At 41.4% G+C, this 128,644-nt stretch overlaps 4 protein-coding genes across 9 annotated transcripts; 3 read left to right on the top strand and 1 right to left on the bottom strand.

The window, feature by feature from the left end:
• The first annotated feature begins 7,494 nt into the window (after nucleotides 1-7,494).
• On the top strand, nucleotides 7,495-51,331 carry LOC104933560 (nucleosome-remodeling factor subunit BPTF). Of its 5 annotated transcripts, none has more exons than XM_027282529.1 (36): nucleotides 7,495-9,043; nucleotides 11,596-12,418; nucleotides 15,187-15,238; nucleotides 15,471-15,639; nucleotides 17,539-17,787; nucleotides 18,470-18,679; nucleotides 19,698-19,883; nucleotides 20,078-20,253; nucleotides 20,418-20,597; nucleotides 20,802-20,983; nucleotides 21,254-21,385; nucleotides 22,447-22,576; nucleotides 23,261-23,396; nucleotides 23,976-24,275; nucleotides 24,438-26,526; nucleotides 28,991-29,115; nucleotides 29,576-29,728; nucleotides 29,975-30,125; nucleotides 31,244-31,283; nucleotides 31,537-31,762; nucleotides 31,998-32,147; nucleotides 35,383-35,513; nucleotides 35,890-36,004; nucleotides 36,190-36,407; nucleotides 36,638-36,878; nucleotides 37,005-37,273; nucleotides 37,602-37,715; nucleotides 37,907-38,068; nucleotides 38,458-38,540; nucleotides 41,156-41,381; nucleotides 41,540-41,865; nucleotides 42,412-42,585; nucleotides 42,774-42,966; nucleotides 44,539-44,623; nucleotides 46,569-46,755; nucleotides 49,019-51,331. In XM_027282529.1, the coding sequence occupies exons 1-36, from the start codon at nucleotides 8,470-8,472 to the stop codon at nucleotides 49,053-49,055; spliced, it is 8,994 nt and encodes a 2,997-aa protein (XP_027138330.1). In that variant the 5' UTR covers nucleotides 7,495-8,469; the 3' UTR covers nucleotides 49,056-51,331. The 5 variants fall into 5 exon arrangements, with proteins under 5 accessions (XP_027138330.1, XP_027138329.1, XP_027138331.1 ...); XM_027282528.1 differs by having other exon boundaries at nucleotides 37,005-37,279; XM_027282530.1 differs by having other exon boundaries at nucleotides 7,496-9,043; nucleotides 29,600-29,728; nucleotides 37,005-37,279.
• A 4,025-nt stretch (nucleotides 51,332-55,356) lies between these two features.
• Nucleotides 55,357-59,641, bottom strand: LOC104933562 (uncharacterized). The gene is made up of 5 exons (XM_010749054.2): nucleotides 59,545-59,641; nucleotides 58,251-58,916; nucleotides 57,251-57,337; nucleotides 56,339-56,530; nucleotides 55,357-56,031 (listed from the first exon to the last, which is right to left on the bottom strand). Exons 1-5 carry the CDS (start codon nucleotides 59,615-59,617, stop codon nucleotides 55,844-55,846), a joined length of 1,206 nt encoding a protein of 401 aa, XP_010747356.2. The 5' UTR covers nucleotides 59,618-59,641; the 3' UTR covers nucleotides 55,357-55,843.
• A 1,945-nt stretch (nucleotides 59,642-61,586) lies between these two features.
• On the top strand, nucleotides 61,587-68,814 carry LOC104933555 (importin subunit alpha-1). The gene is made up of 11 exons (XM_010749047.3): nucleotides 61,587-61,712; nucleotides 62,040-62,155; nucleotides 62,273-62,413; nucleotides 63,574-63,662; nucleotides 63,803-64,071; nucleotides 64,488-64,582; nucleotides 65,907-66,170; nucleotides 66,361-66,594; nucleotides 66,975-67,157; nucleotides 67,729-67,878; nucleotides 68,581-68,814. Exons 2-11 carry the CDS (start codon nucleotides 62,090-62,092, stop codon nucleotides 68,668-68,670), a joined length of 1,581 nt encoding a protein of 526 aa, XP_010747349.2. The 5' UTR covers nucleotides 61,587-61,712; nucleotides 62,040-62,089; the 3' UTR covers nucleotides 68,671-68,814.
• An 886-nt stretch (nucleotides 68,815-69,700) lies between these two features.
• LOC104933556 (E3 ubiquitin-protein ligase SMURF2) lies at nucleotides 69,701-128,044 on the top strand. 2 transcript variants are annotated; one of them, XM_027283313.1, is made up of 21 exons: nucleotides 69,701-70,197; nucleotides 91,617-91,655; nucleotides 94,031-94,039; nucleotides 95,641-95,749; nucleotides 100,679-100,812; nucleotides 104,809-104,874; nucleotides 105,541-105,625; nucleotides 105,988-106,071; nucleotides 107,742-107,953; nucleotides 109,854-109,938; nucleotides 111,120-111,278; nucleotides 112,219-112,272; nucleotides 119,757-119,970; nucleotides 121,807-121,910; nucleotides 122,019-122,133; nucleotides 122,577-122,755; nucleotides 123,414-123,551; nucleotides 123,783-123,903; nucleotides 124,038-124,239; nucleotides 124,503-124,578; nucleotides 124,673-128,044. In XM_027283313.1, exons 1-21 carry the CDS (start codon nucleotides 70,146-70,148, stop codon nucleotides 124,770-124,772), a joined length of 2,337 nt encoding a protein of 778 aa, XP_027139114.1. In that variant the 5' UTR covers nucleotides 69,701-70,145; the 3' UTR covers nucleotides 124,773-128,044. The 2 variants fall into 2 exon arrangements, with proteins under 2 accessions (XP_027139114.1, XP_019113503.1); XM_019257958.2 differs by lacking the exon at nucleotides 94,031-94,039.
• Nucleotides 128,045-128,644: the final 600 nt, after the last annotated feature.

The raw sequence follows: 128,644 nt of genomic DNA, 5'->3' as shown, positions 1-128,644 counted from the left end.
GCTGATTTTCAGACATTAGCAGGGACGGACTGGCAATACCGTGGTGGGCCGACGTGCTGGGTTGTTGTGGGCTACTCTGGTCCAAAATGCCAGGGCCGATTTTTTGTCCCAGTCCGCCCATGGACATTAGGCCACATAGTCTAGAAGCTATTGAACTAAAATGCTAATTTTATTCTCAAAAGGCTTGATGCTTTCATACTATTTTTTGACAATGGATGACATTTTACACCTCAAGACTATGTTAACTACTCACTGACTTAGTATCAAACATTCAGCCTCAAAGTTCCTTTTTTTGCATTGAAAAAAGGCATTATGTGCAGTATTTACGCTACTGTAAAATCCCTTTGATCATAATTTCTGACAAAGGTTCTTACACTTGATCTCAGGACCATCCTGACTGTTCACTCACTCAGTATCAAGCATATTTACTGTGTCATTTTTGAGACATTCAGCATGATGGAGTCAAGTATCCTCCGTGTTACACTGATCATCTGGTCCCACACTCCTCCCCAGTGAGATGCATGTGGAGGGTTGAATACCCATGTACAACCGTTCTCATGTAGGTACCTTAAAGTGTTGGTTTGACTTGGATGACCTGGTCTCATCCCCAGTTCAGAACTGGCTCCAACAAAGTTTGTGCCTCTATCCAACCTCAGCTGTTTTGCTGGCCCTCTCAAAGCAAAAAACCTTTGCCTTTGAATCCATAGACTCTATGACTTCCACATGCACAGCTCTAGTGGAATCCATAGACTCTATGACTTCCACATGCACAGCTCTAGTGCTCATGCATCTGAGTTGCACCACCTCTGGTGCGTTGGGTGGCCACATTCCAGGGCCCAAAAACGTCTAGTCCCACATATGTGAATGGTGGTGACAAGCTTAGATGCTCCGGAGGGAGATCAGCCATCTTTTGTACCCCAAGTTTTCCTCTCAGCTTGTGGCAGGTAATACAGTGATGAAGGACTGAACTTATCAGCCTCTTGCCAGCAACAATCCACAGGTATCAGCCTCTTGCCAGCAACAATCCACAGGCCTGCAGCCCTGACTGACCCTTCAGTGAATTGTCACCCTTGGTGTTCCACTTTTATGTGGTAATTAGGGATGTAAACAGTTAATCGACTATCGGTTAATTGTCGAAAATAATTTAATTGATTAAATTAAATTAATTAAGTTAACTGAATCTAGGGCCATTTCCCACAGGAGTTTTTTCAGTGAAATGTTATGGTGTCGCCAGTTGAGGGTGCCATTGCTTAATCTGAAAACCTGAACGTAACGCGGCCAGAGACTCGGCACGCAAACATGAGGCGGTCCAAACGGAGTATGGGAGCATTTCAAACTAAGTAATGATGACAAAGACGCTCAGTGTAAACTCTGCGGTACTACGTTTAAGTTCAGCAGCTCTACGAGTTCGCTAAGATACCAAGCAGCTCTACGAGTTCGCTAAGATACCACCTTCAAAACCTGCAGCCGCGTTGACGTGCTGACGCACTAGCAATTAGTATTAGCCACTAAGAATTAAATACATGCTAATTGCTAACATGCTAATGTGCTCCTGTGTCTAAATAAACATGTTAAAAATGACTATTTGAGGTGTGCTGTTTGAATACAGACCCCTGGCAACAGCCCACTCGTCACTCTCAAAATTTCTGCGGGAATTTTCTAGAGGCCCTCTAATTTTACTGTCACCTTCCTCAGGGATGATTTAAACTGTGTTCAGTACTACATGTTACTGTAAGTTTCCAGGGCTAGTAATCTTACTGTTACTGTTCTCAGAACAAGGGAGATTATAAGTGGTGCTGCTAATGTTTCAAGTTTTTCATGCAAGTATTTTACCAGATAATTATATGTAGGCTTAATATTGTGTAGGCTAGGCCCATACTGTATAGCTTTAAAAAATATTTTATGTTGCTTAATGTTTCACATGCAACAGGTGAGCCAGTGCACCAGTGAGCCATTATTTTTGTTATGTATTTCAATTTTCTGTGCAGAATTTATTTTGGTTAAATGCCATATCTGTACCGTATCACAACTGGTACAATAAAACATTAGTTGAGGAATATAACATGCACGTTTTATTCAGTATATAAGCAATATTTTGCTTTATGTTAAAGAGACCGTGAGAAATGTATGTTCACAGGAAAAAAGCCACTTATCAGTTAATCGTTAATCGATCGATAAGGTCAATCAACTAACGATTAATGAATTAAACGATAATTTGCATCCCTAGTGGTAATGATTCAACAGTAATGTTGTGACATGACTCTGTTCTGGGAGAATGATTGGGCTTTTCTCCTCTGGATTTATTGAGGCATGTCTCAGCCATCCCCCAATCCATAAGAGACCATCACACGGGAAAGGATCAAGGTTCGGGTTTGGACTTAAACTTGAAATTGCTCTACTCTCTTGTAGTGCAGCATACTCTTCTGGATAAGTGTCCCTTTGGACAGACTTGAGTATGGCCAGCTTGGCTGCTGCCAGCTCCTCTGGGGTATGAGGTTTGTTGCAATGATGCCATCCTTTGCATGTAGTCTGCGAGTCAGACCTGTATAAGTGAGATTGGTGGATCAAGAATGAAACTGCCCTCAGCAAAGACTCCCAAGTGGAGAAGCGTTGGAAATGTCCAGAGGTAAGTTTATATTCAATTATGTGAATAGCGAGGGTGGTAAGCTGAGGTCTCAGATCTGTGTCTGTTTCAGGATCCACAAGCTTAAAGAACCCATGCACTTCAGCCAGACGTGGTTTGTGGAGGAACTCTGGTTCAATAAACCACATGCTGTTGGTGAGCTGTGATGCTGGCACAGACCTGGTGGCTAGATCAGCCGGGTTTTGATCCGTAGGCACATAATGCCACTGTTGAGGTAAAGTTGTCCTGCGTATACAGTGAACACGTATACGCAAGACAACTTTACCGTCCGTCTTCTCCCGCTTATCCAGATACGGGTCGCGGGGGCAGCAGCTTCAGCAGGGAAGCCCAGACTTCCCTCTCCCCAGCCACTTCTGCTAGCTCTCCCAGGGGGACCCCAAGGCGTTCCCAGGCCAGCCGAGAGACGTAGTCTCTCCAGCGTGTCCTGGGTCTTCCCCGGGGCTGCCTCCCGGAGGGACGTGCCCGGAACATCTCACCAGGGAGACGTCCAGGAGGCATCCTCACAAGATGCCCGAGCCACCTTAACTGGTTCCTCTCAATGCGGAGGAGCAGCAGTTCTACTCTGAGCTCCTTGCGGATGGCCGAGCTTCTCACCCTATCTCTTAGGGAGAGCCCAGCCACCCTGCGAAGGAAGCTCATTTTGGCCGCTTGTATTCGCCATCTCATTCTTTCGGTCACTACCCAAAGCTCGTGACCATAGGTGAGGGTATGAACGTAGATTGACTGGTAAATCGAGAGCTTTGCCTTTCGGCTCAGCTCCTTCTTCACCATGACGGACCGGTGCAGAGTCCGCATCACTGCAGAAGCCGCACCGATCCACCGGTCGATCTCCCGTTCCATCCTTCCCTCACTCGTGAACAAGACCCCGAGATACTTAAACTCCTCCACTTGAGGCAGGATCTCGTCCCTGACCCGGAGACTGCACTCCACCCTTTTCCGGCTGAGAACCATGGCCTCGGATTTGGAGGTGCTGATTCTCATCCCAGCCACTTCGCACTCGGCTGCAAACTGCTCCAGAGAGAGCTGAAGGGCACGCTCCGATGAAGCCAACAGGACTAGATCGTCTGCAAAAAGCAGCGACCCAATCCTGAGGCCACCGAATCGCAGCCCCTCAACGCCCTGGCTGCGCCTAGAAATTCTGTCCATAAAGGTTATGAACAGAACCGGTGACAAAGGGCAGCCCTGGTGGACTCCAACTCTCATGGGAAACAGGTCCGACTTACTGCCAGCAATGCGGACCAAGCTCTGGCACCGAGAGTACAGGGACCGGATAGCCCGTGTTAATGGGCCTGGAACCCCATACTCCCGGAGCACCCCCCACAGGACTCCCCGAGGGACACGGTCGAACGCCTTCTCCAGGTCCACAAAGCACATGTAGACTGGTTGGGCGAACTCCCATGCACCCTCCAGAACCGCACTAAGGGTATAGAGCTGGTCCACAGTACAGTGAACACGATATACAAAATATTGCTTAAGAGTCATTATGTATGTAGCTGAGGACAACCTTGCTGTCAGAGTAGAATCTCACTGCATCTAGCTTGTGGTCAAGCTCGTCGAGAATCAGTTCAGCCATCTCAGCTGCCAGCACAGCTCCACATAGTTCAAGGCGAGGAATGGTGGGCTCTGGTTGAGGAGCTAACTTTGCCTTTCCAAGCACAAAGCCTACTCTACACTACCCGTCCGTCATGACAACTCTTAGGTAAGCTAATGCCCCTATAGCCCAGTTGGAAGCATCGGAAAAGACACAACTCTGTGTATGTGGCAGTGGTGAGAGAGCGCTGAATGTAAAAGCAGTGAATACGGAGGTTACTGAAATCCTTAAATGATTCTCTCCATGTTTCCCACTTGCTAACTTGTCTGCAGGGAGCTCAGTGTCCCATTCATGCAACATAACAGGCGTAAGTGCAACAAGCTCCTTTCTGAACCTAAGCAGTACTCCAAGGAGGGAGCTGTTCAAGTCAGGGCCTGAAAGTAAGACGTTGTTGAGGGAGATGCTACCTTCTTGTGCTCTCGATTCAAATACAACCCGTATCTGACCCGGCTTTTGGGGGTGATACACTCAAAAATGGGTAAGTACCAGCACTCTGCATTCTCGGGGAGGAGTGGGGCTTCCTCAGCGTGTCCATTTTTAAAGAGCTTCTCCATAAAGGTAACAAACTGTTCTTTCATTTCAGGATTTTTGTTCAGTGTATGTTGCAAAGAGTGGAGGCGGGAGAGGGCTTGAGTACGATTATTTGGAAGGCGTGGTCTGGGTGACCTGAATGGTAGTGGGCCGATCCAGCTGTTCTTTTCATCTCTGCAGAGCTCCTTCTGCATAAGCTCCAGAAATGTTTCATCTTCGAAAGACAAAGCAGGTTTTTCATCATTCTCTGTTCTCATAAACATGCCGTGCCCTAGTTTGTCTTCAGCAGGCACATTGACAGTAGGACAGCTGGACAGATGGGTGGAGCCTGTGCTGCCTGCCGTAGCTCACCGTGTCTTTAATGCGGATGTGTGTTCTGACACGGTGTTAGATAAGATGGACATCCATTCTGCAGGACGTTGGTCTTAAAGACAGCTACTGTAGGTTTGTGAGCACTGTCAATGCAGACCTCCCCCACTATCACCCAGCCTAAATCCAAACGCTGGGCAAAAGGTGCATTGTGGGGCCCATTGATTTGTTCTCATCAGGTAGGGTGAAGGGCTGCTTTGGATACCAAAGAGCTAGAAAAACTCGGCTCTAGCCAGTGAGCGATTGCTTTGGTCAAGGATAGCATACATCTTGACTGAGCGTTCTTTTTGTCCTTGCGGGAATCTTGCACCAAGCATATTTTTGCATGCAAACGTGCAGTGAGGCCTTCTCCACAGTTCAGTACACCTTGATGTTATCTCTGGAGGTGGGTTGTTTTGCTGTTGTGTCTGACTCAGTTGCAGACACTGCTGGTGAGAAGCTGGAGTCTGGATGCATGGCTGTACAGTGTCAGTCACTCTCACACTCATTACATTTATATAGTAGCTCCACAGGACATTCTCTGGCCAAGTGAGAAGCAGAGCAGCACCTAAAACATCGTCTGTGATCTTTCAGTAACTTCTTGCGTTCTGTCAGCGACTTCATTACGGTAATGAGTGTGACTGCTGTTCATCAAGACAAAACTGGGATAATTTCTGGCCTTTGCCTCACTACTGACAAAATCAGCAAAGAAAGAGAATGGGGGATAACAAACTCCATATTATTATATCTTGACCCAATAGACAGCCATTTTTCTTGTGGATTTGGAGGTAACTTTTCAACAATGGGTGTGTCGAGGTAACTGAGTCCAGGTAAGTACCCATCTTCTTTAGCTGAGAGCAGCTCCATGAGCAGGTCACTAAGTTCTCTTAGTTTAATGTTCTCCCTTGAAGTGAGACGGGGAAAGTTATCTAGCCACTTAGAGTCTTTTAACATATAAAACATATTCAGGGCAGAACACTGACTGTTCACTCACTCAGTATCAAGCATATTTACTGTATCATTTTTTGAGAAATTCAGCCTCAAAGTTCCTTTTTTTGCATTGAAAAAAGGCATTATGCACAAAATTTACGCTACTGTAAAATCCCTTTGACCCATAATTTCTGACAAAGGTTCATACACTTGATCTCAGGACCATCCTGACTGTTCAATCACTCAGTATCAAGCATATTTACTGTATAATTTTTGAGAAATACAGTCTCAAAGTTCTTTCTTTTGCATTAAAAAGGCATTATATGCAATATTTACTTAACTGTAAAATCTCTTTGACCCATAATTCCTAAAAAATGTTGATACCAAAAATATCCAACCAAAATATCATACTGTGAAGCCATCACCATATCTAGAGAAAGAGCTACAAATATGAAAAAAACTGTATCTGTATTAAGTGTTTCAAAGAAGCAAATATTATCCCAAAATATTACTTTGGGGATCATGGTTATCTGGTGTACATCATGGCTAGATATTAAAGTTTATTCTTGCATGAGCTTAATTTGCCCTTTTAAAGATTCAGTGTGACACCTGTTGCAGGTGGTTCCATGTGGAGTGCATCAACATGGACTTGGCAATGCTTCAGCAGGCAGAGAGTAGTGACTTGAATCGTATTATTTGCAAACAATGAATAAACAACTTCAACAATGATCTCAGAAGACTATATCTACAGTCTATTCACTTCCTGCTCACGTATCCACATTTTACTAGTGAATGATGTTATTTGTTTCCCAAATGTAGAGCTGAGACATGGAGGGTTTGTAATGATGTTTTCAGTTTTCAGCTGCTTTAGTTTTTCCTGTGTTTGGAGTGTAAACCTCTTCATTTGTTCAGCTTCAATCTTGTTTTGAACAAATAAACAAAACTGATATATAAAAAAAAAAGTAATAATATCCTCCCTTCAAGCAAAAATGTGAACTTTGAAGCTGAATTTCTCAACAGTCAGGATGGTCCTGAGATCAAGTGTATGAACCTTTGTCAGAAATTATGGATCAAAGAGATTTTACAGTGGTGTAAATATCACGCATATTGCACTTTTTCAATGCAGAAAAGGAACTTTTTTCAGAGGCTGAATTCCTCTCAAATGATACATGCAAAATGTTTGATATTAAGTCAGTGAGTAGCAAACGTAGTCTTGGGGTGCAAAATGTCATCCAAAATTAGCATGAAAGCATCACGCCTTTTCATAAGAAAATATTAGCATTTAAGTTCAATAGCTTCTAGACTATGTGGCCTAATGTCTGAAAATCAGCTTGGCATGTCTGTTTTTACTGCCGTTTTATTTTGAAAACGCTCCGTATCATGGACCACCTGCATTTTCCATACATTCTGTAATACGGGCGCACTTGAATTTTTGGTGCGGCTGATTTGACCACGAAAAGACGAACGAAGGCTCACTTGACCGCAGTATTTTTTTACGCCGTGTAGCCTACTAAATAAGACGTATTTTATTAAGTTATATGAAATGCATTCGTTTGAGAAATCCATTGCAGGTGTTTCCACATTCCTGTAATGTCAAACATGAAAATGTGTAGCGTTAACTTTCATTGGGACTTATAGGCTCATGTAATAGAGCTCTCTGTCGGATGTATGCTTATCTTCTCGCCTGTCTTCGCTTGTGACGACGATGGAGACAGGGCCGACATGCACGATGGTGTCTGACTGAATACACTTGATCCACCTGTGATTAAAACCATCCGCCAGCAGCAGCCAACTCCTAATAAAGTAGTATTGGCGGACAGCGTTCGCGCGGATAACTAATTTTATGAACTAGCACGGCAATTGCGTCTATTGTAGAATAGCGGGTCACGTGACCTCGCATCCACTCAAGCCTGCTAGTGTCAAGCCAGAGGACAACACCGCACTTCCGGTTTTGTTACAGCGAACTAATTAAAACGAAAACGTTTAAAGATTCTTTTAATAACACAAGCTGACATATAGAAAACTGGCAGTGAATTTAATCGGACTTTGTACTTTTGTTGCGTTCTGGACACCGCTTTATTGAACAATTGTTTAATCGTTTACGATGTTTTGCTTTTACTTTGAAGGAAATGGCGCTCTGCTTCCGGTACAGTCGCTGGTGTCCGTCGCGAGCTTGACGCAGCTCTGGGGCCTGCTGTGTTTTCAACGGAGCTGAGAAGAAAAATGGCGTCTTCAAGCGACTCAGAGCGGGACACCGGCCATTCAGTTTGAGCTTTCCGCCCTGAAATTGAGACCGGGGCTTGGTGGGGACTTATCGGGAACGGTCGCCAGACCTGTTGGTTTTTTTCTCCCCCGCTTTTCTCCGGTGTGCGTGGCTTATTGAAGCAGCGAGATTGAAGCGGAACAGAAGATACTCTCTCCTACAATGAGGGGGAGAAGAGGAAGGCCGCCCAAACAAGCAGCCGTGATGCGGGAAGGTTCACCCGGGCCAGTCCGCGGCTCTCGGGGAGGCAGGAGCAGAGGGATGCGTGGACGGGGAAGAGGCAGAGGACGGGGTCGGGGACGAGGGGGGAGTGGCGGGCTTTGCGGCACTGGCTCTGCGGAGGTGGATACAGAAATCTCCGGGCGAGAGAACTTTCATTCGTCCCGGGGCCGCAGGAAAGTTGGAGCCTCCACCACGGCGACGGCCGCGGGATCGCGGGGCAGAGGAAGCAGAGGGAGAGGCAGAGGGTCGAGAGGCGGCCGCGGCAGCAGAGGCGGAGTGAGGCGGCCTCAAACCAAGGTGGTCTACGACGACAACAGCGACGAGGAGGATGATAATTTCAGCTACAGGTCAGACGATGATGAACTCCTGAACGACAACCCTTCGTCGGATCTTGAAGAAGAGGAGGCCTTGGGAAACGACTCTGACTATCTGGAGGAACTACCAGATGATGATGATGCCAGCTACTGTACCGAGAGTAGTTTTCGGAGCCACAGCACGCTCGGTAGCACCCCAGGTACGTTCGTTTGCAAGTGCACGCACTTTAGGAAAGCAAGTTTGCATTACTTAAAGTGTGCATTTTATTTTTAGCACAGTACAGAAACCAAGCCGCATTGTTCAAAATGGAGCTTGCACTCAGAAACAGGCCTTTGTTTACCGTGTGCTCGGCTCGCTGCTGGCTTGCAGATCCGCTCCACGCTTCAACCGGCTCTCATGTTTTTTTTTTTTTTTTTTTTTTACTTTTGTCGGATCAGCACATTTTTTTTTGTTGTTGTCAATTTACAGTGACGAGTTTATTCATGTTTTTAACCGGACGTTTTCACGCACGTTTATACTCACGGAGGAACAAGACGTATGCACTGCGTTTGCCACTTTTCCATTCATTTCATTCATTCAGCTTCAGATGTATGTAAAAACATAGTAAGGGCAGTTTCTACTACGTGAGCTACGCGCCACCAAAACACGTAGTTTGTAAACATTGTTTCTCATTGGCCTCGGATTAACAGTTTATAGTTAGACTTTTTACTAAAGCTGTAGCACTTAGATGAAAGTATTACCTGTCCAATAAATAATAAATCCATTTAAAAAGAAATCACACACAGTCACATATTTCAAACTCAATTTCAGAAGACATATTTTAGTTGCATAATGCCGCTGAAATGAGTTTGACAGGCCTTTGTTTTGAAGTGAGGCGCTCTTTTTTTTTTCTTCACTTGTTGCAAACACAAACTCACTCACAATATTACGTGGTGCCCCGTTACCATAGTAACCACCCGTATGTTTATCAGGTGAGCAAATTACATCCACCACGTCCCCACTTGTGGACAGTCATCTTAATAATGTTGTTTTGCAAAAAATGTTTTATGTAAAGTTATGCACTGAGTAATGCACTGTGCAGGCCACTGGAGGTAATTCTAGATCAGGATTAGAAAAGTAAGTTGTAAGGGTAAACCAGAGTTTGGTGTTTTGTGCAGTTTAGTATCTTATTCAACAAAAAGAGACATCGAAACCTTTGTCTTTACTTGGTGAAGTACATTTTGACACAGAAATGTTCTTTGGAATGAAACATTTGAATTTAGATTGTATTTCCCATAACAATTAACCACACTCACTGCCCAGGCTTAGATGCAATTTAACGGATTACTCACTTACCTCTGAACCTCCAGTGGCCGGGTTCCCTCCTTTCTCTGAAGACATGTGAACATGGCAGCATTGTGCAGCTGAGTGTGAGGGGGGGTCTTTCACAATGGTGACAGACAGATATTACAGTGCTATGCTGTCATGGACAAACAGGCGCACATATTTCTGCTGTTTTCAAACACATCGCGCACACTCCACTCTTGTTTGATGCTGAGTATTAAATCTGCGATTCTTTGGCTGTCACAATTTGTGAAGCAGAACGTTCCGCTGCTGTAGTCCCGTCACTGTTTCTCTGTTTCAACGATAAACCACAGAATTATATTAAAGTTAATACAAATATATTTGCCAAACTGTTAGGGAGTCCAGTTTATAAGTGGTTGCTGCGGTGCTACATGATACAAAATGGCAGACAGTGTGGATGAAGTGGTGCAATTTCAAAAGAATTGTTTATTTGGCCTGCTTATGAAAAGTTAATGCAGCAACCTTCACTCTACAACAGTGTTACGGTATCTCCTGAGATTGAGGACACGATGACAATAGGAGCACACCGAGGATATAGTAATCGTAGTAACAGTGCGCTAATCCTGCAGTCATTATAGAAATGTTTCTTCCAGCAGGTAAGCATTTAACACTAGTCAGGAGCAGTGTCACGAGGCCAGGAGGAATGACCCGTAGTGACCCATTAAGATTACCATAAATGCAAGCTTATTCCACATTACTGTGAAACATAATTCAGAGGGAATACTGTATATAGGTACAATATATAAGCTGCACCACCTGCATGTACAGTAGAGGAGGGGGAGGCAGGCCTATAAATCAAGTGGGTTTCACTTATTGTCTTGAGAGAAGAATGTGCTTGTTTGCCCTTTTTAAGAATGTAACTTCTCCAGTGTCACACTGTATTATAAATAAACACATTCCCATTAGCACCCACTTGTGATTCCCCACAATTAGACGTTTCATTAGCCCTATGTAGTATTTGAATAGGGTATCCCATTTCCATATTGTTATTGTATCTTTTTTTCTTTTCTTTTTTTTTTATTCAAACACAATTTTGAACTTGAGGAATTCCCACCGTTCTTATAGGCACTGTACTACTGCAAAATGAGAGCGTAAACTCCACTGAGACATAAGGATGTTAATAAATTTAGGCTGTAGGTTCCATTGACTAATGGTAAACATAAGGTATGTAGTTTAGTTCAATGTGGTGTACAGTGATGCACAGAGTTGTCATGTTTGGAAATTTTCTAGTGACCCAAAGCAACAAAGGTCTTTTTAAATATCTGCATTTCAAATACTTTCCAGGCTTACTGCCTGTTAACTTGCATTTATTATGAAGAGTAGACAGGTAGAACACTGTTTGTTGTGGTTTATATACACATTTGCTCTTCTTCTCTCTCCTGCCTCTTTTCTTTTCACTTCTTGCAGGCCGGAGAAAGAGTCGGGCGTTGCAACCACGGTCTCCGATCCTCGAAGCAAATGACATTCCTCCGCTTGAGCTTCCCAAGTCTTCTGAGGACCTCCTGGTTTCTACCTCACAGCTCCTCAATGTGTCTGCCGTCTACGAAGTCCTCCGTAACTTTGGCTCAGTTCTGCGGCTCTCACCGTTCCGCTTTGAGGATTTCTGTGCAGCGTTGGCCAGCCAGGAGCAATGCACACTGCTGGCAGAGACCCACATCTCCCTGCTTAAAGCTATTCTCAGAGAGGAGGACACTTCCAACACCACATTTGGTCCCGCTGACGTGAAGGACTCTGTCAACTCCACTCTGTATTTTGTGGATGGTATGACCTGGCCAGAGGTGGTACGGGCATACTGTGAGAGTGACCCGGAGTACCGACACATTCTTCCTTTCCAGGAGGGTGAGGATTATCCCTATGAACCGTTGGAGAGCAAAGTCAAAGTTCTCCAGTTTTTGGTGGACCAGTTTCTGGCGACCAACATCGCCCGGGAGGAGCTAATGTCAGAAGGGGTGGTTGCCTACGACGACCATTGCAGGGTATGCCATCGCCTTGGTGACCTGCTGTGCTGTGAGACATGTTCGGCCGTTTACCATCTGGAGTGTGTGAAGCCGCCATTGCAGGAAGTGCCGGAGGACGAGTGGCAGTGTGAGGTGTGTGTAGCACACAAGGTACCCGGTGTGTCGGACTGCATCCCCGAAGCACAGAGGAGCAAACCATTTATTCGACAACTGCCAGTCGGCTTTGACCGACAACATCGGAAATACTGGTTCCTTAATCGCCGCGTTGTCGTGTAAGTTTATTATGTTTAATTTATGTGCCAGCTTGCAACAGAATCATAAGTAGAGAGGTCAGTGACTCTTACACATTAATAAGCCTTTTTTGTTAAAATGTACTAAAATCTGCAAAAAGCACATTAACACATGGCTACAGCTGACTCCATGAAACATTTTTATTTAGTCTTTATTCACAATCATGGCCTGTTACATTTAAATTAGTTTCCCGAGGCTTTATTTCATGATTGGAGTACACTACACACCAATGCTGCCCGAATTTCCATGATTTTATATTGTCAGAGATCAGAAGGGAATATTTGGTTGTGAGAGAAATTAGTGGAAAAGAGGTGTGCTCTAAAATAGCACACTCAAAAGTTATCACACAATTTGGTGTCATGGCAAACTTGTGAGTTTTCACGGATGTCACAAACCATCTGCATGTACAGCACCATGAGGAAGAGAGATATGACCAATCATCCTGTAATTTCCTTTCCTCACATTCCAGCAATGTAATTTCTTCTGATTCAATATTGTAGCTGCAGCCTGTGCAGCTGATGTACCATCAGTATGTGTGAGTTGACTTTCTCCCGGCCACATATCTTGAGATTGGAAAGCGTGAGACAAGATTTGTGATCTTCTTTAGATACACTTTTACAATGTCCGTGAAGCTCTTTGTGTGGTTGGCTTTACACCTGCTCTTTATTCCTCGCTAATCCAAGGCATTAATAACACCCCTTTTAAAGTAGGAGACCCACATTGAGCAACCTGTATTTGACCCCTATGAGAATGGCGTCACAGGTTAATCCCTGAACATTACAGAGACTCACGTTTGAACCTATATACACATTACTGTTTCTCCACTGGATTGCTTGTAACTGTAAATGCCACTGAATTAAAATTCCATCTCCAAAAATGTGTCTGGCGTTAAAAGCCAGGCTGTGTCCACCTGGTGCAACGTTAAAGCTCAACCCTGGTCAGCAGAGGTGTCATGAAGCTGGGCTGAGTGACTTGCGGCGACCCATCAAATGGACTACAAATGAACTGTCAGTTTTAAAAACATAGAGCAGTACTTCACCAAGGTTTGAGATAAAGTAAACAACTTTTATATGCTATGTATCATACTACGATGGGGCCGAATGTGTAAAGAATTGTGCGTTTTGTTACTGCTGGACCATTTTATTCCCAGTGACAAAAAGTAATGAGCAAAGTTAAGCTTACCACAAGCCCAGGGTCTCGCACATGAGTACAGATCGGTGCTGTAGTTGGACCTGCTGTTTAATAAACCCAAAATAACTGCATCCATCCATAGGATTTAACATAACCTGACCATCAGCAGTATTGGTCCCATACGTTAGCAAATTATCTTGCTATTGAGCAGTCACAGATGGTGTGTCTGTGTGTGTGTGTGCTGGGTCAGCAGCAGCAGAAGGTCTGCTACATAATGCATAGATCACCTGAACAATGTAAGATTTAAGACGTGTGGTGGCCTGAAGGTTGTCATGGCTGCATTTCACTCCCTCTCGCTGCCTTTTTTTTGCCTTGTCCTGTTCTACAAATTGTTCCCAAGCAGGTGCTGATCTTCACTCTCCCCTCAGTCTGTGTGTGTGTGTGTGTGTGTGTGTGTGTGTGCATACAAGTAGTGTGCACAGAGGAAAGTTTGTGGCTGGATGTACGTGCCGTGAATGATGTGCACAGAAGTAAGACGTGTGTGTGTCTGTGTGTGCCTCAAGTAACGGATGCTGAATAGACACTACTGTTACACAGCTCCGGGCTTCACAGCCCCTCAGCATAGAGCATGCAGAGTAAAGCTGTCATATATTCCACTCTATAGTTGCTGCTACATAAACTCAAGTGTCATAGACAATATTTCTTATTGTGCTGAACCTTGCAGAAGCTTAGGCTTCCTGCTAATCAGCATGGTTCACCTGCTGTACCCTACAGGTACCCACATTTTCACGATATGAAGGGAGAGCTGATCTCTCACAAATTATTCAAATTCCAGAATATTTCCATAATTTTATAATAATATTATTGTTGATCATCATCACTAAATTATATTGATATATATATGATCCTGTCATATTTTGCAATAAATTATTATATATATATTTTAAATAGTTTACACTCAGAATATAAAGTGTAAATGAACTGTTTAATGTATGCTTTGTCTTTAATTTACATTTCTTACAGACAGATAATTACCACCAGTAACTTTATAATCAGTTGATAATTCTCTTCAGCACCATGGACAGCCAACATTTCAAAGACAGCCAACCATGTGCACAAGCGCTGAAGTTGAGTTTTGGGAAACATTTAAACAGATTTAAGTATAAATGCTCTCAGAAAACACTCCTGACCCCTAAAATCAGCTGTCATTTGGAAATTGTTGCCAAGAGACCAAGAGAGCCGACTGTGTGACTACAACATTTGTATAGAAGAAGAATTTATCGGACAAAATGATAGTGTAGTACTTGAAATGCTTCAAAGAGTATTTGCTAACATGACAGATGCCCCGTTGCCTCTGATTAATTCAGTGCATTTTTGTGTGTCATCAGCAATACATATAAATTGACGTCAGTGTGAAGAGTGTGTTTTTGATTTGGACATAAGTTAGATGTGAGACGAAAGGCAAACAAATAGAGGTGAGGCACACAACGGCATATAGAAAGCAAGCATATGTAGAGCATGTATCCTCCAGTTCTGTTTACCTTTTCCTGTTTGTGTCCTGTTTTTAACTTTTTTTTCCTTCTTTATCCTGCCTCTTCCTCTTCTGTCTCCCCTACAGTGAGGAGGACGGTGAGCAGGAGGACAAAGCCATCTGGTACTACAGCACCAAGGTAAATGCAACTCATCATTTTCTCTAGACTCTTCATGCAATAATATTGAATTATTTGTTTAAAAAAAAAAATCTCTGTCCTTCATTTTTTTACTGATTATACTAATGTGTCACAATCCTGCACTTTTATTTTAATTAGCAAAATGCATCTGAACTAAATGTTTTTGGCAGTCAGCTGCCATAGCAGCGAGTTTATCTTGTACTGAACTCTTCTATAACTCTGTTCATCTCAGGTCCAGCTAGCTGAGCTCATAGACTGTTTGGATAAGGAGTACTGGGAGGCCGACCTGTATGCAGCGCTTGAGGAGATACGGGATGAGGTGCATGCGCATATGGATATCACTGAGGACTTAACCAACAAGGCCCGTGGCAGCAACAAGTGTTTCCTTGCTGCCTCGAATGGTAATAAAATTAACCACTTTTCAGAGAATCTGAGAATCTTTTTGTTGCTGAATTGAGTCATGGCCGACAGGGGAAGAAGGCTCTCTTTAAGCCCAGAGTCATTTTTTCTTCTCTTTCTATCTTTCGTTTCCCATTCCTCTGCCTGCTTTCTCCCCCGATACTCATGAATGCCACCCAGTCATAGAAGGCTGGGCCATAGGAATCAACCCAGCTATTATGTAACCATACTCTGGTCCCAGTTTGGCCAGTATCCAGCACTTGAGCTTCCCTTCAGTCCCTCATCCCGTCCTTTCTGCCTGTAGGCCGTCCACCGAATCCATGAGTATGTTTTTTTTTTTTCTCGCTGTGTTGGTGAAAACTATTCACCTGTGAGCAAACCATGTCTAGAGCATTCAGTGGAAGTTCACAACAATTAACTTTAAGTGGTGCTGCTGGCTGTTTTTGATACAACAGCTTGAATGGAAATTATCACTTCTAACAAGCATCTGCTCGTTGATGTTGAATGTTCTCACTTACAAGAGACTTTGGCTCTATTTTAGGATGCGGATAACGCAGGTATATAAAATGTATGCCACTTGAAAGAATAAATGCAGCTTTTGTCAAACGTTTTAAAACAGGCAGCAGCAGATTCATTCCTGTTTTATTTTTTTTCCAGAGATTTTTACCAGCTAGACCAGCATATTCTGAAAAGTCTAAGGATATACATGTAAAGCAGAAGATACACAAGTGATTCATTGGTCAAGATAGTGACCTACAGAAAAGCGCATCCCCTCATTACTTTTGGGGTTAGTGTATTTGGCAGCTGTTTCGACAACAAATCCATTAGAGAAAAATAACAAATGGTGCATAGAGGCTTTTAGATTCATTTCTTTTAACTCCGTTTTTGTACATAACCACTTCACTGACTTTTTTTTTTTGTCATCCGACTGGGTGTGAAACTGATTATTCTGTCACCCAGTGCTATTCTTCACTTTGCAAGTGTCATACCCAGCCAGGAGATGGTGAATGTATCAGACCTCCCTCTGCATTTATCATTCAGCGTTGTTAAAAGACAAAGAATAGACATAATTGAACACACAAGCTCGTGTTTCCTGTTTTGTATGTCAATAAGAGGAAAACCTCAGCATTTGCATACTTTACTATTTGGTTTTGCTTGCTGTCAGATTTCCTATTTGGGTGAGGCAGACTGAACACAGATTATGATGTCTGGAGTAACGTACACATGCAATCACATCAAGACACACATTAAACAAAAACAGCTTGACCAAATCAACTACTTAGATGCACACAATATTGTCATAAACAGATTGAAATTAATTAGCATTCATGTTAAATCTGTAATGGTGTTAAAAGTATCACTGCTGCTGCACATTAACAGGTGTTCAGTCTAAAACAGCCTGGTGCCATTGTGCTCTCTGATCGCACTAGAATCTAACTTTATGCTCATGTTTTACAGCACTTCAGGATTTGAATTGTTTCCAGTCAACATGTTTACATTTTCACACGTTTCGTATGCAAATCATGTAATGTAAATCCTGTGAACAGACACAATTTGAGAAGTATAAAAGAAGAAGTCCCGTGTCTTCTCCTAGTTTCAGGTTTAAAAAGAATGTTCAAGCTTGTCATAATGCGGCCTCGGAAGACGCACACTCTTTCTCTTTTCTGTTAGTGTTCATTTTGGTTTAGTTCCCAAGTTATCTTTTTTTTTTACCTGAGGACTTGATAACACTGAATTTTAGTCAGATGCTGTTGTTCTAGTTTTCCTCCACAACTGACTGTTTAATTCAACCTTGTTCTGGCTTTTGATGTGTTTTTGTAGCGTGTATCTTCATATTTAGCTCTTCGTTTCTTGTGTCTTGCAACTTTTGTCCTTTGTTCACGTCTTCCTCCTTTGTCCAGAGGAGATACTGGAGCGGTTGCGAGCTAAGAAGGAAGAGGAGCTGGAGGAGGTGAAGAGACGGGCTGCTGAGGAGGCCCAGAAAGCACGGCTGGAACAGGAGAAGAAGGAGGTGGATGTGGAGAAGGAAGACGAGGATGCCAATTTGAAGGACGAGGGGCAGCAGGAGGGCAAAGTCAAAGCTTTGACAAAGGAGGAGGAGACAAAGGAAGAGGAGACAGAAGAGATAAAGGATGGCGTCAAAACAGAAGGTGATTATGATTTTTATCTTTCACAAAGTATTCTGAAAAACACGACCAGATGTGTAGCTCAGAGTGATGGCAATAGTAGCATAAAAATAGTAGCAAATTCTGGCCTGAAAAGCTGTTTCTCTGGGGTTCGCGGCCTCCTCTCTATTCTGTTTTTCATCCTTGGAAAAAAGGACATCACAATGGTGTAATTAGTTATTGATTGAAGAATCAATTGCGCCGTTGTTTGGCTCTTAGACCAATTAGAAATTATGAGGTTTTTTTCAAGGGTCAACTTTGGCACCCACACATATGTTAATGAATGTGTGTCTTGCTAGATGTATTGTCCAGTGTAATAAAGAGATCTTAACACAGAATAATAAACATTTATTGCAGGAGAAGAAATTGCTAATGACTTTGGTAAGCAGCGTCTAATTAATCTTGAGATCATAATGAATAGAAATGCATGAATGCATCCTCTTAAAAAGTAAATGTATGTAACACCAGATGTTTTTAAAAGTAGTATAGAGTAAATAACACTAACTCATTTAAATGATTTCTTTTTCAATTGATGTTTTTTTTAAGATTCATGATTTGACCATATTTGTCAGCCCATCGCTGCTTCTTTTCATTGTCTTCAAATGATGTATGCATTATAAACAAAACAAACAAAAAACATTACAACATTGCTGCTATTCATCTGTAGTTGTTGAATCTCCACCCACTGGCCAAGCAGGCTGTAGTGGCAGTAGCATCTCAGACGGACCTATACTTCTGGCGACGTCTGCTCCAACACAAGTCATCCCCACCACCGCAAGTTATAGCCTGGCCAGTGAGGCTCCAAAGCCCCCGGCCTCTGCCGTGGAGGCTGTGATAGAGGGATGTTCCCATATGGAGGTCTCTAACAACACCAAAGGTATACAAGGACATTTCAGAGTGAGGCTGATCTCATTAAGCTAAGCGATGTGCTTTGCTGTCACAGTCTGCAACAACTGTGGAATGAATCTCATACCCCTATTCACCAGTGACTTGTTTGTTTCGCAATATGCCCCCTGGGGCTTCGGTGTTCCTCCCGACCATTGCTTAGCATGCATCTTTGCATGTGGCTCCCGCTCCACCTGCTGGGATTTGTGTTCAGTATTCCAATTTTTATTTCTTGAAACCTGGCTTCAGCTTTTGAACACACTTGCAGCCATTTTATACTTGAACTCTTCATTCCTCTTCCCCTCTTTTTCTTCCAGTAGCTGAGAACTTGATTGCATCGATTGATTTGCAATCAGATACCATTGTCACTGCAATCAGCAAGTGCTAGATGCGAGCCTCAGTCAACTGGGGACAGCTTTGCCACTGAATTCTTACAAAAAGCTTTTCTTCTGCTGCTTGCTTGTAATCAGGACCTCTTATTGATGGCTGTATGCTTAGCTGGTGCTTCTGTTGAAAATTGTTTAGTGATTATTTGCACATATTCATCCTTAATAATTACAGAGCTTCAACATTTGTTGTTGTGGTCAGTGTGGCTGTGCGTGCACAAGCCATGTTGTAGTCATGCCTGGACTGGCCACACATTGCTTTCAAGGGACCCATCCCTCTATTTGAACTGGTTATTTGGTGCATGCATTACACATAACTAATCAGTAGAGGGAGCTATGGCCTTAACTATGTCAGAACTATAACAAGAAAGTTTCTGTCTTCATGAATGACCTTCTACTTGTGCAGAACCTTGTGTTTACTGGCCATTGCTGACAGCTTTGTTGATACAGTTTGTCTTGTTTGTTGTTTGTTTCAGTCAAGGCTAAAACCTGTGCTTTGCTGCAACACGTAAATGAAGCATGAAAGATGTTTCAGATGCTCACTGATGACAGCAAAAGCAATACAATCAAAGCAAGTTTGTTTATCTAACAGTCTATACTCTGTGATTTTCTGTCTGATTGCAGAAACCCCATCATCAGATTCTGTCCCTGTCAGTGGAGAAGGCGTCCCCAGTCTGAGCCAGCCCTCCCAGACCAGTGAAGAGAACAGTAACAGCAGCACAGGAGCTGGGGTCCCTCCCAGAGGTCCTGAACCTCCGGACCTGGCTGACAAGTCCTCCCAGTCATCCCTGGCCAGCTTTGATGACACAGGTCTGACAAAACAAAGACCTCATAGTTACATCTTACACAGTAATACATTTGACATGGTAGTTTTATCCAGTTTTAAACACATTACGGCTATTATTTATGTAACCATTATCACGAGGGTAACGCTTTTAATGATCATTGCACACCATGTGTGGTGTCTGTGTTTCTGTTAACTGAAACGAGCACTGTGTTTCCAGGGGACATTAGGGACTCGGCCAATGGTGAGGGGACAGGTCTCAGCAGTAAGAGGTCTGCAGCTACTCGCATGGTTACCCGGCTGAGGAACCCAGAAAGCAAGCTTAGCCAGATGAAGAGCCAGCAGGTGGCTGCTGCTGTTCACGAAGCCAACAAGGGCTTCAAAGAGGGCAAAGAGGTGAGGAGATCTGTGGATGATAATGATTTTGCTCTTTCAGACAATGAATGGAAAAGTGGAGATTTAACTGATTTAGGCGATGAGTTAGTTACTTTTCAAGGCTGCAGTGTCATTGTCTGTAATAAGAATATTCACTCATATCTTTTTTCATCCCACCTCTTCAGGTACTAGTAGTAAATGCACAGGGTGATGTCACCCGTGTCAGCACACGTAACAGCAAGGACGTGGTGATGAAGGGAACTATCTGCCAATACTTCAAACTTGGCCAGGAGGGGAAATACCGTGTCTATCATAACCAGTACAGCTCCAATGCTGTGGCCCTCAACAAGCACCAGCACAGAGAGGCAAGTAACACAGCGACTTGTTTTTGCCATTTCAATGCTCATAAATACTCTATTGTGTTTGCAAGTGTTTCTTACATTATTATGAAGATATCCAGGTCTGATGGATACACATTTATTGGTACTGAGAAGAATACCTAAAGGAAGTTGACAGTGAAATGTCCCCATTCCTTCAGACTCTGACTAAAACCTATTTGTTTTCATCAGGACCATGACAAGAGGCGGCATCTCTCCCACAAGTTCTGCATGACACCAGCAGGAGAATTTAAGTGGAACGGCTCCATTCATGGCTCTAAGGTTCTGACTATCTCTACACTGAGACTCACCATCATCCAGCTGGAGAACAACGTTCCAGCACCGTTCATGCACCCCAACTGGGCTTCGCACAGGTACAGATAAGTATCACTGTGGTAATGGAAATAATGAATTACGACTGCTTGCACATGTGCATTGCATTCAAAACATTCATTAGGTATTAGTTTCACTGTTTAAATCACCTCGTGTAGAAATGAGAGAGAGAAGCCCAGTTGAGGATTATTTAACAAAAGTAAAAACACCAGACTGAAAATTTAAAACTACATACAAGTGAATGCAGTGTGAAGAGAGGTGAAGTTTAAAGGTGTTTTAAATGTTTCTTTGCTTCTTTTTTTTTTTTGTAGGACCAATTGGATCAAAGCAGTTCAGATGTGCAGTAAGGCCAGAGAGTTTGCACTGGCTCTGGCCATCCTGGAGTGTGCCATCAAACCTGTGGCTATGCTGCCTGTCTGGAAGGACTCGCTGGGCCATACCAGGTACACATATTGTGTGTGTGTGTGTGTGTGTGTGTGTGTGTGTATATATATACTGCATATATTCATAAATCTGTGCTTTTACACATTGATATAATTTCTTAAACACACATAAACAAAATAATAGTTACAAAATCTCTCCACAAATTCAGTTTAAATGCAAAACATTCAGATACATTCAAAAAAAAAAAGTGTACATTCAGTACATGTACACAGGGGATGTGTGGTCAGTAGTTGATCTTAACCAGATCAGATCAAAGGGGCCACCCTAGCTGTGAGGCATAATATTTAGACTGCAGGTCCACTACCAGTACCACCCACCTCTGCCTGTACTACTGCTTCAACACCACAACGCCCCTTTCTAAAGAAGCAATTGTCCAAGATTTCACAAGGTTAGGACCTGAATGTGTGTCTGTAGTGTTTAATGGAACTGTTCCAAGAGAAGCTAAAATTTTCTCAGCTTTAATCGGTTTCCAATTGTTTATTTACACCTAATAATAAGAGAAACAATTATTCATATAAGACTTGGCTGAAAAAGAAGACCGAAGGGTTAAAGGGTGTGCATGGTTGTTGTGAAGTGACCTCATACAACAAGGATTTTACCAGAAATAAATCATAAAAAAGTTCTCTTGGTTAAAAAAACAAACAAGTCTTCTTCTACATCACAAGTCTTAGAGAAAAATGTGTGTGCATGATTTAGTGGCATCTAGCAGCGTAAATGCAGATTACAACCACCTTGCCTTTATCCTCTCCTTTCTAGTGTGAAGGAGAAACTATGGTGGCTGTGAAAAAGGTAGACGGCCCAATCTAGAGCCAGTGTTTAGTTTGAAACATGACACTCAAAAGAAAGAGTCTGTTGAAGAGGTCCTATGGCATCTGTAGATGTAACAGGCTCATTCTAGTCACTATAACAAAACAATTCTTATTTTCAGATGATTATACACATATGAAAACATAATCATGCATATTATATTTAGTTTCTGCCTTATTCTGTAAATAAAGCGCTCGAAATCTTACACAGCATTCTATACTGCATCACAATTTAAAGAAATATATGTATTCAGGTTAAACCGCATGACTTCGATTGAGCGTGAGGAGAAAGAGAAAGTGAAGAAGAGGGAAAAGAAGCTCGAGGATGAGGAGACCATGCAACAGGCTACTTGGGTCAAGTACACCTTTCCAATCAAACACCAGGTAAGTCTCATAAGTATTATTGATCATTTCTTGATATTTTTGCAATGAATGCACTCATAGTAAGCATATCAAACTGAGACTGGACAACTGTCCTCGTTTATTTGTACTTGGTACTAGCCAGGAAGACCGGTTTGGTCACAATATATCTTACACACAGGTACATACTCTGTGTTCTGCCCTGTCATTTGGCTCATGTTTTTTTGTCAGCATTTATTCATACCGGATACAAGATAATCCTGGCAAGTGTTAACTTGATAAGATTTGATTTTCCTAACTATTCTAGCTGTGCTATCCATGTCACCACAACATATATTTAATAATGGGATGATGGTAATGATATTTCAGTTTAGTCTACTTCTACACTAAGACTTTAATGTCTGGAAAACTGATTCATTGCTGTGGGAAACACTGGTGTGTATGCTGTGCGTATGTGCGTGAGTGACCATCAAGGGCTCTTTGATGCAGCAAGCTGAGCTCTGCAGTGAGTCATTTCCCTCTGCAATTAATGATCAGTGTGTGAATAACCTCTAAACTTTTAAGCGCTCTTTATACCTTCATGCTCTCCATTCCCACAGCTTTTGTCTCTTTGCCAATTTACTTTTCTCCATTTGAATCTTTCATCTCTTGCCGTTTCTTTAACCCTCTTTACCTCATGCCTCTTCTACCTTCTTGTCTTATGTAAAGGTGTGGAAGCAGAAAGGAGAGGAGTATCGTGTTACGGGCTATGGGGGCTGGAGTTGGATCAGTAAGACTTATGTGCAGCGGTTTCTCCCCAGGCTTCCCGGCAACACCAACGCCAACTACCGCAAAGAACTGGAAGGTCTGAGATGGGAGACTTCATGGCCTAAAATGTGTTTTTTTTTTTTTTTTTTTCTTTTTGGAATTTGATTTTGACTAATTTAAAGTCTCTTTAACTCTGAGAGTGAATTAGTCTCTCGTTCATGTGTGTGTGTCATTGTGTGTGTTGGCTGGCATTCAGTGGATTAGGTCTCTTTTGATGTGTCTGTGGAGATCATTGAGTAATGTAGTAGAAACTCTAAAGAACTGACAAAATTGTACTGAAATTCATCCAAACTTTGGAAAGATTTTTTGACTTATTTGGTGTTTTGTGAGTTCAAAGAGCTCATATTAGACCTCACAAATAGTTTGGATTCTTGTTTGAGTCATATTTATAGTTTAGCATCTTGTCTTTTTTTCTCCAACTACTGCTAATTGTTTCAGATGTTCAATAAAACTGCAGATTAACTGCGGTGCCAAAAGCATGGTCTTTGTGTTGTAGAAGCTGAAATAATGGGTTGTGCTCCAAAATGTCTGGATTAATAGCGATAGTGATTGTTAGTTCCACGTGTTTCAAACCAATTCGAAAAATAAACTCTCGCTGTCATTGTGTCTTCCAAAGATGCCAAACTTGGCAAAAAATGTACCCTGCTGGACTTGAGTCGACGACCCAGTGTAGCTGAACCAGAAGCTCAGGGAGCTGCTGTCTTAAGCAGTGAGGCAAAAGATCAAGACTCCTCTAGCCTCTCCAAACCTGCAACCGATCATCTGATGTCTGCTGAAGATCGGGAGTCCAGTGAGAGGATAGAAGAGGAAACAAAAGCAGGGGAGGATGAAAAAGAAAAGTCTGAATTGTCACCTGATGAATCACCTACAAAGATGGAGGTGGACCCTGCAGACTCAAGATCAGATGAAGAGCAAAGTATGACAGTGTGACGTAGTGTCTAATAGCACTGTGTTCAGTATATTTTAAACTTACAAAATGTCCTTCCCAAGCCATTTCAACTTGATTGACAGAAATTATAAAGAGTGTCTCATTTTTGTATCAATACAGATTCAAGTCTGAATTATTTTTTCTCTCCAGGGTCCAGTGTTCAGACTTCCATGAAGGAAGAGGCTACAGAGTGCTCTACACGACCCTTTAACTACGATGTAGTGGACGTCAGTAAGGGCTTCCTTACCCGCATCGCCTACAAGAAGAAGGTCAAAGCCTCCAAGCTGGACAGCCTCCTAGAGCGACGAGTGAAGCAGCACATTATCGAAGAGAGGCAGAGGCAACAGGTGTCTGCCTCCAAACCTCAGACTCCTAAACCAGTTTTATCCACTGCAACCCCGACTCTGAGCACTCCAATCCGGCCACGATCACCACTTAAGCCCCATACTCTCATTCAGAAACCGCTCCCCCTGGGCGAACCTGTGAAAGTGGAGGAGAAATCTTCCACAATACAGACTCCAGGGTCAGGAGAAGTTGGAGGACGAGAAGTTGAAGGGGAGAGTCGGGCTGAACTCTCTAAAACTGTAGATGAGATTGTCACTCCTCTTCTTCCTTCTCCTGCTCCGGGCTCCACACCCAAAGACAGTTGCAGTGCAGGTACAGGTGATGATTCAGCATCACCACAAAACCAAATCACCTCCATGCCTCAGGAATTGGAGGCAGACTTAGTAGGAAGGACTACGGGGCCAAAAGAAACTAATTCAGATAGTTCAGGACAAGAGGGTGTCAAACTGCCTGATGTTGGAGAAACATTTGGGGGAATTCAGAGCTCTTTAGAGCAACAAACAGCCAGTGTACCATCAGATGTTACCAAGGCTGCACGTATTGAAAATACAGGGTCAGAGGTACCCAACTTGAAAACGGACTCTTTAAGGACATCTACAAGTGTTCTTGACCAGAGAAGCAGTCAGAACACATCTCCTTCTAAACTTATTCAGCAAAACCCAGAAACTTTAAGCTCAATGCATTCGTCCACAGGGGAAAATGGCATGGGGCCATTGGAGAACCAACAAAGTATGCAAAGCATCGGACAAGGTAGAACTACAGGTGATAGCACTCCCGAGCCAGTTTCTCCTCTCCCTCAGGTAAATGGTAATGATGGCTCAGGCAGTGAAAGCATGTTGAGTAACTCTGTAATGAGCTCAAATAATGGTGTGCTTACCAACAGTTCACTGCCCAGAGTGAACAGCATTGGTAAAGTTGAAGATCAAGGGCTGGTTGTCTCGTTGAAGGACAACACACAGCAGAAGCCTTTAATTAACGGAGATTTGCCTCCTGGAAATAATAGTACAGTGGTTGGATCTAAAGTATCAAGCTTAGATTGTGAGGTAGAGAGCAAGACGACTATATCGGACCAGGACTACAAACCTCCACTTAAGATCACGAGGCTGGAGAACAATATAGATGCACTTGGAACTAATGCTCAGAGCACTGTACAGCACAACAGCACATCACCATTTCAGCCTGCGGAGACCAATGTGGTCAAGATCATCCGAATGGCACCATCTCCTATACCTTCAGCAGAGGAGTCCAGTCTGAGCGACGACTTTGCAGAGGACAATAGTCACAGTGGGACGACAGAGCCACTCAAGACCATTATCACCCAGGTAACCACAACCTCCACAACCACCACGACCGTAGTTTCCACAGAGATGAAGATGGCCAAAGCGCCATTAAAGATGACAGCACCTGTAGTATCAACAACAGAAAGCAGTGCGGTGTCCACCCTTACTACCATGACCAAAACAACTGTGACCAAAATCTGTTCCTCAGGGCTTGACAGCCAGTCAGAGGACAGCCAGAGTGAAATAGTGACACAAGAACATAAGACGGCACTCTCAGCCTCTATCAGTAAGTCTACAACTGACACCAGTGGTGAAACCACAGTGTCGACTGTTGCTGTGAGCCAGGAGGACTATTCTTCAACAAAGGGTCGAGTCCGCCTTCTCAAGTTCTCCCGAACCAAGAAGACTCGCTCGGACACCGCCCTCCCTTCTTATCGCAAGTTTGTCACCAAGAGCAACCGCAAAAGTATTTTCGTACTGCCCCATGACGACCTGAAGGTGTTGGGGAGGCGCGGTGGGTTCCGTGAGGTGCCCATATTTAGCTACAATGCCAAGCCAGCATCGGATATCTGGCCATATCCGTCACCTAGGCCCACGTTTGGCATCACCTGGAGGTAAGTTCACTCCCTCCGTTGTTTTTCTTGCACTCAAAAGCGTTTTTGAATATTTTTCATTCTTTCCGTGTTATTGAGGCCTTAACTCGAATAAGCGTCCCCATCAGAAACTCTGTATACATAATTATGCACCAAAAAGTTGCTGGTGAAGAAGTTGATCTCCATTTGTCTTTGAACCATATTAGCAGTTTCAAGCATTCTGTGGCGACTCGAGTTTAGATGCAGGTATCTTCTCCAAGAGCAAATGAAGCAAATACAGAGAGGGCATGCAGACATGTGGCAAAGACTGTAAAATAGGACCTTTTGACTTTGAGATGATCATGATCCAACCACTGAGTCTCTGTGGATCTCGTAAACTTTGACACACAAAAAACATAATTCCAGAAATAAAAAGGAAATTCCAATACAAACCCCCCCCAAATCAGGACTTGACACCAATAAATAGAACAACAATAAAGAGAGTACATAATTTTTAGTTTCTGACAGGCAGTCAGATGATTTGAATCTACTGACTCCCCAAATATATAAATTCAAAACTCTGCAATAGCAAAACTCTGAATTTACTTTTAATTAAATTTAATTAAATTAAACAACAGAGTAAAATATTACTAAATACACCAGAGTCAGAAGATCACATTCTTCTTGCAGGCTCTTAAATAATTAGTTTCTTTCTTTTTGTCGCATTCTGGGGCACACTCCAACATAGTAAACAGTGAGCAGTAACATAGTGGTAATTACAAAAAAAGAGACAAAACACACATTAAAAGAATAATTTGACTGATAGCATTATTATTATGTTACATTTTCCTAGATATTACAATAATAATATTAGTGTGATTTCTTTTGGCCACAATTACTGTGCAGTGAAAACCTCATACAGTGGCAGCACTAGCAATAAATATCTTAATTATTCTTAGGTTTTTACTGCACTTTTAGTCTGTCTTGATTGTAATCAAAGTAAACATTATAACATAATATTTATAACATACTGGTATCGGTATCGGCTGCTACCCACAGCACAAGTATCGGAATCGGTATCAGGAGGGAAAAAATGGTATCGGAACATCTCTACACATGTACACCACCTGTATCCAGTTAACTGGACATGGTTTGAACTAAAGAATGCAGAAATGTAAATGCTAAACAGCACTTAATTTTTGTGGGCTGTTTGAATAAAGGCGCAGCAAGTTTTAACTTATCCTTCACCCTGACAAGGATATTGGGTGACATGACAAGTCCTGCATTGCTTTGTGTTTATATATGTTCATACAGAGTTGTTTTATAATCACTTATCACACATATGTGATGTTTATAAACTGATGATGAAGGATGATACTATTTCTCTTCAGGTCTCACCCTTCAACAGTGCCATGCCCCATTGATTAGTTTGCATTATGTTTTCTCTTTCGCTGTCTGCTGTCCGTGGCTTTGGCCCTGAGTGACGTTGTGGCTGTGAGCTTGGTGTCACACAGGGACCTCTGGTTATTTTGACCGGACCATAGAGTTCCGAAGCAGTCATGAATCATCCTGCGGTTGCAGAAGTGTCAGGATGTTCACTTTGTGCAGTGACCCAGCCCTGCAACCCAGGGATATTTTTCCCGCCTGTGGTTACACATGGGAAAGAGAATATCTACCAAACCCCCATACACACACACACACACACACACACACACAGCTTTGTGACGATCATGTTTTTGTAGATGTGAAAGATATTTTAAATGTTCATGTCCTTAGTGCCAAGTTCATAGTCGTCATAGTACAGCCATCCTGACCATAATGATGCACGGAAGGAATATTTCTTCTATTAGAAAAGTTGAGGAAATTATTCATTGATGGATGACATCCTGTCAACTTATTCTACAGTCGGAACAGTCTGTTACACCCAAACATTGTTTATTAAATTAAATAGGATCAAATGAAATATGCAAGTATATTATATTCAAGTTTCCACTTTGAACTTTGTGAGTTATGTGCTTTTGTAGTCAGAGATAATATCTGTTTCCAAACCAAATGAGCGTCTGAAATGGCTTGTTAAAAATGGCAGCCAGTCCATCTGTTTGTTATATGGAAGCAGTCATCAGGGGACAGCAACATTACCGAAAACTTCAGTCTGTTTTTTTACTCTGCCTCTTCCTGTTCCCAGTCGTGCTGCAATGTGTTTTCTGTAACACTGAGCAAGTCACTGCCGGTCAGTTGCCCTGCACTAATGAACTGCATGACACTGGAGAATGCAGAAAACACTTCATTCAGCTCGTAGCTGTAGGACAAGTCTTCTTTCTTTCAGTTGTGTTTATATTCCAGTTTGAAAGTTACATTTTCAGCAACATTTTTCCATTTCCCATAGTTTCCTTCAATGTAGCATTTTTTTATGCGTAGGTGCAAAGTTATACACAATGTGTATTACTTTGACAGATGTTTACATGCAACTGTATATGAGTTATTAAACCTCCGGGTTGTGTTCTAGGTATCGCCTGCAGACAGTGAAGTCTCTGGCTGGTGTGAGCCTGATGCTGAGACTGCTGTGGGCCTCTCTGAGATGGGACGATATGGCCGTCAAACCATCCGCTGCTGTCGGCACCACACGTACAGGTAGAACTCCCCTTATCCTCCCAAACCATCTAACCGCTTCCAGGTAAAGATGACCTTGGGAGGATGGGGATCCGATTTGAGCTAAGGGTTTGAGGATGGAGCTAATTATGTTGTTTACTATCAAAGACTTAGACATAATGTGTTTTTATCTATTTTTTAATATGATTTTCATAAGTATCATCTGCTTTATTATGTTGTGGATGAAGTTGGTGTTTTCACAAGAATTGATCAACTCTAGCCTGGCGTTCAGAAATTGTAGCATTTCTGCTGTTCAATAAGTCCATAGCATCATCCTATATTAATTTTGGCAATCCCCATGGTTCGCCTAAAGAAACATACACAAACGGCTGTCTGAAAAAGACACAGCCTTTTCAGTCTCACTTGGGTTTCACTGTTTTTATGTTGGAGTGCATTTCCTCCATCTTCTCGGGCTCTCGTCCTCATCACCATACCAACCCAGCCCTATCCCCACTCATTGCTACAGAGACGTCAGATACTGAAATCACCACCACCGAGATCATCAAGCGCCGTGACGTGGGACCCTACGGCATTCGCTCAGAGTACTGCATTCGCAAAATCATCTGCCCCCTCGGGGTACCTGAGACTCCGAAAGGTGAGATGTACTTTTTTATTCCTGACACTGAAGAAAGGATTTAAAGTGCCTAAGACCTGAAAATAGAAGCTATGGCTACCTAGACCATAGTTAAGAGAATAAGATGAATTTAAGAAAATAAAACACAATAACACAAAAGTGTTGTTGATAATGGACTGCTGTCTTTGTCCCCCAGCAAAACAAAATGCAATGGCAATTTTCAAACAGCCCTTTTATTCTGTCCATTCTGTCTTTCTACCATCCCAGAAACCCACACCCCTCAGAGGAAGGGGCTACGTTCCAGTGCCTTGCGCCCCAAAAAGCATGAGCCTGCCAAGCAGACGGGCCCAGTGGTGATCGAGACCTGGGTGGCTGAGGAAGAGCTTGACCTTTGGGAGATCAGAGCCTTCTCAGAAAGGTCAGATATGGAGTGTGTTGGTAGTGGTTGCAGAAGATGTAGCGTAAACGCAATGTCACCTTCTCCTTCCCCTCTCAATAAAGGCAAACATGTGATGAAAGATATTAGTCAGATATTATTCAGATTGTTGATTTTATTGTCTCACTAGGTAAATGTTCCACCTCCTGTACATACCTTATAATTTACCTGTATATTGTCAAACTTGTGTGGGGTAAAATGGAGGCTGTTACATGGAGTTTCAGGCTGATGCTCAAAATGTTTTTAATCCATGATATTTACCTTCCATCACCCCAATCACCATAATCACTAACTTTCTGATTTCTTTCTCTTCTAACTATTAGGGGTGCAACAATACATGTATGTGTATTGAACCGTTCCATACAGTGGTCTCAGTTCGGGTCGCACTATGAATCGAACAATACGCAATTTTATATTTGTTTTATCAACTTCTGACAATGCCCTCTGTGCTGAAAGCTCAGCGGATCGACTACGCACGAGTCTCTGGCACGTCGCGTACGCGCTGCGGTTTTGGTCCCTCCTGCACGCGACTTCAAACCCACCGGGAGCGTGTCAGAAGCGCCAGACTTTGTTTACATGCTCAGATTTGGCCATTTTCCTGGTTTATGTGCTTCTACGCGTGTAAATATGCTACGTAGTTAATTAGTTTCGCTTTTGTCTTTTTTTAACGACCGACAGTTTGTACCGGGTATTTTATTTTGAAAATCCTCTGCGTAAATTGACGCGTGAGACACTCGTTGCAACATGGCTAATGCCTTTTTTTTTCTTACAAGGTGCTGTTTTTGTTTTATATTGTTCTAACTTCTAATTATGCACAGCAAAAAATGAGGCAGGTAGAGATGCACCAGATACATTTAATTTAATTTGAAAACTGTACTTTTGAGTTGAAACAAGTGTTGGTAAGTTAAGTTAAAAAAGGCATGGACATTTCTCTTTTTTGTGTCGAAAAAATATCGAACCGTGACACTAAAGTATTGAACCAAACCGTGAATTTTGTGTATTGTTGCACCCCTACTAACTATATATTTTAAAATGTTCCAAAGTGTTGCTGTGTTATAAGCTTGATTTTGAGGTTTATTTTTTTTTTTTGTCCTTTACAGAGTGGAGAAAGAGAAAGCTCAGGCAGCAGAGCAGGCCAAGGTGAGTACTGTTTAGTTCTGTAGTCTTTCCATTAAATGTTCAATTTCTTCAAAAAGCACACTAATTTTCAAGAAGTTATGTATTTTAGTAGTAGTAAGTAGTTAATTTCTACTCCTGACATCATTTGTTCGGGCAGCTAAAAGCCTTAAAATATCTCTGTCTACACAACTGATTTTATTTTTGGCTTTCCATTTGAATACATCTGTCATTTGATTTTATGTTAATGTACTGACTGATTTGTACACCATCTCAGAAACGTCTGGAGCAGAAAACAAGTGGAGTCACAGCCACCCCAACAGGGACTCCTGCAACACCTGCCTCCACGCCCAAAGTCATTGTCGGTTCACTGTCAGGCCCGGGCACCCCCACCACCAAGGTGGTACTGTCGACCAAGATGGGCACCCCCGTCACATTCCAGCAGAACAAGAACTTCCAGCAGTCGTTTGCCACCTGGGTCAAGCAGGGTCAAAGCACACAAGGTACTTTGCAAAGGATTGTAACTAACAGCCAGTCTGTTGTACTTTAGTCTGGGGGACCAGCAGGGAAGTACAATGTAGTCTTTGCTTTTACTTAAAGTATATCAGAACAAATGATAATACACATATTCACAAGAGTGCACCTCTGAGGTGTAATAGTTTTACCATTATATTAGAAGTAGTCGTATTATTGGATTTACAGTAGTAAAGATTGTATTCTTGTGTTTTGCTTTATTAGGAGGGGGCACAGAGACCACTGTGGCCACATCTGGTGGGCACACTTTCCAGATTACGGGAACTTCAGTGGGTGGAAAGGTAGTGACCACCAAGCTGCCGCTGCCCGCCAACAGCAAGATCGTCACAGTCAACGTGCCAACTTCACAAGGAGGTACAGCAGGTTTTAATAAGTCACACCTTGAAGGCAGCCGGAGGGCTCTAAATACATTAATGCAGTGTAGACATTTCTTCTTTCCATCCACCACCAATTTCGGGATGCATGTATGTTTGTGTTTTCATTACTTCGCCTCAGACCCCACAGCTGAGACATTTGAAACGTGTCAAAGGAGCCAAATTAGATCTGGCTCGTTAATTGGATACCATTGTAAGCAAGTTAGCGGCCAACCACATGCACAGCGCTTTAGAAGGACTAATTTTAAATGATTTTGGTGCCAGCTGCCGCAGGACCAAATATTTTGAGGTCTACAAATTGAACACAAATAGACATTCCCCTGTCTTTGATTGCATCTGTCAGTGAGCCAAGAACACAAGTCATGTTTAAAGGCCCACAGCTTAGAAGAACTATCGGGCTCAGGTGTTCAGACGCTAGTCTCTATTAAAAATGTCTGAATCAGTCACACAGCTGTCACAGTAAGTTTCACCATGGCTCTTATGCAGCTATCTTTACATGCTTGAAATCACACGCACTTGAAGCATTTCATTTAATCTCGTTCCAGACCGCATCATTTCCGCCCACAGCCCTTTTTTTTTTTTTTATCACTGTTGGCTTCATTTCAGTTGGTCCTTCAGTGGTAATAAATGTTTACCATAAAACGTTGTGCTCCATTAATCATAATTAATTAAAGTCTATCTGTCTACATTAAAGAATAAGGTGCATTAAAACTGCTATTACCACCATTTCAAAACAACAAAGGGGTCATTGTGTGAATGTGTAATGTTTAAGGGATCACTTACAGTGATGAAAATAATCAGTAAACTTGCATTTCCCCTGAGCTCTTTAAAGGCATTTTGGTGTCTTTCAGCTCATTGTTTTGGTTTAAATGCCCACCACTTTCATGTTTTAGTTTACCCCCACCTCTCTGACAATAATGGTTTTTGACATTGCAGGCAGGAGTTTTCAACTACTGTACCTGTCCAGCAGCAGACAAAGTTAGAGCTAAAAGGAGAGTGAATATTGGGGTCACCAAATGGAGATTTAAATTAATGAACACATACATTGAATGTTAAGCTGAGCTTTGTTTAGGCCATTGTTATTGTCTGCTTGTGCTCCAGGTAAGCTTTTTGTTTCACCAGCTTCTCACTGAACAGATGTAAAATGTGCTACTGTTTCAGAAGCAGCCAGTTTCTCACTGTGTTTTGAGCTACTGTGGCAGCCTGGTCTGCACCAACCTCATTGTGGTGGCCACTATGCGCCCAACCTCATGAGTCAGCAGCTTAGTTTGGTGTGGCACATCATGTCTGGTTGTGTCCTGTCGGCATGGTAATCTAATAGAAAGCTGTTATTTTGGTTGGATGGTTTTTGGGGATGGTAGACTTGTGTAGTCTGAGGTTCTAAAACCAGACTGTGGATTGAGAATCGTTCTATCTTAACTTTGGTGCTTTTTGAAATGTCAATATTGACACGGTGGATGAGGTGATAGTTTCTTCTAAGCAGCGCTGGGCCTGTCTGTGGTTCTGTCAAATTATTGGATGATGGATATTGCTCAACACTCAGTAAAGGTGGTCTGTCATGTCGACATGCTCTATTAAAGCTGTTGACAGCTCTTGTGTGGCTGATCTAGGTCAGATACGACATTCACAAAATCATTTACTTCATTACTGTATACACAAGATTTACACAAGTTTAAAATTAAAAATACATATAAAATGAAAACATGCTTCAGTAAAAAAACAAAACATAGATGGGAAAGGTCAATCTGGAGATTTAAAGAACTTTCTAAGCTTTATCTGCGTTTTACAACGTTTACCAATTTAAAGTAGAGAGAGTACAACAGAGAAACTGAGAGTTGTTGTCATGAGGCTGAAAAAGAAACGACTGAAGAAATCTTAATTTTCAAACATGATGCAATGATGATGCCATTAAAATAGCATCTCAGTATACAGTAATATTACATGTATCATTTGATACAGCCCTGCTTAAATAAAACATTTCAATCACCAGATTAAGAGAATTATATTCGCCAAGGATACAAAGAAAGTGATTATTCTTACCTTTGAAGTCACCATGAAGGAGAAACTAAGGTTCAGGTGGAGTGTAACCATTTAATGGACATGTGTATTTATCCAGCATGACTGTTTGATTTGACTGTTTGGGAGCTCTGTTTGTTTTGGAAGGGCTTAAGGAAGTTAGGCAGGAAAACAAGTTTACCCTGAGGTCTGCTTCCCAGACAGGTAGCCCTCTATAGCGGGATTCCGTTTTCCTTTTTTTCCCTCCGTCTTTTTGAATAAAAGTGTACCTCTCCACTCACTGGAGTCCCAACTCCCCGACCTCTCCAAACAGCCAGCCCATAGAAAAGCTTGTTTGATGTGTGTGACCAGAGCAGCTACTCCCCTGGTCTTACGACCGGGTTTAACGTCCCAGTTTGAAGAGGGAAACCCTTGATGTATAGGTTTACCTGCTCGGTTGCGGTTGAAAAACCACAGCAAGAAGGCAGCAGCAGAGGAAAAAGAGCAACACTCATGGTTTCCATTTCTGCCACCGGCTTCACGTGAGGTCATTAAGGCACAGAGCCCGGTGAACAAATATGAAACGCTCCCTTTGTCAGATTAAAGGTAAAAAAAATTTAAAAAAGTGGCATCTGAATTCATGCATAATGTATGAGGGGGTTCAGGTATGTTGGGGGAAACCCAACTAAGCTTTCAGTGAGCCTTTGAAGATTTTGTTTACCTGCTCAACTAATATTTACCATCGCTGTGATCAAAAGCTGGCCATCTAGCAAGGAGAGAAGCCCACAAATAATGTATTGAGTTGTGTCAATGCACGACTTCTGTACAACTGCTCACTTGTAACATGCAAACATGTAACCACTGCTTCACATCAGTAATTGTATTAGGGATGTTTGAGCGTTTTAATATTTTTGTTGGTGGATGTGTTTGACGCAGCAAAAGGCAGGTCAACTAAACATCATCTCTAAGAATATATATATATATATATATGAAAATATAACCTGCATAAACTCTCTCTCCTTTGCATCATTTCTTTCATTCACTCAAACCATTTCCATGTCCTTTGTGTCATTTCTTCAAGTATTTCTCCTTGTCCTCTATTGTCTCCACCTGTTATGATTTTGTCTTGACTGAAGTAGCAAAACTCCGGGAAACCTCTTCACCCCACCCTTCTCCTCTCGCCTTCTCTTTTCTCATTTGTACTCTGTTTCTCTTTGCAGGTGTGGTCCAGCAGAAAGTGTTGGGTATCATCCCGTCCAGTACAGCAGGCGGTGCCCAGACCTACACCACATTCCAGCCCCGCACTACCACGCTCAACATCAGGCCCAACACCCCAGGCTCCCAGCAACAGGTACATCTGCCGTCACCCTGCTCTGAAGATGTGCTTTTATTTTGTCATCCTTTATGCGGTCTGAACTGTAGGCTGCCCAGCTTTGCTTCTTGTTTGGCTCTCTTGCATTACTGATTCTGTTGCTATTGCTTTTGTTTGTACAGCAGGTATAATAACTACTTTCTCTCTGTGTTATTTTATACAATAGAATAGAATACTATAATATATAATATATTCTGTATATATAATTCCATATTGAAACCAAGTCACAGTTTTTTTTCCCTAATCAGCTCCAGACATGCTCCTGTTTACCTGACATTGATTTTTGACCTCTCTTTTTCTGATGCTGGCTTTGTAATAATTCACGAATAACATCTTCATGAAAATATCCTTCCAGGTTCTGGCAGCTGGTGGTCAGATCCGTCCAGGAATGACAGTGATCCGAACACCGATCCAGCAGACGGGACCAATGGGAAAGACAATACTCAGAACTCCACTCGTGGTCCAGCAAGGTAACGTACTCTTTGTGATACTGAACTGGACATAGAGCAACTCCCTCTCAAAGACGCATGCAGAAAGTTTAGCAACAAGTTCAAATTAAACTATTTAAGCATCTGGCCTCTTGCAAAATCCTGATGCTTAATGTTCTGTATGTGTCTTGCTAAATTCACCCTCTTCATGAACCTTTCACTTCCAGGTCAGGGTGGACAGCAAGTAGTCACACAGATAATTCGTGGCCAGGCAGTTTCCACACCAATATCAGGTGCCAGCCCTGTCGCCACGGTTACTGGACAGGGGGCAGCCAGCCCCACAGCAGCAGGACAGGCAGCAGGCCAAACACCACCAGGCACCCCACGGGCGCAGGGGCAAGGCCAGGTTAAACTTACACTGGCACAGCTCACCCAGCTCACACAGGTTAGTGAAACACCGAACACACCAGGATGTCCTGTCTCACCTTGTGTGCAGGGTTTGAAATGAACACCACCCAAAGCTCTGAAGATATGCTTTTATTTTGTCATCCTTTATGCGGTCTGAGTCAGGTCAAGTTTGCCACAATGTTTCCAAGCCATTCATAGTCAGACTGGACTGCACATTGCGATTAACATACTAACAACCCCCCTAATCTCTTCTCATCCTCACCGTAGAAGCAGCAGGCCGGGGCAGGTGTTGATAGGCAGGCTGGTGTCAGTGGTACACAACAGGCTCTGACAGTGATGGTTCAAGGCCAGGGCCAGACTACTGGTCAGCTGCAGGTCATACCTCAAGGGGTCACCGTCATCCCAGGACCTGGCCAGCAGCTCATGCAGGCAGCACTGCCCAACGGCCAAGTGCAGCGCTTCCTCTTCACCCCTCTGGCCTCTGCTGCCACTCCCACATCAAGCACAGGTATGTCAGGAAACAAGCAGGATCACTCGACAGATGTGCACTTTAGGACAGATGAGATTATATTTTATTATGTGTCCACACATATCTGTCATGTTTTAAAGGTGACATTTTTATGACTCTCTACAGCCACCACAGTTCCCGGCCAACCCAACTCCATCTCTGCCAAAACACCCGCCCAGCAGGCTGCCGCCCCCATCCAGGCAGGGGCGACCCCCTTGGCCACCACCAGCACCCCTTCGTCGGCCACCCCGCAAGGCCAGTTACCCCCTCAGACGCAGGCGCACATGCCCATCCAGTCTCCCACTTCACTGCAGGTGAAAACGCAGGGAGGAACGGCCCAGCTGCAGCTGCAGCAGACACCGCAGCTCATAAGCATGTCGGGACTGCAGCAGCAGGTACAGGTATGATTAGCAAAGAGACAATGTGATCAGTACTGTAACATTACTGCAGATGTAGATAGCAATTTAGCAACTAGACATTTAAAACTACTCATGTGACCAGCACTAGAAGACAGAGTCTTTAGCTAGACCGATTCAAAAAAGTTGCTTGTGCATGCTCAAACTTTTAAACCCGGATCATTTAATGGACTGATAATTAAATCTACCCTATTAAATGAAGGTGTGTGTGAACTAATCTAAATAGACATTTATTATAAATGTGCAAACAAAGCTCTATTTTTTTCAGATCTGTTAAATTTGTGTATCTTCTGTGTTGTAACTGCAGGTGTTGGCCCAGCTGCAGGCCCAGCAGGGTGGAGGCTCTCTGCCACAGCACATCAAACTGCAGCTTCCTATCCAGATACAACAGACCGGGACCACCTCAGCTCAGGGAGGACAGGTAGGGCAGCAAGCTTGATAAACCAGATGCTAACTTATGTTACCCTTTTATAGGCCCAAAGTAAAGTTAGAAAACAAATCAGAAAGCCAGAATTCAGTCATTTAAAATGCATAAATGTAACCACTGATTTACACATTTAGACTAGAGTATATGAAATTGTAAACCTCATCACACATTGTCTGTCTGCACAGATCGGGAACGTAGTGACCATCCAGGCAGCTTCTGTCCAGGAGCAACTGCAGAGAATCCAGCAGCTCAGAGAACAGCAACAGCAGAAAAAGAGACAAGCCGCAGAGGCTAAGAGAGAGCAAGCGCTCAACGCAGCCAGCCAGAGCGACATCATTCAAAAACAGGTGTGTGTGTGTGTGTGTGAGAGCATGCCAAGGCACCCATCTCTCTCCCTGTCATCAGTACATAAACAGTCATCATCATCCAACCCTCCACTAAGACTGGGTTTATTTTTACAGCTCAGGCCTCATCTGTTTGTTGGGCTTAATGCTACCACAACTACTGTGTGTGCATGTGTGTGTTTTCATCTGTCTCTGTGTATTTGACATGTTATACAGTCTGGTCACATTTAATAATAATAATCAATTTCTATAGGTATTTATTGTACATGATAGACATCACTGAAGTCACAGTTTTCCCCCAAAATGTAGCCATTTCCTGTCAAAGTGTAAATATCTTTTCTGTTGTTAAACACTTGATTTGTTCTGACATCTTCCTGCATTGTGTATTTCAGGTGGTGATGAAACAAAATGCTGTGATTGAGCACCTGAAGCAGAAGAAGACCATGACGCCTGCAGAGAGAGAAGAGAATCAGAGGTTTGTGTCCAAAATCTGTGGGTGTGAAAATGAAGAAATATTTTGCATGTGGTCAAAGGTGTCATTTTGCAAGGTTTATATTAAAGTGCTCTGGGTCACTGGAAAGATTTTCTCATCAATCAAAGTGAACGCAGAACTGTGGCAACATTATGCATCGGAGACATTGAAATAACGGCACGGAAACAATGTTTATGGTAATTATCTGTGGGACGTCTCTTTGAAATGATGTCTTCATATGTTCTGATCATATGGGACTGGACTAAACAGCCTATACACTATCCTCTTTACTTTCTCCATTTGGCTTTTGTCCAACACCACGTTGGGAGGTACTACACAGCCTGGGAATGTTTGGGTGTGTAACCACCAACAGCTGCATGTACTCAGTGTGACCCTAACAAGCAAGAACACAAAGACAAACCCATTTACAAAGGACAGGGGTTGTACAATAAAATCGCACAAGGCCTTTTCAACCCAACACAGATTTGTAGGGATGTAGCAAGTTTAAACCTCAATATGAAAAACGACTATTAGCTTGGCAAAATCTGATGAAATAACTGAGATAAAATAATCGTATTTGTTCTTTGTAGCTGGAGGAATTCTCTGATACTGATTGGTGGTATCACCTCAGTGACAAATACTACTCTTTGTACTCTGGTACTTTTATATCAAGAGTCAAACAGTTCAACAGACTGAGTGTGTCAAGCTGTTTGCCTAGTACTAAAAATGTGCAGTTTTACTGCTACAACTGTGAAAACCTAAAATCTATAAAATAAAAGTTAAAAAATTTCCCTCCTGTTTCATATACTGTACATAGATTATGCTCTGACCTGCAGTTGACCCTGACAACCATGTGTTTATGTCCACAGACGGTGTGTCAACACTGTGCCCATTCACACAAACCTGAAATACCAAACCCAGACTACCGTGACATCACTACAGCAGCTCTGTCTGTTGTCTGTCTCTGCTTATTTTTCATCCTTTTTTTTCCATTTCTTCATGTCATCCTTTTCTCCCGCTTTTCCTTCAAAACATGACTCTGTTAGCAATAACCTTGAACTCTGACATCAGCCTGCGTTTGTTTGTGTGTCCTGTTTCATTAGTCTCCACCACTTTTCCACGCTGCATTTGCAATGTGTACTTCAGTGTACACGTTGTGCTGTGATCCTGGCCCATCTTCGACCTCATCCGCCTTGGACGTGTTTGTGTGTGTTATTCACACAAACGTGCACTGAACGCAGTGTTCTGTGGTTGAACAGTTTTCGATCTCGGTTGTGAATGTTGGCGAACATGAGCGAACATACGGAGATGGAGCCATAAATTATCTAGATTTACTGTAATATACTGACATTTGACAAAATATGTATGGAGATTTTTCTAGATTTTCTTCTTTATTGCTTAATATTTTTCTACTTTCTTTCTGACTTGCAGGAAGTTATGATTACATACTATAGAAGCCTACACATAACCCTGAATCCCCATGTGCACTTTAATTACCTTGAATTTGTCTGTATGACCTTTCTTCCTCCCTTTCCCATGTTTACAAGAGCAGCGTGGCTTCCCAGTCGTCATCTATCTGTCCATCTCTCACCATATCCCCTTTTCAACCCTCCGCTCCACTCCCCTGCTACTGAAGCACAAAGTATCATGCAAATAAACACTGGACGACCAAATACCCCCCTAACATCTGTAAGACACGTGGCCCAGTAATATGACTTATCTGAACACTTGGTTCTCACAGGGATCGAAAACCGCCATATAGATTCAGGATTTTAAAACATTTGTTGTTGTTTTTTGTGATCAGTTTGTCAGGTCAAGTTACCACCATCTATCTCTGAAGCACTTCCAAGCAGAACAAGTGGAAGTTGTGGGGAAAAGTGAACCTTTTGCTTTCCGAGAGTTTTCTGTGTGTGTTTTTAGCCCTTTTTTTATTTGCGAGTTCACAGCAGAGAAAGGAAAGATTTAGAGCCAGATATGGATGGGATACAAGTCCAGGACTTTGTAGTTACAAGGCTTACACAACCGAACCACCAGAATCCCTCAAGGAGTTGCGTTGAGAGAAATGCTTTCATTGTTCATTGACACACACTGCCATTTCTTACATGTGGAAAGTTAGATGTTTGCATCATTGAAGTAGCCAATATCCGTGCAGGTTTTACTTTCTGAAACATTGAAGCATTGTTTGGATTAATACTCTGTGCCTGCCCACTGGTGTGTCAGAGGGATAACTTTCTTCCTCTGTGACTTCAACTGTGCTCACTTTCTGAATTTAAGATTCAGATATGTGATAAACCTTTCCCTCCGTACTCTTTTATCCTTCTTTTCTCTCTCAGCAGGACTGCTGTGTATTCTATGCGTTTAGAAAAAATACCCTGAATGGGCCACAGCGCTTTTTACACATGGTTGCTTATTAGATAAAGGAGGACTACTTCCAGTGTTGTATTTTTAGGCAAGACTATACATTTTTCTACTATATTCAAGCGGCTGTTTATCCTCAATATACAGTACTTTACTATCCTGTATAACATACATTTATGATCCTCTGTAACCTTAGAAGGTCATGAGATGAGATAAATCTGTAATTAATTACCAATCTTCTCTTCTCTGTGTCTGTCCAGGATGATCGTATGCAACCAGGTGATGAAATACATCTTAGACAGGATAGACAAGGATGAGAGGCAGGCGGCCAAGAGGAGGAAAAAGGAGGAGGTGGTGGAGGCTAAGAGGAGGTTGGCTAATGCTAGCAAGCTCTCCTCACTCCTGTACCGGCACAAAGAGAGCCTAAAGATGGAGATCCTGAAGAAACGGGCGCTTCTTGACAAGGAGCTGCAACTAGAGGCCCAGGTATGATGTGAGGGGAAAAATCTGTGTCCATTCATTTGTGACCCAATGTATCAATTTTCAAATCAAGGAGGTATATAATGACAATAAAACTGCCCGAAGAATGCATGAAGCTTTACACAATATAATTTTAATCACTGTCCTGACATTGCACTCTGCAGGAGGAGCTAAAGAGGGACCTGTTGCGAATGCGGAGGGAGAAGGAGAGGGCTCAGGCTGCAGCCCACCAAGCCGCCCAGGCCGCCGCCGCCCAGGCCGCCCACAACCAGCAGCAACATACTCTACCACACACGCACGGCATCACCTCTCAACACCACCTCGCCACGACCGTCACCTCCACACACAAGAGGAAACGGGAGGAGGAGAGGGAGACTGTGACGTCAGCCAAGTCCAAGAAGAAGAAGATGATCTTGACGACGAGCACCAAGGAGACTAAGAAGGACACCAAGCTCTACTGCATCTGCAAGACGCCGTACGACGAGACCAAGTACGATGACGTTTACTTGAATACTCTTTGAAATTTTATTACCCATGGGAGGAGGCGTGACAGTAGTAAGCAGAGTAAACACTATTTAAAATAAAGCATTGCCAGAGAAAGGGGGGAAAAAATCTAATGGCCCATTTGACTGGTGGAAATTTTCCATCCACCTTTGTGGGAACTCAGAAACTTGAATTTCAACTGTACAAATGTAGTTCTACTTTTGGTTCCAAAATGTCCTGAGGCTGTATTTTCCAATGGTCAAGGAGTGATAAGGGGAGAGTTTACTGTACTAAGCTCTGCTGACTGTTCAAACACAAGCCTCCAGACTGCAGCAACAAGTGTAGAGCATTCATTCAGCCTGTAAGGAAGCACTGGTTGTAGAATCAATATTAGGATGAAAGATGGCAATTCATTTAAAGTTATTGGTGTTTAAGTGTCAGCTCTTTCCAGACCCCTTTTTTAAAACACAACGCCGTTTGATATGTTTTTTAAAAAAGACTAGTGTCAGTGTCTACTGTTATACATGAGTGACAATCAGTGTTCTCTGTACAGGTTCTACATTGGCTGCGACCTGTGTACTAACTGGTATCACGGAGAATGCGTGGGTATCACAGAGAAGGAGGCCAAGAAGATGGACGACTACATCTGTGTGGAGTGTAAACGGGGCCAGGAGGGCAGCACAGAAGAGCTGTACTGCATCTGTCAGACGCCATACGATGAGTCCCAGTAAGGAGATGCACGACTGTGTGTTTTGTGTTGTCACTCTGCGTACATGTTACAATGTTAACCAAACTGTAAACTATTCAACAGTGTTGACAGTGCATGTTAAATATCCATTAAATATGAATCCAGAATGTGAAAACACGAAATGGCCCTGTGTCACAACTAAAAGTGAGTACTTCCTGTTTTTCCAGGTTCTACATTGGCTGTGACCGATGCCAGAACTGGTACCATGGTCGCTGTGTGGGAATCTTGCAGAGCGAGGCCAACCACATCGATGAATACGTGTGCCCACAGTGCCAGTCGACGGAGGACGCCATGACGGTCTTCACGCCGCTCACTGACAAGGACTATGAAGGCTTGCGGAGAACTCTGCGTTCCTTACAAGTAAACAGCAGTTTAATTGTAGCTGCACAAACACATGTGCTTCCAGTCTGTATAGTGAGTAAAAAAAGCAAGAAAATTTCACTTGCGTGGCATCCCAGGTGCAAAACACTACAGTAAGAAAGAAACAATGGTACTTTTTTACAAGCCAAGCCTATAAATCAATTCAAACTGTATTTTGCAAACGAATAATGGATATTTTGGGGAGGTTTATGCTCTACTACTACTACTAGGGATGTAACGATGCATCGTGACATGATTAAAAATCTGTACAAATGCGTGACGACTCGCATCAGTTGACAGAAAAAATTAATCGCGATTCTTGGCGAATGGGAACCCACACAGCGCATGCTCTCACTGGTCAAACACGCGACTTCAAACCCCACCGGGAGTGTTTCAGAAGCGAGCGCTTAGCCCGCCAGACTTTGTTTACTTGCTCAGATTTGGACATTTTCCCGGTGTTTCCCTTCTAAACATGCTTCTACATGTGTAAATATGCTACGTAGTTAATTAGTTTCGATTTTGTCTGTTTTTACGACCAGCAGTTTGCACGGGGTATTTAATTTTGAAAATCCACTGGATTCTCTTTGCTTTTTCTGTGTCTGACTTCCGGCCACTCGAGGTGCTCTGTGTGAAAATGACGCGTGCTGCTCGCAAGTTTTAATGTTTTTATTTTATTGTTATGTACAAAACTTACTAGCCACATTGGCTGGTGATCAAAAAAGTTAATTTAGAGCTCTGGTTACGCCACCTCGTGAGCGAAAACTACACATCACACCAGTTAACAGCAGTTTACTGTGAGATTGTTTCTAAAGAAAGCAGATATTTGTCATGTGTTTTGTTGTTTAAGATGTAAGTTGCACTTTTTATAAGAACACAAACTGTTTAAGAGTTTCTGTAAAGAAAGATTTTTTTTTCCTACAAATAAAAAGTATAATATAATAATTTTATTTGGTCATAATTTGTCTGTAGCTCATTTTGATTTTAAAAAATCGTGAAAAAATCGTATCGTGAACAAAAAATCGTGACCCGCATTAAGTCGTGAGTTGAGTGTATCCTTACATCCCTAACTACTACATCTCTGCACATTTGCTGTACAGGTACACAAGCACTCTCAGCAGTATCTGAAGCAGCAGTACTGTTGTGGTAGTTTTATTACAAGCGATAGACTGAACTCTAACACAGCTCCTCGTCATGTAAAAGCAGCAAACAAAAGTCCTCTGTGTCCCTCTTATCTGATGGGTTCAGCTCCCCGGAGCGCTACTTGGACAGCTGCCTGGCCTCAACATTTTTTTCTAGCTTCCCTCTCTTTTCTTTTCCTCCTCCTACCTCTTCTCCTCTCATTTTCTCCTCCTCTCTCCAGTGGTCTGTCTGTGTATGTGTGAGAAAAGGGGGAGAGAGAGAGAGAGAGAGATAGAAGTGGGGAAGACGGCAAGAGAAAACATCTGTGTTGACCCACCTGCTCCCAGTGTCATTTTCATGGTGTTGTTTGTTGTTCTTCATTGGTTTCAGCTTTCTCAAGTGTCTCGTCTTTCTCTTTATCTCTCCTTTTTTTTGTCCATCTCTCCTCTGCAGGCACATAAAATGGCATGGCCGTTCCTGGAGCCAGTGGACACAAATGATGCCCCAGACTACTACAGGGTTATCAAGGAACCAATGGGTGAGTGGAGGAAAAAATGTGTAAAAAATATATATATATATTTGTCCACATTACACACAAACACAATGATGAATACAGACAACAAGGTATTTGTTTCGCAGCTACTGTATCCAAGAATAGTAATCAGCCTCCAGTCCTATTTGGGCCAGCAGCTACTCTGGACCCAAGCCTCTTCTGTGTTCTTCATGCCATTGAGTTCCTCTATTTGTACACATATTAAGTTTTCTGACTTTTATAATAGAAGCTTTTTTCCAGCAGTTTCCTGTTAATAGCCTTTTGAGTTTGTATTTAATAATACAAATCTAAAGTACCATCTAAACAATTGCATGTGCTCAGGTTGTGACTATTTTCCACAGCGTACCTTCAGTACTTGAAGCTGATTAATGTGCTTTTTGTACTTTTGTTTTCATTCATCATCCTTTTATTTATTAAAAAAAAAAAAACTTGTTTGGACTTGTGGAGAAATGTCACCTTGGGCTTTTGGAAAATGTTCAAAGTTTTAAAAGCATGATAAATGATTAATGGAGCCATCCAATGGTCGTATTAACTGACAGTGAAAATAATCAATAAAGTTGCGGCCCTAGATCATATCAGACAAAATAACTAAACGACACAAGATAAAATGTTATTTAAACCTATTTAAGGAAGGCAGTGGTCAAGGCTGTATTTGTTTTGAATGCATTGCTCTTGAAACATCATATCTCTGATGTATCTTTTGCGGATTGGCAAACCTTTAGTGTTGCACTTTGTGGCTCTTCTATGTAGGAAAATAGAATCAGCGGATACCCAATATTGAATTACCAAAACTTGGTTTGGGATCCCTACTTGGAAGATGAAATGGCCTCAGGAGTACTGTTTTTTCATTTCTTAATAGCTTGAGGCAATTATGAAGCTGCAGCTTCTCACTGGAAGTAACACCCAGTCTCTATATCTTCAACCTGAAAACACATCAGGAGACCAGCAGAGAGGAAGCCCTCCAACTCAGATCAAACCGGCCATGTAAATGGGGACTTGCGTCAACAGGGCCTTTTTGAACTTCCACACAAACAAACCGTTAATGAGCTGGTCCGGGTCTGCCGGGCTCCCTGTGGAAAGGGACCAGCCCCACACTTAGCTCCTGTTGGCCCAGTCCTGGAAACTCTAGTCCTCCCCTCTTCCTTCCACCGCAAGAAAAAGACCTTGTTGGTTTCAAAAAAAGAAAAAGGAGCATTTGGCTGGTGTAGCTACAGCCGTTGGTCGTTTTTTTTTTAGAGGGTTTCTAGATGAAATCTGATGACAGAGAAGGTCTTTGATATTGACCATGAGGTTTGTAAGTCCTTGGCCAGCTGGGTGGGGGTTAAGGAGGTTAAGAGTCGGATATGTTTGTTTAAAACGCAGCCCCGGGGACGCCGTGCAGAGCAAACCACCGGCAGCAGCAGATTATATGAAGCTTTTTCGCTAACTCAATCTTATTTTGGTCAGTTTCTAACTTGATTTAACCAGGTTGGTGACACTGAAAGCTCGTTTTAATGGGAAAGCCAGACTTGGAAGCGCTTATTTGACACTCGGATAATGACGTTCAGAAAATGACGCTCTCCTCAGGAATGATAAATCGGTCATATCTCAGTAACTGATCTGGAAGGCTGAGTAGATCGAGGTTAAAGCTGGCAGAGGTTTTGGATTTTTGCTGTCACATATAAAGTGATGAACTGTGCTCCCAGGAAACATATTTGAATATCTGTCACATGCCACATAAGCTGCAATTACTTTGAAGCAGACATGCTCATTTGTGGAACAAAGTCGATTAGAAAAGCCAGATATTTATCTGCTGTTTCTGCATATGTGATGTTTGTCTCTGGCAAGAGTTTCCAAGTATCTGTAGGTTTTTTTATTTGCTTTATTACATACTATACATACAATCGTTAACCAAATGTTTTGTTGTTGTTTTTTTTTAAAATCCCCTTAGACCTTTCCACCATGGAGGAGAGGTTACAGAAGCGCGAGTATGTAAAGCTGACAGAGTTCGTAGCGGACATGACCAAAATCTTCGACAACTGCCGCTACTACAACCCCAGTGACTCGCCCTTTTACCAGTGTGCCGAGGTTCTGGAGACCTTCTTTGTCCAGAAACTCAAAGGCTTTAAAGCCAGCAGGTAAGATGGGGGCACTGACGAGGAAACAAAACACAAAATGTTTGGGTGACTTTGAGAAAAGGGAGGCAGAGAGCATCCACCCTGCAGAAGGAAGTGTCTATGACCAAGTTATTAGCAGTTCCAGCTGTGACGTTGACCTCTGACCACCTTGGAGGTTTTGTAGACACCAATGAGAGCAATAAAATGTAACTTCGGGAAAAATACGTCAGACACAGGTGGAGTTCATTGACTCCTCCTTCACCATCTTGTGTTTCTTTCAAACTATTTAAGTAATTTGAAAATAACTTTTTTGTCTTTTTTGGGTCATGACTGAATGCTCATGCAACCAGCAGGCTTCTTCTGTCTCCAGAACAAGTCAGCATAAAACACTGACACACATAAATCCAACATACAGTGTACCATTTTAAAAATAATGTATGATATTCCGTGTTCTTTTAAAAGCATGCATTGTTTAGGACACTGCAAGGAATGCATGACTTTCCCTACTTCAACCATTTTCTGCACACTGTATGAGCTTTCAGTCACATTCTTGATCATTTACATGTTGGTGGTATCTTCATTCACTATTCGGTCGCTTTCACAATTAATAAAGGAGAATTTTCTGCTTTGACTTTTTTTTTTTTTAGTGGAGTTATGGAGTAATTTTCAGACTTGATTTTTTTATTATTTTTTTTTTTAACCATCTATTACAAGCAGAATAGTGAGTTTAAAACCAGAACAGCCTGACGTAAGCCACACGAAAAGCCAAGTTTTTACTGTTTCCCTACAATTTGCACTGCATAGCTTGGGAAATATGAAAAATTGGTGCTTAATTCATCTCAAACCTGCTGCATCAGGGCTTTTCATGGTCAGGCTGAGAACCAAAGCTCTACTCTCTCATGCTGTTGCTGCTGTAGTTTGGGAGCAGCTGTTTCTGCTCAATTAATCCTCGTACAACAAATAAGCTCAAATAACTCCACTATCCGCTCCTGCCTGGTTGTGCCCCTAAACTCACCTCACTGCATTGCCCTCACTGCGAGATGTGATTGCTTTGGTTGGATGCACACTGCAAGATTTTAGCAACCGGTTGATTCATACTAAACACAAAGTTTCTACGAGTCTTGTGGTTCGCATCCAGCTTTATGTGCCTAAAACGGTGATGTGCTTCACCCACGTGTATTTACACCATCCATTCTCTCTCTCTCTCTACTCTCTCTGCCTCTCTCTCGCTCTCTCTCTCTCTTTCTCTCTCCCTCTCTCTCTCTCTCTCTCTCTCTCTCTCTCTCTCTCTCTCTTGCAGATTGTGATGTCAAACTCCTTGGTGCCGGGGTCACTCTTAAAACAAACAAAAAAACAATAATTTGTTATCCCGGATGTTGCTGTTTTTACTTGTTTAAAACAGCGTTAAAAAACTTTGTAAGAAAGTGCATATATTACGCCACACTGTAGGTGTGAACCTTTTTTATTTTAGAAGCAAAGGAAAAAAAAAAACTTTCTACTGTCTAATAATGGCAGCCATGTTGGTAACACAAGCATTCAAGGGAAAATGTATTTTCTTACAATTCTTGCAACAGATGACTGATATTTTGTTTATGTTTCAGTTGGATATAAGACAAAATATGAAGTTTGTCTTTCTCTTTCTTGAGAGATTCAGTTTTGAAAAAAACAAACAAAAAGCTGTTGATTGTGAAATCTGACTTCATTTCCACACAGATAATTTATCTTTTAATTTGACAGAACTGTTGTTCATCATCTTGGTCATAACATGCTGCAGCAGAACATTTTTACCTCATTTCTTAGCTGAGATTTTTTTTTTTTTTAAATAAGCATGCAACATTTATTAGTTTATTTTTATTGGCTGTACCCATGTATAACTATTTCATGTGCATATTATATCTTTTTTGTGAAGGACTATTTTTATGTTCTAAAGGAAATAATGGTAGGATCTGTAAAGATAGATTGGAGAAAAAATGTAGTTTAGCTTTCCTGTTCTAAATATGGCAAGCTCGACAGTCTCCAGTTTAAAAAAAAAAAGTCCTTGTATATACACTGTTGGGCTGACATCACATCATACACTTCGATAACATTTCACCAACATGGCTGCTTGGTCTCAAAGTGTCTGACCCACTGGCATCCAATACATGTTTTTGTTTTGTTTGTTTTTTTTGTATTTCCCCTAGTGCATATTTTTGTCATATTGTAAAGCTTTTAATAAAAAAAAAAAAAGAAACAACAAGAAGTTTTCCAACTGTTTTCTTCCTCCTCTCTTTGCCCATCTCTGTAGGTCTCATAACAACAAACTACAATCAGCAGCCTCTTAGCTCCTCCTAAAATCAAAAAGACAGGCCTTGTGGTTTCCTCTGAATGATTAAGCCCTGTGGTCCAAGTCAGGCTCAGCTCGCCCAACCTCCAACACCTCCATTGCAGTGCTAAAAGGGAGAGAAAAATCCTTTTCATCCAAAGTATCACTGGGACATAATGGCAGAGAAGTCCGCAGGGGCGCCCCCCGGACCCTGTTTGGCAGCCTGTTACATCCCAACAGCCATTCGTACCAGCAAGCGTACCATCCCATCCACAAGAAGAAAGATCCAGATGGGAAACGATGAGTTTGCTGGTTGGAAGTTCAGTGGCAGTCTGATCTCACGGCAGCATCAGACTCTTGGAAGAGCTGTGTTCATTCTCAAGCTGATCGCTATTTTTGTTTGTCTTTCAAAGCAAAGGGTCAGCTTTGATCTTCCCACTCAGAGGTGCAACTTTCATTTCATCCTGTTTTTATGACACAAACATCCCATTAAAGTCCCTGCCTCAAAAGAAAATATTCATGAGGTCTAAAAGAAAACTGAAATGCCAATTGTATTTATGCTTGAAGCTGCGGTCATCCCATCCATGTACAAGAGTTCATTCTCCTCATATTTGACTTTGAAAGCAGCATTATATTGGCGCTGTACAAACGTCGCCCTTTGTCCCCCATCAGACAACTTAACCAGTATCGCACCCATCTCCACTGCACCCAGTTATATTGCCTATACCCTCAGGTGTGTAGCCCTGCACGGAGCTTGACCCGGTCTCATAAAACCCACATCATGGCACATAAAATCTGACTGTACATTCCCTATCATGGTAACCTGATACTGAGATGTTCCATTTGTAATAGAAGCTCAATTTCTGAAAATAATAATCAGGAGATTCACTTTTCTGTTGGATCAACATCATCACATTTGGGCATAGACTGCACTCATCCAGTGGTCTTCATTTTGTCTATGGTGCTGTGTTACTTTCATGTTGATTTCCAGAGAGAAACACCCAGGTCAGGCCATCCCACCCACCACATCCTGCCCTTCCTCAGACCTTTTTCCATTTTGTATTGTGAAAAATGCTAACTAGCTCTGTGGTCCTTTTTTTTAACTTGACCTTTTGTCCCTCAAAAGGTCAAGCACAAGAAGCAAGGAAACAAGACTGTTAGGCCTTCAGGGAAGATGAAACTTGTCCAAGGCTTAACTAACCCACATGTACTGTACCTCCCTCCATGCACACACTGTCTCGTCAAAGCTCTTGTTTCTGTCAATGGCTGAGTCTGTAAGTCTCTCTCCCCTTATCTATCAGCCACTTCTTCCAGCGTATTTCATTGACGTTGACAGGTTGGCTCACATATGTCTCTCAACTCGCCCTCAAAGCATGGTTAAGTAATTGGATAATGGACTTTTCCACTCAGCATCAACTCAGTTATGTTGCGGTCTGCGGCAGCATGTCTGGGAGTAAACTTTGAGTGGGGACTGGGGAGTCTTTGTATCGTGGGGTTTGTATGAAAATTTTATAGCTGCATTTTTAGCATGTTTGGGAACATTTTTGTAATCCGTGATTATCAGTTTTGTAGGAGGGGAGCAGTCATAAGAATTACAGTTGTCTTTAAGTTGTTGAAAACAGGTTCAAATTAAGCAATCGTTTCTGTTTCAATCATAAAGTTTTCTTAATTCTTTGTGTGAAAGCAGAGTTGAGAGATAATGTAGCTTCTGTCTTCTTTTCTGTGTTTGTGTGTCTTTCACACAAAATGTCCGTCACTTTGTAATCTGTTGATGACGATGTGTTTCATCCACTCTTTGTAATCTCTATTGTAAATTATGGCTGTCCAAATATGTAGAGATAAAAAGATTTTTAGAAGTAGAAACTTTTATTTTTCACTCTTTGAACCAGCAACTAAGCCCACCTGTATATTTTAACTGTCTATTTTTTTTTCTCTTTAATTGAAGTGAACTCTACATTTAGGTGAAATTGCCCTTTATATTAAAAGTGCTGCATATTGTGAGCATAAAGTTTTTGAATGGGGTAGAGTGACACAGTTAACTCTTGTAAAGAGTTGATCTTTTTTTTTGTAAGAAACCAACCAGTTCAACATAACTTCTATATTGACATTGCATTTCTTGTATTATTTATTCATATCAATGAAAAATTCTCAGTTTTTTGAGTAATGTTGACAAAACGTAACTGCAGATAAAAAGTACTCTATGTTTTTAACAGATTGTGGCAACTCCGAAGAGATTCTCTTTTGTACTTGATAGGACATTTCATCCTAGGTAATAAAGTAATGTTTTTGACACCAGTTTTCAAAAGAGTTGTGTTGTCTCTGCTCGTTACAGGCAATGAAAAGGTTTTTCTTACCTCATCATGCATGCCTATCCAAGTTTGTTAGTGTGCATCACATTGATGTTCAACTCAACGTTTTGTGCATTATAAGTGAATAAATGATCTGAAATCAAGATTGATGTCGCAGCAGACCTCATGAAGAATCTAAGGAAAAAGCTTAGCAGCAACCTTTTGGACCACTTCTAAATTACCCAGGGATGTTTTGCTAAGACGTGTAGGCACGTAATTGCCGAGACAGGATGAATGAGTCAGTGCCCATGGTGTATTAGAAATAATTTCAACAGCATTAAATTAAGGGTTGAAGTAGATATGTAATTTGCTACATTTTGAGTCCTAAATGAGATGTATAATTGAACACCATCTGCCTATCAGTGATAGGAGATACCCCTAGAATGACGTATTAGGCGGCACCCCCCATGATTTAAGGGTTAAGAGCCCTACCATGAACTGCCTGATTCAAGTCCTACCATAACTTTTGTTCCATCTCCGTCTTGTTAATTTCAACTCTAGTACTGTCTTTCATTTTAAAAAGGACCAACTAATGCCCCAAAATATCAGGAAAGTTATGCATTGTATGCTCAAGGGGAAGCATATAGAAGGCAAACCTTGAGGGATACCCTTATACAGACTTCTTCTGACATTGCTATTGTATGTCACTTTAAATACAGAAAATGTTTTGAAACAGACTAAGGTTAGGCAAATGCATCAGGAAATGTTGATCTATCTATCTATCTGTAGTTGGTTGGTCGGTCGGTCCACCACTCTGGTCCAGAGTGAAATATCTCAACAAACAATTTGATAGATTGACATGGAATTTTGTACAAACATTCAGTTCCCAGAGGATCGTGATAATGTCTTTGGTGATCCTCTGACATTTCTTCTAGCACAAACATGAGGTTCACATTTGTGGGTTCGATCAAAATGTCTCAACAACTGTAGGCTGGATTGCCATGAAATTTTCCGACACACATTCAAGCCCCCAGAAAGATAGATTGTAATGTTTATGACCGAAAAATTATACAAAACTAACATTCCCATCAGCCTCAGTTGTTATTTGGTTCATTGCTAATCGCCAAGTGATAGTATGCTATCACACCAAACTAAGATGGTGACCATGGTATAAACATAACCACTTAAAGCTACATTGCATAAAAATTGGTATTTCTGCAGTTTAGCACCTCCAAAGTGCAATACCACTGTTGTAAATATGGACATATCGTGTTTGTCCTGATTATATTACTTATGATGAAAAATTAGTGGCTCGAAAAGTTTGCTAACAGCCAAACATTAAGCTAATGCAACAATACAAGACATAGTAATAGTAGTAATATTTACTATATTCCTTACCTTTTATTTTGAAAAGCTCTCACCAACAACTAAGTCAGTCAGTCCCAAATTTACTCTTGTCCGTAGGCTTCTTGTTCAGTCACTCTCTTTTTCTCTTCCAAGCTTCCATCAATGTCCTTTTCAGTCTTTGGCCTTGATGTGTCCAGCTCTGGTTCTGGCACGACACCAGCTCCACTCCCCATCAGCATTCACTCAGGCCCTGGATCTGAAAACCTCCTTTTCCTGGTAGTCCTAAACGCAAACACTAACAATTTCCCAGTGCTTTGAGCTCAGAGTCCGGACAGCCCAGCTAACAAACTGTTCTAACATTAGCTAACAGCAGCTATAGTTTGCAGCAGTTTACTTTACCGCCTATCAGGAAACTTTGTTAAACACAGAGTTGATGCTCAGCAGGTGGGGGACATCAGGAAACCAGAAAACATTTTCTCCATAAAATGTGATCCAGTTTCACCAAAATAAGTAAAATAGTTGGTGATGTGTGCCGTAAGGCATTATGTAGTTTTCGCCGGTGATCGTACAGGGGGGCAGAGTGGGAATGACAGAGATGCCATTCATCTGATTACATGTCAGTGAAACATTGAAATAATTTTAAAGCTGTTATTTTATGGTACAAAAGTTACACAACGTTGCTTTAGCGCGTTAGCATTGTTATTGTAGGCGAATGTTAGCATGCTGATTAGCCTGACAGTGCCACTAGCATGGCTGGTGATAGTAAATCAGCTGTTGGTTTCACAGCTAATTTTTGCACCGACGCCCTGTAATAAGTTAATCCGGCCCTACACACCAAGTTCAACCCCTCGACTTAACTCAATTATCCAGCGCTTTGAGTGAAATATGTGTGGACTAGTGAGCGTTGAAGGACAAGGTCATGACCTTCAACACATGCACACAAACTCTTACTGTGATCACATTACCAACATGACACATAAAAGCCACCTCCAAGGTTGACCTTTCACTCTCCTCTCACACGCTTCTTCCCCACCTCCCTCTCTAAACTCCCCACTCAAACCACTAAATGGATCCAGAGGCTTGCGCAGACGCTGAAAGCACTGTAGATGACCACAAGCACCACGTTGTTTCATTCCATCATCATTGCCTTTTTCTCTCACTCCCCCCTTCTGGCTTGGGGGCTATCACACAGGAAGCAACTTAGAGATATTCCCACCTCCCCCTGTTTTTTTTTCTCCTCCTTTACATCCTCCGTAATGAGGAATGTCCTCCTGCTGCGATAGTAGCCAAGATGTGGAGCAGGCTCCTGATCCTGCCTGCCTGCATCTGTTCCCTCCAGCGCTGATCCCAGATAGAGGCTTCCTCGAGCCTGGGAACTGACCGGCCCAGCTGACAGACGGACAGAGGAGGAGAAAAGAGGCTTAGCCCTGCCTCAACGTCCAAGTTCCCAAGTCAGTACCTCTTCCCTGAGGCCAGACAGAGACCTCGGTTGTTAAACTCTAATTAGACTGTCTTACATTGGGGGCTCCTTCTCATGCAATCAGTGGTAATGATAATGAGGATCAATGTTTCAGTCAGTGAGCAGATGTATGCGATAGCGTGAGTGAAGGGTTGGTTTAAAGACAGAAAAAAATCCTTACAGGGTCGTTGAGTACAAAACAAATAAACATTTTTATTGGGTTCATGTATATTAAAGCAATGTACGTGTTCAGTGCAAATCTTTTCACTTTCATAAGAAGCATGAGCTCAGGGTTGTACTACAATCAAGCCAGGGATTTCTGATTAAATAAAAAGCTATCCCTTTGGAAAGACAGACCCAACACCCCCTGTCCTGCTTCAATCCCCTCCCTGTGTCATTTTACATAACCTTCTTTATTTCTCCTCCACCTTGCCACCGCCTCTTTCTTTCTCCTGCCTGAATACTTCAAATAAATACTTCTTTTTGAGCTTTGGCCTTACCAGAGGAGTACATGTTTATGTGTAAGCAAGAAAACACAAGCCATCCCAAAGAGGAGCTGTGATGGAGGCACTTTTCTGAAGTCATGTGCCCAGGTGCAGAGAGGATCAGATTCCTGCGATTAAATTTATGGCTTAGTCCCTACAACAACACACCCCTCCTCATTCAGCAAGGCCCCTTTTGATGTCCCAGTGTACTCGGGCAGATATTTCATCGTGGACACATAATTAAAGTTAGAATAATAAGCCGTTCTCATGACAAGCAAAGGTCTTGTACTCTCTCTCTCTCCCTTTTTAGCCCTCCTCCTCCTCCTCCTTCTTGTTGATGCTTTTCATTCCCTCCCTTTGGTAACAATAATAGTGCATTTCCTCTTGCCAATAGCAACTACAGTGACAACATGCACGGGGTTGGGTGTTACATAGTACGAATCAGTGCAATACAACATTTTGCTTTCATATCAATTTAGATGATCTGTATGATAAGATCCAAGGTCCCTAAAATGTCCTTAACAACTCTTTGTATGGAAAATACATGTAAAGGTGTTGATTTGCATCTAGTGTTCAAATGTTAAAAAAGGAAGCATGTTTTGAACTTACTCAGAAAACACCAATGACCTGTCTGTATGCAGACTCATGTGTGTTTGGATTATGGTGGGAATAAGGAGGCTCAATCTTACAATGCGTCTCTCTCAGTACAAATATTGGTTTTGTAAATGTACATGAAAAAAACAAAAAAAACAATGCAGATGTAAATGGTGATACAAGATGATAAAATAGGCAAATTCTATGCTAAATGGACAGAGGCATGCTACAGAGCTAAATTTCCCTTTAAAACTGAGCCAGATTGATACCTTTCCAATTCAGGAACTTCATGAACCAGCCATGAAAGAATGAGGAGAAAAATGATAGAGAGCTGAAGGGAAGCCCTTCTTTGATGCCTCAAACATTACAAAATGATCATGGAAGATCCATTTAATTGAAGCTGCTTGTGTTTTCTATCAAAGAGACCGCAAGTCAGTACTTCAGGAACTTTACAGATCAGTAGAAAAGCTCTCCCCGAATTATGATACATCATAGCAGTCCATAAGAAAATAAATCCATGCTTTCCGCAAAATGTCTTCTGTCTTGCACAATACTGAGGGGTTAGTTATGATCAGTTCACGTAAGCTGCAATGTCTTTTCCCCTGCAGCAGGGGGTAATAGTCACATCTTTGCTTCACCTACACCTGGAGCGGGTGGCCTCCAGAGCTTTCTGGTGCCTTCGTTTGTTGAACCTCTTCACGTAGCTGTTACTTCGCAGGAGGCCGTCTCCGGGCTTCAGTTTGCCGCCAAGTAGGTTCAGGAGGTCACTGGGAAGATGGCGCCTCCGGTGGTAGATCTGGCCCATTATTATGTATCTGGTCCCTTGGGAACAAAAAAGGGGAAATGTTGAAGTGACTGAAAATGTGCACATTCGAGCAGTTTTCATGTTTCCACTAAACAAAGTAGTTGTTTCTTTGCTGAATTCAGGGAAAACAGAATCCCACAACCCACATGGGAATACTTTACTGAATTTATGGGTATGACACTTACTTCAAACTCTGCATGCAAGTCCCGTAATATACAACTCCTTTCTTAAATCTGATCTAAGCATGAATCGTACAACAAAGTGAATAATCTACATTTTAATATTTCATTTTATGAGGCTTCCGAGCAACCTCACTGCACTCACCAAGCTTGATGTCAGGGCATGGCTTGCTGCACCTGTAGGTGTCCAGGACAAGAAGGCGAACTTTGAAAAAAAAGCTGTCTGGCGTCACATAGAGACGACTCATCTTGTAGAAGCCATCGCTGCCCACCATCAGTGTAATGAGCCGTATTCCTTTACGAACCACATCGATGTCGTGAACTATCCCATTGATAGCTGAATAAGCGACATGAAAAACATACGTTGGAAAATCATATATATGCATATCGCACACTGAATCTGAGATCTAAGATTTCTGACATTCTTGGAAATATGTTTGTTTCTTGCCAAGAGTGAGATGAGAAGATTGATACCATTCATGTCTATATTGTAAATATTGAGCTACAGCAGCAGCCAATTAGCTTAGCTTAGCTTAGCATAAAGACTTGAAATGGGGGGAAATAGCTAGCCTAGCTCTGCCCAAAACAAACAAACAAACAAAAAAAACCCTAAAGCTCACAAATGAACATGTTATATATTGTTTATTTAAATTGTACAAAAAAGTTTTTACAGGGTTTATGTGGCAGACGAAAGTCACTGTAAGGCTGCCAGGCAACAAGCAGAGACTTCATAAAATTACATAAAACTATTTATGAATGTGTCTACACCTTGGTTTTGTACAAATTTGACACACGATACAAGATGTAATGTATTCATTGAGCTTTAACATGCTAAACAGAGGATATCTGTTTCCTCCAGTTTTCACACTAAGCTAAGCTTACTGGCTGCTGGCCACGACTTCATATTTATTGAGCCTACATACATGAGAGTGGTATCAATCAAGAACTATTCCTTTAAATTGTTACTTATAGTCTTAATATCTATGTACACAATGTTGACTTTACTTTTATTCCTCTACCTTTGGCAAACTATCTTTGTCTCTCAGTGGATACATACCAAACTCACTGTAGCAATAATACTCTCTCTCCTCTTTCTCCTTCCTGCATTCGCTCATGCAGAAGGCATCATGTGTGAAGTCGGACTCTGCAGAGAAAAAGACAAGCAGAGGATAGGTTGGAGGGACGGCAAGAAAAAAAAGTGATTGTCTGCCATGCCTCGTACGGAGCCAGACTCTCATTCCAGCGTCATTAGAAAAGGACAAGGTTGTCATTACAAAACCCAGGCGTCGCATTCCTCTGCATGGGGCAGGAGGAGGTGGTATGTGTGATGGGATCACATCCATGTTACAATTCCCATCTTAATTACAATATCAGAACCTTCTCACTTGCTTTGAATCAGTTTCATAACAATCTCTCGCTTCCAAAAGACTGCACACAAAGGGAGACACTGACTGCCAGATTTGAGGGAAGTGGTTGTAATTAGTGGCAAGGGGTGTTCACTAACTACCAGTGGAAGGGTAAAAACCATCACTGTCATTATCACTCTCTGTGTGAACTCTATGAACTCTATGTTTTAGGTATTTTATGGGGTATTTTTCTAGGCTTAATTAGATAGTAGACAGTGGAGAGTGACATGGTCAGCTTGTTGAACCCACAGGCCACCAACAAATCTGAATTTATAGGATCTCTTTTTGTTTTAAAAACATTTAGGTAATTCTGTAGTGTCAGGACCGAAGTAAAATACACTCATTGTGCTTTTTATGATAAAATGTTAGAATAAGCCTGGGTTTATTAATTGTATTCAAGTGACTTATACAAACATGTCTTTGGTTTGAGTCACTGAGATTGTGTGATACCATATATTAAAGGTCAGAATGCACAGATTATTACTGCCAATAAATACTGTGATGATGAGTATCAAAGGTTTTCCCAGACGGCTAAACTAATGTAATCCCAAAGGGGGGTTTAAACATTTTACATCAAAGATCCTGAATATATGGACACCCTGTATTAATACACAGGTTGTGCTTCAAGGTCAGGAACAAAGCCACCCATACCTCGCCTCAGGATGTCGAACTGGTAAAGCAAGCTGGAGGAGCGCCGGTTGAAGACGACAGGGGGGCGGCTGTTGTTCCTGGTTGCTGCACCGATACCTGACTGATATAGACTGGACTTCCCCGGCCTGTTCTCCTCTGGGTCCAGCCGTCGGTTTGGGGGATCTCTGCGTGGGGAGTTGCCTGGTTGGTGAGGCTGAGCCTGAGGCTGTATGTGGGGTGGACCCCTGTTTCTGGAGTTTGGGTGTCCGTCTGGTTCGCTCTGCTGTGGAGGACTGATGTTGGACTGGGTGTCCTGGTTGGTTTTCTGCACAGTGCGGTTGCTGGTGGCAGTAGCTGTAGCTCCTGTCAGCTGTGTTTTTGGAAGCAAACCAGCAACTTCTCCTCTAGTTTTCTCACTGTTGTGCTCTACAAGACGGTCACTCTTGGGGCCCTTTTTGCTCTTGTTGTGGGGACTGTGGTGGCGAGGGATGGGGGCCAGGTCACTGTGCTTTGGCCAGACAGCAGAGGGTAGAGGATGGAGGGTGAATTTGGACTCGCTGGTCTTGCTGCTCTTCTCTAGAAGCTCATTGATGGGCAAGGAAGGCTCTTTTACCACTAACCGACTCTGGTTACTCGGAGCTGGATCCACAAAGCTGGTCTGACCCTTTTCTATCAGTGTGTACAGCTCTGGGTTGACAAAGAAAAAGTTGCTCCTTAGAAACATTTCCTTCATTTTGAGAGATTCATGTAAAACATAAGCTACAACAATGGATTTATTTAAGTTCATGATGTTCCTTGTAACTTTAAATATTTCATGCTGTTAGATGTTTCTTATTTTCAGTTAATGAAGTATTAAATTTGTTTGTGTTACTACTTCAGTTAGAGTTCATCAGTAACATTCATCATGACAACTTTACACTTTATTTTACAGTATGATGATCTAACCTGATAAGAAGATATTTGTTTAAATTACAATATGTTTAGGAATAACTCCAAATGTGACAACTCTGCAGACAAAATTATCTCAGACTGACCTTTTTAAAATAACATTTTTTGACAAATAATATAATTACACTGATGTAATGGATATTGTACTGGGGAGATACAACGCTCCACATTGGTAAACATTAAATAAACCACAAAAGCATTCTCTGTTGTGGTTTATTTAATGCGACTTGTAGAATTAATAGGTCTAATTTTAAAAAGTCAGCGTGTAGCTATAAGAAAATAAGTTTTTCACACATAAATCATCTCACATAAAAATGTACAAAGCTACAAATCCATTCTTCATGATGCAAAAAATGTTTACACTCACCATTGACAACATGCTCCTCTGTCTTGTAAAGAGGAACACCAAGAAGCAAGAGAAACAGAATAATCCCTGCCATCCTGGATGTTCAGTGTGGACACAAACGTTAAGGTCTGCTACAGAGCTGGGATTCCTGGGATTTTTATATGGGCTGCTCAGGAATGAGACGGGATGGGGTGGAAAAGAAGGTGGTGGGACGTCCCTAACGCAGAAATAAACACTTTGACAGGACACTCCTTTCATTCATAAATGGGTCCTAAAAAGGCTCCCATTGTTGTTTACAAAAAAGAGGGAAAATGTGACTCTGTGTGGATATCCTGTGTTGTTTACCAAGTAGGATTTTTTAATTTTAGAACTTAAATTACCTTTTGGTATCAGCTTAGCTGTTACCTATTTAGTGATGGTTTATTTGCTTGCTTGTTTGTTGGAAATGTTGATTGACAATATAAAACACACTCAGACTTCAGAGCAATTGCTAACAATTTATTTTACTTACATTAGCTTGCTTTAATGCCAGGTGGAGGTGAGGCTGACCTGAGTGTATTTAATCATGAGTCTTTACTGTCCTCTGGTGATCATAGTGAGGAACGGCAACATATCACTAAATTTGTCAAACCTGTATGGAAAGCCATTGAGGTCATTATTTATCTCTTTTTCCCAACTGTTCAGTGTTTTATATTTCTAGTTAATAATAGCTTTAAATCACCAATAAGTGGTATAAATACTGTTGCAAATGGCAATCAGCATGAATGTGCTGGCACACTTGTTTTTCACCAATAATCTGAAGAAATTATTAAAAAAGATACCTTGTCTTATAAAAATGTGTGAGAGAAAGGATTACTTATAATACAGCTCCAGGGAGTCAAATACTTTTAAGGACTTTTAAATTTAATTATATTTTTTATTACATTTCTATTTCATATTATGATATATGTTTTATATATTTGTTTTTATATCCATGTTATTTGTTTGCAAAGACCTTATTAGCTTTTCACCAATTCGTGTTGATGCCAGTACTAAGATGTCCAGTGTTCCATTTCAATATCCAGAGCTACAGTGTAAATAAAACGATTAAAAAACCCTGGACACATGCAAGGCATCAATCAAAATTTAAATCAGAAATCATTTCTACTGCTGCTTTCTCTTATTTGCTGAATAAGGGATTTAATGCTGAAGTTAAATAATAATAATATAATAATACAGTTAAATAATGGGCAGAACTGTTTCTTTGTAAATGTTGGTTCTTTTAACTTATTTGATCCTTGATGCCATGGATAGTTGAGGTTCACATCATTATTAATGAACCCATGCTGCTTTGTTACTTGTTACTGTCTAGAGTTTCTGTCTACCTATCTAGAGCTAAAGTTTAAATTGACAATTCAGGGCCACTGTAAACAGGATAGTTGACATGGTGGCCTGTCTGCCGATAAAAGACTCATCCTTTGGTAACACAAACATAATTTTCAGATGATTATTCACTAATTCACACACATAGTTACAAATAATATATTCCATTTCTGCAAACAGAAATCCCTTAATGTTACACACTTGGACCTTTAATGACCGGCTTCATCACGGACCAAATACCGTTTACAGTGCTCTAGCAATGATTGCTCTTATTCAGACATCCAAATCACTGATCACTGTGCAGTGATTTGTATTTATGTCCTGAAAAGGAAGCTAAATGCGACCCAGATGGGACTCGAACCCACAATCCCCAGCTCCGGAGGCTGATGCCTTATCCTCCCCAGCTCCGGAGGCTGATGCCTTATCCATTAGGCCACTGGGTCATTACGTAGTTATAGGTAAATAATGGCTTTTATCACGAATTTAGACCTAGATTCTAGGACGCGTATTCGAGTAACTAGAATTAGAAAACACATTGTTGGGAGGAGAAAATGTTACCCACGGCTGCGCAGGCATTTCAGACATAGCCGCGATTGTTTACAATGAGGACCAGTCGAGCCACAAGGATGTGGCAGCGTGATCTCGCGATACTAACAGCGGTTGCCTTTGACAACGGCTTCGTTGTCTGAGTTTCTTTTTTTTCTAACCGTGAGCAAAGGGGCGGTGCCTGTGGTGCAACTGGCCAATCAGAGGTCAGCAAAAACAGGGCTGTATATACATGACGTCACAACATTTCTAAAAAAAATTTTTTTACAAGAAATCATAAGGTAAGCACGCTGCATATTTTCTGCGCCCTGAGGTACATTTTAAACAAATGTACACTTTAACTGTCTGAGCTATTGGTTTTGTTTAGAATTTGAGTGTATGATCTTCGTCCCGTTGGATTTTCAGCGGGTTTTTGGGTGTTGGTTTCGCAGACAGGGTCCGTGTGTGCGGAGCCACATGGTGTTAGATAACCGGCTCGGCTTCAAGACCAGAGACCACTTAGCTGCTAGCTAGCTAGCCGCTTTAGCTTTAGCTAGCCAGAGGGAGACCGTTGGTGGGACGGTTTGATTTCTAACGTTTTAACGTTGACGTTGTCATCTTTCAAACAGGGAGCGTCTGTAACGTCTGTGGAATCGGTTGTCTTACTCAACGGTCAGGAATGTCAGCTGCCAACGACAGCGGAGATCGACTCAGCCAGTTCAAAAACAAAGGGAAAGATGCTAATGTGAGCTTCGTCGGCACACTCGGAATACAACACAAACTGTGATTTTAGCTGATCGGAATAGATTTTTATGCTGTCTTATACTTCTGTGTGCATCGACTTTTTTTATTTTTTCCCCAGGAGCTAAGGCGCAGGAGAGCGGAAGTCAACGTGGAGCTCCGGAAAGCAAAGAAAGATGATCAGATCCTGAAGAGGAGAAACGTCCAGAGCCTCACGGACGAGCCGACCTCTCCTCTCCAGGAGAAAGATCCTAACGCACAGGTAGACTGATGTGATGTGGGCAGGGGCGCCGCCAGGAATTTTGGGCCCCATGACAGAAAAATCAAATTGGGCCCCCTCTGCGCAGCTGTGGTCCCCACATCTCTAGGACCTAACTATCCCATCAAAAGCTTTACATAACTCTAATCAAAGGCTTGCAACTGTTTTCCGTGTTGTAGTTCAATACTAGTACTAGCACAATATTTACTGCTGGTGATTTGTACATGCATGCAAGTCTGCATACAGTATTCAAGGATTCAAGGAGTTTTTATTGTCATTGCAGCACATGTAAAACATGGGATGAAACGAAATTGGTTTCCCCTGGTCCCGGAGCAGCCCGATATCAAATATAAAATATTATTTAAAAAAAAAAAGAAAAAATGCATATATACAGAATGCAGTGCAGTTCACTGTTTGATGCAAGATTAAAAGCCACCATAAAAATGTGCTACATGCCATTTTTTTACAGTATCAATGTGTTTTTATTGTAAAATTTAAAAATGGAAAATTCTCTTGACATTAATGAACGATTTAAAAAAAAAAAGAAAAGTGAACGAACTTAAAAGATATATTTAATTTACAATCATAATAAATGAACATAATCCTCTCAAAACAATGAAAACAGCAGATTTTTTAACTTTAATCCTCTCAAAACAATGAAAACAGCAGATTTTTTAACTTAGCTGCAGATATGTCAACGATATTTTTTGGGGCCCCTGTCAGTCGCGGGCCCTTGGAATTGTCATAACTTTTCCCCTCCTATACGGCGCCACTGGATGCGTGTCAGCTCTACTTCCCCTTTCACAGTTTTTTCCATGTCTGAAACATTTGATTACATAATTCAGGAATGAGCTGCCATACATCTGTGCAAGCTAAAATACATGTATAAAGGTTTTACTACTTTGTTTAAAACACTTCCCAGCTGATTTAAGAAGAGTAAGTCAATATTCATGTGTTATTATGTTATGAAGGCATTGTGAGTCTCTACAACTTGGGTGTAATAGGTCAAGACTGTGTAGCTTTCTTATTTTTTTGTTTTACAATAGACCTGCATGTCTTCATCCTGTTACCCGGTGAATGTCAAGCGTTATTTTTAACTGATAACTGATTGAAGGAGGTTTAGAGGGCAGACAATTAATCCTCTTTTGTTTCTGTCTCTATAGCCTCCTCAACACTGGTCTGTGGAGGAGATTGTGGGCGGTGTAAATAGCCAGAATGTAGATCATCAGCTGCAGGCCACACAGGCAGCCAGGTATGGTCATTTTGAAAAGACCTTGCAAATATAAATATACTTGTGTCATTTTATGCAACACACAGTCTAGATGAGCAAAGACATGGTGGACATGGTATCACCTGTATCGCCTTAACTCCCTGTCTTTTTCCGATGTACAGGAGGCTCCTCTCCAGAGAAAAGCACCCACCTATTGACAGCATTATTGCTGCCGGACTTATCGAAAAGTTTGTTCGTTTTCTGGCATTGTCTGAATGCCCCCCCATCCAGTTTGAGGCAGCTTGGGCCCTGACAAACATCGCCTCAGGTACCTCAGACCAGACCACTGCCGTAGTGGAAGGAGGGGCCATCCCAGCCTTCATCAACCTGGTGGCATCACCCCACCCGCACATCAGCGAGCAGGCCATTTGGGCTCTGGGAAACATCGCAGGTACTGTAGACTGTCAGCACTCAACCTCTCCTTGTGTTACTTGCTTTACTTCTAATGCTCCATTAATACATCCTGGACAAATAATAGCTGTAATGTGGGGATCTGTTATTGTTGTTTTGCGTAATTATATTTCCTATTTTTACTCCCCTTTTGTTTTCTCTGGAGGTGTTTATTGTCCAAAGGTTATTCATTCAAGATAATAAGGAACTCGTGGTCTGTCATATCAGTATCAGCACTTGTTTGGTTGCTTTCCTTGTCAGTATATAATGAAAACCTGACCTGGGATATTATGATAATTGATAATACTATGCTGAAAGTTTTTTCAATATCAGGCTAGCTCTAAAATGCTTAACCAAATGATAAGTACTTTTTCCTGTTCTGTGATTGCACCCCCCCCCACACACACACATATTTAGGTGATGGATCCAACTACAGAGATCTAGTGATCAAGCATGGTGGACTCCAGCCACTCCTAGCCTTGCTTGCAGTCCCTGACCTGTCTGAGTTTCCTGTGAGTTTCCATTAACATTATTGCACTGCTGAGACTTGTTTGTTTTGGATTGCAGTACAGCCCTGTTAAGTCCCAGTATATTCCTGTGAGATATACTGTACATCCACACTGTTAAACCTATGTCCAGCTGAGAGAGACTGCTGTTCACACTTTGCATAAAAATGCCAAGCCTTGGATTGAGCTGAATTATCATGTCATTAATAGTCTAGATAGAACTGACTAGACTTTTGTGTGGTGAGGAGTACATCTGTGCATCTCTGAACATATACATGTCTGTGATTTCCCACAGGATTCTGTGAGACTGTGGAAGAAACTTTTGTACATTTTAAAGTTAAATGCATCAAATTGAGGGCAAAACTAAGAGGCTAGATCTGTTAAACATTATTTATACAATGGTTTGGCTGAATACTTGATTGTTATTATTACTGGTGCTCCAATCAGGATTTTGGGGGGCCAAATATGAAGTATTTAAATTTAGAAATAAGTATCATTTAATTGTTTAGTTATAGGCAGGCAAACTGTGCAACATATTACACTCTCTCTTAGAGACGCAACTTAAACTTGCAGAGAACTAGTTCATGTCAATTTCTTCATTTTGTTTTTAATGAGCTGCTTTGCAAAATGCTGTGAGTTTGATTTGGGCATGTGAAAGTTTGTAACTGTTGACTTGTGGTTGTGTAGTTAACCCGCAAGCAAGACACACCTTCCTTCTCTGTTTTTCTTTGCTGACACACACAGTGTCCACACAAGTGTTTGCTCTACAATTACAGACTGCATAATAACTTTTTGATCAGTGTACAGAGGCAGTTATGCTAGTTCCACCTATAGTGTAAAATAATTTTGGTTCATTATGAAACTGTGGTGGGACAAATTAGACTATGGCGGGCTCTGCCACATTAGAATCAGATCCCAAACACATAATTAACAAATCTATGATCCAAATGAGCTGAGATTTATTATGCTTTCAATTCATTATGTAATTATAGACCAGATCAAAGAGCAGGCCTAAGTACATTTTATTTCACCTGAGTCACCTGAAGTGTCAACAAGGTTTATCAGCCTGGAATGTGGTCTGAGGCTAATTATACCTGATGAAAAGTTAATGTACAGTTGAGAAGCCCTTGGTGATTTGAGAAATGTTTTGGATTTATTTATTTACTGTGGTTATTCCCAATGTACAAATTGTACAACAGCTCTCACTGGAAATACAATACATGCATTTTAAATGCAGTCATTAGTAAAAATATATTTATTCAAAGTCAGTGACAGTTACTGTCATCTGCATCAGTGTTAATAACACTTGACTTTTAACACACCCTACCAGTCTGGCTACCTGCGTAATGTCACGTGGACGCTGTCCAACTTATGTCGGAACAAGAATCCAGCACCACCTTTGACAGCAGTGCAGCAGCTGCTTCCAGCCCTGGTACGCCTCCTGCACCACGATGACAGGGAGGTTCTGGCTGACACCTGCTGGGCTGTGTCCTACCTAACGGATGGCTCCAATGAAAGGATAGAGGTTGTGGTGCAGGCTGGCCTGGTGCCTCGCCTAGTACAGCTGCTAGCCTGCGGGGAGCTTTCCATTGTGGTAAGTTGTATTAAGTTTGTTTACATTAAAAGTTAGAGCAGTTGCCAATTGTCATTTTCAGTTAATACAACATAAAAAGTCAAATGAGGTTACCTTCATCAAGTGATAATGTTCACCATCATCTCTTCTGTATATGACTCCTAAATCATCAGTACTATGGAAAACTGATCTGCTCTCCTTCAATTATCAGACTCCAGCCCTGCGGTCACTTGGTAACATTGTGACTGGGACAGATGGGCAGACCCAGTGTGTGCTGAATGCCGGCGCCCTGGCGATGTTCCCCAGTTTGCTACGTCACCACAAACCCAATATCCAGAAAGAGGCAGCCTGGACATTGTCCAATATCACTGCTGGCAAGGACACCCAGATCCAGGAGGTTATCAATGCAGGCCTGATGCCCATCCTCGTGGACGTCCTCCAACAGGTCAGAACACAAGAGCAGACAGAAGATACAGCTGGCTTGATACAATAATCCAAATGAGATTCATTAATTCATCAATAAATCAAATTCTATTTATTGATTAATGTGGAGAACATATTTTACCCATCGTAATTACCTTCCCTGAACAATGGACAGCCACACATCTGTGTATGTTTAACGATTGCATTACATAGCTGGTCAGAGGATTTTGTACACATACAGTACATATTTCAAAGTGTTAAGAACAGAATCACAGACAGAATATTGAAAAGTATAGAAAAGTATAGAGATATCAAAGTTGTCAAATAAGTTGACTTATTTGACAACTTTGATATCTCTATACTTTTCTTTGGCCTTAAATATCACATGTCATTTCTGTTTAGGGAGACTACAAGACCCAGAAAGAAGCAGTGTGGGCTGTCACCAATTATACCAGCGGTGGAACAGTGGAGCAAGTGGCCTACCTGGTCCATTGCAAGGTGCTGGAGCCTTTGCTCAACCTGCTGACAGCGAAAGACAGTAAAATCATCTTGGTCATCTTGGATGCACTCCACAATATTTTACAGGTATACTGCCAAGACCCTGTTGCTATCTTTGCAGTAGAGTTGCTCAGCAAGTTTGTCATTATAGTGCAGTCAAAATACTTATACTACTAATACTCTGTGCCATGTGTCAAGTGGCTGAAAAAAAAGAAGCTGGAATGGCCATGAAACGCGTCTTTTTTTAGAAAATGAAGGATAACTGTAGTAATATGTTGCAAATGTTTTGGCAATACAAACTATCTGATGAGCCAGTCACACATTAGGGATTAAGGGTTAATAATAGACGACTGCCTAGAGCTGCAATAAAGAAAATAATTTTAATACATTTAATAGAAATTAGCCTTTAGTGTGCACTTTACCCTTCCAGACTCATCGGCCAACAGTAATTTATTTTTAAGCCCGGTGGGAAATGGAGATTAACATAGCTGGTTTGTAAGATTAGGAAACATGAAGATTTGTAGAATTTAATCTCATTCACATTATAGATTGAATGACAGATGGATTCTTCAGTCACAGGTTAAAATGGCTGGTCTCGGGTTCATTTCTTGGTGAGGGAACTCTTAGTCTTATGGATTTGTTTTTCCCTTCTGCACAGATGGCATCCAGAACTGGTGAGATTGGGAAAATGTGTCTAATGGTTGAGGAGTTGGGTGGTCTGGATAAGATAGAGGCGCTGCAAACTCATGACAATGAAGCTGTGTACAAGTCTGCTCTCAACATCATAGAAAGATTCTTCTCTGAAGAGGTAAGTGTTAACGAGGGTCCCTTCAGTCTAGCTGTGCAAAAAATCACAGATAGAATAGTCCAGTAGGTGAAACTTTGGAGAATAGTTGAAATTATATAAATGACGATTACAATTACAAATTCTTGACCTATCACATTAAGTAAGTTTTGTCTCCATCTGTTAATCTTGCTTTTGCCTTTTTCCAAATGTGTGCATGCTGTGACTTTGCGATGACTGTCACTAATAATCAGGACTTGTATAATTGTAGTTCTAACCACTTCCTTACACAATTAAAGCTGAACACAAACATGGGAAGAATTATGCAACTGGCAGAACTAGTACAACTACATTGTTAATTATATGATTCATTGACAGCAGCTTTGGCAGAGCAAGGGAGTGTGGCAGAAGTTATTTGTGTGGTCACTCCACACTACTTAACTGTTGCCAAATAATAAATGTAAGGTGTGGGGCAACATAGTTGTTGTCTTCAGTATAATAATAGTGCTCATTTTAATCTTCAACGGACGTTCCTGATCAAATCACTAAAGACCAAAGTCTTTTAATATGTTAAAACACAATTTTACTGATATGATCTGCCTATTAATGCTACCTGATTTAAAACAGACCCTTTCTTAGCTTATGTCCGTGAAACTGTCCCCAGAACATGCCAACACTTGGTTAACCCTGTCATGCTTCTCTCCTCCTGTCCCTCTGGTCTTTCAGAACGAAGATGATGAGTCTGTGGTTCCTGAAGCCACGGCAGAGTGCTATACCTTCCAGATCCCTGAAGACCAAAGCACTTACCAGTTTTAACATGTCCAGCTTAATCTTTGTAACACAAAAAAAAGAACATTCTTACCTTGTTGATATATATTTTTAAATTTTTAGACATTTCATCCTTGTACATAACAGTACAAAGACAAACTGTTTCAAATAAATATTTGTAAATAAATGTCATTCATCAGGGTTTTTTTGGGGCGGGGAGGAGTGTTTCAGATATAAGCAGGCCATGAACATGGAAACCAGTTTGATTTACTTGGTGAAACAATGGGAAGGAGTTGAGGTGTTTAAGATTAAAATGAATGCATCTCTGTCACCACTAGGTGACACTGTGCTTATTCTCTATGCTTGCTGTGAGCCTGCATGCCATAGGACCCCTGTTGTGTCTATATTACATTGTAAACTATTTTATGAATGAAATGTGTGTTTCAGTGTGCTAACAGTATATAATCATAATGGCTTAGTAGGGTGCAGGATGTAACAGAACCAGACTCAGTCTTCACGCATGTACAATACTAGGTAAAATCTTAGTATGATTATTGGTTGAATATGGCAGAAGTATGAACTGGCACTTTCCTATGTGAGTGTGACGTGATTTTGAATATTACATTTTACATGTAGAGATGTATATAGACAGCTTTCTTTTACAAATGCTCATTTTTTGCAATTAATCAGCTGGTTCACCTCTTACTCATTAGCATTAATCCAGCATGTATACTAAATATCGATTTGTGTAGATTAATAATAGAAATCGCTCAACTATGTATAGTCTAACCATTCACAGTCACAGAAATTGTTTAGCTGGTTCATGTCGACATGGACTACATCAAGCGATCCAGATTGAAACCGGATAAGGACGTTTTTACTTTCAAAATAAAATAACTCGTACCACTGTAATCAGTAGTCTCACGAATCTACTACAACCGACAAATGGGTGTTGTCTTTGGCAGCCTTAAAAAGGGTCACTTTCATAGTTTTAGTTGAATAATAGCTGTTCAGTTACAACAATAAGCATACATCGTTTCATACTGGTTTTAATTTGAAGGGCCGTGCCGGCTGTGCCCTCTCCTTCCCCGAGCCTGTCTGCCTGCAGCAGCTCGGTCTGCCGTCATCACGATCAGCTCGAGTTAAAGCAGCACGGGCAGAGCAGACGCCTGTCCGGATGGAGGGCGAGCTGTTCACTTGATTTGTCTCAGTACCCGTGGGTCGCGGCGTGAACGACATCTGGGAATGTTGTTATCTGCATTTTTTTCTGAGGCTAAAAGGTTGAGCGTTAATTCCGGCGGTGTGATTAGGATGAGCATCGCCCCGCGCGCACAGTCAGCGTGATTTGCTATGGTGATACTACAAGCTAAGCCCAAGCTAGCAGCAGAGACAGGGTTGTTTTGGGAGATACATTTTTGAACAACCCCCCTCCCCTACAACGCTGACACATGAATTAGACCGTTTTTGTGATTTTTTTTTTTTTTTTTTTTTTTTTTTTGCATCAAGCTGGAACACAAAGGGGAATGTCTAGCCAAGGAGTTAGGAGGAATGGCCCGGTGAAGCTGCGGTTGACAGGTAAGCGAGTTTAAACCCACACCTGCGCCGCTCCGACACGTTAGCACGTTAGCAGCCTGCTAGCCTGCCAGGCTAACTAATATCTGCTGGTGGTGTCCCGTGTGATATGGAAATGTTCAGCTCGTGTTGCATATGACGTCTGTTTAGGGTTCCGAGTGATTTATTAATAATTCTCGCTGAATTAAAGTCACATTAACGCGCCGAGGAGCAGTGAATGGTAGCCTTGCTCGTTAGCAAACATTAGCTGCGACAACAAACGCTGTTTATGTTGCATTAACGCAGCTGCTTCGGCTTTGTTACTCATGGGTTTGCTCCAGAGTCTGCTGATGTCTGCGCCAGTGTTCATAGTTCTCCAGCAGTAAAACATTTTATTGTATTAAAACAGAACTTTATCTAATCGTCAATCATTAGGACCTGTTTATGTGTAGTCATGTTCAGTACATTTCACACACAGTGCCCTCCCTCTGTGTGTGTGTGTGGCTTCATACTTGGGTTTTAATTGATGTGGAAGCACAAATTACAGTTAATAATATTAATAAAACCCATCATCCTATCTCACACTCTGGTGCCAGTCCCAATGGCCTTCATATATTTAGATAATGACTTTCAATAAATGAGAATAGTGGAGCAACAGAGAACCTTCCACACATTTATCTGCAGTATTATGCATTTTGCATTAAGGCAAATGTTTTCTGCTTTGTCTTGTAGAGCTGTGGTCTCACTGGTAGCGTTTTATGTTCAGCCTGCAGATCATGCAATCCTTTTATTTCTGGCGGCATCAGAAAGATAAATCTGACGTTGTTCAGAAATAATAATGACTCCTGAATTCAACAGGAGAACATGGTGACTGTCTGTTATTCCTGTTTTAAGACTCACAATGTTGCATTATGACTTTGAATTCCCACACCGTAACGTAATGACAGGCGTTCAGTCGTGGTGTGATTTTTGGCAGGGTAAACCACATCATCTGAATGAAGTGACTTCTCATTCATCGCGAACAACAGGTTCATTTACCGAGACAGGTAGAGTGATATGCTTAAGAGAAACAAACTCCCAAAGCTCAAAACCTACCCAGCCTCTCTCACTTCTGGGCTGCCCTGGGTCTCTCTCTTTTTTTTTTCCTCCCTCCATATGGGGAATGGTTTTAAATGGGCTGCAGTGGTCTTCAGACGGAATCCCAGGAATGTGAAACCTCAGAGAGGAAATGTGAGTCTTTCCCAGTCATAGACACATCCTCTGTCTGTCCTTCACTAGAGAGAAAGGATAAGGAAAACTGTGAGAGTGTGAGAGGGGGGGGTTTAAAGAGAAATTGGGGTACATACTGCAGAGAGTGTCCAGCATTGCTGCTCAGTGATGATCGGTGATGCTAAGTCTACTTTTAGACTCGTGCATTCATTTAAGCTTTACGTGTGTGTGTTTAGTTGTGGCCGCACCAGATTTATGTGTCTGAGACCGTGTGCATTTAGACCAAACATTGCATATCAGCCAAAGTCCAGTTTTACTCTGTCTGCTCTGTGGTCTCTTTCATAGTTTGCTTGTGTTTTTTCTCAAAGAGAATTATAAGTGGCTGAGCCAAAAGCTTGGCTCTAAGGAAGTTAATGGATTTGGAACTATTATTGTGCTTCGTGATTGTTTTTCTCAAGGTTTGTGTTTTATGTTCAACAGAGTTGATATGCAACATGAGTAGGGTTATGGGCCGTTAACCCAAACACTTGTATTGAGCTCCATTTTCAATTTCTGTATGAAGTATTATTGGCAAGAGTTCACAGAGCCATCGAGCCCCCAGCGTTTTAAAATTCAAACACTGCCAAGGCTAATCACTTTATTGTCACCAATAACACTTGCATCTGTTTCCAACAGGGGCAGTTTACCTCTGCAGAGCCTCTTGCTTTGTTTCTTTACATTTTTTATATTTCAGCCACAAGTCTGCACTTTATAGGCAATTCTTTTCAGACATAAGATTTTTTGAAAAAAACAAAACAAACTGCAGTACTGGTGCTGCTGATGCAAACTTGGCTCCGGCATTTAGTGGATTAGAAATTGCGTAGGGTGGGCTTGCTGCAGGATTTGGACCAGAGTCATCCCCAGTTTAGTTATTCCACACTGCATTCAAATTCCTTTTTAGTTTCTCACAAAGACACTTTTGGAGCCCTTCCTTAAGTCTAGAACATTTATCTGGGACGGCTGTTCTTTGAAGCTTAAATTTAATCAAATAAATAAATAATAATAGTTTGAGTTTGCTCGTAGGCAGTGTGTCCTTATGTCCCTGCAGAGCCTACGGCCGAGCTTTTCAACGTGTAAAAGAGAGAAATCTTGGTGGTGCTGTTATTCCTACCACTTGTGAGCAGACGGTTGGTGTAGTTCCTCTTCTGTCTCCTGTGCAGAGAGAGTTGGTGTGTGATTTAGTGAAATTGAACAAGAACAGGGTGTTTTCCCTCACTTTCCTTCACTAGATGGAATCTGGAGTTTCTCAGAGGTGAATGACATGAGATGTATGAGAGGATGAATCCACCCCCCCTCCCCCCTTTTTTTTTTTTTTATTCTTAAAAAAAATATGGCCTCTTGGCTGCACTGTGCTGTCGCTGCCTCTGCTGTGAGGAAGGGAGCCTGTCTATGCGATCCATTTCCTCCATTATCCTTTAGCTGGCATGCAGCAAGCAGGGAACGACTGGAAGAATCATCTCAGGATTCTTCCTGTTCTCTGTGTGCGCGTGATACTCAGGCAAGCAAGGAAACCCACATTTACATTTTTCATCTACTGTCATGCTGTGTGTGTGTCCCTCATTCTGACATTTCGGGAAGCTGGTACTGGAGCTTATTTCTGTGTGTGTTGAAGGGGGGTAAAGTCAGGAAGCTGGTGATTAAGATAAAGATCCAGCCTCTGTCCCTGGTCCAGCATTAGCATCGAGGCAGAGTGCATTTTACGGGAAGTTATCAGTGACCACTGTCTCAGCATTCACCGACAGCTCTCCGATGGTCCAGCTGTGTGTCAGTTTGTTTGTATGTGCGTGAGCAGTGTTTGTATTCTCAGGAGAGAAGACAAGCGCACGCTTTCACGCGCGTGTACACGCACTGAGACAGACTCATATACACAGTCGAGCTTCCACAGGATGTACTGTCAGCACGCAATGCTGAGCTAAATTAGGGCTGTTGGCTGCCTAAAATATAAGGAATGTTGCAAAGAGTGTGCACTGCGATGGTACGAAACCAACAGGAGATGCCAAGTTTCTTGGTTGCAAGATAATTATGCATTATGGATGAGCTTTGCTCGCTTAAGTGTTAGAATGTATGATGAGATAAATATTTATTGGCTTTATTGAGTGACCCCACATTACCCTAAAATAAGAGGAATTAAACACAGTTGTTTGGAAATAGTTTTCTCTGTTGGTTCTCCTGAATCTTGCACAAGTGTTATACACATGCCTTTGTATTTTTTAAAATCAGTCTCATGACCATCTCTGACTCATTTCTTTATCCTCACCTTGAATGAATTAAGTTGGTAGCATTATTTCTGCTTGCCAGTCTTGTTGGCCTCCCAGTGTGATTTGAATGAAAGCTGATTACATAGCAATAGTCACATTTAATCAACCCATTATGAGCTGCTGGTAGTGTGTGGACTTGGACTCTGCATGTTCTGCGGTGTAATTTATTTTGTTACGTCTAAGCTGTTTGATTTCCAAGTGGCTTTTTCCCTTTTTAAACAGTGCAGTTTTGACAGTTGAAATGCGGACCAGAGTTAGTGATTATGATTCATCAGCACACAATGGATGTGAGTCATACAGTGACGTGTTTGCGGTGTTCCTCTCTGTTTTATGTATCCTTGGCACCAGCTTAATTTAGGAACAAGCAATGCTCCGCCATAAAGTGCAGCTTGACCCAGTTATGAGGCAATTAATAGGCACTGCTTATAATTCCTGATTCCTGCAGAAATCGCCTCGAAATACTGGGCTGTTCTCAAAAAAAAAATCACCAAATCTATCTGCTCTTGCACCACCTCACACACACACACACAGAGAAATAGCCTACATGCTGAAAATGTTCGCCTGCACCAACAACACCAGAAATGATCTGACCTGAAGGAGGATGAGTGAAGGTAATCTGCATGTTGCAGCTTCAAACTCGACTCATATAGAAGCTTGCTCATATTCCCAAGCTACCCAGACAATCAGATAAGTAAGCCGTAGCTGGTCAGTATGCACCTCATATCTTTTTAAAAGCAGTGTGCTGTTTGTGGAGGTCAGTGGGCGATTCATTGTTGCAGTCCACAGCCTTTTTTGAAGTCTGGGGCTCAGTGCTTGTGCACAAAAAGCATGATGTGATCAAGCCTATGTGCCCATTTCCATACTGCTTACCTCTGCCTTTCCTCTGTCTGGAATCAGATACTTCCTCTTTGACTTGGCTCCTTGTTTTTTTTTCCGAGCCTGTCTGTCAGTGTGATTTCTGAATAAGCTTTGTAGCAACATTTGAAGGGAGAGTGTGTGAGTGTAAGAGAATAGGTGTGTCTGTGTGTACTGTACATTTTTGCTGTGTGTGGTGTTTATACTTTTCAACTCAAACATTTCACACTTTGTCTACCAAGACAAGAGAACTACCTGTATGGGGCAGTCCCCCCGCTGCTGCTGTCAGCCCTTCTGTCGTCATCTCTGCTTCCATCGGCTCATCTGTTGCCTTTTCTTATATCTCTTATAATCTCTCCTCTGGTAACATGTTTTCTGTCCCCCACTACTGCCGTTTTGTTGGTGCTGCCATTTTCCTCTGTGGAACATTGAACTTCTTAAATGCGCTGATTTTTGGACTACTCAGTGATCTGAAGAGTTGTCAGTTAAAAAAACTCCTTTTTTTGTTTTGCAAGAAGGTCTCGAATGACGGCCATATACCTGAAATGTTAGCAGTGGTGGTTAACACCTGCTGAGAAGATAGAAACTATTGTTTAACTGATACAAAGTCTATGTAGAGGCAATTCTGAGAAGAATGGAAATATTCTCTAAAATTGAAATATGTTGCAGTCTGATTACAAAATAAGTGTGACTTAAGAAGGCAAGATAATATGTAATGCTCCTAAAAAGCCACTTCAGCTTGGCCGCTACTTATCAGCAACAACAAACTATCTGACGGCATTCAGCTAAAGACGGCATACGAGGAGATGGACGATGCTACAGTAACGTACATTTCGTGCATTATTTTCCTCCTGTCGATTGACCTTTTCCATCAACAACACCACTATTTAATACGACGTCTCCTTTCACGTCCGGGGGAAAGCCCCAGCTGAAAATCAATGCAAAATCTGATTTAAATCCGATTGCTGAGTATACATGGCGTTAAAATGCCATCTGTGAACAAATTATCTAGGTTCTTATTCGGCCAGTCAGACTATGCTTGAATCTGTTGCTTTGGGCATCTGAGGCAGAAGTCCATGCCAGACAAAGTGTAAACTAGTCTTAGTTTGAGGAATGCACTGGAGCTTCTGTGTGAAATGCATAGTCTGCAGTAAGACTGATTGGTTTTGTTAATGACCTTTTTTCTATTTGCAGTGAGTTGAGTCATCTGGCTGTACTAAATCATCCTCTTACGTAGATAGTCAGTACTACATGTTAGTCTGCGTGCTCAATCCTTGTCAGGAAAGAGATGATGCTTCTATCTTCGTGTGCGTGTGTCTGAATGTCTGCTTCATCTTTCCCCTAGCATTTGGGGTCACTGTGTTGTGGTTAGATTTTGTAGTGCAGTACAGAGCTCTATACCCAGACTTCCTCCAGCTCTGTTTAGTCTGCATCACCAGCATATCTTCAATTTACCACACACACACACTCTACACAGGGTCTATACACCCAGTGGCCGTCGTCGACATATGGAAACGTTTATCTTCACTTTGTGATGCAACTGTTCCTTTTATGTTATAGCTATATCTAAAAGTAACATGCGGGGAACAGTAGTTTTCAGATGCAGCAGAAAACATTGGTGGCAAAATGATGTTGTGCTTTTTGTTTATTGTGTAGTCAAAACACACACAATTCTCCATGTACACGTGGGAATCCCAAACAGCAAAATGATTTATCTTCTTCATGTGTGAGCACAAAGAGTTTCTGTAGAAACATGACTTAGATGTGCACTCTGATTTCCCTGCTGTATGATTACAGATCAGATTTTCTGGATTGCCAGGTCTAGCACATTTTTCTTCAAGAAGAAGGGTGAATAATCAATGAGTAAATACTTGTGTGTTTTTATAGTTTATGGCACTCTTTAAGCCAGCCTCTGACTTAGACTGTATGATACTTTACAATTAAAAGATCACCTCATCGATCAACAGTCCTGTTGCCAGATGACCTGTTAATCTGCAGACATTAAGACGGTCTTTGTCTAACCTGTAGCTCAGGTACAGCTTCTGATCACTGTGACGATACAAAAGGCTGTCTCTTTGCTTTTCAACTTTGAGTGACAGAAAGTAGAGTTCACACCAGAGTGTCAGTCAGCTACACGTTAAAATGTTAGCTAAATCCACAAATATTTTATTATTGCAGCCCGTGAATCCAAGGATTTATTAAGAGTCCCCAAATTCCTCCCCCTGTGAAATGAAGCTCTTGGTATGTGTTTTTGTTTTGCATTTTGGCATCTCTGATGCTGATTTATGGGGATGTAATTTCATAATGTGGGTGAAAAGGGAACATAAAGCTCCACACAGTTTGTGGTCACCTCAGTTTCTCCTCTCTGCTCATATTTCTTGCTGTGGGGGGACCCCTGGTTTGATGAATCATACACTTTCATTCCATTGATACATTTGTTTTCAGTTGACTTGTGGATTTTCCTATTAGGTTTAGCGCATTTAAACACAGCCACAGCAAAACGGACACAAAGGAGCATTACTCTGGAGAGATGTCGGCTGCGTGCAGCTGGTCAACCCTCTATTAACTCAAGATTGATGCTACTAGATATCTGATCGGGCCATAATGATTTGTTTTGAAACATTACTGTTAAAAATGACAAATTCAAGCTGGCTTAGCATTTCAGGCACTGTCTTTGTATCTCAACATAGCACTGTGTTTTAGGAAGAATTTGGCATAAGAGGAGACTGTGACTCAGTAATGAAATCTCACAGGGCGCTGCCAGTCTCATAACTCAGCTTTACTGTCCTCCACTCATGACCTGCGTTTTACCACGTAACACACACGGAGCTTACATGCTTTCTTCTGGACTAAAACCTCGTGCATAGGATATTTGGCTGAAAGGCTTAATTAATCCAAGAAATGGGCCAATTTCTTTATAAAAATGACACAACATATTGTATATAACATGCATTTGGATGCATCTTTATAGCTTTTATGGCACAACTTCATAAAACAAACGATAAATATGCTTTGTCTCCAGATAGCTTTGTACAACTTTGTTCTTAGACTGTGGTTGTTTCAGTCAATCCTTCATTTTATCTGCTTTTCAAATTACTTTTGAACTTGGTGGCATCAGCGTACTTCTGAGCAGGAAAATGGAAAGACTGAACACCTCACTATTGCATAACAGCCTCTGACTGGAGAGGAGGTGGTCTTCAATATGCAGAATACATTAAACTTTCCAAGCGCTTCGGGAGGATTTTCCTGCAGAATACGGAGGAGAGAATATCACCTTTTTCTTTTTCATATGCCTAGAGCGTAATGTGTTTCTGACAGCCTCTGAGAATTATGAGGGGAGGTAAAAACTTGAGTCTTAAAACTTTAATTTGGAACATGTGAAAAGGCAGGTGATTGGTCTACAAATGGGATTTTTCAGTGGTGTTGCTCTCGCTCTTTACTGACTACCTGACTATCCACGTTCCTTTCACTGCCTGAACTCTTGTCTCCCTGCTGCAGCCTCTCATCATGTGTCTCTGCATCCTGCATTTTTTTTCTCTTCAGTCTTTTACTCTCTCTCTTTTCTTTCCTGAACAGGATGTCCCTCATCTCTCTCTCTCATTTCTCTCTCTTCCTTCCTCTCCCTCACTCACCCCCGGATCTCGTCCAGACAGCTGACAGACGACTCTGCCGGTGTGGCTCCGTTTTTTTTTTTTTTTTTTCTTTCTTCATCTGTTCTCAACTTGTAATGTGCACACACACATACACACACATGTACATATGTACACACTGACACACTTCCTGTACCGGTGCCTCAACCCAGTACAGTACTTAATGTTTGTTTGGGGACCCTAAGGAGTCTTTGAGCTCATTTCAGGGACCCCGAGCAAAAGTCATTATTCACTAGAAAACAAGAATGCATAAAATGTGTCTGTCATTTACCCATACAATGTTTATGGTTATGTTATTTAATACCAAATCAACAAACCTGTATCAGACATCGATGTGGCCAAGACTGCAAGTAGGCCTGATGCTATTACTTGTTTGCAGCCTCATACTTGGCCTCAATCTCCATTAGAGACTGTGTTGCCTTTAACTTCAGCAGAGCAGCATTAATGCAAGCATGTTAGAGGTGATGAAGAAACTTGTAAAAGCTCTGCTAACTAGAAACAATTTGAATGTATAGGGCCTAAATATTTTTCTTCCCAGAAAATGAAAAATATCTGTGTGCAGCATCAAACAACATCCACAGATCTATCACTGTTGCCAGGCTAGAGTCGTAAATATTAACAATTTTTGCCTGTAAGTGAAGAAGGCCTTTTTTTTTTTTTTTTTTCTCCAAGACATCAGATTTTTTTAAAAACCCAATTGAAGCAGAAAGGCAGGTTAGCTGAGGATCACACTTTCCTCCCCCTCACTGTTCTCCTGCTACTGTTTCTGCGGTAAGACTGCCCACCAGTCTGACCGTGTGTGTGTGTGTGTGTGTGTGTGTGTGTGTGTGTGTCTGGTAGACCACTCAGCATGTCTACTGTGCGAACACGCAAACACACATACACTGCCACTCAAATTGCATCCCCCCGCTCTGAGTCTGTGTTTTCAGTTTCAGTGTGGGAGAGAAACAGTTGGAGGATGTGAGTGATGCAGTGGTTTTTTTTTTTATTGTAGCGATGAGGATCAAGTGGCTTGAACGGCGCCGGCGTGCCACACCATCCCACTCATCCCTTAACATAATCACAATAACAGCAGGATTTCCCACCTGTTTATGCAGATCCAGAAGTAAAGTCAATTCCCACAATAATGTGTTAACAATAAGGGATATGACCCCTCATCCACCAACAACAGGCATGTTTTGATACTACGACTGGAATAAGAGGAATTACTGAGCTTACATGCTTATTAAAAATAGACTCTGAGAAGCTGCTTTCTTAGTCCACTTTGTTGTGCTTCGTTGCATTCTTAAAGGCTATTTTTCACATTAGTGACTGTCAGAGATTTCACAACATTTTGCAGCATACGTGGCCAGAACTGTTCGATGATACATTTACTGTTTGAATCTTTTTCTCAGTAGCGCTATAAAACACAACAACCCAAGTGTTTTATTGAAGGCGTCACAGAGATATACACAAGGGAAGAGCTCTGCAGCACGGGGAAACAGAGTTAGTTAGACAGAGTTGGATATTGGAAAGAAACCAGGCTGTTTTGAAATAATGTGGAGGTCAGAAATTAGGTCCTGATCTGTTGCCTGAAGATGGGAATAAAAATAAATGGTTAGAGATAAAGTTAAAATACTGTCAGTTGCTAGATTGTTGCAGTAAGCTAAGTATGGACAGTGACAAGTTATTAGAGCGTCAGTCAACAGAAAAATAATTGCTGACTGAATGATTAATTCTTAAAATTTTACATGCAAAAATCTCTCAAATATAGAGATTTGCAGCTCACATTTAATATCTTTGGATTTTTTTGGAGCTGAAAAAACATCGAACAACACTGACTTTGAGAAACTGGGACGAACATTAATAAATCTGGAAAATATTCTCATCTGCAGATTGATCAATTTTGAAAGTGTTTGGCAGTCGTAGCTTTACGGGTTATTGCTGTCTAGTCGAGCTGCACATCACCACTCTCCACTCACGGACAACAAAAAGCCCGGGACTCATCCATCAAACTCTGCCAGGCTCAGCTGAATATTTATGTGTACAGAGAGGTGAGGAAAACTACTGCAACCTAAAGTAACCTCCCTCCATGTCATTCATACTCAGAGTGACAGGAAACATGGCAAGTACTGTTGCCCTTTCTTGCTGTGCTGTCTTCCTCTTTTACCTCCATCGTCACAGTAGCTGCTTGTCTCTCACCATTCTGTCTCACACGTTTAACCACTTTCCTCTGAGGTTGCACTTTGGGACCTGTTTTTCTGTCAACAGGATAGTGAACAGCAGAGAGACACTAGGTACAACTGGCATTTACTGTGTCCCGGGCATATTTAAGACACTAATCTAATTACTTCACCAGTGACTGTGTCATATTATCAGTGGGTGGTGGGCCTGATGGTGACATATGTGCGGTCATATGCCCATGTGCTTCCACAACAGACACAGCAACAGTTTTTTTTTTTTTTTTCAGTATGTAACCTTTCCCTAGTTTTCTTTAAGGTTTGCAAAATGGATGTGGGACTGCCATGTTGTACTTTCCAAGGCTACGTCCCTGCCTCTCTCCCTCCATCAGCCCATCTCATCTTTATCACCCTTTCTTTCATTTTTTGCTCTTTCATTTTCCCTGTCATATCTCAGCCTTCTTCCGCAGTTTTATTTCTCCCCGTCCTCTCTTCCATCACTGCAATTCTTGTCTTTTATTGCTCTCTCCTCCTCCTCTTGGTGCTCTCTAGATCACCATGTCCCCACCCCAATCTCTGAATACTCTTTTTCCACTTCATAATCATAGTTGTCATCTTCCTCTGCGCCTGTCTACTCTGTTTCCAAGGGACAGTAGTCCATACATAGAAAGACAGTAAATAAATTATTGCATTCATATGCAGATAAACACAGATATACACAGCCACAGCCTGTTATTTTCATGCATGCACACTTACTTCTGGTGCATTGATATATCAGTTGTGGTTTAAAGCCTCTTAAGAGAATGATGTGAATATGGGTCAGTGTGATGTCCGCCAATGGTACTTCCTAACTAACTAACTAAGGACAAAAACATTTTATTTCCACATTTTAGCATTTGCATTGACAGGTATGGAAATACATTCATATTTGTAGCATTTTTGACTAGAAATCAGCATCTAAAAGTTGTTAAAACTAAAGTCATAGTTAAGATGGTCTTAACTTACATTTTTGGATTTTTTTTTTGTACTTCTATGTTATTTTTGTCCCTGAGATAGCCTCATATCAACACAATGAATACTCAATTTGTGTGAATCATGCACAGTGGTCTCTTGCTCTTAAATACTGACTAGAGTCACATTAACTACATTCCTGAGACAGTTGTTGCACGAATCATATACCGTATGGTTAAACAGTCTATAGAGCATAGCACAAGCACCACGTAAGCAGAGCACCAGCAGCTAAAGTGATCGGCGTGGGTCTACACGTGATATATTCAGGCACTGTGTTGAGTGTAGGTCACCCACCTTTTGGCACAGTCTGTGCAAGGACATAAAACGGACTTTAAGTGTAAAATTAGTTTTGGCTTATGTTCATGTGTGTATATCATGAAAGTGAAAATATTAATAATCTTACTTTTTTTTTTTCTTTGACTAAATCTTTGAATTTACAACAAAAATCTGTTCCATCAGATGTGCACGAGACGGATGACTGAAAAAGGCAGCTGAAACACCTCCCGTGTAGACATACCATTAGTATACCTAATGAGTCATATGGGAATGACTTTCCTGTGGTTTGATATTACACCCGACTGTATCTATATCAAACTTCAGTCTGAATGCTTCCTGTATGCGTATCTCATTTAGCCTACTTTGTGACTCAGTCTTTAGATCCTGAGTCCCTTTGGCTTGTTCCCCTCCTTTAATTCTTTTATTTCTGTATCCCTACCTCCATCCTTTTCTCTCTGCTTCATATCACCTTTCCTCCTTGGTTTCCTACCATCAAGGCTCTCTAAACCTTCATTATGCGGGCAGATTGCCTCCACCTAAAAACTCATTTAGACTTTTCTGGTGGCCCAACAGTTTGTCAGAGTCCTATGACCGCTCCTTAGTGAATGAGCGAACAGCAAAACCAGGTCCGTGCATTTGCTTTTAGGTCCATAGATTGTGCTGTGCAACAGTTAATATATTTGTTTTCTACTAGGTCTTCTTCAGTTGACTTCAGATGCAGCTATAAATAAATTCGTTGGAAATTGGTAATTTTTACATCTAATGTTTTTAAGCTTTGTATCATACCTGCATTTGATTTGATGGTGTCATTGTTGCTTCAGTTTTAATAAAGCAGTGTGGTCCCAGGCCTCGTTTTAGAGGAATTTATTATAAACTGAGAGAATGGAGAAATAATTTCCCTTTGCATATTAGAGAGGCATGTTGATAGATGCGATGACTTTGGACATTAGAGCATGAAATTAACACAACACAGCTCATAAAAGTTGAAAAGGTTGTCTTAGTTGGATGGCAAATGTCAGCCAGCAAGATTTGTACGAAGCACTTCAAAAGGTTTTCAGACATCCTCCTAATGATAGTGACTTCAGCACAAACCCGTAATTAAATTTGACAAATGCTAAATATCCTTTTTGCACACCATAAATTTTCAAATTGTATTCTGGCCTACTTTACTCATTCTTGTATCCCTCTTCTCTCCTCTGTCATCTCCTCTTATCTCTTTCCGCCATCCCCGCTACTCCTCCCTCATCGTTTCCACCGTTGCCAGAATGTCATCACTGTCAGAATTCCCTCGTCCAAATTAACGTCTCCCCTTTCTTTCCCTCCCTCTGCTGTCCCATATTTCTCTCCCTTTCTCCCCCTCTTCTGTCTGCATTCCTCAGATTTGTGACTCTAGATAGACCCCTCTTTACATTCCTCCTCTCTCCTTCTCCATTCCACCGTAGATTCCTGCCTCCAGATGAGCATTTTGTCTTTACCATCTCACCCCTCTCCAACCCAACCCAACCCTCCTCCGTGTAGTGACTACGTTTCACTCCAGATTCCTGACTCCAGATTGTTGGCGTCTCCTCGGGGAGCAGAGAGGGGGAGGAGGGGGAGTGTCAGCTGTAGACTGCTGGCCTCTCAAATGAATGACATAATTGGCATCCCGAGCATTTCACTGGGCTGAAGAAAGGGTGGGAGGTTGGGAAATGGAATAATGGCCTTCCAGAGGAAGTGCAATGTAGATTAGTTTGGCAACATTGCCCAATTTTAGACACCCATGAATGCAAATTCATACCACGCCATCATTATTTTTTGCAGTGTGTACTTGCTGTTGTAACTTAAAGTTAGTCACGTACACACACACACACACACACACACACACACACACACACACACACACACACACACAAACACACAAACACACAAACACAGAGTGTACTTGTGTTGACATTTTGCCAGCGTGTATTCTGCATGTTCTAGTGAGGGAGCCCGCCAGGGAGGCGTGAGGACGGGAAGAGGAAGTGTTTTGTTTAGCTGTTGAACAATGCTGTGAATGAGACAGCATGGGGCTGTAGCAAGAGTCATAACAGAGGTAAAGGCGAAGGATGTAGGCCTTCCCTTTTTAAATCTGAATGACTGTCACTAATTACCCGGGGGATGTAAGTGGATGTGTTAAAATGTTTTTTTGCAACTTGGCTTATTTCAAAATCAGATACTTTTACGTTGTCTTTCTTTTTACCCCTGTCTTGTTCAAAATATATATAGAGAGAGACATATTCAAGAGCCCACAGTGACTTTCATGAGGTTTGTGCAAAGGCAAGAGGATTCAAATTCTGGCTTTGGGCCACATGCACATTTCATTACTTGGTAACCCAGATTTTACAGAAGTAGCCGTGCTCCTTCCTTGTATTATTAATCTTTCCACTCTGATGGTGTCTTGGTACATTTTTCTGTCAGTGCTAGCTAGCCAAAACATTATCATAACTGTGTACTTGTGGATATGCATGTAGTTTTTAGGTCATCACATGCCTCAAGGAAACAGCTGGCCACAAGGAAAGATTCATGTTCACGATCAACTCGTTGGTAGACAGCCACATATTTCATGGTCATCCTTTTGACTGGGCGGGGTTGTATTGGCTTTATGCACTCTACTACAGGAGAGTTCAAAACGATCAAGTTAATGATCAAACTTGAAACCACGGCATGAAACTGTTAAAGATTTCTCTAAAACTCATAACTTACATTTAAAGTCTTCCCTACTCTGCTTAGATTGCATTAAATTGAGCTCACCGGCCTCCAGTTCCTGTTCTGAAGTAGTGACTGTCAGGTCATTGAACCTTTCTGTTTGTTATTGACTTGTGTTTTGTTGCAAATGGGTTAAATCCTTTTAGAAAGGCGTCCTGAGATGTAACTGATATTCTGCTAAACAATACTTTTAAGTGTGAAAAGAATACAGGCTTTTTTTCCACCTTGAAAGATGTCCCCCTGAGGGGGCTGTAGCTTTTCAAGGCTTCCTAGTGTGTTGAACTTAGCCCTCAGCCGCACTGTTGACCATGCTAATATTTGGTAACGCTTCAAATTTATGAGCATGATGCTGTGTTGATTAAATACCAGCAGAGGATTAAACAAACACATTAGCTTATTACAAAATCTTGAGTTTGACTTATGGTTTGGCTGTGACTCTCACTGACAGGTTTATTACCCATGTAAGACTGAATATCGCATCATTATTGGACTCATTGCCAAAAAGGTAAAGGAAGCTATTGCTAGATTTAGATAATAGTTCCTCGTAGAAGCAGTGTAAGCTTTGAGTAACATAATGGCACAGAGTTTAAATCATGACAAATGCAAAGATGATGAATATTGTTTTTAACTTTGTTGGCTGCAGTCTACTCTGTAATTTTCTGTTATAACCTGTCCTTATATACAAGCTGAACCAAATGTGCACTAAACTTAATGTGAAATAAAAAGATCCTAGGATCACTGCTGCTGCAAAACACTGTTCTTTCATAACAGCCTCCAAGCTCAGCAACTGGATGCTGATGCAGCACCGCTTGACTGTCCTGTCCTGTCCTGTCCTGCCTTGTCCTGTCCTTGTAATGCTGCTGGAGAATTAATTGAACAAATGGACCACAAAATGGCTGTACATGACCATGGAGCTGGCAGTGTGCAGTCACGCAATCGTCTATTTGAGTTCCTGACCATGAACCTTTGGTCTAAGGCAGAACAGCCCAGATCTTTGGTTTGATAATGTTGACAGAGGCTCGAGGCATGCTGGTAGTTGAGTGAACAGAATAAATCACACACTGTTGATTACACCTCATTTCCTTTTGTCTTATCCCCTTTCTCAAAATATTATTTTCCCACAGTGATTTCCCAGAGCCAAGAACTTGAGTTGAGCTTTTCCTCACTCAAACCCTTTACACATATACTTTGTCCTTTTAGTCAAAAGAAGTCATAGATCTTATGATTTTAAAATTTTTTATGACAGTTTTGCTGCGGATTTTCACAAAACTCCTACAACTCTCATCTCTTATACAGTGTGAATAATGCCACCATGACAACCTGCTGTAAAACAAGATCATAGTGCAATGTTATGTCCTTTGGTCCATATTTTTCTGGCTCTTACCACTCAGAATTAAATGTCCTCATAAATGTGGGTTGGGACAGTATTTACAGCATTGTTTGTTCTTGATTTTAAAAATCCAAATTACCTGATTCATCAGACTGTGATGCAGTTTCCAAAGAGCGCACCCTGTTTGGTTTTAAAGGATTTGAACATCTGACTCATCCCGCCTCCTCCCCCCTTTTCTCAACAAACACAGCAAGGCGTTAGGCAGCCATTGCAAATGGTGAATTGGCGTCTCCCTTGAGAAAACAAGTGGGAATCCCCCGACACCAGCCCTGCCCCTGTCTGTTTACGACCTTTCACCTTTTGACCAGAACTAAAGCCAACCTGCAGCCTGACCTTTTGTATTCAGACAGATGGAGAGGACACAAAGCTCCCGCCGCTTTAACTGCCTCTCTTTGTGGTCTGAGGCACATTGTGCATGTTTTGTAATGAATACTAAGGGAACAGGTTTTAGTAATACCCAATATTATTATCCTACATCTTTGTGCAGTGATTTATGTAAACATTAGTGAGGCTGTGTTTATGTTTCATATAAGACCCATTGCAAAGACTTTTCATACTACATGATTGTACATTATTACATCACATTAAGGAATCAAACTAATGAAAAATATTTATTTCAGAGGCATTTTTAGCCTCTTACTCATTGTTTTGCACTGATTTTATCCCTTGGTAGTGGTTGGACATATTCAAAGGTATTGAGACATCAGAAATAGTTTCTTTGGTTTTCAAGCTCAATAAAGGTGTTAGTTAGTCTTAGTGTACACTGCCAGTTCCCCTCAGGATGGAAAACTATGGTTGACCTTTAAAACCTAAGGACATGTTGTCTGGGTCAGCAACAGGCCGCTGTCTGTCTCCACCCTCCCTTAGCTACCAGACAGTGGTAAAAGCATTATCCTAGTATGTTAATTGCTTAGATAGATGGGCTTGGTTTGGTGTGACTGTTAGTTTGAGTTATAGCTTGTTTCAGACAGTGTAATAGGGTGATTGACCTACAAATGGTCCCAAAACAGCAGCTGTTTTAAATCCTTTTAATAAACAATGCAGCCGAGTTGACCTCTTTTTGGCCCTTTAACTACTATCACAGATTGATATAAGATGAAGGTAACTTTGGGTGGTCCAATGACTACATCAGCAGTATTTAACAAAAATATTTGATTTAATGTGAGCTCTTAAAAATGTTCTTCTCTTTATAGAATTTGATTTCTTTTTTTATCCCGGATAAATGCTCTGTTATGAACTATGAATACAAGTACAGTTAGTACTTTATGTATTGACTTGTTTGATTAAAAATACACATACTGTGACTAAGATAGGATGTTCTGATGCATTATGTCCTTCACATGGGTATCAATTGCAAATCTTTTATCGAATATTCGTCATCAGATGATGGTGACATCAATGGATGGTTGTCATCATGACACTGGCAACCACATTAATCGTCTTTCCTCTTAAAGTAAAGGTTTGCACGTAACACCGGGGCTTCCTGGTAGTCAACTGATTCCTAGTTGACCTAGCTTTCTGCGATCTGAATGAGTCTCTGCCAACCCGGGCTCACCATGGCCTGCCTGCTCACGTGGCAGCTATTCAACTAACGCTGGATCCCCACAGGGCGCAGAGATGAGATTTGATTACAACTGAGGTCCTTAGCATCAATGAGTGGAGTCTGCATAAACCCATATAAGATCATGTTTATTGAAATCCTTGTGGGACAACTGTTTAATGATGATGAAATCTATGGGAGTAGTATTGTCTACAGCAGGTTTGCCAAACATTTCTCAGGCCTCTTTTTTTCAATAATACAGCCGTCTTTGCTTTCTTGATATAGCTGTATTCTGTATTGCTCTGTGTTTACCATCCAACTGATGAGTTTTTTTTACATGGTAATTATGACTATGATGATTGATGTACTGATGTAATTTTAACTTCATCAGCAACATTTTTTGCGATTTAGCTCTCCCAGTTTGTGAGTGCAATGTTATAAATTCTGGCAGTTGTACACATGCATTTGTTTTGATTACGTTACTTAAAATCAAAAACTGGCAGGCATCTTTGCTAACAGCCAAACATCAAGTAACTGCAACAACACACAAGATATAGCAGCCAGCTAATATTACTTATTATAGTAGGTTCATAGCTTATAGTTCCTAGTAGGTTACTTTGCTGTCCATCAGGTTATTTACAGAGTTTACATTAGGAAACAGAGAGTTGAGCCAGAAGACATTGGAGGCAAAACCAGAAAACATTGTCTCCAAAAAATATGATCCGTTTTCACCAAAATAAGTGAATAGCTAGTTTGTGACTTAATGCCGTGAAACGTTACTACTTCACGAGGCGCCATTCACCTGATTACATATCAGTGTAATATCAAAATGATTTAAAATATCTTATTTTTATGGTAGAAAATTTACAGTGTCACTTTAAATTTATTTCTGATAGAGCTTTTTCAATTAACTAATAGCAACTGTGTTACTAAATAGCTAAAGGTTGAAGAGAGAACCTTTCTGACACAAAGCTGAAGAGCCCTTTATCGAAGAGGCTTTTCCTAGATTTCAGGGATGAGAAGTTAATGAGCCCATCTATAATGCAGATGTCTCGTCTTAGGAACACTAACACACATGTCCAGATGGCTTTACCTTGCGTCTTGCTTTTGCATTGGTACTCTCAGTACCTCGCTGCCTGGCTTTTTTTATGTGACACTTTTTTGTGACTTTATAAACCTCACTGGTTGTTTCATCTCTGGAAACTTTGCCCCCTCTCATTGTCTTTAAGCCTTCCTTTGAACCTATTCATCATCATCATCAGTAGTGGCAGCCTGCTGTGCCTGGCAGCACGGTTGGTAAGAGGCTATTGATGACAATGAAGAGAGGCTTTTCTCTCTGTGGTAATTGTGGCTGAGACAGTGGAGCAGAGTTCAGGTCAATCTCTTAATCTCCATTAGCATAGTTTGGTAACCTGAGAGCCAAGTCTTTAACTTAGTAGCTACTTACCAGTTTTGCCTCTTCAGCAGCCTTGAACACCCCCACAGCAAATCAATTGACACTAGAAACAACGTAGCCATTTTAGTTAAATTTACCAGAATATTGTTGAAATGTTTAGGAGCCAGGGTCCAAACCTCTTGATCATAGCTCACATCTCTGATTTGTTCAGCATTTACATAGAGCGTATTGTGCTCATGATAATATCAGCTTACTGTGAAGCCAATCACAGACTCTATAAAATGAAGGTTTGTAACCAAATATTGTCATACGGACACAGTGGTTGATGGTAGTTTGTCATTGTCCAATTTGCCTGGAACTTCTGCTTATTATAATTTAGATTAGAGATGAACTTTTACATCATGTCCCACCCATCTATTTATGGTACTTTATGTCCAGAAGACTGTATAATACACTGTGGTGTATCTCTTGGGCATTTTGTGTTTCTTGTTGGTTGCTGGTTCCTTCTGAAACACCTGGTTCTCTGTGATTAAGGCGTCATAGGGTTGACTTATAACTAAAATATTATCCCAGACTTCCACTCTCACTGGCACCCTGGTGCCTATTTAAACCGCCACTGTAGACACTGTTTTGCATCTGTGTTGTTCTAATAAAGTGCAATAAACTGCTGCAAATGCCCTGGAATAAACGTGCAGAAAATAGCCTCAAAGATATATGTTCAAAGCTAGGGTTAAAGCCTAAGATGGTGACCCATTTTAAACTTTGGTGGCTGATTTCTGTTTCTGAGTTGGACTCAATGTCCACAAATGTTCTGCCAAGATTTCAGGCCTCTGTTTCTCCTGTTTTTCTCCTGTCTGCCGACAACATGGTGTCCGTTTTGTCCCACAGGAGGCTTTTCTGGCTGCCTCCAATTTGGCCTGCGCCCATACTGTCGGCTTTGGCAGTGTAATTTCCCCTGACAAGCTGATGGTTAGTGTTCATCCTGTCGGCCCAGTCGGTGTAATTTGGTTTGTGTTGAGATCGTCTGTTCCCATGTTGTGATTCTGTCTGATTTGTCTTGACTGTGTCATTTTGGTCACCATCAAGGTCTCCACATTGAATGGGTGTAATGCTAGGTTGGTTCCCCAGACCTGTCCATATCTTTTTTGGAAGTGGTGCTCGTTTCTCATTCGTGGCAGGTTCAGATACTCTTACGTGATCTATTGTGTAATCCATGTACATGTCTGCAGCACAGCACTGTTTTGGCATAAGGGCCTTAATGTGGTTGGAAGATGGAGTAATAATTTAAGTGTTGTGATAAATTGTCTTTATAGGGTAGAAAGCTGAAATGCAATAACTAGTCATTGACATGATTTATAAATTAATAAGTATGTCAAACTCTCATACGTTAAAGCGTGCTAAATAAACACATATGATTCACTACATATTGACGTTAACTTGCAAGTCCAGCTACATTCAAACAAACCATAATGCAACACTGACCAAACGATGCTGAGTGCTGCTGTTGTGAGTGCGGTAGTGAATAAGTGTCATTAATGTTGTATGCAGCCACACTACTTTATATGTAAATAAATTCTCAACAGTAGCACACAATAGCACTTCCACCACAGGTTTTTACATAGTGTAGACGTTGGACAACATTCCCTTGGGAAGCTTTATGTGTCTGGTTTTCAGTAATAATAGATCTCATCTGAGGCTCGGTAGACCAGAGCATTTTTGCATCTAATTTATTAGACAATGGCAGAGAGGAAATGTCAGAAAACATTGCAGGATAAAGAAGATAACAAGCAGCAAAGGATGGGATTTGTACTTTCATCTCCTGTTATGACGCAGATGTTATAGGCCTTTGTAGTCCATTAAGCTGCCTGGACACTCCACAAGATCTACTTCTTTTGTTTAACTTGTACATGAATCTTGTTGTTAAAGATTAAGTGAGGTAGTTACTGTTTTTCCCAGAGACTTAAGGCCATAATTCGGCTGGAAAAGCAAGAGGTCACCTGTACCTGTACCGATAATGAATCATTGTTGTTTTTATTACCTTCGTCATGTTTGGTTTCTCTGCAACTGCTCATGCTTTGTCTCGGTCTATAATTGTCACAGGATTGTCTAGCCAGCTCCAAACAAAGCCTTGGCCTGCTTCAGTTCACATATTCCCTCCAACGCACAAGGAGGGAGACAGTTAGGTGGGAAAAATGAAAAAGACAACAGCAGACAAACCCAAACATACTTACTTTCTTACATTCTCTGTTTCTGTTGAAAGCCATTGTATGTTGCGTGTGAAAGAAATCCCCAGTGATTTGCTTCATAAAGGAAAAAAGTGCTTGTCTACTCAATATTTTATAAAGAGAAACTCTAAAAACTGACCTCCTCGTCTGTGATGGGACAGTGATGACGGACAAACCAACAAAGGAAACTGTCAAGTCATGCAAGTTGAGACAGAAATTGATAAATAATCAAGTCTTTGAGTTATAAATAAAATATTAGAGAGAAACAGTTAATGCAATCAAAATGTTTAAAGTGTAATTTGATATTAAGTCATATATTTTTGAATATCACTAGCGAGATGTGAGGATGTGAAAGCAGCTTTATAAGCTGACAGATGGCTAATGATGCACAAATAAGCTGCATAAAATGTCGAATAAAATACAGGCTGCCATGTGTTTCAGAAAGAATAAAAAAAGATGTAATATCACATACTCTAGGGTGCTGCTTGTTCTTTCAAAAGTCAATGTGACGTACTGTGTCATTTCTCAAATGGCAAATTGACACTAACTGAAACCTGACTGTGCGTATTTGGTGACATTCAAGATTTTTGTACATACAGTCTTTGGCGTATTAAAAATACATTTATTTTTTTGTCCAATTTGTGCACGTCTACTTTTTAACCTGATGTTAACATCTGTGTGTGTGTGTGTGTGTCTCTTCTCTTCCAGTCCTGTGTGCAAAGAACCTGGCAAAGAAAGACTTCTTCCGTAAGTAGAGCCTATTTTTATTACATGTTACTATTCCTGTCCCATTCCCTCCCTTGTGCATTAGAATGGGCTTTGTCAGCAGTGGCAGCTTTCTGGCTTTTGAAGCCATGCTGTAAATGAAGTCCCCTAGGAGCTGCCTGTCTGTTATACACACCAGGAGGCTTGGCACGCACAGGGACCCACCGCTAACCTAACTTCTAGTAAGAGGTATCAAGTACACTGATAAAGAAGCACTACACTTAATTAAAAAGGCTTTAATTAAGACAGATATGGAACCTTATTTAGTCCATCTAAGGAGCATGGAAATAAATAAACCTCACTGTGCAGACATTTCATCCTCTGGTTTTGCCTTATGTCATCATCATCATCATGCAAACTTTGTCATTGATGAAAGTAAAGACACTTAAATGTGTTGGTTAAGTGGTACAAGTATACTCTGTTTAGCCATGTTTGGGTTACTAGAACACGAGCTGTCACACCATAGAGGTGGGGAGGTAATTTGAGGAAGGAAGTAGTACTTTGTCCTCCTTCTGGATTGTAATTTACTATTAACATATAGCTTAAGGCTGTTTCATCAAACGTAGTTTAGGTGATCATGACAGGAAGCCTATCCTCAGCCGCTGGCACTAATGTAAGAGGAGATGTGTTATTTTGTTCCAATGATAAGACATTCTTCACAAGAGAAACCCCTAAGCGACAACTTTCACCTTAAATTTCCAGTTATGGTCACAGTAAAAGCATTTAATTGTAACAGTAGAAGGTAGTTTGGTTCTCCATTAACTTGTAAGTTACAAATACGGACATAGTGGGTTCAATTTTGTCTAACAGGAACACGCATGTATACACACAACCACAAAGAGGGAAGTCCCTCAAGAGCATAAGGGTGACTGAACAGGTTTGACTTGTGTGAAGTATCGGTGCCCAGAGGTATATACTCTGACACATTTAAAATTCACATACACCCTCACAGTCACATCAAGAACACCAGATACTCGGCCCTTATCAGATTTCCGATTGAATACTATACTGACTAGGCTTGACTTAGCTGATAGTTGTAGCTTAGAGTAAACCTTTAATGTCCCCAAGGGGCAATTTGGCTTACAAACTGTAAATTCAAATAGTATACAACATTTTACACAATACGTATAAACACAAAAACTACCAGAGAAAGCAGTGAAAGAGTTTCAGAAGAAGCAGAAAATGAGGCGCACCATGTCACATCCACAACTCAATTCACATATCAAATCACATTTCATTTAATAGGCTAATTTCTGATAAGAGTCTAATGTGTTGGTTTGTGTCACCTCAAATCATGCAACCCCCCCCCATCTTGATAGCAGCAAATTACACTCAAGTGAAAATGATCATTTAGATTTACATCAATGACTTTACGGCACACATTCCTAATTTTCCCCAGCAAGCTTTGTGTTTTCAGACTGAGATCACCAAACAAAGAAATTATTGAACAACTGACTCAATAAAAAAGAAGAATTGAACACTGCCAGCAGAGGCTTGTTGACATTAAAACATCTGACTTAAACTTCTTTTAAAAGATCAGTCTTTGTTTTGACCTGTTTGTAAATCAAGTCAGTGTTTGCTTCAAGGGTAAGCAGACTGGAGAGAGTCCTGTCTGTCCTGTGTTATGGTTAAATATTTAAAACTGGTTATTCAGAAGTCTTTATTACAAGGGAGATAAGATGTCACAGTAGGATAATCATTTAATGACTTTGATCACGTGAAACAGTGGAAGTCTTCCAAAGTCTAAGTACCTTATGCTCGTTTCCAAAGGGGAAAAAAAGACAGCTGGCTATAACTGCTTTTCAGGAGTTTACCCCCAGTGCGGTCAGGACCAGGACTTGTTGTCTTTACGATAAGACTGAAAGCTTGTGTCTCACCAGTCTATATCTCATAGCTTACCCTCTACTCTGTCTCATGGCTCAGACAGTTCATGATTAAAATCTTTTGCATTGTGCATCAGATAAAATGTATTTAGCTCCTCTGCCAGTTCAGTGTCAGACAAATCGGAACACACCACATTTATCTTTTATTCTGCATTCCAACCACACATTTGGTGCCTTTCTAGGTACTTATCATTTTTCAGTTTAACTAGTTTCACCACCTTCTAAACATACTTCTAGACCTCTCTTTTTTTGTGCTGTTACTAGAAAGGGTTGTACACATCATTTTGTAAAGACAAACCACAGACCACAGAACGTGTATAAGTGTATAATACAGTGTCAGTGAGTTTGTCTACATCTGCACTGAGTTCTTTTAAAAATATCACAGTTTGTATGTTACGAACAGGGATTTTGTTTCTGAGTAGAGTCCTCAGACCACAGCATGACGTCCTTGCACTCTGTTTTTTCTCTCTTCAGATTTGGCTGGTAGGCTGAAACTAAAGAGTACTATGATCAGAGGTGCTAGAGGAGCTTTGGAATAAGAGTTGTCGGCTCCTCCGATGGTCCCATAACAAAGGTCCAGCTCCTTGCCATGTCTTTTAGGACAGGTAGAAATAACGAAGGCACTTGTCTATAGAGCAGCTATTAAAGCCAAAGCCAGCTGTAATAAGGTGAGGTGCATTTGAGGATATGCTCTGCAAACACTTAATCAATCTATTGATGACTGATGTTGCAATGCCCAGATTTGCTTTCGGGTGGATTTAAACAGACAGTGAAATTCTTTTAGCAGAAAAAAAAGGGTGCAGAAAAAAAATGTGAATAAGGAACCACAGTCTTAAACCAGTGAGTGTTTACATGTAAACACATTATTTATTGTTAGGGTCCTGATCCAGACTCAAAGACTATCCAAAACCTTCAATTGCAAGATCTTAGTTGGATTTGGGAAGAACGAAGATGCAGGCATTCCTGTGCTCTGACAGAAACTTTGCACTTGTTGTCAATTTCTCCATCTTATTCCTTTAAGGCTGCACATTAGCAAGCATAATAGGGGGCAGGGGTATGTTGTGCAGCTGTTGTCTCTGTAGTCTCTGGCGTACTCCTCCCTCCCTTCCCCTCTTCCTCACCCAGTCCTGGTTCTTGTGGGGTACATTCCATGGCCTTCCTTCAAAATCACCAGCTGTATAACAGTGCCTGCTTCCACTGTCACGATACCAGAATTACAGCGCTGAGTGAGAAATTCTCAGCTGTACTAGAGTCTGTGTGGTTGGTTGTACTCCTGCAGGCCAAACATGGCCGTAAAAAAAAAAAGGACCATTATCACAAGCACGAACAAATCCCTCTCCTCTAGGCGGGGAGTATCAAACAAACCAACTACAGAACAACAAAGCAAAATAACAAGCAAAGGAGACCGCTGCTGCGGGTCCCCACAAGCGCAGCGCCCCGACTACAACTGCCCTACATTTGTTTCACATTGCCGCACTTGCACTCTCTCTCTCTCTGAGTAGCTGTTTCAGACATGAGATTCACATCAAGAGAAAAGTTTTGTTGACAGTATTTACTTGACATTTTGTGATTACTAAAACAGATAAAGAATTGGAAAAACAGTCTTCTGTCTCACCAAACACTTTATTTAACCTGCCTGTCCTGCAAGGTGTTTGGAGAAGTTGGACATTGTTCCAAAGTAACCAAAGTTCAAAAATATAAATCTGAAAGCATTTTAAATTGTTAGGTGACTAAGAAGCATTCGTCTGACCTGGTTTCATGACACTGCTTGGCTTTGGACAAGTGTTTCTGTTGGAGATGGGGATACAATTTAATGTTTAATGGCATTTAACAGACGACCCCGTGAGATGGAGCAAATGTGCAAAAAGAACTGAGATGGAACTTTAATAGTTACTTCATGATGTAAAGTAATTGTCACGATTTACAGAGATTTGTTGGCAACTGTTGTACACAGTGTAACCATAAAATCACACATTAAACTCCTAAACTTGTAGTGTCATAAACACAGGAACATGTCACATCGCCAAACACATATTTCCTTCATGAAAAGGGTATTGGTAAACTTTCACTCTCTACTTTTACAGGGCTGCCAGATCCTTTTGCCAAAGTGGTGGTGGACGGCTCAGGACAATGCCACTCAACAGATACTGTGAGGAATACGCTGGACCCAAAGTGGAACCAACATTATGATCTGTAAGTCAACAGGAGGACTGTGGAGCAGTGTGACATGTTTGCTTTATGCCATGCATGTGGAATTGTGTATGAGATCACACACCACCTGAAATGTGAAACAGAAATTCAGCTTTCTGGTTTTGCTCTCTAGTATGTCTTTGTGGAACTGCTGTGACAAGTGTTTTAAGAATGTAGATTGTGTCGCCTCTTTACTGTGTGCACAAACACCCATCTATAAAGCTTTTGAGCTTTTTTCTCTCTCTCTCGTCTACATAACATCTTGTGGAGTGAGATTTTAGACATTCCATATGTCATCTCACCAAGACATATGCATATAGATTTTTTGTGTGGAGACACGACTCATACTGATAAATTCTCTCTTTCCCGAGTCATAGATTCTTCCTGTTTTGGTTACTCTAAGATGTAATAGTTGAATAGTTTCATGCTCCTGAACAATGTCCTCTGTGAATTTGAGTATGTCTAACTCATATTTTTCTGGCCTGCTCATTTTCTCTGAGCCAACTGCAGCTTTACATAGGCCAACACACATTTAGAGTGCTACTTTAGTTCAGTAATCTCTTTCAAGGTAAGCCACATATCAGCCTTTGATCTTTTTTTTTCTATCACAGAAGCTCCTGTTTTACTTTGTCAGGCTGAAAAATCTAAATTTAATTCACTGGAATTTCAAACTAAATCTATGAATAATAATAATGGTCCAAGAAAACAAATGGGATGCTGCAGGAAAAAGCCTCTTGTATTGGGATTGTTGTAGCCTCCGATGCTATGGACTACAAAAAGACTAGACCACAGTGACCATTACACATTTCACAAGTGCTCCTTTGAAACTATGCTCGACTCAGTGGCAGGAGAGGTGTTTTAACCAGGGCTGTGAATGTTCCCTTAACTGAGGTATGTGCTGACAAGGAGTGATCAAAGGTCCTGCTGGCAACAAAGCTAATGTGATGAGAGAAGGAGAGAAACTGTGCTAGAAGAAAATGAATGAGGGAAATGGAAGCCTGATAGAAAGAGTTGGAAAATTTCAGTGAAGAGAAATGAAGGGAGTGGTGAAAGGGATGCACTTGAGAATTATATGTTATAAGGTAAAAATATGTATTACAATGGCTATCTTGGCATATTGCCACTTTAACAGATCAGTTATGACTTTAAATATAATCAAGGAGGGGAAAAAGATACAACAACAAGAATTTCAAGGGCTTTCATGATAATTTGACTAATCAAATTGAATTGAGGTAGGTTAATTAATAATGAAAATAATTGTTAGTTGTAGCCTTGATTATAATGAAAGCCAGTTGTGGAAGAACACATGTGTCTGAATTATTTAAGTGTCCATGTGCTTGTGCTTTTATCATTTCCCTAAAACAACAGACACATCTTGGCTTTCTGGGCACTCTTTTCATTTTCATGCACACCTGTTTGCAATGCCTCTTGTGACCTGTCAACTTCAGATCCCCGCCTTCTTTTACATAATGCTTTAGTTCCTTCTCAATCCCCACCGTTTCAGAGGAGTGCATTTCCCGCCAGCGACCCCTGGCCTCTTCCTCTGGTTCAGGAAATGGTTAACATGCCACAGAAAGCAGATGGGAGTATGGGCTTGGCAGACTGCCAGCTTGCCACACCCCCCAACTCCAGCCTCCGACTTTGGGAGGTGGGGTCTTTTTCCACATGACACTGATCCTGCCAGAGGCCTTGATGCCCTATAATACGTATACCTATAATACATCCCAAAATTATATAGCTTTCTTATACTTTAGTTGATGATATATAATCTGTATATGTGTTCTTTGTGAATTTATTTAAGGACAAACAGAGCCAGTAAACTTTTTGAAAACATTTTGTGAAAGTCGAAAGTTCATGAACTCACAGTAGTATGTAGGTCTGGTTTTGGCAAGTTGCCTCCTCATGCCTAGCCCTTTTTAGTGTAACTCTTCGCATTGCTTTGGTTAGAGGGACACATTCACTCTCTGCTCCCTCTGCCTTCACTCTATATTAAATGCTGTGCATACCGTGTCCCCTCATAAGAGCCTGTGTTACCTTCCCAATCATCATGCATACTGCCTGAGAAAGATTTGGTTTGTCCCTAGTAATAAAATCTTGAATGTACCAGTGTGACAGTGAGTTTTTACTCTCCCTATGGCCCTCCATATTAAAGATTCATTAGCAGTAGCGGGCAAGTTGACTCTAATCATCACAACCTATGCATCACAAACCTTGGAGATCTGTATGGCACACAAACCCACCGACAGTAACTCCAAACACCGATTGGTAGAGGTTTACTCTTGGGCATACTTATGTTCATTTCTGTCTGCAGTCAGTTGTAACTGTAAAAATATGGGTTCACACTGGAGAAAATGCAAACAGAAAGCAAATATTTTGTTCTATGCCTGGAAATGGGTATGGTATGAAACTGGTATCAGATGGTTTTGTCTTGGATTAACAGCCAACGTTTAGCCACCTCCAAGAAGCGCTTATGCCGGACATACCGACATTGCACCCAGAACTAATTGTACTTTGTAAGTGATGTTATTGCTTATTCAAGCAATAACATCACTTACAAAGCAATTTTCCGTTGTGAGAGACGGGAAAAGTCTGTGGAAGCATATGTCCAAAACTGGAGGAAGAGAAGTAAAATGAGGCGGTTAGTTCAATCTAACAGCAACGTAACAATCAGTTTTGAAGGAATCGAGACAGAATGCTTTGGCATCATTTCAGTTTACATAAATCAGATCAAGGTAGTTGATATGGATGAGCCAGAGCTGTAGAATCTCCACTCTGATTTATATTTGTATTTATGAATGTTAACAACTGAAAGTTGTCCAACATTAATATGAAATATGTCCAATTTTTTGATTTCCCAACGTAATGTACATTCCCTGGCAAAAAAGAGTTTGGGAAGTCCTGCAGGTCTGGATTTAGTATGTCCTGGAAAGCTAATCTGGATTTGACCCAAGAATTTTCTCCCCCTCCACTCCTGTATTTTGTAGGTTTAGGAGTACTAATCCTTATTCATTTTGTTGCTCCAAACATCTAATGAAATGAGCAGTACTCACAAAAAGAAAAAAAGACATTATATTCTTAGTTAATTATTCATTTCTCATTTGGTCTAAAGCTATCTATGTCATAACATTATCTAGCAATAGATTACTGGCTCTTACTACATTTGACATAATACATTTTTTTTTATTATTTTGAGCATGCTGGTTTAATATTTTTGTTGTCATCTAGCAGGTGTTATGTCATCACTTGCAAAAAGCTTTAACTTAACCAATCCGCGAAATGTTTTGAAAGAATTAATGATAACATATTAGCGTAAGTTACTACAATGTTATGTCAACGGAGACAAGGTTTCCTAACACTGTTTTTGGCAGTTATTGTGAGTGCAGAAATTTTGTTCTACCTATTCTCTTCTCCTCAGACACTCAGTCATTGTCTCATCGCCTATTTCAGTTCCCTTTTTTTTCTTCCAGCACACCTCTGCATCACACTGACCTGTTAATTTCACAACCACACTGTGTGAGGATTAAATTTAGAAACACACTAATGTCCTCAGAGAGACATTTTGAGTTGCACTACAGCACCCGACACTCAGTGGACTAAACTGAAGCATGTGCAATGCGTGGTGCATCTGTTGTTCTAATATTAGAACAATGTCCTAATCAAGGATGAGTTTAGTCAAAATTCAAAGTAAATAAGTGCACGGCTTTGATTTGAAAAGCAAATCAAGTAAAACCGTGCAGCTGGTTTGGTTTATTCTCATTTCATCTTTGTCTAAAAAAAATCGTCCAACTTGTCCTAATTAGAGAAATATTCAGCGTAATCCCCCTGTCATATTATAATGTGGCAGAAGCCTTTTTCAAGAGGGTTTGTCATATTATAATGTGGCAGAAGCCTTTTTCAAGAGGGTTTAGAACTACTTACCTCCAGTGGCTTCCAGTCTGTAAGCATTCACCTCATTGCACACAAGCTTTTAATTAAATCACCTTTTATTGTAGAAGAAAACTTCAACTTTAATTTCAGTTTCACTTCAAAACGTGTTTTCTTTCATCATTTTGTCATCCAATAGTGTTAGAATGAGATCATAACATGTGCAGCAACAAAGCACAGGCCTGGGCACATCAGCATCAGCTAAAAGTGAAAGTGTCAACATGTTAACCTCTGCTGCTGCATCCTGGTCACATTTTCAAATAGTAAGTAGAGAATGACTCATTGGACACTTAAAAAGATCCACAATCCACACAGGTTGTAATCAGATTTTAGTGCAACAATTTTCCGTATTAAACCGATACGTTTTGATGTGTTGAGTAGGGAAACCCCGCTCCTTGCTAGTGATACACAGCATAATATAGAGCTTGGCATCAGTGCTGGCAGCTCGGCTATAATTATATGTGTATGTGTGCGTGTCAGTGAATGTGTGATTGTGCATTTGAATGTTGAACTCTGTGTGTCTACTGTGGGAGCTGTCTGGGTTGCAGACAGTGGTGGAGCACATCACGGGGACTTCCTCTGTTCATTCAACCACGACTAGACTGGCCTCAGCTGCGCTAAATCTGCAAGCACATACACATAAGTTACTTTAAAATCAGCTAATCGGCCTCATTACACAGTCTGAAAGTCTACACCGCACACACGGTGCACATTGTTCTCTTGCTGTCAGGGAGAAGTAGCTGGAAGAGACACGAAATTGAAGTTTCAGTTTTCTGTCTGTGTTTTTAGTCAGTGCATTTGTCAATGCTTTGGAAAATTGTGTGCCGTAGCTTATGATTTCATTTAATTTCCATCTTTCATACCCTGTGGGTTGATGAAAACCTACTTTGTTCTTGGATCTTTGAGTCCCCTGCAATGTGCGCACAAGTAGACACCCTGAATTTCAAACTACTCCTCTTTTCTGTCTTATTTACCAGCTTTTCTTTGCGCCCTCTCTCCCCCTGTCAGGTACATTGGAAAGGCAGACTCAATCACCATCAGTGTATGGAACCACAAGAAGATCCACAAAAAGCAGGGCGCCGGTTTCCTGGGCTGTGTCCGTCTCCTGTCCAACGCCATCAACAGACTCAAAGACACTGGCTGTAAGTACCTGTTTGTGTGTGCATGAGTGCATACTCTTGTGATTTTGGACAAACACTCACTGAAAACAAGCTGCCAGGGTCTGGTCTGTGCATGCTTACAGAATGAATAAACACGACATTTGGGTGAGCCATTTTAACCTCTCTTCACACTCATATGTGCACACATCCTGCACGCAGACACCTCAGACAGACAAATTTGTGGACCAGACAGAAACTTCATATCAGGGAGCCATTGCTGTGCCTCGTCTTTTATCTGCCTGCAGTGGTTTGATAGCTAACTAGCCTGCTGTTACATGTGTAGCTCTTTCAATAGAGCCGGTGTCCCATCCCCAGTTTTCAGCCTGCTGCTGCTCCTGTGCCAACCATTCATCGCCATAAGATTTATGGGTACAATACGCAGGCAAATCTTTGGGCTACACATATCAAAAATATTGCCTGCTGTAGACATCAATGGGACTACGTCAATGGCCACAATTCAATCAATGCAACTTTCTGTCAAGGAAATAAACAGCTTTTTTTATTATTATTGTCACTGCTTGGCGCAGGATCCTGTATTAGGATAGTTGTGTGATAATCCTCGGCTGACCAGAATATATAATATATAAAACATATGAAGAAACAGACACATGGTTAGTTTTCTGTCTGCATGACTACAGACTGCTGCCTCTGTTTAGTGCCCTTTGATTTCCAACTGTTTTAGGCACATGGCCACATCCTTGTTAGCCCTGTCTGCCTTGTTGGCAGTACCAGTCAGTTGATACTGACATATAGACACTTAACTGTAGTACATACTGTGAAATTAACATTCCTTCCACTCATTCTTCTCCTTTCCTTCAATCCATCTTCCTGACCTGTCTTAAACACACACAGTCATGTATCAAACCACCACACTGAATTAAATTTTTCCACATTTTTATGGCATTTATCTGGCATTTTCTTTATTTCCATTCGACATGGTCACGCCCTACACCGACTTTAGGAGTTGTTTGTCTGAAAATAATTGGCATTTGTTGGATGCTTTTTCTATCCCAGCTGCATATTTGGATACTTCCGTGAATACAAGTAGTTGTAGCATGGTTGGCCCTGATGTAACAGCCTCTTATGCCAACTCCAAACTGTCAAGCTAAATACTTCACATAAGAGTTCGGAATAGGTTCCAGCAACCTTTATGTTTGCTCCTAAATGGCACTCTTGGCTCATAAAGTTCAACCCTTAATTCACCAGAAACCACAACAGCTTCAGTGTTGCCACTAAAGGGACCTTGACAGCCATGGAAGCCTGGTACCATACTCTTACCCCGCTGTACCAAAGGACTTACCCTGAGATTTACCCACAACTTCCAGAAACGGACAGTATAGGCTCCAGTTAGGCTCCCGACCAGCCACTTACTGTATAGCCAACATGGCATAAATTATACTTTCTCGCAGCCGCAGGAAATGGACAGGGAGACAAGATCTATGACAAGACACCAGCGCTCACATTATCCCTTTGTCCCTGTCCTGTGTGCTGCAGACACATGAACAGTGCCCAGTTTGTGGTCTGACCAAGATGCACACATGCAAAGACAAACACAAAAACACACATTAAAAAAAAAAAGTTTACTGGAATTGCCTCATTTCCTAGAAGTCATATTCATACACATAATGCACTTTATCATCCAACGCAAACACAAACTCCCACCAAATTGTTTCACTCTTGCACACACACACACACAGGCTTGCAAACCAAAAGGGGATCCGGCATGATTGTGTAGTTTACTCGAAGTTTGTCTGCCACAACACTGATCTCCACTTCCTGTAGCATCGCAGACACAAACGTCCCCTGCCCCACTTCTGAACCTACACACTCGCTAACACACACACACAGACACACCACCAGTTTCTCCAGATGACTTGACTGACAAGGCATGTTAGCCTCACCTTGAACCCTGTTCTTTATTTGTGTGTAGTTTTTATAGCGTTGCAATGGCTAATTATATAAACTGATTGTGATACTGCTAAGACAGTTTTTACATATGCATACAGACTCACTCATGCAGAGAGATGTGCATAAGGTAAGTTAACTGATACTCATGGATCCACACACATTTACATGTAGCTCGTTCATTGTAACACATGTTTTTCCGAGCTCTGAGGAATTGAATGGTGTGGTGAGGACTGTGGTTAAAGGTCTGTAAATGTTCTGTCTTTCTGTTTCCCTCTTCTCTAATTTAAGAGAAAAATCTGCTTACTATTCCAGCCATGTAAGGCTTAGACTATCGCTGTTTAGTCTAGACACGTATCCGGAACAGATGCACACTCACACACACACTCGCACACACACACACACACACACACACACACTCGCACACACACACACACACACACACACACACACACACACACACACTGGAAACAAGCTATAGGGTTGTTTGTAACTGCTTAGTCTAAACACACAAACAGACACCATTTTATGTGCATACAAAATCAGGCAAACCCAAGACATGACAGATCCAGTCTGACTTTGGTTTTAGTTTAGTTTTAGTGCATGAAGAACTGGGGCATCTCTTCATCTTCCCCTCTCTCTCTCACACACACTCTGATTCTTCTGCATATATTTTCCTTCATCACCCTCTCTCCTTCTCCTAAACTCACACTCTGTCTTATGTCTGATTTATGTTTTAGTTTTTTGGGTTTTTTTTTCATATTCAAGTAAGCCAAAGCTCCTGCAGACATGCACAGACACAAGTTACATTGTTAATGGGCACGGATTGATATCAGTTCTCCTGGTCAGCTGCACGTTTCTCTGTAAAATTTTGTGTGTGTGTGAGAGAGAGAGCCTGCTGAATGTATCTGTGTCTGGATCTTGTTCAGAGTCTTCCTGGGTTGTGTTTCTGTGCTGTCTGTGTCTGGCAGTGCTATCCTGTGCTGAACAGACAATGAGTTCTTACTTATCCAGAAACAACAAGACTGCTAACACATTTCGTGTCCAACATTTGTAGCCTTTTGGGTCTCTAAATTTTAATCTTTTCACACAAAATGGGTGAAGTAGACGTGTTCCTTCTTAGAGTACTCTTTTACATTGTATGCTGACTTCATTTACAATATTACAGTTTTGACTGACTGCTTCAGTAAATCCTGTTGGAATCATGCATGAGATAAAAATAACCAACAAACAGAGTCTGTTTGTTGGTTATTTAGATTTAATGAACACTGTGGAATAATAAGTGTTTTTTCAAAAATCCAATCTATCTCTCTTTATCTCTGACTATATTGATGTTTTAATAAAATAATGGTTCCAGAAGTGCGACTCTGTCCCTGTTCGTTCTGGTACTGCTTCATTTTGTAAACTATTCAGCTTCCTTGAACAACATGCAGCACTGTTAAATACGTCTAAATGTATTTTATAGGTAATTAAACAATTCAAAACACAAAACACTGAAGCCTTCCCCTATGTTATGCAATTGAAGTTTGTTTATCAATACACACCCTCAGACCTTTTGGACTGTATTCAGACCATCCTTTCAGTGACATAGCAAGTTTGACACACAGAGGAGGCTTCAGCAGAAGAAAACGCAATGTCACCTGGCAAAAATCTTGAACCCGGCTCCAATTTCACAATGTGAAGTTATCCAGCAGTGCCAATATGTATATGTGCAGGTTCCTGGTAGATTACTTTGTTACATGAGCAAGGTAAATCTACTGTTTACAGGGCGATTGGAGGATAAGAATTATCACTTGGATACCTCATATTGTGTTTTCTATGCACTGTGCAGTTTTTGGCATGTGATAAGTCTTCAAACTCACGGATCGATTACTCAATCTGGCCTTTTTGGATAGTGTGTCATCATCTCACTGAGGCGACGCGCCCACACCAACACAGCCCTCTGCAGCTATGTTTTCAGTGTCAGTCAGCGCCCAGTTAGTGTGAAACACAACATCGGCTTAGCACCTGGATGTGTTCATGGTTGTAAATGGAGGCAGATGCTAAATCAGTGTGTCTTGTTTTTCCCTACAGATCAGAGACTGGATCTGAATAAGCTGGGCCCCAATGACAATGATACTGTGAGAGGACAAATAGTTGGTAAGAAACACAAACATAGTCTTATGTCTGTATCAGTTTCCATATTCCTAATGCTCTAGTCTACATACAGTGTGTCATTAATCTGTATAAATTATTATTTTTTTATTTACTGTCTGAAAACACAGAGCCAGTTAAGAACTAAAAAAAACGTTGGAATACATCCTTCGCAGTTTAGTTTATTTGATATGAAATATACATGTTGACTATCATTAATCATTTCAATACCAAACATTTTTCAACATTTGTAATCTTGAGATCGAAAGTTGAACTGACGTGCCAGAGACAACTCCGGATGTTTGGATGTGTCAGCGTGTTGCATTATTTAAATTCTCAAAAACACAAATTGACCCAGACTGCAAACTCTGACTCAGTTCATTACCTAACCACTGAAGCACAAAGTGGAGGTTTTTTTTTTGTGTGTGTCTCTTTGACATTGCAATGCAAAGGCAGAATATATTTAATATCTGTCACTTAGTCTTTCATTTTTTCAGTGTTGCTTTTATTTGCATTAATGTCAGAGGAGCAAAGGAATATGAAGAAAACAAAGAAGACAAAAATGTGTAAAAATCGTTAGTGGAGCTGGAATTCATGTACTATCGTATATTCATACAAAACTGTAATAATGTCATTGATCTACCATCTTCCTTGTCTTCTTTAACTGTGTAGTAAGTCTTCAGTCCAGAGATCGCATTGGAACAGGAGGACCGGTGGTGGACTGCAGTCGCCTGTTCGACAATGACTTACCTGATGGGTCGGTATTATTACACGTTTTCCTGTCCCGTTAGGCCACACAGTACTTTGCTTTTTCTTAAAGTTTCGATTTTTCTATCTTGATTAAACTCCATCAGACACAAGTTTTATCCTCTTTTTTTCTACATATATATATGAGGAGTAAGGTATGTGTAGTATATGTAAACAGTAATTGTAAACATTTATATTTATTTATTTAGAAGGTTCAGCTGTGGGTCCATTGGTGATTGTCTTTGTGTTTATTAAATCAAAGATACATCGATGATAGTGCTGTCAGTTTGTAGATGTGTCAAAAATGGACAGCAGTGTCTATATGTGATGCTTTTTTTTATAACCCGTTTGTCGTAATCTGTCATAAAACAGCTGGGAAGAGAGGAGGACGGCTTCAGGAAGGATACAGTACCTGAATCATATTACACGCACCACGCAATGGGAGAGACCTACAAGGTATAGTATAGTATAATGTTAGAAAAAGTGAACCATGTTAAGATGGGAGCTTTCTCTTCATCCTTAATCCTTTTACAACCTACCTCATGTACTGAAGTCATGCTGATGTGATGCACAAGAAACTAGACTGCTTATGAAAATCTGAGGGGTTTAAGTGGCTGTGCTATATGCCTAAAAAAAAAAAAACTTACAACACAACAGTTGGTAATGAGTGAATTGCTGTCAGTCTCCTTAGACTCCCACCCACCACAACATACTAACACATACACACACACACACCTAAATAAACTAGCCAGCCAGTCGGGCAGCCAGGTTTTACTTGGCCCCGTTCCTGCAGGAACAACTGTCGCCTTCCTACTTGGCCCATATCAGTGGAGCCGTTAAGGCAGTAAGCAAACAAATAGCACCACCACCCCCCTCCACCTCCACCACCACTCTACTCACTCTTACTACACATTTCTGGTGGCAACATAACAGAACGAAGGAGGACAGAAAAAGGTTAGGTGGTAGGGCATTGAGGGAGGCGGAGATGGTGCAGTTGAGGAGGAAGATGAGCAGGAAGGGGCTGTGTAGGAGAAAGAAATTATGGAGGGTAAGGTGAATAAAAACTGAGGAATATACTAGTGTGGCCTTTTTTCCCATTCACAGCAGGTGAAGCAAATATCCTGTCAAATTTAATGTAATTATTTTTGCCTTTATATTTATAAACTCATGCAAGTATGTTACATATTAACTAGTACAAAAGGGAATAGTGTTCATGTCAAATTTTCTGTTATTCTTCAGACTCATTTTTTTTTCTTAAATGACTTGTTTTTACTACTCTTGCAAGTTTTCATTAGCCCTTGTCACTGTTCATTAAAGTCGACAAATGTAATGCGGTCCATGGCAGAGTCCAAAAAATGAGAGGTGGGACATGAGAGGAAGAGGAAATGGAAGGGAGGAAGAGTGTGTGGAGCGGGGGAGGAGGGGGTTTGTTGGTTGACAGACAAGGGTCCATGGTTTTAGATAGCCAAGGCGTCAGTAACTCTTGACAGCCAGACAGTGGTCAGACATGTCCCATGCACACACACACACACGCACAGATATAGTACGTGCCAGTTAGCCAGCCTGTCTCTGTTTTTGTCTGCTTATCAGATATCTGTTCATATGTCCTGCTGTTAAGTAGCACTCAAACATACAAAAACTTCTACTGTAGACTTTTGAGTTTACGTTTATGCAACCTGTAATCCTTCATATCTCTTTAATCTCGACCATAACCATGAACTAGATTTTTCTTTTTGAAGACTCATGACACAAGCTATTTTCAAATAATTATACTATACTTGCGTGTTCGTCTAGACATCACAAGATGAAATAAACCGGCTACACCTATGACTTAACCCATAGTGCACCTGTAACACACATTGAGCCACCTCTTTGCACCCTCCACACCCAGTAAAAGGAAACATGGTGCACAGTAGGACTCATTTAACACACTCTACCGTGCATGTAACTCTCAGGAAAGTATACACGTTATTCACCCAGTTCACAGTAAGAAAGTTGATGTTTGCTCTTTGACACATTATTATGTGATTTGTTATGAAAAAATGTTTATCTGTAAAAGATTTAAATATGTAGTTAAAAATGAAATAAAACTAAAACTAACATGTACAATCTCTGCTCGTTCCCAGGCCAGCATCAGAGTACTCCAGCCCATCTGGGCGTCCATTGAGCTGCGTGGTGGACGAGAACACGCCAGTGATGACACCTGTTAATGGGGCCGAGGCCAGCGGCCCGCCAGGTGAACAGCGGATCCAGGAGAGGCGCGTTCGATCGCAGCGGCATCGTAACTACATGAGTCGAACGCACCTGCATACACCACCTGACCTGCCCGAGGGTTATGGTAAGAGACACAGCAACAACACACACAAACATACGCAACGTTGTAAAGAGACATCAGCTGGGATTAGCAACTTTCTTCTTTCTCTTTAGTGCTTCTTTGTTTTTTTATCTTTCACTTTTAGTTTTTAACGTGGGCTTAGTAGCTGTTATCTTTGCATTATCAGCGTTTATGTTTACATGTTATTATAATAGTTGCAAAGGTTCCTCCTGCTGGTGGTCAAGGTGTCTAGTCAGGGAATTGTTTACACCTGGCACACCAGGTGGATGCTTTTAAGTAGCTGGTACATTAGAAAGTCAGGTGTAGCCATGTTTAATTTTTTCATCATCAAAAAGGAGAGCTGAGTTGAAGCCACAGCTCTAATCCACAAAAATACAAGATATGTAGAATACAGTCACGTAGAGCTGCTCCTTGGGCTGTATCTTCCTTGTAGCCTGGAGACAGTGATGCATGTTTTCTTTTAACAGTGAGAATAAAGTTTAATAGCATTTCTATCTTCTTCTCTCTTTCTCTTGGTCTCCCCTTACCTAGACCTTTTCTACTTACCGCTCCTCCTTTTCCTCTTCTCTCACTCCTTCCCACACCACCACATCATGACAACTGCAATCAACACTTGTAGTGTGTTAATATTCCTCCTCTCCTTTCCCCTCTCCTGTTTGCAAACACTTCCCAGTGTTGGAATGTTTTGACTTTCCAGAATTATATTCCCACAGTGAATAGGAGGGAAAGCAGGGTATTCATAGCTTGGTGTTTAGCTCAGAGAAGGCACTTTAGGTTATTGCCTGTTTTTTTTTTTTTTAATGTCTGGCCTAAGTTGCATGCAAACACTTTGGGAAAATAATGCAGAAGCTACACAAGTACTTTTTCCACCATTGGAACTTTTTTTTTAAAGAAAAAGTGTACTTTTCACAGTCAGTCACAGTGCACCCCACAATACCCACAGAGTCTGTAAAATAAATTATTATTTTAAGTGTGCTGCTGTATGCCAGCAATTTAGAATGGCATTGTTGGACCTGCGCCCCCTTTGAAATGTCCTGCTGTGTCCACTGAGGCTGGCCAAGGTTGGACAAAGTGAGTCACTGATGCCCAACAGCTAGTGAGCTTTCTTCCTCAGCTGAACCCTCTGAACCAGTGGCTGGGTGTGGTGAGAGAGCGTGAGAGAGAATAAGAGAGGGAGAGAGGGAGTGTGTGAGGGGAAAAAAAGAGAGGGAGAGGTGGGTAGGAAATGAGTTGTGCCAGTAGGAAGTTGGGGGGGAGTGGGTAGTGATGGATTAGCGGGTGAATATACACACATGAACACCACACCCATTTGAGCCAACATTCACACACTCACTCTCCATTCATTCATGAGCTGGATGGCACCAAAGAATCCAATAAGCTGATGATGAACCTTTCTCTTCTGATTTCTTTTCAGTCCTCTGTTCCCATATTTGTTTACAGTGTATTATATTAGTGGGTTTGGAATGAGTGACCACATTTTCCTTTCCATTTCCTTTGGTTTTGGAGATTAATAAGAGGGGATGACTTTCAGAACACACACCAACCTTTAAGAGAAAACAAGGCAACAAGGATGCATCAAGGAACTCGGCAAGGAAAAACACTCATGGAAGCCTTTGATAAGTTTCCCCTTGCATTTTATTTTCCCCGTCCTCTTGGGATAGGCCTACTGGAGGCTGGAGAGGAACTAATTGATTACATTGGCACACACCTTAAGAATCTCTTGTCCCTGCAGTTTGCCTGTCACATCAATTATAAACAGACTTCCTCTTCTCCAAAAAAGACAAACTCAATATCCATGTTTGTACCCACCAGGATTAGACAGTTCCAAGCTTGTTTCAGTGTTGTTTTTATGTTTTTGACATATTAATTCCAAATATTCTCTCTCTCTTATTTTCTGTTTTAGAGCAAAGAACAACTCAGCAGGGTCAGGTCTACTTTCTCCACACACAGACTGGAGTGAGCACCTGGCATGACCCTCGGGTGCCCAGGTAACCCCTTTATGTTCATTTTCCCATCATTATTTTACAGATTTGGATCTATTTGTGAAGCACTTTATATGTTTGATAAATGTTAGCAAGAGCTATTAATATAAGCATAATTAACTCAACAACATTTTGACTTTATACACATGATAAATGCACTGCAGTGCTGACAGCTTGTATTTTTTTAATCCTAATATAAAACCTGACATATATTCCCAAAACTGACATGACCAAACTCACTTAATTTCTCTCTTAATTTCTCAGGGCTGTGTTCAAAAACAGACTTATTAGTCGAATTTCAGGCTCAAGTCGGGGTCAGCCAAACTAATGACCCCCGAGTCTGACTTGGAGTTGGAAGAACATTTTTGGACAGATGTTGAGTTGAACACACCACAAGCCAGGGGTTCTGCATTCAATCAAACCGTTTCACCAACTCTCAATAGTCCGCTAGTTAATTCACCAGAGATTGCAGGCCGTGCTATTGCGTTACATTTTTGGCCTTGTCTCTGTGTAGCTGCTGCTCAGCGATGAAGCACGTGCATTTAGCATCCAGATCGCAGCATCAACCTCTGGGTTTGGTCATTTTGGACAGAGCTGCTGAAATGACCCAGTATGTTGTGATGAGACATGTGCTTTGTCCCCGAGTGGTGTGTCCTCACATCACACAAGGACAAAGTACACACACACACACACACACACACACATATATATACACACACAGACAGAAGCATAGGTCCCCCGAAGGCTGCGGCGTTGTCCCAGATCAGGGCTTAGGTTTCTAGTGACGGGAATGTCAGAATACAGGAGAGAAACAGAATCAAGAAATTAGAGCAAGTACTTTGTCAGAAGGATAACACCAATGACAATACGTTGTTGGTGCTCTTGTCGAGAGCTCTAGTCTAGAGTTGGTCGAGTCCTGTGCAGGTTCACAGGACTGTGAAGGACCCGTGAAGGACATGGCTACATGCCATCACAGATTTCATCACTTGCACCAGTAAAATCACTACATTTGTTCTTAAAACAGTAACATTCTTTTGCAGTTATTACATTATTATTCATTAAAAACAAAAGATTTAGAAGTAGTCGGTAGTGTTTAGTCAGCAGGCTGTTTTTTTTATGTATTTGTAGTAGGATTGCATTTATTTTGTAGTATCATTGTTGCTAATGGTTACTATTTTTCTGTTCAGGGACTTAAGCAATGTGAACTGTGAGGAGCTGGGCCCACTGCCACCAGGCTGGGAGATCAGAAACACAGCCACCGGTCGTGTCTACTTTGTCGACCATAACAATCGAACAACACAGTTCACAGACCCGCGACTGTCTGCTAACCTGCATCTAGTACTCAAGTAAGTGTCTCAGTCATTGATGGCTTCATGCATATATAATGACATATTCAGTATTTGTATTTTTCTACATAGTGGCAACCGTGTCCTTAAGCACAACTCTTTGATTCCAAAAGATAAATAGTAATTATACATGAAGTAACATATTTTAATGAGAAAAACACAGAGATCAAGAGTAGTTGGAGTAAAACAACACCACCCAAAGTATTATGACCGAAAACTATGAATAAAAGCAAATTACCTGTAAAAGAAAGCTTCCAGTTTCAGACTATGTTCCCACATGATGCATCTTTTATACATTAAGGCTTCAAAACAAGTCCAATATTTTGTCTCTACTAACTGCTCAACTGTAGAGTCTGTAAATTGTTAGCAGCTTGGTGTTTTTAAAAGTAGCTTTACTCACATTAGCCGTCCTGGAAAAGGACAGGATGACTCCTGTCTGGGGGACGCTAGAATAACCTGAAAGAGAGGGAAAAACTGTTTGTAGTGTCTATCAGAGATTTCCAGTCATGAATCTCCTAGCAATGAATATGTCTTCTGTAAGAGTCTTCATTCATCTCACTTTGTATTTTTGTTTCCCCTGTCCTCTGCCTGTCCTCTGCGTCTGTCAATGGTCTTTTCACATCATCCTCACTCTGTCTGTCTCAATGACTCCCTCTGTATTTGTATGTGGACTTCATCACTGTTTTTGTGTCCTTCCTCCTGTCCCATTTTTCTCTTCTTAAACGACTTTAATTCTGTATTTTTGTGTCAATTTACTTCTCTGTATTACTCTTTTTTTCTCTTTGTCCCGTCTGACCTGTCCCCCTATTTTAAATCTCTTTCACCGTTGTTTTCACTGCTCTGATCCTCAATCACTCACATTCTCTTTTTATGCCCTTTTCTCCTCTTTGTGTTTCTCTATGTTTCCCCTCCCCTCTCTCCTCCTATTTTTCTCCATCAGTCCAAGTCCAAATGGTTCCCGTGTGGCCATGGACAGCCAAAACACTAACCTCAGGTAACCCACACACCCACACAGGGACATTCATGCAGACATACATGCATCTTGACATACTTGCTTTCAGACAATAAACTGAACATAGATACACATACTTGTTCATGGTCTGTGGAATGTGAGTAATGCAATTGACACAAACAGGTTGACAGAAAATTTTTGATTAAAGTTTATTGTTATTGCACAAATACTGAGATGACGAAATGCAGTAGGCAGCATCTAACCAGACATGCAATAGAGAGAGAGATACATAAATAACAGTGCAGATGGACAGTATATATATATATGTGAATATGTTGGCTAAGGTATCTACAGCATTAACAGTATAACCAGGGGTGAAATTAAATATACTCCAGCACACAGTGATGCTATCAGGGCCGGCGTTTGTCCTGTCAGGGCAGCTCATGTTGTGGGGCTGGTGGTCTGCAGGGAGCACAGCCTCAATGGCTGCCTCCTGGTTGTCCCTGTCAAAGCGAGCATAAAAGCTCATCTGGGAGGGAGGTGTTGCTGGTTGGAGGGGTGGTGTTGATGGTCTGTGATGGCCTCTGATGACCTGAATGCCTTGCTGCCACATGCACATGGAGTGGTAGTTGTTGTTGTTAAAATGCTCTGCAGTCCTTAGATTGTGGCTGTGCTTGGCCCTCCTGATGCCCCTCTGCAGGTTAGCGTGCCTTCAGCAGTAGGTGTACCTCTCGGCTCTTCCACAGCTTCTAATTTGGGAACATTGTGATCCGTTCAAGGGCGGTGACACTGTTGATGTTGGTGTTTATATAGTCCAGAGCAGAGGAGGCATAGGAATCAATGTCTGTGTAGGAGTCTAGGATGGCCTCAGTGGCAAACATACTCCAGTTTGTGTGTGTGTGTGTGTTTTTTTTTGTTTTTTTTAAATATACACTCACCCCAGCTGTCTGCATACAGCACTTTGAGCAGCCAGTCACTCAAACACACACACACACACACACACACACACACACACACACACTATCATGAGAGAAAGTGCTGACTGTGATACTTTTCCACAGAGGAATGTCCAGGCTGTGGGTGTTTATGTATATATACATGCATAACCTTCCTCTGGGTTGACTTTCATGTGGATGTCATTCAAGTTCATGTGCACACACACAGGTTGTCTGTACTGGGGGCTGTCAGTCCATCTTTCAGTGTGTTTGTGTTGTCTGTCAGCAGCCTGCCTCCACTGAAGATCAGCTCGTGGGCAGCAAAGCCAGCAGAGTGGCCTAGTGAAGCTGACCCTGCTCTGGAAAATAATGCTAAACATGTGTTAGCATGGCAGCCCATTAGCTTAGCACCAGTTCTCACTTTTCCGCCGAGCACACATGGGCTATATAAGTTTGCAGTGTGTCACTCTTCAGCTAAATAATTTAAAGAAAATGACAACTAGAAAAGTCGTGATATTCTTGGAATGTATATTCGAAGGAACCTGTGAGTCATCACTGATATGATAAACCAAACTCCAGGATTGTTCTTCAGGTATTTTGGCTGTCTGGGAGCTCCCTGTACTTTTCGCCTGCCAGTGTATGAGGCAGGAATCATTAGAACAAGAAGAACACAGAGCGATGTGGAGATTTTTTTCCCCCCCTTTTGCTTTTTTTAGTACAAATTCTTCGTCAAAACCTCTTTCAGTAACAGCGGCTGGCACGATAGACATGTTTGGGAAATCAACATCTGGTCATTTGGTCAAATAGTATCCATATGTGTCAGAACAGCCTCTGGTTGTGAGTTGAAGCTCAGCTATGTTATCCAGTCAGCATCATTAACTTCTTGTCTGACTCCTTATTAGGATAGATTTGAGGGAGTCCAGACAAAGTTTCAGAACTTTGAGAAGGTCAAAATGAACAAGCTCTAATTTCTCATGCAGCTTTCCGTGATACACGCTGATTAATGAAAACAAAATTAAAACACTCAATATTTACAGTTCGTGTCACAGCAGATTTTCATACTGCCTTTTAAGACTGTCTGCCAAATCAACTGTATTTCAAAGACTTGACGTCGGGTCAAAAAATCATTTTGTTAATTATTTAATCGTAAGAAGTTAAAAACGTATAAGAGGTCAACTGTAAAGGTAAATGGACTCAAAGCCAAATAGTGTCTTTTGGGCGAACACTGGAGTGTTGTCCACATCCAGCTCTTCTGATATGAAACAGGTAGAGAAAGACTTGGAATAGTTTCCTCAGTTTCAGCCTCTTCTCAGTGTTGGCTCTTAAAAAATGTAATTTATTGGGCGTGCTAAATGGTTTCAACAACACAGAAAGACGTAATGTTCGATTATTTACTGGGTGTGAAGTTCAACTCTAAAGACCTCAAGTGACTGACAGCAGGCCCATAAACAAAAACATAGCAAGCTGAGAAACGGAGGCCACATGGGGAGAAGCACGGAGGAGACAACAATCTGTTTACACATACTGCACATGTACATACTCAGTGTCTCACTTTGTGTTATACAAACCATTTCTTGGAAGTGTTAACCTCGTTATACCTTCCTCTGTGGTCTACTGCTCTGTTATATAAAGATAAATCAGCAGAACCCATCATACCCATGCTACACTCTGCTTTTCTACCTTCTCCTCTCCCCTATTTCCTACCGTCCTTGTTGATTTCTTTTTATCCTCTCGTCTCTACACCTCCCCCGTTCTATCATCTCCTCTGTCCTCACTCTTTCTCTCTCCTCTGCTCCCCCTCCCTCTGCTATGCTCCAAAAACTGTTAAAGTTATCAGCCCCTCTGCTGGCTTAGTGTCAGGACATCTGTCTTTTATCAACGCCAGAATTTAAGAATATTTCACCTAACATCCACATAGATCCACCCCACACACACACACAGACAAACACACACCGTGACCCTGCTGTAATGCAGCACTGCATTGACCTGTTTCCATATAGGGAGATCGAAAGTGTTGGTTGAAGAGGGGGTTGCATGTCAGGACCAGCTGAGTGCATGTTTCCTCATGCTGGTGTGTGGCGTCTAAGCTGAAATGCATCTTTGTTTTTCTTCAGATATCTACATCGTTTAATTTTGTTCTGTAGAGGTATGCGTACCGCTCGAGTTGAGAGAGTGCAAAGGGAAATTTCCCTAGCGCTGATAAGAAAAAAACTGAGTTATTGTGCTTCTGTTTTCCTTCTACCACTGGAATATGTTTTCAGAAGTGCATCGTTCTATTGTTTAATTCTCTTGTGTTTTTGTTTTTTTCTGCAAGAATTAAAATATAGCAGTTGGTAAAGAGAAAACAGAAATGATCAGGCAAACAAATTGAACATGTACAGATTAGGTCAGGAGAGAGGCCGAAAAAAGTGTTAACTTTAAATAAAAACATACTCTCAGCCTCGACCTGAAAAGAGACACAATAATGAAATAATGAAAGTCTGTTTTAATCAGAGGAAACTGTTGTGTGCTGAGTTGTCAGACAGGATGCCTGGCTGAGCTTTGGGGTTAGTGTCCCTGGTGTTTTGTCAGTACAGTGTCATCACTACCTCCTACTGTCTAAATCAGGGGAAAACTCACTTTGTACACGAATATAATCAGTTTAAAACTTTACTAGCTTTACTTTAAACATAGGTTAATGACACCAATAAAACCTGTTGAATGTATGGGTTTGACTACAGCAGTTTCAGTCAGGAAAAAAAATCATATATCAAACTTGCAGAGACTGTTCTGTTTGAAATACAAATTTAAATTAAAAAATGTCCTGAAATTATTGTGATGGTGCAAAATGCAGTCTTTTTTTTTTTTTACTAGAAGTTATTGTTGATTTTGTTTAGTGGGGATATATATATTTTTTTTTACCCCGTCTGTCGAAACAGTTTGTGTTTTGTCTGAAGGATTACATGGCGTGAAACTGATTTGACATTACAACACAGTGAGTCTGCAATTTGCACCTTAGTCTACTCATCCTCCAGGACACATCTTGGTTTAAATGTGACTCAGACGGCTCCGTCGCCATCGACCTTAGACTGATGAAGGCCTTGAATTGTCAGACAGTCAGACACGGCTACATTACTGTGGTCTGCCACACTGTCTCTCACATACTTACCCCCTCCCTTGCACCAGCACATAGTATGTGTCTGAAAGATTACATCAGTGTTTGCTGAAGGTATTTTTAGGTGCTGCTGGATTTAGACTTAGTGGGCATCAGCAGGTATTTTCCCAACCAAGTTATAAATCTCCATGACATTTATATCAACATTACACTGACGTCTTAAGAAGCGATGATTAGATGATTATATAATGTATCCAGTACATCACGGGGTGCGCAGTGCGTGAAACCTGTAAATTATAAATATAAATGCACATTAATGGGTTTGCAATGAATTGTGCGTGTGTGTACACTATATATGCTATAAATATATACACCTCACATGACTTGATGTTACAGTAAATGCCAGTCGTCTAAACAGTATATATAGCAGGGTAAATCTGTCTGTATGTGGTGCTTTTAAGGGCCGTCTGTATAGGAGTGAACAGGAGAGTATAGGGCCTTGGTCTGGTTGGTTGAAAGGTTAAATCCAGGCCAAAATGAAAATAAATTTCTTACCAGATAACTTCTGTTTTATTTGCATTCACAATATACTGCAGCCTGTAGTCAGAGTATGATTTCTGCCTGGTTTAAGCTTTAAGTAGCATAGTACGCAAATAATCAAAGAGGAAAGTACAGCAGAAACATTGATTTGTTATTCTCAGAAAATGTCGTTAAAAGCAGCATATTTTTGTCGGTAGGCAGTCTCATCACTGCAGTCTGTCTGCTGCTGGTTTCCTGTACGTCCTATGTTTTTGAAACCAGAAGTGTGCAGCTGTGGTAGCTTGTTGGGGTTGGGAAGAATGCTACAGGTCACACATTATCCGAGGAAATAATCCTCTACACACATGCACACACAGCGTTCTGTAGAGTCGACTGTAGAGTTTGGCCGACCTCGCCGTCCTCTCCTGCTTGTTAGGCAAGTGTAAAAGAGCAGAGCACCAGCTGATACCCAGACGAGATCGACTCATAAAGGGTCCTTTGATTCTCTGGGATGGGTGAGGGGGCCAGAGTGTGGGTGCGTTGGGGTGGCTGGTGTGGCTTTAACACTGTTACATCTACTCAACACTAATTTCATCTCACCTGTGCCAGCTGCTACGGACAAGAAACAAGTACACTTTCTCTAACACACACAAGCATGCAGCCTTTGCACTTCAGCGTATGCACTCTCTCACCCAGTCTGCCTCCCTGTAAATACAGAAAGAGGATGGAGGCCTATCATGACTCTGCAGGTTCAGGTGCAGGTGACCCAGTTCTGGAAAATGTTCACTCCTTCATTTCTTGACTTCTCCGGTTTCTTTTCCTCCCGCTTCTTCCACCTTGGAATAACAATAATAAAATCCTCTGGCTCTTATATTGAATTTGAAAGTTTATATTTCTCCCCATTCGTCGTATTTCACCCAAGCTGTCACAGAAAAAGGAACTATTTCTCTCTTTTGGCTCGGGTGGATTTTCAGGTTTGCTGCGCTTGTATTTTCTATATTTACCATAAAATATGCCGAGCTCGTCCCGCTTGGAAACCAAAGACGATGAACTATGTTGAAACGTATTTTTAATTACACTGTGCCCTCAGAAGGAAAAAAAAAGTGCGCTGAAATTACGCTTTATTATATGGTTCTTGAGCCTCCCAGCCAAAAGCAACTCATTCCATCTTTTCTTCCCCTCCTCCTTCCTAAAGTGGTTTTCAGGACTGCTCCACTGCAGTCTTACCCTTTCTTTGACATGCTAGGAGCCCCAGCGCCTGCCAATAAAATAAATAGCAGTGGACTTGATTATACAGGGATAGACTGGCGAAACACTGCACCCGTTTAGTTTGGAAAGCCCAAATAGATGAGGCCTTTTTCAACCCACTGAACCAGAGAACCCAAGTGTACAACGAGTGTCGAAATAAGTGGGATGGCTGTGTGCTGCTACCTTAGAAGGTCTCTGCTTCCTTTTTATATACCAATTCAGGCCTCTCGGTGTGCCGTCTTTGTTTGGCCAACAGACTCCACTCCCAGCGGAGGACAGTACCTTCTTTTAAAGAAGTCCTCTGCTGGCTCAGCGTCTCTTCACAGGAAAATGAGGGCTGCTGTCCTGTTGAAGGGGAGAGATGGATTATGTTTTTCTGAGGCCCACCCAGGCATCCCACCACCAACACCACAAGAGGTCTGGAGGACACCAGAGCTAGAACACTGACCATGGCTCACCTTTGCCAAGATTGTATTTTATCGTTTTTTTTTTTTTTTTTTTTAAGAATAGACAGACCCTGAATGGCATGAGAGCAAAAGGGGAAGAAAGGTCAAGAGATAAGTTCCTCGGCTCACTGTGTGACACTGCTCACACCCTTTCCCACACTTAACCTTCCTAAAAATGCAAAATTGCAGAACAAGGCTGCACTTTGGTCAGGCAAACATGACCTCAGAGCAGTGACTAGAAGCATTTATCAGAATGTCATTTGCAGCGAAGAGAACGGCATCCTCAGCTTTTGTGCTAGTCGACACGACTGGAAGTTTACAGAAATGTTGGTGTTTTCTTTCCCTCCACCTCAAATTATGAGGAAGGGTGTCAGCTCCAGTGGTCGGATGATGGAAGTTCCAGCAGTTGTGGTTCTTGGTGGGCAGGGGTACCTACTGGGAGTCAACCCTGGCTGTCAGCTTCTTTGAGACAGAACGTAAAATAACTTGGGATGTATAGGAGTTGAACACACAGAGCCACAGCTGGGGTAATTATTCAGGGGGAATTGAAATGATTAAAGTTGTGTGTATGTGTGTGTGTGTGTGATGTTAGAAAATGTGTAAGGGCAAAGAGAACACACCAACCTCTATTGGTCCAGCTGAGCTAGCCAGAGGCGCCAGCTACCCTTACACCGCTCTCCTTTGTATATTTCTTCCCCTCTCTTTCTTTTCCTCGGTGTGTATCTCTTTCTCTCTGCTTACTCAGGGTTTATCTCGCTCTCTCTGTCTGTCCGGTTGGTGATATTTACCAAACGTCTGGTCAAAGGCCCAGTCTGTCCACAGGTCTGGATCAGATTTACTCAGAGCTTAGGGCTCTGTTTAGTGCTCTTTGCTTTGTGAGGAGTGAGGTGGGTGAGGACTAGAGAGGGAATTTCTTACAAAACTCCCCAGTTTGGTGGTTTGAGGATATTTGAGATGGAGGGGCTGGGGAATTCCCTACAGGACATATCCTTCTTTCTTCTGTCTTTGTATAAATCAGTTTCCTCCACTGGAGTCAAAACAGTGCACAGGAAAAATTACAATATCCCTATGAATAAGTGACAGTAAACGGCTGTAAAACACCAAGTGGAAATTGGAAAGGAGCAACTCAGGACAAAGTGTTTAATACTGCTGGTTAATGGTAAGTCAATACTGACATGTGACTCTTTTCCCCACTGCCCCTCTTTCTTGTCACTCATCTGACCATTCATACCCCCATCCATCTGTTCATCTTTTCCCTCCCCTTCTGCCATATCATCTCTCCAGTCATCCACCTCAGTTGAAAGACCAGGGTGGTCCCGGGGCCCCTCAGCAACCTCTGTCACCAGCCCAGTTGCCTGAAGAGGCAGAGTGCCTGACTGTGCCCAAATACAAGAGAGACCTGGTGCAGAAGCTGAAGATTCTGCGGCAGGAACTTTCTCAGCAACAACCCCAGGCCGGCCACTGCCGCATCGAGGTCTGCCGTGAGGAGATATTTGAGGTAAAACGCAAACGAATAGAGGGTGACCCTTTCACACACTGATACAGAAACAACATGTTAGCAATGCACTTGTAGTAGCAGAGAACAAGACGAACACAAACACTGCCTTTCTTTATTTATATCGCTAATGTATCATCATGATGATCTTAAAACTTTTATTTATCTGCAATGGTCGACTTCAGGAGCGCATGTGTTCGTCTAGAAAAATGGTTGATCCCTGTAAACGGTCTAACCTAAAGTTTCTGATGTGCTTTAAACCATAAAAGGAAACATTTAAGCGGGTCTGAGCACAGCTGCAAGCACACGAATGAATGCATAGCACAGAATTCTTCATGAATTTATGTAGTGTGCACTGACAGCGTGATGTAACAATTTATCACCTGCCATTTAAATCATCACGGCATGCAAACTCTAACCGTCTATGAAAACAATAGCAGAATGCTCACAAACCACATATCTTTGCATTTTACTGGCATTTCTTCACCCTGTTTACGACGTGCACCAGAAAAAGGCCCAGGGCAGCACAGAACCAGTACTCAGAATTGCTCTATGGTTTCCAGGGAAAAGCAGAACAGAAAGGCCTTCACAACACCACAAAAAAAAAACGATTTCTCTGTTACTTTTCTTCTCCTCCTCTGTCTCTCTTTCTCTTGCTCTCCCAATCATTTGTTCTACCAAGGCAAGGCATTCTTTCTGGATGATTTCAGCAGCTAAAGAGATGGGGATAGGGGAGGGAGGGGGTGGAACGGGTAAAGAAAGGAGCTAAGGCAGCAGTGGCAAGTATTCTGGGCCAGACATAACTTCATAACTACAAGTTGAGCAATGAAAAAATATGACTTCATCCTCCTTCGACGTGACAGCTGTGGAAGGGGAAAGTTAAGTGTGAAAACCAGCCCTGCAGATCCACTTGAGGTTTTCATGCAGGAACCAGTGCTGCAGTTTGCAGCTGGCAATGTGCTCATGCAAGTGTGTACACGTACTTACGGCGTGATTTCCTATGTACACATGTTCTTTGCCACAGATTTACGTGAGATTAACACAGACAAATTACTCAGTGTCGATTCCAACATTAATTCAAGAGTTTTTGTCGTGTGTGTTTTGGACACTTTGCACACAAATATTGAAGTTTCTTGTGTGTTTAATGGCATCTCCTAGCTGACTGTGCAGCCCAGCTCTTGTCATGCTTTCATGGTTTCAGCAGTGCTGTGTTGCTGTGGCAGGATGTTGTTTACTGAGGCATGGCCTCTGGACTCCTCTGAGAATACAGACAAGGAGATGACTCTTATGTAATGTAAAAAGGAAAGACACTGACTATTTGTTTAACTATAACTGGAGGGAGGGGTACAATGGGGAGAGGCAAGGACAGAATTACCAGGATGAACTGGCATCAATTTATTGTGTTTAAAGCAATACATGAATAGTCAGATTTAATGCTGTAGGCTTGAGTTTGCCACAAAAAAAACTGAGCCCTTACTGAGCCTGACTCTGTCAGTGTTCTCACAGCCAGTCAAAGCTGCAATTGCATATGTCTTTCTCATCACTAGCTAGTAACAACGTATTGGCCTAATCTAATCAAAGCATACACCCCCCAGCTGGATTGACCTGGCTGTTTGGATTATTCTTACCCATGATGAGTACACAGTCTCTCTGAAAGGGTTATGGTTCCGTAAACAAACTTAGGTTTGTAGAAGTTACACTGCTTCACACACATACACACAAGCAAACCTCCAGAGTTACTATTTATGATTTCTCCATTCAGCCATGGTGATGATGCTGTTCTGTTTTCTGTACAGTCATTTCTCTAATTTACTGTGTGTGTTTTTTTTTAAATTGTAGGAGTCATACCGACAAGTGATGAAGATGCGTCCAAAAGATCTCTGGAAAAGACTGATGATCAAATTCAGAGGAGAAGAGGGGCTGGACTATGGCGGTGTAGCAAGGTACTTTGTCACATGTTTGTTTTTCTGTCAGTTTGAATGTCAGCAGACATTTTTATGCTTGTTTAAGTACATTTTTCCACACTGAATCGTTATGTGTGTGTGTTTTAGGGAGTGGTTATACCTGTTGTCCCATGAGATGCTGAACCCTTATTACGGCCTGTTCCAGTACTCCAGAGATGACATCTACACTCTACAGATTAACCCTGACTCTGCTGTCAACCCGGTAGGAATTTTTATTAATTTTATATTCCTGTGTAACAAATACATATGTATATTTATCCAGCCAGTCATCAGATGCAGATAGAAACATAAAATGTCTTTTTATTAGAAGATCTACGAGGATGCTGTTAGGCTAATTCAACTAGTATTAGAAATCATCTTTTGAAAAGTTTTTAGGGTCCAGACTAATTTCATTTCTGTCATGTGAATTTCATGTAGATATACAATTAGCAGAGACGATTACAATTTTATAATTATATAACTTAATTTTGCTAACTGGAGTCTGCCCAGCATGTGGACATGCATATTTCCTTGCTTTGCAAAGTTTGATAGAGCTTCTACTTTTGAGTGTACCAATTAGAAACTGGCATTGTGGTAAACACTGAAGCTTTACATGTTCACACTGTCTATGATATGACTGAACTCATACCCCTGTTTAATGCGCAGGAGCACCTGTCGTACTTCCACTTCGTGGGACGTATCATGGGCATGGCGGTGTTCCACGGCCACTACATTGACGGAGGCTTCACTCTGCCCTTCTACAAACAGCTGCTGGGCAAACCGATCACGCTAGACGACATGGAGTCTGTCGACCCTGACCTCCACAACAGCCTTGTCTGGATCCTGTAAGACTGTTTTTCATTCTAGGCAACCCATTTCTTTTTCTAGATTCCCTCACTTATAGTCATTAGAGGAAACACATATTGTTGGTGTTAGCATTAAGTCAAATACAGGTTAACCAACACTCAATTTAAAGTTAAACTTACCTGTAACATAATACTGATTTCCTGTCCTGTTTTATCAGAGGAGCAGTAAACATTTACAGATGGAAACACAAAAAGACACAGAGCACATGTGCTTCAGCTGCACTCACAAATTTGACCATTCTGGGACTGTGGTGCCCTCTGCTGCCAGTTCAGCTAATGACAACTCATTTTAAAAAATGAACATCATGCAGGTTTAGGTGCTCTCCTGCATGTTTTGACACACTGATGAGATCATTTGAAGAATGAGTATTTTCCATGAGGGTGCTGTGACGATCTTCCCTTGATAGGATCTAAAAATATCTTTCTTGAGATGTCATCCACTGTTATGTCTGTGAAGTCAGACTAGTTGCCAAAAATAATCAGAATGAAACACATGGGCCGTATAGTTTGAATATGTTATGTTATGAGGCTGTTGGGTGCAGATTACTGCTGAAGGGAGGAGAAATAATTTCTGCAGAAGCTCAGAGCTGATTCGTTACATACCTTCACTCTCTAACCTGCCCTCGCCCCACTTCAGGGACAATGACATCACTGGCGTCCTGGACCACACTTTCTGTGTAGAGCACAATGCCTACGGAGAAATCATCCAGCATGAGCTCAAACCCAACGGCAAGAGTATGCCCGTCTCAGAGGACACCAAGAAGGAGTATGTCAGGTATGAAGAGACACATGACAACGAAATGTCCAGTGAGCGACCAAGGTCATTTTCAGTCCACACAAGAACATTTTTACTGTTTTAACACAACTTTTCTGTGGCAGGCCCGACCGTCACATTGCCATTAATTCAGTGTCACGATGATGAATCTGTATTTGCGGTTGCTCGAGCGTTAAACTGACAGACTTCCTGTGTTTCTTCCCCTTCTATCATTCGTCATGTTCTCTACAGGTTGTATGTGAACTGGCGTTTCCTGCATGGCATCGAGGCTCAATTTCTGGCCTTGCAGAAAGGCTTCAATGAGGTTATTCCTCAGCACTTGCTTAAGTCCTTCGATGAGAAAGAACTGGAGGTACGAGATAAGACCAAACTAGTTACAGTCACGGCCATTTCTTTCACAGACACCCCCCCCATGTGTGTCATTTTTATTTGACAGGAAATCAAAATACAATAAAATTCAAATGAATTCTCCCTCTCTACTTTCAGCTCATAGTGTGTGGCCTGGGAAAGATTGACATCTCTGACTGGAAGTCCAACACCCGTCTGAAGCACTGCACCCCTGACAGCAACATCGTCAAATGGTTTTGGAAAGCCGTGGAGTCGTTTGACGAGGAGAGGAGGGCCCGGTTACTGCAGTTTGTTACCGGCTCATCCAGAGTCCCACTGCAAGGCTTCAAGGCTTTACAGGGTATTTATCTGACCTTGTGTGTGTCATTCCTCTATCTCTGCTGAGGTCCTGTTCCACTTCTGGTTTAGCTTATTTTCCACCACCTTTCACTGCTCACCATTATGTTTAAAACACAATAATGTTTTCTAAAATGTGCTCTAAAATAAATGGGTACTTGCTATTTAAGTTTGAAATCTCTGTAAATTCTAACAAAAATAAAACGCATAACACTGGAATCGATGCTGAACTGCACCTGATGGCTCCCGTTTGTGTTTTTCCTGCAGGTGCTGCAGGGCCCAGACTCTTCACCATCCATCAGATCGATGCTAACACCAACAACCTGCCCAAAGCCCATACCTGGTGTGTGTCGCATGCATCCACAGACATACATGCATCACATTTGAATCTGTCATAGCTTCACGATACGAATTGACTGTCTTCTTCTTCTCCGCAGCTTCAACCGGATTGACATTCCGCCCTACGAGAGCTATGACAAGCTGTACGACAAGCTGCTGACTGCGATTGAGGAGACCTGTGGCTTCGCAGTGGAATGAGAGACAGATTGGAGAGTGTGTTTGTGTGTGAACATGTGTAAATGTGTGCAGGACTCTTGATAGACTATTACTGTCACTGCGACGTGCTGACAGGCTCACTCAGAGTCTGATACGTCCGCCTTTGACCAGCCTGCAGTCTTCCTCTTCTCTAACGGCTTTCCACATTCTTCCCTTATCGATATCTGTTTGAACAGCTGCTAGAGTCATCCCCTGTCATGTATTTTTTTATTTTTTATTATTCATTTATTTGTTTGGGTGTTTTTTTTTTTTGGGCGGGGGGTGGGGGGTGGGGGTTGGTGTAGTTTGTGTGAAATACAGAGAGCAAATTGAGAGCTGCAGAAGTTTATCAACTTAAAGTTTAACGTCTTACAAAGGTGTTTCTTTTAAAAACTCTCCCTAGACATTTGAGAACAGCAATTTAAACTGATTGAATTAATCCTTGTCATGCTACTGAATCTTTATCACTGCAGGTAGCCATATCTTGCCCTTAGTAGCCATCTTAACCTCAACCAATACACCTTCCAATCCTCATGGCTGCAGAGTTGAGTGTGCTTCAACTTGTAGGAGCGCCACAAATTCATCCTACCTCAGTGTGTAATGCTTCGATGGTTTCATTCCAAAATGCCACATCTTGTCTGTTGTCTTGCAATTCAATTTAATTCAAATTAAGACAGAAACATCTTTAGTTTTTCCAGCAATGCTCCACTGTTAGTTTGTCATACCAGCAGTCATTTTGTAACCGTAAAACCGTGCAATTTAAATTGTGAATATATCATTTTGAAATGGAACTCGTACAGACTGACGTGGATGTGGGTCTGATGTTTTGTGGCGTTTTTTTGGAGTCGTGCTTGTGGTGAGTTGTTTTAAGATTAGGGACGGACTCTGGTTAAGAAGAATCGTATGTTTTCCCTCAATCGCTGCAGTGAGGCCACAGCTCTTGTAAACATGCGTGTCTGTATGTTTCTGCATGTGTATACATAATGTACGCTTGTATGTGTGGAAGACTTTTTTTTTTTTTTTTTAAATAGATGAATTCCCCCATCACCTGTACTAGCACAGTATCCTGTATTTGAAGCTGCAGAGCTGATTGAACCTCACTTTTTGAGCCTGGTTCGTCTTCCTTTTCTCTCATTTACACATTTGCCTCCAGCAGTTACAAAGTATGCATGTTTTTTTTTTTTTTTTCTTTATTTTATCAAATCCAGCATAACCCAACACACTTCCTGTCAGATTATATGTGAAAAGGGCACAACTGTCCGTGGGACCAGGCTTGATTTTTAAAAAGTTATTCAAAAAAGGCAGGCGTCTATTTTCAGTCACATCATCAGTTTAAAATGACAGAAGTATTTCTTTCTCTCTGTCTTGTCACTTTAGAGCACTTTACAAACTGAGCAGTGATGGCAGGAGTGCTTCTTTCACATTAGATTAAAATATATCACGTTTAATTTGCTATACGACTACATTAGAAATATACAGAGTAAAAAGTATCTATATACCTGTAATTTTTGAGTATATATGTACAAATACATAGCTATTTTGTATATTGTTGCTTGTTCTTTATGTTCAGTTTAAATGCAAGCATGTTGGTGTCTGTCACAGACCTCTTTGCATTCTCAGGTGAAGTTGTCCTTTGTTTTTTTTTTTGTTTTACATTTATTTAGGCTAGTATGTGAGGAGGGACAAAACTGGTTTTAATGGATATTATAATTTAGAGGCCCTGTCTTTAAACCCGTGATAGTGTAAAAGTTGTCAGTTTAAAGTGATCTTTTCTTTTGGTCTATCACTTTCACGTATTAACACACACATACCTTCATAGGAGAACATGAATGGCCAGATTTGCTGCTCTGGAGGTCTGTGTCGCCACTAAATACCAAACAGCACATACAACAATACTAATTCATATGCACGGGGCGGGAAAACGGACTGAACATGGTGGCCTCAAATCATCAGAGCTGCAAATATTGGAGGTTGACTGCTGCTGAACTCCTGGGTGCTACGCGGTGAAAATGTTCAACCAAAATGAAAAGTTACAAAAAAACGGAAGCAACAGTGAGGAGCACCTCCATCACCACCGCCTCCATCCAAAGAAAACCGTCTGCATGAATGGATGCTCAAGAGATAAACGGCTATTTATTTGCATAATTATTACTCTTAGAAAACGTTTTGACTTGGAAAAAATCAGTTAAATGTTCTTTTTTATGTATACTGCCTGCATTTATTTGTAATCATGAACAGTTTGTTAGCTGGTACTCAGAAACCGTTTTTATTTTGTGGTCCTCAGCAGACAAAACAGAAACAAAGTGACATTTAATTTGTCATCTTTGTACGGTTACAGAGAATTTATTTGATTTTTACCTTTTAATAACCTGACTCAGAGACAGAGAAGAAATGCATTACAAGTTTTTTTTTTTTTTTTTTTTTCACGTTATGCATACTTGGGCTCCAAGTTATAATCCGACACTTCCTTCTATTTACCAAATAGTTAATGGACTGATTTTTTTTTTTGTGTATATGTATATGTATATATGTATGTATATACATAAACACACACACACAGTTCTTGATAAGCACACATGTATGTTTGTCTAGTGCACACAGTCCACTTCTGCTCTTTTTTTTTCGTTGGCACCAAGTTTTCTGGCTGGTTCAGTCTTCAGTGCAAAAGTTGTTGGGTTGAGTGCTTCCAGACGAGGGGAAATCACACTTTTCCCCGCTTAAGCAGCCAAATTGGTCAGATGTCCCTGACAATTTTGCAGGTCATTGTTCTTTTTTTTTCAAGCTTTGAATGCCTGTGGTATAAAGAGATATTTGTCTACCTTTACTGATCTGATTAATTGAATAAATTGAGAGCCAGTTCTGATCACAATTATGTATTTTAATGATGGTTTATAATTGGTTACAAATCACAACAAGCTGTGTCATGTTCAGTAAAATCTCTCCTCACACTTTAAAGTACAAATTTACAGCTTTATGTGCAAATTTGTGTGTATGTGTAAATGACTTTTGATTGAAATCAATACAAAACAGAAAAAAACAACTTTTTTTTTTAAACTGCACCATGTTTTATTTCTTTTGATTTCCTATCTGTTTTTGTATTTATTATTACAGTATATGTGTTCATAGTTTTTCACATCAGCTGCTCTGTGAGCTTGTAACGGACACCTGTACATAAGGACAATAAAGAAGAAAAGTAATACACTTCTTGTACCCTTGCAGAAAGCTGAGCAATAAAACTATGCTGTTTGGACCTCACAGCATTACGTTTTATAGAACCATGTGTGTTACTGTGTTTTATTTATTGATTTCCTGCAGAAAGGAGGAAAAACAAAAACTTCATATTTCTTAGTCAAAGAGGGAGCACGACCAACAGCGAGGAAAGACCAGAGTTAACCTCGGCCGGGCGCACAGTGCCTGGAGGAAACTGCGGGAGAAGACTGGCTTCAAAACTGATGCTGAGATGGCTTTCTTTCTCATTAAGCATGTAAGTCAAATAGAAATTAGGTCAGACACATATTCCTCTACATCTTTGTGATGCCTCCTTCTTACGCTGGACCAATGTAAAGAGATCTGATGAAGCAAAAACTGGAGTCTTTGAAACCAAATAAACAAAATTATGAAGGTTTTTATATTACAGGGATACTTAACTCAATTATTCCTGCTGATGGTCAAAATCAAAGCAGCTCAAGGTGAGATATATCCTGACATTCTGACTTTTAGTCCTCAGTTTGATCAAGCCTCAAAACATTGGATCCTACAACAGTGAGCCATGACACTTGGGACCACCTATTAATACAATTACAATAAATCTGGTTTTGATTCTGACCCATCAAGACGCCACTGGACCTCTAAAGATGTGCTGTAGTATCTGGCCT

This window comes from Larimichthys crocea, chromosome X (assembly GCF_000972845.2).
Source record: "Larimichthys crocea isolate SSNF chromosome X, L_crocea_2.0, whole genome shotgun sequence".
Classification (NCBI taxonomy): domain Eukaryota; kingdom Metazoa; phylum Chordata; class Actinopteri; family Sciaenidae; genus Larimichthys; species Larimichthys crocea.
This window is presented reverse-complemented; position numbering and strand designations above follow the sequence as displayed.

What these genes read in the sequence shown, in the direction of transcription:
- LOC104933562 (XM_010749054.2), bottom strand. Translation starts at nt 59,617, where the DNA reads ATGGCAGGGATTATTCTGTTTCTCTTGCTTCTTGGTGTTCCTCTTTAC. An exon ending in GTTCGACATCCTGAGGCGAG is followed by an intron (nt 57,338 to 58,250) that starts GTATGGGTGGCT and finishes TTTTCTCTGCAG; the next exon opens with AGTCCGACTTCACACATGAT. An exon ending in TTATTGCTACAGTGAGTTTG is followed by an intron (nt 56,531 to 57,250) that starts GTATGTATCCAC and finishes TCGCTTATTCAG; the next exon opens with CTATCAATGGGATAGTTCAC.
- LOC104933555 (XM_010749047.3), top strand. Translation starts at nt 62,090, where the DNA reads ATGTCAGCTGCCAACGACAGCGGAGATCGACTCAGCCAGTTCAAAAAC. An exon ending in CTGACCTGTCTGAGTTTCCT is followed by an intron (nt 64,583 to 65,906) that starts GTGAGTTTCCAT and finishes ACACCCTACCAG; the next exon opens with TCTGGCTACCTGCGTAATGT. An exon ending in TCGTGGACGTCCTCCAACAG is followed by an intron (nt 66,595 to 66,974) that starts GTCAGAACACAA and finishes ATTTCTGTTTAG; the next exon opens with GGAGACTACAAGACCCAGAA.
- LOC104933556 (XM_027283313.1), top strand. Translation starts at nt 70,146, where the DNA reads ATGTCTAGCCAAGGAGTTAGGAGGAATGGCCCGGTGAAGCTGCGGTTG. An exon ending in CAGACTCAAAGACACTGGCT is followed by an intron (nt 100,813 to 104,808) that starts GTAAGTACCTGT and finishes TTTTCCCTACAG; the next exon opens with ATCAGAGACTGGATCTGAAT. An exon ending in AACAGCCTTGTCTGGATCCT is followed by an intron (nt 122,756 to 123,413) that starts GTAAGACTGTTT and finishes GCCCCACTTCAG; the next exon opens with GGACAATGACATCACTGGCG.
- LOC104933560 (XM_027282528.1), top strand. Translation starts at nt 8,470, where the DNA reads ATGAGGGGGAGAAGAGGAAGGCCGCCCAAACAAGCAGCCGTGATGCGG. An exon ending in TCCACTCGTGGTCCAGCAAG is followed by an intron (nt 36,005 to 36,189) that starts GTAACGTACTCT and finishes TTTCACTTCCAG; the next exon opens with GTCAGGGTGGACAGCAAGTA. An exon ending in GACTGCAGCAGCAGGTACAG is followed by an intron (nt 37,280 to 37,601) that starts GTATGATTAGCA and finishes TTGTAACTGCAG; the next exon opens with GTGTTGGCCCAGCTGCAGGC.